At 39.6% G+C, this 144,179-nt stretch overlaps 1 protein-coding gene across 1 annotated transcript; it reads left to right on the forward strand.

Annotated features, from left to right (window-relative positions):
* The first annotated feature begins 25,738 nt into the window (after positions 1–25,738).
* On the forward strand, positions 25,739–101,659 carry MKX (mohawk homeobox). Its single transcript, XM_066280745.1, has 6 exons — positions 25,739–25,991; positions 27,748–27,907; positions 35,623–35,776; positions 36,176–36,511; positions 101,252–101,285; positions 101,391–101,659. The coding sequence occupies exons 1-6, from the start codon at positions 25,804–25,806 to the stop codon at positions 101,575–101,577; spliced, it is 1,059 nt and encodes a 352-aa protein (XP_066136842.1). The 5' UTR covers positions 25,739–25,803; the 3' UTR covers positions 101,578–101,659.
* The last annotated feature ends 42,520 nt before the right edge of the window (positions 101,660–144,179 follow it).

Consider the following 144,179-nt stretch of genomic DNA (forward strand, 5'->3'; position numbering starts at 1 on the left):
GTGGGACCACTTATTCAGCACGTTTTGTCCAGGTAAAAGTACCTGTTGGAGGACACTGCCTTGAGGTTCGTCTTAATGACGTTGTACCTGAATTTTGTCTTTCCCCTGTGGTTTTTTTAGTAGGTCTTTCAAATACAAGGTATTTTTTCAATTTTATCTTTTGCTGATTGGAAATGAGGAACAATTTTATTATCAACCGCACAGCTTCTGGAGTTTCTTGGCTCTCTACATTCCCACTCCATTTGGATTACAAACTGGCCAATTCTTTTCTTAGCTCGTCACTTTCTTGTTGCACCTTTTCAAATGTAGTGAATTGCAGTCTGTTTACATTATCAACATTCTGATTCAGAATCTCTGTGTCCAAAGTCACAAGTTCATTTAGGTACTTTTTTGGGGGTTTTTTGCTTCCACATTACTAAAACTGACATTTTTGCAAATGTTTCGCTGCTCCATAACACATGGTCTTTTTTCCAGCCTCCTAGAACATCCTGTCTTCTCTAGTGAGAGGTGGTACAAAGCCACAGGACACAAGCTTGTCTGTATAAGTCAATAATAGAGAGGGAGTAAAAAACTAGGGAGAATAATCAAATTTATCCACTGATCTAAATAAACACAAATTTGTAAATTTGTTAAAATACTCATCAAAACAACAAAACTCAAAGAAACAGCATTAACAATGCAATATTGTCTTTTGCTTATGCCATATCAGAGCTCAAAACAGTAATCTGCTACTAATATGATGCATTCTTTAGAATATGACTTGATTACCGTGGGCCAGGTGATGACCCAGACCTCTGAACCCTATTCTGAACTGCAGCTCCTGCAAAGCCATCATTCATTTCATTCAATTTGGCTTCCTCTTGGCATGTATGTGTCATTTACATATCAAGTTTGCTTTGTGCCTTTCTCATTGGTCACCTACATTAAAGTACCACAATGAGATATGATGCAACTCTTGAGTAAGTAGTATTTGACTATAAAATAACCCTGGTGATCCAGAATATGCTCACTTGTTTCTTGTCTTCTCAGCCTATGGATAGTGACGGTATTGACTGGGGCTGCCTGAGGACACTCACCTGGGCCATGTTATTTGTGGGAGCTGCACACACATTTCCCCCAACCACAGCCAATGTGGCTGGACCACCCCTCATGGGTCTTACTGCAATTGCAGACAGGATGCACCTCAGCAACAACCATTAGGGAACTTTTTAAAAGATAAGGTTTCTTAATCACAGGTCCTAGAGGGGATACCACACACCAGAGGGCCATACACTGAGGTCATAGGGAAAGAGTCAAAGAAGGAGGGAGAATGGGCTTGGGGTTCTAACTTTATTAGCTCTTAGGATGGGATGCCTAGGGTATTGTGGGTTCACTGTTTATTGATAAATTTAAAGCATAAAAGCAGGAATTAGAGCTTGAGAAGGGAAACGCAGGTCAATGAAGTGATCAGTGGTCCCGGTTATCAAGAGCTTTTTAAACTTCATGGGTGAGAGCCATATAGTCTCTTATCGAATTGTTTAGCTCCTGTGTAATGCAGCTGACAATATGCTTATTCAAAGGGAGATGTCTCGGAACGGATACCCCTGCACTCAGTAACTTGATGTCAGGTGCACATACAACTCATGCTGAATATTTTAATAATATTTTTGATGTGAAAACAGCATTTTAAAATCTTACCACTCATGTAGTAGTGGGAATATGGCCTGTAGATCCCCAAGCTGAGAACATTGATCTGCCGGGTTATTGGGGGTTTTAAATGACATGACATTGTTTAAAGAGCTTAACACAATACTTGAATAAGTGCTCAATAATTTTCGGTTTCCTTTCCTTCCTTTTTCACTTTATAGATTAGCGTTTCATAGTCCACTGTGAGCATTAATTTGTTCAGCTCTGCCTTCAGGTGGAACATCTGTATAAATCCAGTTCTGTGAATATTTTTAAACTGAGAGCTTTTCCATCTGTTTTGGAGTCACAGCCATCCACATTATCCTCACTTGAGCTCTTAATGATATATGTGTGATGGAAACAAGACGTTTTAATGTGTAAGTATTCATGGCCTCCCCATTCCAGTCTGTGCAGCTTCTACCCTCTCCCACCATCTGAGGCATTCTTTCTTTGCCATTCTAGCTCTTGGTATTTTTGTGATGCAAAATTAGGAGACAGAGAGAGTTACCAGGCCAGAGATGCATGAAGAACGGGAAAAGGATTTTGGATTTCTGGGTCAGCCCTGATTTCTTTCTTGCAGAGAATCCAGGTAATGAGCAAAGCAGAAATGAGACTGTAAAAAACAGCTCAATTCTAAATCGGTCTAAAGAAGAAAGAGCTTGAGGTGGAGGCAGAAGGAAAGAAGGTAGAAGAGCCTTAAAAGGTGGATGTTGGGAGAACTGGGGAGTTCTGGAAGACTCTGGAACAAATATGGGATATGAAAGAAATGCGAAAGAGGTGATATTTTAAAAAGTGTTGTTGTGGGTTACAACATCAGCCTCCTTAACGTTTCTTGAGAAATGCACATAGAATATTAAAATTCTTTGTAAATTATTTTGGGCTGCTGGAGTATATATTTTTTCAAATGGAAGGCTATGTTAAACCTCATTCATCTTCCCTTTACTGGGTATCTACCCCAAAAACTCGAAAACAATGGTACATAAAGACACATGCAGATGACGTCAGAGTAATGATGGGATAGGAAGCGATACCGATAAATTTCCCCCATAACTCAAAAAGATCTTCAACCAGAAACAGAAAAACCTATCCTTGGAGCCTCCAGATGTTTCGCAATACACCCGAAGGTACGGTCGAGTGAAAAATTGGCTAAATATATAATCAAACCCCGAAGGAAATAGGGAGTAAGAAATGCTCCGCCTTCCTCACTAACCTAAACAGGGAGGCTTTCACTGAGAACTGAGAATATAGAAACTGAGGCGGGCAAAGGGGGTGAATAGATCCAGGCCGCGGCACAAACAGCCAAACCAGGCTGTAGTACGGAGATCCAAGCCGAGGAAAAACTGTTCCTGTGGCAACCTGGGCAATACAAGATAACACTCGCGCCAAACCCAGACAAACAAAGACAAGTGGGGCAGCCATTTTCCCTCGATCGCCTGGTCGGTGCGTGCAGATAGTAGGCGAGAGATTCCTTCCAAAGCCCCGGGAGTGGGCGCCCGTGTTACTCCACAGAGAGGCAGAGTCAGAGGCCTTAATGTGGGCCGAAAGCAGAATCTCCGGGCCACCCCAGCACCCTGAAAAAACTGCGCATGGGGAGGGAGCGAGAGCCAATTCCAATGCTGAAACCTTTCCGTGTGGGTGGGGGTTTCACTCAGAGGGTGAGACTGCCGGCCTGATATCCTGGTCTGCACACAGATAGTGAGCGAGAGTTTCCTCCAAGCGCCCTAGGAGTGGGCGCCCACCCATGTTACTGGACCAAGTGGCAGAGCCAGAGGTCTTTGAGTGGGCGGAAGCCCCGCCTGATTATGCTAGCAGCTCTGACTGACTGAACCTTACCCAGAGCCCTGTGCTGAGTTGGAATAGAGTGGGAAGTTGCCAGCTCTTTGAGCCTCTTACTATCCAGGCAGAGGCAGCAGCAACCCCATAGCTGGATTATCAGGCTACTAATTGAGGAAGGAAAGACTAGGAGAAAGGCTCCAGGAACACGGACTCTCTCACTGGCGGAGCCTATAAATGCTAATGAGCTTCGACTGCTAATGAGACTGAAGCCCAATACATGACATCGCCATAGAGACTTATCAACTGCAAACCTCTACCTGAGCGTGCCAAAGAGGCAGAACCCGGGGTACAGAGTCACCGACCAGGAAGAGGGAGAGAAAAGAAAAAGCAAGAAGATAACCTCTCAAAATCAAGAATAATCCACAGACTTTATAACCTATCCTATTTTATTATATTTGTTGGTTTGTTTCTCTTATCTTCATTCTTGATATTTTTTTTTCCTCCTCCAATTTGGTCGTTTAACTCTCTGCCAGTCTTACTCTCTCCTCTCCTTGAACTACACTACACATAAGTGTTACATTTCCCATTATCTTTTCTTTCCTCTTCCTTTCTCTATGAGGGTTGCACTCCAAAACCCTTAACTCTCTGTCTCTCTCTCTCTCTCCTCTTTTTTCTTTTTTCTTCTTTTAGTGGTTCCCTCTTTTTTTTTCTCTCTCTCTCTCCTTCTTTTCTTCCTCTATATTAGTTTCTTCCTTTCTCCTTTACGTCTCCTCTCATTCAATCCTCAATAACGAACAAATTATCTTATCTGGGACTCAAACTTATGTTTGTGGATTTGGGGGGGGGGTTACTTCACCTTTTTAACTCACTAGCAGTGCTCCCATCCCCGGCTCTCCATTTTATCTAGTTTTTGTTCCACTAAATACAATAGTAATTTTTTAATTTGTCCCCCCATTTTTCTGTTTCCCTCTTATTCCTCTCATCATAACTCTTAGTTAACCAACACCTAAAAGCAAATCATTTTATTCTTGACCCAAATTTTTTCCTTATTTGCTTTTTGTGGGTCCATAACCCCCCCTTTTTTTTTCTTTTTTCCTTTTTTTTTTGCCCCTTTACTACTTTTCCCCAATTCAGGCCCTCCATTACAGGCATGGTTTGTTCTATTTAGTACAATATAATTCACAGTTCACCACAAGATTTTCTCAAGAAAGAGGGGAGAGGAGAGGGGAGGAAAAAAAGAGGGGGGGAATAATTTCCTTTTTTAATTTTTATTTTATTTTTCATTATTTCATTATTAATTTTTTTAAAAAACAACTCTTTTCAATTTATTTTTTTTAACTTTGTATTCTTTATTAAATCTCATTAATACTATCAAAAAAACCACCCTCAGATGTCATTAAGGAAGAGAAAATCAAATATCATGGATACAAAAGAAAGAGAGGTAACACAGCTAGATGAGGAAAAATCTATGGAGAAAAAATTTAATATACTGGAAACCTTGGAGCTAAATGACAGAGAATTTAAGATAGAAATCCTAAAAATACTCAGAGATATACAAGAAAATACAGAAAGGCAATTGAGGGAGCTCAGAAAACAACTCAATGAACACAAAGAATATATTTCCAAGTAAATTGAAACTATAAAAACAAATCAAACAGAGATGAAAAACTCAATTTACGAGCTGAAAAATGAGGTAACAAGCTTAGCTAATAGAACAGGTCAGATAGAAGAGAGGATTAGTGAAATAGAAGACAAGCAACTTGAGGCACAACAGAGAGAAGAAGAAAGAGACTCAAAAATTAAAAAAAAATGAGATAGCCCTACAAGAATTATCTGACTCCATCAAAAAGAATAACATAAGAATAATAGGTATATCAGAGGGAGAAGAGAGAGAAAATGGAATGGAGAACATAAACAAATAATAGATGAAAACTTCCCAAGCCTGTGGAAAGAACTAAAGCCTCAAATTCAAGAAGCAAACAGAACTCCAAGTTTTCAAAACCCCAACAAACCTACTCCAAGGCACATCATAATAAAATTGGCACAAACCAACAGCAAAGAAAAAATTCTCAAGGCAGCCAGGGAAAAGAAGAATACAACATATAAAGGAAGGCCCATTAGATTATCATCAGATTTCTCAGCAGAAACTCTACAAGCTAGAAGGGAGTGGACCCCAATATTTAAAGTCCTGAAAGAGAGGAACTTTCAGCCACGAATACTATACCCATCAAAGCTATCCTTCAAATATGAAGGAGAAATAAAAACATTCACAGATACAGAAAAGATGAGGGAATTTATCATCAGAAAACCCCCATTCCAGGAATTACTAAAGGGGGTTCTCCAATCAGATACAAAGAATAACAACAAAAAAAAGCCACAAGTAAAAGCTCCAAGAAGAACATAATAAAATAAAATTTAAACTGTGACAACAACAAAAAGAAAGGGGGGGAGAGGATGGAGATTAACAGTAGCAAAGGACGATGGAGTGCAAAAGTACTCACAAAATAGTGTGCTACAATGAACAGGGTAGGAACCCTTTTCATTACTTAAAGATAACCACCATTGAAAAACCACCACAGAAACACATGAGATAAAAAAGATAGCAACAGAGGAAAGATGTATGGAATACAACCAAATAAAAACAAAAGATAGAAAAACAAAAGAGAAGGATTAAACAAGACACAAAACTAACAGAAAGCAATCTATAAAATGGCAATAGGAAATTCACAAGTGTCAATAATTACACTAAATGTAAACAGATTAAACTCACCAATAAAAAGGCACAGAGTAGCAGAATGGATTAAAAAAGAAAATCCAACTGTATGATGCCTACAGGAAACTCATCTAAGCAACAAGGATAAAAACAAATTCCAAGTGAAAGGCTGGAAAACAATTCTCCAAGCAAATAACATCCAAAAAAAAGCAGGTGTAGCAATACTCATATTGGATAATGCTGACTACAAGACAGGAAAAGTACTCAGAGACAAAAATGGCCATTTCATAATGGCTAAGGGGACACTGAATCAAGAAGACATAACAATTCTTAATATATATGCACCAAACCAAGGAGCAACAAAATATATAAGACAGCTACTTATTGACCTAAGAATAAAAACTGACAAAAATACAATCATACTTGGAGACCTCAATACACTGCTGACGGCTCTAGATTGGTCATCCAAACAGAGAATCAACAAAGATATAGTGGCCTTAAACAAAACACTAGAGCACCTGGATATGATAGACATCTACAGGACATTTCATACCAAAGTGACTGAGTATACATTTTTCTCCAGTGTACATGGATCATTCTCAAGAACTGACCATATGTTGGGCCACAAAAATAACATCAGCAAATTCAGAAAAATCAAAGTTGTACCAAGCATATTTTCTGATCATAAAGCCTTGAAACTAGAATTCAACTGCAAAAAAGAGAAAAAAAATCCCACAAAAATGTGGAAACTAAACAACATACTTTTAAAAAATGAATGAGTCAAAGAAGAAATAAGTGCAGAGATCAAAAGATATATAGAGACTAATGAAAATGACAATACGACATATCAGAATCTATGGGATTCAGCAAAAGCAGTGATAAGAGGGAAGTTCATATCACTTCAGGCATATATGAACAAACAAGAGAGAGCCCAAGTGAACCACTTAACTTCACACCTTAAGGAACTAGAAAAAGAACAACAAAGACAACCCAAAACCAGCCGAAGAAAGGAGATAATAAAAATTAGAGCAGAAATAAATGAAATAAAGAAAGAAAAACTATAGAAAAAATTAATAGAACAAGGAGCTGGTTCTTTGAAAAGATCAACAAAATTGACAAACCCTTGGCAAGACTTACCAAGGAAAAAAGAGAAAGAACTCATATAAACAAAATCCAAAATGAAAGAGGAGAAATCACCACGGACACCGTAGATATACAAAGAATTATTGTAGAATACTATGAAAAACTTTATGCCACTAAATTCAACAACCTAGAAGAAATGGATAAATTCCTAGAACAATACAACCTTCCTAGACTGAGTCAAGAAGAAGAAGAAAGCCTAAACAGACCTATTAGTAGAGAAGAAATAGAAATAAACATTAAAAACCTCCCCAAAAATAAAAGTCCAGGCCCTGACAGCTATACCAGTGAATTTTGTCAAACATTCAAAGAAGACTTGGTTCCTATTCTACTCAAAGTCTTCCAAAAAATTGAAGAAGAAGCAATACTTCCAAACACATTTTATGAGGCCAACATAACCCTCATACCAACACCAGGCAAGGATGACACAAAAAAAGAAAACTACAGACCAATAACTCTAATGAATACAGATGCTAAAATACTAAACAAAATACTAGCAATTCGAATACAACAACATATTAAAAAAATAATACATCATGATCAAGTGGGATTCATCCCAGAATCTCAAGGATGGTTCAACATACGTAAAATGGTTAACGTAATACACCATATCAACAAAACAAAGAACAAAAACCACATGATCTTATCAATAGACACAGAAAAGGCTTTCAATAAAATACAACACAATTTTATGTTTAAGACTCTCAACAAAATGGGTATAGAAGGAAAATATCTCAATATGAAAAAGGCCATATATGATAAACCATCAGCTAACATCATATTAAATGGCACTAAACTGAAGGCTTTCCCCCTTAAATTAGGAACAAGACAGGGTTGTCCACTCTCTCCACTGTTATTTAATGTGGTACTAGAGGTTCTAGCCAGAGCAATCTGACAAGACAAAGAAATAAAAGGCATCCATATCGGAAAAGAAGAAGTAAAGGTATCACTTTTTGCAGATGATATGATCCTATACATCGAAAACCCCAAAGAATCCACAAAAAGACTACTAGAAACAATAAGCCAATACAGTAAGGTCGCAGGATAGAAAATTAACATATAGCCTTTCTATATGCCAACAATGAAACATTTGAGAACGAACTGAAAAGAATAATCCCCTTCATGATTGCAACAAAAAAAATAAAATACTTAGGAATAAACATAACAAAGAATGTAAAGGACTTATATAATGAAAACTATAAACCATTGTTAAGGGAAATAGAAAAAGATATAATGAGATGGAAGAATATACCTTGTTCTTGGTTAGGAAGAATAAATATAATCAAGATAGCCATATTACCCAAAGCAATATACAAATTTAATGCAATTCCCATCAAAATTCCAATGACATTTTTTAAAGAAATGGAGCAAAAAATCATCAGATTTATATAGAACTATAAAAAACCCCGAATAGCCAAAGCAATCCTAAAGAAAAAGAATGAAGCTGGGGGCATTACAATACCTGACTTCAAACTATATTATAGGGCCACGACAATCAAAACAGCATGGTATTAGCAGAAAAGTAGACACTCAGACCAATGGAACAGAATAGAAAGTCCAGAAATAAAACCACATATATATAGTCAAATAATTTTTGATAAAGGGGCCAACAACACACAATGGAGAAAAGAAAGCCTCTTCAATAAATGGTGCTGGGAAAACTGGAAAGCCACATGCAAAAGAATGAAACTGGGCTACAGTTTGTCCCCCTATACTAAAATTAACTCAAAATGGATCAAAAACCTAAATATAAGACCTGAAACAATTAAGTACATAGAAGAAGACATAGGTACTCAACTCATGGACCTGGGTTTTAAAGAGCATTTTATGAATTTGACTCCAAAGGCAAGAGAAGTAAAGGCAAAAATTAATGAATGGGACTACATCAGACTAAGAAGCTTTTGCTCAGCAAGAGAAACTGATAACAAAATAAACAGAAAGCCAACTAAATGGGAAATGATATTTTCAAACAGCAGCTCAGATAAGGGCCTAATATCCAAAATATACAAAGAACTCATAAAACTCCACAAGAAACAAACAAACAATCCAATAAAAAAATGGGAAGAGGACATGAACAGACACTTCTCCCAGGAAGAAATACAAATGGCTAACAGATATATGAAAAGATGCTCATCTTCTTTAGTTATTAGAGAAATGCAAATCAAAACTGCAATGAGATACCACCTCACACCTGTTAGATTAGCTATTATTAACAAGACAGGTAATAGCAAATGTTGGAGAGGCTGTGGAGAAAAAGGAACCCTCATACACTGTTGGTGGGACTGTAAAGTAGTACAACCATTATGGAAGAAAGTATGGTGCTTCCTCAAAAAACTGAAAATAGAACTACCTTATGACCCAGCAATCCCTCTACTGGGTATATAACCCCAAAACTCAGAAACATTGATACGTAAAGACACATGCAGCCCCATGTTCATTGCAGCATTGTTCACAGTGGCCAGGACATGGAAACAACCAAAAAGCCCATCAATAGATGACTGGATAAAGAAGATGTGGCACATATACACTATGGAATACTACTCAGCCATAAGAAATGATGACATCGGATCATTTACAGCAAAATGGTGGGATCTTGATAACATTATACGAAGTGAAATAGGTAAATCAGAAAAAAACAGGAACTGCATTATTCCATACATATGTGGGACATAAAAGTGAAACTAAGAGACATTGATAAGAGTGTGGTGGTTACGGGGGGAGGGGGGAGAGGGAGAGGGAGAGGGAAAGGGGGAGAGGGAAGGGCACAAAGAAAACTAGATAGAAGGTGACAGAGGACAATCTGACTTTGGGTGATGAGTATGCAACATAATTGAACGACAAGATAACCTGGCCTTGTTATCTTTGAATATATGTATTCTGATTTATTGATGTCGCCCCATTAAAAAAATAAAATTATTTTTCAAAAAATTAAAAAAAAAAAGACACATGCACCCCCATGTTCATTGCAGCATTATTCACAGTGGCCAAAACATGGAAATAACCAAAGTGTCCCTCCATATAGGATTGGATAAAGAAGATGTGGTACATATATACAATGTATATATGGCTTTCTCAGCCATAAGAAATGATGACCTAATGACATTTACAACAACATGCGTGGACAACAACATGGATTCTTAAGAACATTATACTGAGTTAAATAAGTAAATCAGAAAAGCTAAGAACTGTATGATTTCACACATAGATGGGATATAAAACTGAGACTCATAGACATAGATAAAAGTGAAGTGGTTACCACGGGGAGAGGTGATGTGGGGTCATGGGAGTCAGGAGAGGGGAGGGGGAAGGGTGTAAAGAGGGACAAATATAAGGTGATGGAAAATTATTTGACTTTTGGTGGTGGGTATACAACATAATCAACAGGTCAAATGCTATAGAAATGTTTACCTGAAACCTATGTGGTCTTATTTATCAATGTCACTCTGTTAAAGTTAATTTTCTAAATAAAATTTAAAATATAAACTTCATTCATCTGAACCCTATATACACACATATATTTGGATCATATGCAGTCCTTTCTAACTAAACAGCCAGCATCAGGATTCCATATTCTCTTTAAAGCTTGGCAAAAAATCACTAAGATTCATTTTTCAGAGTGTCTTATGTGTATTTTGTGTAAGATTTTTCATTTGAACGTTCTTTCAAGAAGAGAAGGTTAGTAATATTGACATTACCTGTAAACAGAGGTGCTTTTGTCAGACTTCAAAAATCCATTTTAAAACTCATAAGGAAGGTGATGTTATGCATACAGACAGAGTCACACAATGTTGAAGATGGCTACATAGCTAATTGATCCTCAATACATCCTCCCTTATCTAGCCACACAGTTCAAGACTGGATTTTCCAGCCTCCCTTGCAGCTCTTTCTATCAGTAGAAAGTGAGCAGAGGTGATTATGCAAGCTCTGTATCATGATGACACTGAGGAAAAAATTGCTTGCTCTTTAGATTCTCTCATTATCTCTTTCTGTAGGCTAAATTGTAGACAAGGAGCTGAATCAGTTTCAACCACTTGGATAGAACAAGACCATAGTAGCAACAATAAAGAACCCAGGTCTCTCCATTACCTTTTACCCACCCAACCTGAGCAACCACTTCCCTCCAAACTGTTTGCATGAGAAAGAGGTACACCTCTATTATGTTTTAACTGGTGACTTCTGGTAGTATCTGTTAGCACAGCTTAGCTTATACCATAATCAACACCATTAGACTATGTTGCTTTCAGTTAGGGAGTTATTGACTAATAAGTAATATAACTTATTTTTTAAGATTGTTATGTTAATAATTATTTCAAAATTGTGCTATTTCATTTATAGGTTGATGATCTATTTATTCACTAAAGTCTCTTAGTATCTTCTCTAAGAAGTATTATGCTAATTATATTGAAAACTATGAATGTTTTTAACTAAAACAGGAGATAAAAAAACGTATACACAAGGAAAAGTATAACACCAATATTGTGTGATGGCAGTCAAGGTTTTCTTTGAGTGTCAGTGCAAGGGAGGAAAAATCACTTTTAGCTTGTGATAATTATTCCTTTTGAATGAAATTAAAGTTAATTAGACAACTTCCAAATAAAAGATACTTATTCCAACCATAGTTTATAAAGATGGAATATCTAGAATTATAATCTTTCTCCTGAAAGTAATATAACTTATATACACTGTTCTCTGTATTATACAAATAATATTTTTTAGTAAAAATTATAATAATCGGAGGTCATCATCAGGTTTGAGAAGTAGTACCATGCACTGGTATGAAAATTCATCTCTTCCTGTACAATTGTGTTGTGATTGATTAAAATGGAGTTCAGATTTGCAAAACTAGAGCAAACAATTGTAGTAAACTAGCTGAGAGCTGCACATTCTTATAGCATCTATTCACTTACTAATAAAAATATCAACGGATTTCCAGTTGCCAGTCCAGTTGGACTAACAGAAAGTCAACAACTCTTAGATACATCAAAGAAAATGGAGGTCACAGGGCAAACCTCTGCCCCCAAAACTGTAGAGACAGACAGGTGGATCTCACTAAGAGAAACCACCTCAGGACCCAGTGCCAGAGTAGAAAACCCTAAACTGTAATTGACAAATGTCAAGTTTGAAAAAAAAAAAAAAACTGCAGGGAGGGTCTGGCCTTCGGGGTGTGAGGGGTACTTTCATGAGTTTTACTTTCAGGAGCCTTACCAGATCCTCATGGTAAAGATCAGAGAAAAGTCTTCTTTGGTTTCTGGCAGGAGTAGGGGGAAATAGCCATTCTAAATACTCCCAGAGCATTCTGTCCTTCTTTACAAGGCCTGCCTTCAAGAGAAACTATTTTTCAAGAGCCTAACCTACTAGAGTTATACCAGAGCCTAACTGACCTGGAGGAAGGAAAATACCTAACTCCATCCCATTCTAGCTATTCTGTCCTACTGGGGGAGGGGTAGTGGACAAGGAGAGGACACTGTGAAGGTCAAGCCAAGGAGCATTTTTAACAAGTAATTCTGTTGAAGGTGGCTCCTAGGCACCATGTTGAGAAACATTCCATTGAAAGAAATAAAAAGCATTATTGTGGAGAGCCCAAGTGCTGTGAAGAAGACATTTGGGTGGTAGCCATGTGGCATGTGCGGTGCCCAGAACCTGTGTCTTTTTGCCAAACTGACCTCGCCCTGATGTGTAAACCTCCGACCTTCAGAGAAGACATCATTTCCTAAAGGATTACTCTGTAATAATTGCCCCTGTTAAAATGAATGTTGCCTGGGTGGGCTTTAAAAGTCACCACTTCTGCAACTTTAGATGTAGTATGTGTTAATCACTGTAGGGTCAGCAGAGGATAAACTCATAGAAAGCCTTTGGTAAGTGTGATTTCATTTCAATTTGTCAGAGACCCCAAGTTTAATAAACTTTTAAATATAAATGAGTAAAAAAGTATATACGCTCCCAACAACTAGTACCACCCTTGATCCAGGCAAAGGGCCATTGCCCTGAAACTTCTTACAAGACCTGCTCTCACACACATCCATTTAGTCGGGAACACACGGTGCATCTGCTGCTGGGGGGTTAGCACTCAACGGAAGCAGTGCAACTTTAAACCCAAACATCTGCTCTGTGACTCACGTCTTTCAGGGCCCGTGGAAATGCTTCTCCACCTCATTTACCATGTGTCCTCAAGGCAAAAGGTGTGGGAAAGGGTTGTGATCTGCTGCTAGAGCACTGGAGGTAAGCAGTGCACCCAAGGGCAGGGAGGAAAGACAGATGGATCAACTGAGCAGGTGCCCTGAAGGCAATGCAATATCACCTTGGGCGGTGGTGTTTCGCCTTGGTGCCTAGCATCATTTCCATGCTTCCCCCACACACGGTTCTGAGGTAGTCATTATTCAGCAAATCTTTGCAATAGTTGCAGCTAGCAAAATAATAATATCAACATTTTTCAATATTAACCAATTCATATTACTTGCAAATTTGAAGTCTCTAAATCTAGACAAACTATTCATGAAATATGATGCCAATACTTGATATTGACAACCATCTATGCATTAAACACTAGCATTGCAAATAACTGTTTATGTATAAAATATTTTAACTTAATTTACAAAAAATAAAAAATATTTCAGTTTTTAAAAATCTCATATTCATTAATTATAAATTTTCTTTACTGTTTTAACTTTATAATTTGTGTATTTTTTGAATAAAAATAGTTATTCACAAATAATATATATTAAAGTAAGTTTAACTTTAAAATTTTCGTCCCAGGCCGGTGGGCTCAGTGGTAGAGCGTCGGCCTGGCTTGTAGAAGTCCCGGGTTCGATTCCCGGCCAGGGCACACAGGAGAAGCGCTCATCTGCTTCTCCACCCCTCCCCCTCTCCTTCCTCTCTGTCTCTCTCTTCCCCTCCCGCAGCCAAGGCTGCATTGGAGCAAAGATGGCCCGGGCGCTGGGGATGGCTCCTTGGCCTCTGCCCCAGGCGCTAGAGTGGCTCTGGTCGCAACAGAGCGACCCCCCGGAGGGGCAGAGCGTCGCCCCCTGGTGGGCAGAGCTTGCCCCTGGTGGGCATGCCGGGTGGATCCCGGTCGGGCGCATGCGGGAGTCTGTCTCTCCCCGTTTCCGGCTTCAGAAAAATACAGGAAAAAATAAATAAATAAAAATAAAATTTTCTATATTTTGTTTTAATGTATATTCATGATGAAAATATATTCAAATTGTGGACACTTTTAGTGGAATTATATATTTTTTATTTTTTTTTTAAGTGAGAGGAGGAGACATAGAGAAATTCATGCATGCACTTCAACCAGGATCCATCTGGCAACCCCCTCCCTTAGGCCAATGCTCCAATCAACTGAGCTATTTTTAGTACCTGAGGCTGACATGCTTGTACCAACTGAGCTATCCTCAACTCCAGGGCTGATGCTCAAACCAGTCAAGCCATTGGCTGAAGGAGGGGAAAAGAGAGAGAAGGGGAGGGGAATCATATGGTCACTTCTCTTGTGTGCCCTGACCAGGAATTGAATCTGGGAACATCCATATGCTGGGCCACTGAGCCAACCAGCCAGGACCAAATTATATTTTAGTTGTAATCCTTCAGAACTCAAATTATGACAGAGTATTGATTATAACAACATAATTAGTGATTTTTGCTGAAATGAAGACAAAACATTTTAAATGAATAAAATACATAATAAATTATGAATTATGTCTCTTTCATTTTATTATGCATCCAAACATTGCCAACAACAAAACATCCAGACATGTTCAATAACAATTAAACTTACTTCTATTTGATATTTTCCCAACAAAAATCATAACTTTACAGAGGTTTTGATTTTTTATTATGATGGTATATTTCTCAAGATAGAAAGATGGGACTTTTTTTTTACAGTGTTTTGATTTAGAGACAATTATAAACAATTAACAGTTTGATTTGTAACTTTTAAGTAGTTAGACATAGTATATGTGGGCATTTATTTGTACTCTTATCTGGGGCTATCCAAATGTGAGAGGTAGGCCTGACAACTGTAACAAGAGGAAACAAGACAAAACCAAACAAACAGTAAGAAGAAGATTGTGAACCTGCGGAGGCCACTACCATCTCCTTAGGCTTCTTAATCAAAGCTTCTGGTTTGCGCCCCACCCAAGTGAGATCTACCACTGACAGTCATGCTGTGCCTAAGCCCTGCAATAAAGCAACGTTTCAAGATTGCTGGGCTACTCCATAGCATGTTGTTTTTCACTGCCCAGCAGAAAGGATGCTCTTTAGATTTAGATGACTCACAGAAGGCTCTGCAGTTACTGGCTTTTTAGTGTGAGTCCACACATGAAGGTTAACGTGTAGTACAGCGTTTCAGCTGTGCGAAGCCTTCACATTCCAAGTGACACTGAGATTGCACTTGCTCCCCACCTAGGACAAAGGTCACATACAGAAGGACAGAATGAACACATTGGCACTGAATTTCCTAAGTGAGGAACCAAAAGATGTTCAAGTGCATAGTTCACTGTGCCGACAGTTATATGGTCAAATGTTTAAAACCCTTCCTCTCTGTCCTTCCCATGGACCTTCAAAGAGGTGATGTGATCTGACAGCCCACGAGTTCTGGTGCCTGCCTGGCTAGTTCAAATCCTGGCTCCATTAGTTATCAACTTGTGTTTACGGCAATTCTATGCCTAGGAATTCTCTTCTATAGTCTGGGTACTAAGGAGTACTTATCCCAAATGAGGCTGTGAGAATTATATGGGTGCCTAGATTAGTGCATGGGCATGCAATAAGTTCTGTGTGCATATTATTCAAAATTTTATATGTCCTTAATTATGTTCCCACTTATAAGAGCCTGGAAGAGCATTATCAGGACATGTCTTGCGCTGACTGCTACTGCAGGTCCAAGAGAAAAAAAACACATGGCATTTGGATATTGTAAGGCTTCCTTCATTCTAGATTTTGGGCTATTTAAATTGCACATTTAATTGACATAACACCTTTTTCCTTTTCCCTTCCTCTTAGCTTAAACTTCTTTTTAAATTGGGATTTGTGGTAGCTTATAACATCAGGGCACACTTAAGAAAGATCAATGCTATCAAAACAAAAGAGATGACTAATTACTTAGGGTTACTGTGTAGTCTCAGGTGCAGAACTGACCTCTCTCTCCCCACCAACTGCATGCTGGTGGTTCTGTGGCCTGATACTCAGGCAAAAATTAGCCTCTTCATGTTGGGGAGCAGGGAGGTAGGGGAGGGCTTCTCTGTATAAGCCTCAAGCATCAATAGGCTACCAGCAACCATGCATGACAAGTGTGTTCATGACTTCTCTCCTCCAATTCCCCTTTCCCTTCTGCACTTTCTCATAGCAGGTCCAAGGCTGGTTCCAGGGAGTCCTGAACAAGGGAAGAAGAGGAAGACTATGAGCTAATCTCAGTGTGTTTACTCTCACTATATATTTTTTCCAACGGAAGTCCTAAAAATGCCTCTTGGAACCCAAAGGTTTTTGTCATAAAACTTGAAAAAGTCTGATGTAAGAGGTAAAAATGTTGTTTTCCAATTAGGCTCAAATTTCTAAAATAAGGAGCTCCTTTTGCCTGTTTTAGGGAAGGATGTCAGTAATATGGTTACAAAAATTTTAGCAGACACATAAAATGGCCCTCTATCATCTTCAAGCTCCCGCATGCATGTCTACAGATGATTTACAGATTTATTGGAGCCGAGCAATCTTTGTATCAGACACCCCCAAACATTTCAGCTGGTGCTTTCCCAACAGGCTTATAAGTGAGGCAAGGACTCTGTTTTCTAAATCAAATCTGATGCCGTGCTTGGCACACGATTTTGCATGCAGGTGCCCCATAAATACTTATTGTTGATTATTAAAAAAGAAAACAATGAGAAAGTAGTTCTAATTGTGTGACGGAATTTTGCAAAAGAGGGTGTGAGCCAGAAAATAGTAATTCTTAAAAATTATTCACCATTTTCTGTGACTACAACAAAAACATAAGCATCAAAACCCAAACACCAACACCATATCTAAAGGTATATTAATATCTTTTTTAAAAAGTAGTTGAAATTAAAAAAAGAACGTAGTATAAAAAGTATTGTAAAAATAGTTACGTTAATTCTCTAAACACATGCAACATGTTCTCAGCAGGAGAAAGGAGAAAATACTTATTCATTCCATTTCTTTTCCAATTTTCCCTGCCTGCGGCACCCCCTAGTCATGTAAAAAAAAAAAAACACTTTTGTTGGGCCCATCTGTGGTAACCAAGATCATTTTTGTACAGGTGTGCATTATGTAGGGTATAGGCTGAGTTTCTTTAGCCAGGAAACCCCACAATACAATGACATAATTACAGGGAGGTTTATTCGTCCTCTATAACAGTTCAGCGCTGAGTCGCCTATGTTTGTGGGGCCCGCACACAGCCTCAGGACATACCGAGCCTGTTCATGTTTCTGTTGCTGAGTTATGAACAGTTTTTACATCTTTAAACGACTATAAAGAATCAAATAAAGGATAATATTTTGTGTCACATGAAAATATCAAATCCAACCTTCAGTCCATTCAATAAAGTTTTATTGGAAAACAGCAACACTTATTCATTAATTTATTACTGGTCAAGTATTCATTCATAGTCAAGTCATTATCTAGGGGCTAGTTTTATAGATTTGAAGAACTGCAACAGCAACAGTATGCCCCACAAAGTCTAAAATATTCACTAGCCCTTCACAGAGGACATTTGCTGAACCCAAGCCAGGGAGCTCTCCTGTGGCCCATTCAAGGCGCCAGGTTCTTTTCTTCTTCTAGTTCTGCTGTTCGGGAAGTTTTTATCTACTCCATGGATGAGGACCACCATCACATCCGCATTCCAGTGGCTGGTAAGTGGGCAGAGTTAAAAAGGAGAGTGAGCAATTTCTTTTTAATCATGTGAAGCATAAAGCGCACACCTCACTTCTGCTCACATGAATTCCTTTGATAATTTTGTTAAAATATCCTACACATGATGAAAGCAAGAATAGATTTGGGGTGGGGTGTGTCAGCCAAACCCTGATGCTTCTTGAAGTACAGAGAGTAATTAAATCTTTAAGATCTATTGAGTACCTGAAATCCATTAGATTCAAAATATAGAATCATACCAGCTTTTGGTCAAAAGTCTTTGCTATGTTTATTAAAATGGCCACTTGTTGATGTGAGGCAAATTGATGTTCAAGGCAAAATAATCTCCTGAAAGGAATTCTAGTATTTCAGTGCACATTTTGAAGATGAGATGTTCCTCAGGTGCCCCTCAGGATCCCAAGATACAGTGTATTTTCTTGTGTGAAAGGTAGTAGACACTCAGTCATTGTTGGAAGTCGCTGAAGACCCTCTGCTATCACGGGAGAAGTCGGGGTGTTGGAATTCCAGGTTTACCTCAGGTCCTGTCTCAAGCTCTGCGAAGTAGCACAAGACATTAAGCCACCTGGATCTTAGCTCTACTAACTGTGTATTATTTGTATTTTCTGCACTTACATGTAGCTCATGTTATTTTAGAAATGGTGACAAGAAAGCCCTTACATTATTGTCCAGAGTGAATTTGACTAATATACAACCATATAAAAGGTTCTCATCTTGGCTGCTTAGTGAAAAAAACAAAAAAAAATAGTAATTCCCATTCCCTAGAAAATACCAAACAAGAAGATAGGTGCTGTTTTGCTAGTTTACATCATGGGTGCTCAGGGCATCATCACTTTTATGAATAATGAATATTCTATGGCTTGGAGCGGTTATTGCCTCATCATGGGATGTGTTGGAAAAACCTCTGTGCAGCTGTACTCTCCTCTGGAGAATATGGCCCCTGAAATCACTGTCCCAAAATGAGCAGGACAAAGACTGAATAAACAGCAGCTTCATCCTGCAACAGTATTGAATTAGCCTTCTAAATTAGAACCATAACCAGGCAATGCATGTTACTATTTCGATAAATGACATGTTCTGAAATTAGAACAGAATAATACTGAAAGTCTTTAAAGTGCACAATCATTTTAAAATTTTGAGGTCGATTGTAAATTTGTTAGTCTTCTGATCAGTCTTTTGCAACATCTCTCAAAGGCTTGTTTAGACCCACTTACATGTGTGAAAAGGAACTCACCACATATATGAGAAAAGTTGTTTCCAGTCAATGGGGAAAACCTCTTTAATAAATGCCATAGGAATACCTGCCCACTCAATTGGAGAAGAAAAATATCAAATTAGATTTCTACCTCATAAAACATACAAATCAGTTTCAGAAGGATTAAAGAACCATGTGAAAACAATAGTTTTAAAGTTTTAGAAGGAAATATAGGTAAAACCTTTGCAAGGCAGACACAAAACCCAGAATCATAAAGGAAAAGACAGATTTATTTACCTATATTTACATTTAAACAAAGACAAAGTAGGTAAAAAGTAGACGTTAGGCCAGATAACATATTTGCAATATTTGAAGTTTACAAATGATGAAAAAAATTATCTACAAAAAGTCCTTCATAAATTATAAGGCATCTAAAAAGAATGTAAGCAATGACTATAAGCAAAATCCTTCACTTAAATAAAAATGGCTTATAAATAAACAAAAAGGTTCTCAGACAATGAAACATTATTTTACTCAACATGTAGGCAAACATTATGAAGACTGAACATATGCAATGGTGTGTAAGCATGGGAAGCAATGAGGACACTGATGTGTTAGAGAGGAGTGTAGGTTAGAGGGAAATTTGGAAGTCTCTATCAAAATTTTTAAAATCATGTTTCCTTCAACCCAGCAATTCTACATCTGTGTAGCTGTTACTAGAAAAATATTTACACCTGTGCAGAAGGAATCATGTACAAGAATGTTTGATGTTCATAACAGTGATAATTGGGAAGACAGAAACATTCATTGGGGAACAACTAAATGGATGGTGGAGTATTATATAACAGTTCAAAAGGAATTGCATTTATCTGTCCTATTATGAACATTTTCTATGAAATTATTGAGTGAAAAAGCAAGAATTAGTTTAACACTCCTCTTTGTGTGCATACACTGAGGTACAAAGTATGGTCTCATTTATTTAAAACAGTAATAAAACAAAACTATAATGTTTTGTTCGTACTCATCTATGTGAATGTACAGAAAAAGGTGGAAAGGGTGGACATCATTTTGGCAATGGCTACCTCTTGGTGGTTGCCTCTGAGAAATGGGGTTGGGTGGAGATGGCCAAAGGGGAACCTCCATTGGTATTCTATTCTTTGAGTGCTTGAGAGTGAATTTATGGAGAAGACTCTCTCTGAGAGAATTTATTCTGTATTCTTTATACAATTAAAGTATAAGTAAAGCAAAAATGCCTCATGAGGTATTTGCGGCCATGCATTCTACTAGTCTGCTCTCAGTATTTCTGCAGCAGTGACTTCCCCTACTTGTTCCATTGTTTCCATCTGTATCTCTACAGGTCTGACAGCTCAGTGTGAAGTGGACCTGTTATTTGTTCATAAACCTACTATTTTATACTATTGAGTATGAATAGATAGTCACCCCTGCTTTGTAATTTATTTCATTGCCTATAAGAAATAACTGCAAAAGAGTTTAAAAGCAATCATTTTTTTAAAAAATTATGACCAATATTTGTTCTGAAATGTCAGGTCTCATGGTTAAATATGAGCTTGCTAAAACTGAAACCTTTTTTCCCCCTTCATTAGAAAGTAAAAATTATATTTATAATCACTTCAAGTCCAATGGAATGAATTTAGATCTCTACCAAATGTTCTTACTTAACATTTTTCTAGCTTTAGCAATATGTAGCTTTCACATTAAACATATATATATATTATATCGATGCGAGTGTAAGGCAAGTTAATGGAAAACTTAATCATCTTCATTTTACACTTCAGTAAATTCTGGCTAAACTAACATCAAATTAACCGGAATTAAGATTAGGGATCAAATCGTCTGACTCTGGCCTGAGTCTCCCCCCGTCCCCGCTCTCACCCACATACGGCTATCTTCCACATACACTTCCTTAAATCTTCCTAAAACTGAAAGCTTTACTTCTGAGGATTATAATGCAGCATTTAATATTCTGAGATTAGAATATAGTATGAGAAGTGGAGTAAAACACATTTTAGGGAAATGTGACATTTAAAACAGTGGATTAAAATGAAAACATTTCACTCTTGCATAAAAGATGAAGCGTAAAAATAAAATCTTGGTCTTTCACGAAATGCATGCTAGTTTTTATATTAGAGAGGGATTTTACACACAATTTTATTTTAATGAACTCTATTGTTCTTTAATTTTAAGTTAATTTTAATGACTAAAACTATCATCTAAAGTAATTACCATATATTAATTTAATAAGGTATATATTATTATTCTACTAAATAAAAATCATTTTGCAGAAAGATTTTTTTTTGCTATATATTTTTAATCAGATTTTAAGAAAAACAAATCTTACATGTCATTGTATCTTCAACCAAAGTTCTCTACATGCATTTAAAATTGTGTAGATAAGGTAAGGCTAATAGAAAAAATTCATTTGGCCTACTCTAGCCTATATTAAAGCATACAGCTTTATAAGTCAGTAGAGTAGGCACTGTGAAAATGCAAGCAACTACATGCAGGCCTGTTGCTTTACCCAGCACAGCTGACCAAATACATGATGTCTGGTGACCACCATCACAGTCATGGAGACCATAAGGGGTGGGGGGAGAGGTTTCTTTCCCCCTATCAATTACCAGTTAGAACCACTTTTGTTCTGCAACTTATTCTCATCAAGTCTATGGCTGAAACTTGATGACGTAGCCTTGACTTTAAATCCCTACAGCAAGGTCTGTAGACCTTTATATGTCTGCAATGTACCCACACCACAGCTAGTCAAGTGCTGCTCCAACGACAAGATGAGTGCGCTATAAGCGCAAGTTATATCATAAAAGAGAAATAATAACATGGGGAAACGTGATCTAAAATGATATTTATCTGCTTGATGCTCAAAAATATAAACCTACGTCCCTTTCTGCTTTAGATTGTACAACGGCTCGGTTTGCTGCCGCGTATTTTGGGAGATGACATACGAAAAATTGGGGGAGCCTGATTAGTCTTGGGAAAAATAGCTTTAGTGTGTATTTTAACCACTTCCAGGTTATCCGAAAGGAGGATGCTTAGGTGGGCCACTGCTCCAGAGCTGGTAGCGATCTTCAGAGAAGAAAAGGACAAATGATGCATGACTTTCAGGTTTGGGTAAATCTATATACAGTACTTTCGCTCTTAAAAGCTGATGAAAGGTGTCGCTGCAGCGGAGAGGCCGGCGGCGAGAACGCGGACGTCTAGGTGCTCCGTGCCTTCGGGAGAGGCTGACAAGCAAGGAGCCTCTGGTTGCACCGGAATCGCAGCTTCGCAACTCTACACTGCGGTGATGGTGGGAAGCCAAGCGTCATCAATAAGAGAATCTGATGACCTTTCTCACTCCTTGCACTGTGTCCCCGCGCGATTCTTCTAAGTTCCATTTACTTGGCTTCGTGCAGACCCCTGGCCTTGGGCTCGCGCTCTCTTCCACACCTGGGCGCCGTGGGCTCGCCGCGCCTTAGCTTTGCCTCCCTCCGTGCCTATGCTCAGAGGCGAGGGCAGCCGCTTTAGCGCGGACCCGGGAAGGTGAATGTGTGCTTGGCTTTGAGACAGGCACAGGACCTCAGAAGTGTGATGACACCAGAAAACAGACTCCCGGGGCTCAAGCGCCTCCTGCAATAAACTCACGCGCCATAGGCGCAAAACCGACCTCTAACTTCACTCCAGCTACTCGCGAGGAAAATAAAGGCCACGCTTCAGTATTCTCTCCCGCCCAGCCACTTGCAGTGAAATTTCCGACACTCGAGCCAGCTAGGAGCACGGGATTTGCACCGCAGCCTCTCAGCTCCCGGAGCCCGAGCCCGGCCTCTCGGAGAATTTCTCCCCTAAGCGTGAAAGAGGTCGCCCCGTTATGCTCGGAGCCTGCGAGGCCGCTGGAGCTGGGAACCTGGCCTGGCAGCTGAGGACGCTGCGGGCTGGGGCCCTCGCGGCGCCTCCAGTGGCATCTTCGCTGCAAGGGTTAACTGCCATCCCCACAGCCTTGCGGGCGCGAGGCTTCCTCTGGCCCGCCCGGGAACGTGGATACCGCGCCCGCAGGATGTTCGCCGGCTGGACCAGGCAGTCAAGAAACATGAGAAGGCTTCGGTATTCCTGTTCCCGGGCCGCGCGCGCCTGTCTGGGTAAATAAAGCCGAGACCACGGCGGTGGCGGCGGTGAGCGCGTTGGAGCCCGCACCGAAAACATGCGGCGGGGATGGGAGTACGCCTAGCCTGGACGCGGGGGAGCCGACAGCCTCGTCGCCGGCCGCCGGCCGCACGGTAGCAGGTACAGCCCCTGGGTCGCCGAGTCCCCTCCCGAAGCCTCGGGATGGGAGGCTCGCTCTGGCCCCGGGCGCCTCGGTGCTTCCCGCCCTTCCCTTGCCCATCTCCACTGGGGTCCAGAGGGAGCGCGCCCCGGTGGCCGCTAAGGCTGGCCGGAGGGTCTGCTAGGAGCCCACCTGGCTTCTCCTCCTTTACTTTGAAATTGTTCGCGGGCGTTGGGCGAGGCAGTTCCACAGGGAGGGAGCTCCACAAGTGACAATTTGGAGTGAATCAAGGTAAGTGGATAGCACCGGAGCCGAGAGGAGGAGCGGAGGACTGCGCGTGGGCTCCCGGGGAGGCTGAGGGGCGGTTGTTCCCACGTCCCCGGGACCCCCTGGGTTAGGGGACTTTTCCCGCTGGCTCCCACCACGCCTGATGCGTGTGGACCCAGGCCTTGCGGGGTGCCGGTGGCCGCCACTCTGTGAGGGCTGGGGACCGCCGGAGAAGGCCCTGGGGCGGATGCGCCAGGAAAAACACTCCTCCATATAGGAGGACTGGGCTGGGTAGGCAGAGGGGAGACCGTAGGGCTGAGAAAGGATGTATTTTACAAATGGAGCAGCAGGAACGCAAAGCACTAAGCGCACGGCTTTACAAAGAAAAAACGGAGTCCTGACCTTAGAACCGGGGCTCTGAGTATCAAGATTTGCTCTCACACTTATCGCCGAGATTGTGTCCAAACCCCAGACACATACCTGTCTGCGCGGAAGAACTGAATCTTATGGGACGCGGGGCTACCAGCAGAGGTCTGACTTCACCTCCCCACGAACACTGACGGAAGCCGTCATTTAATCTCCGTGGGCACGGTCCTACAGTCGCGCGTGGCCGCTGCAGTGGTGGCCGGTGGGCGGGGCGAGGGGCGTTGGCAAGTGTGGGCGCCTCGCGCGCAGAGGATCGGGGCTTGGCTGTAGGGGGGGCGGGGCCGGGTGAGGGGCGCTGGCGGAGAAAGGAACGGGAGAGGCTCCGTGGCGCGAGGCGGGGAGATGGGGCGGGCTGGAGCGGCCGTGCGCCTCGGGGCGGTCACTCGGCTGGCCCACAGCAGCGCGGACTTGCCCCTGACGCTCGCGCGCGGCGAGCGGAGACTCCCGGCCGCCGGGACCCGGGAGGTGAGCTACAGGCTTTGTCAGACTGTGGCAGCCGCAGGGCCTGGCAGTGCACGGACTGCGATTTCTACTTTCTCTCCTAACACCTTCGCAGCCTCTGAAATGGTTCCTCGAAACCCCAAAAGGGGCGGGCGTGGAAGGGCTCCGAGCTCCAGGCTCGCAGCCGTGATGCGGAAGAGGACCATACCGACGGCGGGCTTCGCGAAGCCTGGCATTCCAGTGCCTTTGAACTGCCCCGGCCCTGCGCGTCCCGGAGCAGGCTGGGGATGGTAGAAAGATTTAGGGGGATAGGGAGTATGTGGTGCTTTTGCCCCTGACGATACTTACACTCTAGCTCTGGAGTGTGCTTTCTCAGCCCTCACCCCACCCCAGGGACGGACGCAGGGGTTTCAGTCAACGCATCCAAGATCTAGAGAACATGAAAATCCCCGAAATCCCAGTATGCCCTGGAACTCATTAACTGGGGCTTGCGCATGCAGTCGCTCCTGTTTTCCCCAATTCCCCTTTCTTCCAACCCTTCTTTACGACTAGAGCGGGTGCTCCGAAAAGCTTTAGTTTTCCACTATGGCTGAAGACCCCGCAGGGCCCCGCGCGGATCCCGCCCCGCAGTCTGGAGTGTGCTTCTTCCAAACGAAAACAGAGGCAGAAAGGCTCGTTTAGAAATTCCTTTCCTTTGCCGCCTCGGATACACCACTATTCCTGGTTGAAGTGCCTCGGGGGCTCGATCCCACGGAGGGCAGGGATCTGACCCAGAGTATGAAGGAATAAGGGGAGCGGGTTAGCCGACTGCGGAGAGGTGCGGGTTCCTCGTCTCGACAACGCGGTACCGCTCCTCTTCCGAACCGTAGTTTCTCTCCTCCGCCGGGATCCTTCCGCCTGTTTCGGGCGGGGATCGCTCCGGGTGTGAGCGCTCCCAGCAAGTAACGTGATGCCCCTTCATCTCCTAGAACTCGAGCCCTACGGAGTTCCCGGTGACCCGGCTCCGAGGCGCTGTGGCCGCGCCGGGCGCCCCTGCCAGCCCTCACCATGAACACCATCGTCTTCGATAAACTCAACGGCACCGTGCTTTTTGAAGACCGCAGCGCTTCGGAGCGGGAGCGGGGCGGCCGGCCCTATGGCGGCGTCATGGAGAATCCCCACGCCTGCCCTGAAGTGGGCATTCCAGACGGCTCGCCCCTCAAGGACAACCTCGGCCTGAGACACCGGAGGACCGGGTATGCGCACCCTGCTGGGGCCCCGGGCCGCCTGCAGCCCAGAGTAGTAGGAGCAGTGAGCGACGCGGGCGTGAAAGTGGCAATCGGGGCGCGCGAGTTAGAGGTGCGGAGGTTCCCGGGAAGGCAGGTCTCCGCCTCCTGGTTTTGCTTATTCTCGTTTTAAGATAGTAGTTTCTCAAAATATGAGGGGATTGATTCGTTAGAACAGCTGAAAAGAGGTTTGTTGGAAATCGAAGCCACCTGGAAATGCTTCCTCAATCCCCCCATATTTGGACCTAAGGGTAGTGGGTCACCTGTCCCTCTCCGGACCGCAGTTGCAGACGCACGACTGAGAATCATGTACTGTATAAAGAACGGAGTAGGACAGGGCCAAGCAGTTGGGGCTTCCCAGGTCAGGTCAGCCCTGTGGGCTTCCCCTCTTCTGTCAAGACAAGGGTTCGTCACCGCTTTGCTGCTCGCCTTGCCTCCGCCAGGGTATCGGGAAGGTGGGCTTTGCTCAGGGCGCCCTAACCGCGCGCTGCTGGGCTGGGCTTGGCTGGGCGGTTGCCAGCCGGGAGGGGAAGGCCTCGAGCTTGCCGTGCCGGGATTCGGTTTAGCAGGGTGAAGGGCTTCTCAGGGGCGGGAGTTCGCGGGTGGGCCCAGCTGCTCAGGCTGCAGACACGTGGACGGTGGTCCCTAGCCGGTCCACCTCCCGGAGCGCGGGTTTGGGGAGGGGCGGCCGTCCTGGCCGTCTGTCTCCACCTGGAAGATTGCATAAGCTGCTTGTTCTGCGGTGCTGCTGGTTAGTAAAATAGAGATTGGGTTTCGTCAAAATGTTACTACCAGTCCTTTCGGGTGGAATTGCATTTCAAAGTGTTTAGAAGCAAAAGCCCCAGAGGCTAGCATAGGCGCTAAAGCCTCCAGGAGTAGCGCGGCTCGCGGGTGTCTGCGCGGCGACACCTCCCGGAGCCTTCTGGGAGCGCAGCGTCCAAGGATGGCTTCAAGCTGCTCATCTCTTCTTCCAAGGAATGCTTTAGAGGTCTTTTTCTTTAACTTCGTGGAACAGAGGTTTACAAACTTTTGAACTCTGCTAATATCCGGAAGAGACCCGTAGAGTGTTTTCTCCAGTACTTTTTCTTTGAAAAGTTTCTTCTTTTCCCCAGAGGATCAAAGGAAATGGAGAGAGCTCAGTGACCCAGGGCAGCGGGGAGGCTCTTCTCCCTTGCTTTATTCCCGCAGTCCGGTGGGCGACCTTTCCTTTGACCCCAGGCGATGGGAAGCTCTGAGCAGCAGGCTTGAGTTCCTTGAAAGAACATTCAAGCGCCTGCAGCAACCTCTCCCCAGCCCAACAGGCCCGGGCCAGTATAGGAAGGCGCACTGCGGTCGGGCGAGGGAAGGGTGACAGCTCTGCAGCACAGATCTGTAGTTTGAATAACTGCTTCCTTCAAATCACCTAAGCCTCTAACCTCGGGTTACTGACTTCAAGATATCCCCCTTTTCAATATTAATTTAGGGTCCTCCACTGTCACGTGACTCCTGTGCGACGACCAGGCCATTTCCGAGGGAGATACCAAGGAAAGGATACTCGCACTCAGAAATTGTGTGGCTCCCCTACCTCAACCTCGGACTCGCGGGGCGGGTGCGCGGGACTGGGCTGGGTACTCTGGGGTGCCCAGCGGGGGCTCGGCGACCGCTGAAATGCGTCCCGGCGGGAGGGATCCTTGCGGGCTGCACACAGCGCAACTTACTGGGGCCTTCTCCTTTTCCGGTGTCCCAGGGCCCGTCAGAACGGCGGGAAGGTGAGGCACAAGCGACAGGCCCTGCAAGACATGGCGCGGCCCCTCAAACAGTGGCTTTACAAGCACCGTGACAATCCGTACCCCACCAAGACGGAGAAGATACTCTTGGCGCTCGGCTCGCAGATGACGCTAGTGCAGGTAACCTGGACCCACCAAGCCCCTGATTCTGCTCCTGGTGAGGGTTGAGGAGCGGGCACGCTTCGTGTTTGTGCTAGTCTCCACCTGGCACTGCGCCCTAGAGAAGGATGGCACCGAGAAAGACCAGCCGGACGTTTTGGCTCCTGCTGATGAGGATGATGAGGGGTTGGCCCAGGGACAGAGTTGTGTTCTGGGAAGTTCTGGGTCTCCTTTCAGTCCCACCTACCATTTCGTGGCTAATGTTCATTCCGGGAGGGATCGCATGGTGTTCTGTTAGGGAGGGCGGTGGAAAGGCAGCTGCAGAGTTAGGTGTCTGGGAATCTGGACTCTTGGACCTTATAGAACTGGATATCGATGGGACTACTCGCGGTGATTTTCCGACTGGAATGTGCGTCAGACTCGCCTGGAAGACTTGTGGAAACAAATTGCTGGGTTGCTGCTTCAATAGGAGGTCTGGGGTGGGGCCCATGATTTGCATTTTTAACAAGTTCTAGGGTGACGCTGAAGCCCTGGACCACACTTTGAGAACCAACTATAGGGTAACTTTTTTTTTTTTAAGCATTATTGACAGATCTAGGAGTGGGTTGGAAGGCAAGAAGAGTTTTGTTGTTGTAGTTTGGGTTGTTTTGTTTGTTTGTTTGTTTGTTTTTTTAAAAGAAGCATCCTGGGCATTAGTTAGAATACACTAATTTCCCTGATGGTATCTTTCTACTGGGGTTAAGAAGAGGCAGATTTCAAATAGTTTGATTACTTGTCAAATGTAGAAATGGTGCCAAGTTTTTTTCCTCTCTAGTGGACAACACTATATTTGACTTGGTTTTATCCTCTACATAATCTTATTTGATAGTCATAAAAACATAGGTAAAGAAGTTACTTTGAGCATTTTGCAGATGATGTAACCAAGCCACGTGAAGGTTATGTGTTAGTAAGGGTAGGTAGGCCTAGAAATAATGCAACTCCAGATCAAGTGCTCTTTCCATCACACCACTTTTCTTTAATAATATAATGACAGGAACTTTTGTAAATGCAAACAGAACCCATGTATTCAAAAAAGGAGGAGACTCTGAATGAGCTAAGTTTCATTCATTATAATAGCACTACATCACTGTGTTTGTGACATTTTGGTATCCCATTATACAGTAAGGGAGAACCCCCCCCCCAAAAAAAAACAATATTTAACTATTAGGTAAAATAAAAATTGCTTTCAAGAGTATTTAAATTTTTATTTAAGAATTACTGGAAATTTTGACACAGCATGAAAGTTGAGTTGTATTCAGGTGTATTAAAACTATAATTTGTCTAGTTATTTTCAGAATACAATTGTAGAGGAAAAAAATCTGTTTTGCTTCATATTAACAAGCAATAGTATTAATATGGATTTCTTGCAGCACTGGAGAGGAAAATTAATTCAGTGTTTTTGGCTTACTATCTGTTTAACATAAAACTATGTCACTTTCAGTGATTTACAAAAGTAGTTTCTAAATAAATTATTCCAGTCAGAAAAACTTGACTTAAGAAAATAAATATATATGTTCAAATTTCAGTTTAAACAGGTGGGCTATTTATTTTGAAAATATACTAATTTATAGAGATATGTGAATATTTCACAATGATTTAGCAATTAAACATTAGATTATTTTGGTCGATTACATAGTTCCATATCTAGTGCTTACCATTCTCTTATATAATAGCAAAAATATTTATGACATGCTTAGAACTTATAATTTTTAATTATAAAAAGTAACATTTGTCCTTGGCAGAGACACTTAAATTTTCATGTGCAATGGTTTTGTAAACTGCAATACAAGTAACTTTTCATTTTAATACAAAATCAAATCATTTTTCTACCTGTAATGATAGTTGAAATGCAAATAACAATTCTTTTTGCCATAAGATCCTGGTAAGACTTTACATTTTTTAATTTACATGAAGTACATGAAGTTTTCATCCATGTAATGAAAACTTCTCATTACAGTTTCTTTCTCTTACTCTAGTCTTCCGAAAATAAAAATGCACAAAACTGTGTCATTTTAAATAGGGCAAAAGTAATTATTTGTAATAATACATGATTCTTGTGTAATGATTTTTAATTTTGTAGTATATGAAGTTTGTTTCTGGAACTTTAAAATAAATGGAAAAAAATAAAAGTCTATACTACAAGCAAGAGACTTTATATATAATCCGATTTTGGGTTCAATTATTTTCAATTAGGCGTAAGGGATATCTATGTAAGGAAAGAAATATGAGTGAGTATACACACACATCTATATATGAGGTGTTTGTAAAAGTCAGGCATATATTAACAGCCAAACCAAATTCTGACTCCATGGGAAACCAAATAAATTATGCAAGTACTTGACACTTCAGGGGGAAAAAATACAAAGCCATAATCTGAATAATGCTTTTGATCCCTGCAAATTAGACCCCTATTTAATGAGTCAGGTTCTCCTGCTGAATAAATTTCTCCTGTGGAGTCAGGCTTTTTGAGAAGAGTGATCATGTCTTAGTCATTTTCATATCTCTATAAAATCAGTTTAGAAATAGCCTATATTACACTTCAGCAAACCTATAGTGAACTAGCATTACCTGTTAAGAAAGTAAAAAGATTCTAATGAGGAAATACCACTATAATCACCATGTGGATTTCCAAAACACCCTTCTGAAAGCTAAAGAGTGTCTTCAAATCTGATTAAGATTTGAAATCCATTCCATTATAGGGAATACACAGCGGGCAGTTCCCTATCTTTAATGCTATATGATGGTCCTACAAAACAGTCAAGAGTATAACTAATTTTATTATTTTCAATATATATGGAAATATGTTCTATTTTTGTCTGTAAATAAAGATGGAATCTTCCCCTTTCTGGTTTTAAACTCCTATTTCTTGTTTATTGTAACACCTATCTCTGTTTCTCATGATTTATATTAATAAGTTGTTAGCATAACATTTATTCCTTAACTATAAGACTATCTTACATTTTGATAATTTCTTTTACATTTAACATTTTCCTTTTGATGTGTCAAATTGTCAAACTTTTCATAAGAAGCATTTTTGCCTCATTTTGTTACTCTGAAGTTAATAAGGAGAGGTATAAACCTGCTCAGCAATCTCCATTAAGTCCAGAAACAAAAAGCTGAAACTTTAGTGGAAAGAATATTTTTAGGACCACAAAGGTGTTTGTTTGTTTTTTCTGATAAATAGAAGCACTAAGAACATTAATAGGCGCCTATTTTATTTATCCCTGAAAAATGAAGTAGAAAGAATTATTTACGAAACTTTCACTACTAGACTTGGTAACTTTCGCCTTGCACTAGACTTGGCAAGGCTTGGCAACTTGCCTTAATGTGCTATTAATGTGCTATGTTTGACTCTCATTTGCATTATTAATCTGGCATCTTACTTCCTAATGAGATATAAGCATTTTTACAAAATTAACAGGCAGATGATTGGTGTGGGTGGGTTTTGACTCTGATCAACCAACATTTTCCATTGTGCTTGGTTTCTATGGCTGACCATTATTGAAACACTATAAAAATATACTCTCTACTCTCAAAACATAAACAGATTTATTGTGGAATAATATAAACTAGCATACAATTTTGGTTTTGTATTATTGTAAAAGATAGATCTTATCAAAGATTCATTGCCTTTAAAGAATGTTTTTGCTGTTGTTGAGTTTTTAAAAAGGAAAGTAGAGGCTGTATCTGATTTTACTATTTTCCATTGTTTAGCTGTGTGTATTTTAAAATATATTTATATAGTTTTCTAGATTAGAAGAGTGAAATATCTCCTTGGGATGATTTCTTTCATGATCACAATGCAGAGTGCAGGGCAGAGGATGTTTGAGGTTACAGTTTAACGATTGGATGTTAATGCTTCCTCCTCTTATAGTAGAACTTTCAAATTTCTAGGATATGTCCATGCACCATATGGTTAAAACTGCTATGGTTGCAAGGTTTTGCCTCTGGTACATAGCTCTATTTTTGCTTGGTTTGAGTGCAAAGGATTATAGCAACTGTTAAATATTCAACCAAGTCTCAGGAAAGGTCCTTCTACATTATTACAAGTGTTACACCACATGGTGTGGAAATGAGGTGCTCAATACTTCAGTTGAGTAACCCAGAAAAAGTTTGTTAGTTCTGTGTGTTCACAGATGGACAGATGCCAACATATCCCTTTGGGTTTGCTGTAATGATTGCTCGGTCAATATGATGAATGTAAACACCTCAGTTAGAGTAGGATGAAAATTACTTCATTTTCTCTTCCAGCATTTAGATATTTAGTTCTCTAAGCATTTACTATAAAATAGAGTTTTTAAAGCTCTGAGTTTGACATTAAAATGCTGTTTCTCCAGAACTAACCTTGGAAAGGAGGCCTGTTTCATGTAAAATAGAATTTAAAGAGAATTTGAATAATAAACGGAAGTAACTCATAATGAGTTAAAGGTAGAAAACTTGAACTGATATTTTTAACTTCAGTGAAACAGATGGCATTTGCATTAATTCATCAAAAAAAATTGGAAAACAATGTTTATGTGGATCTGTTAACCAACTATTTGTCTGTCTGTTGGCACAACTTAATGCAAGTATATAGTAAAGCCTCAGACTGTATCCAGCCCTTTGGTTGTGCTGTAAACCTCTGATAATAAAATATTGGCAGAGTAAATATATTAGGCAGATTGAGTGCTTGTTAAACTTATAAAATCAGTTTAGAAACAGCCTATATTAGACATCAGCAAAGCTTTCTGGAAACTCTAATATACTATGGGTATATAAATGATATACATATAATTTTATATAAAATTATATATAACTGTATATATATTAATATACTATGGAAATATAAAACAAAAAAAAGGATATGACCCTTATATAAAAAAACCAGGTGGTTCCACCATGATATTAAAAGGTCCCCATTTTTCTTTGTTAAAATTATAGTATATTAAAGTTTATTAAAATTAGAAGGCCATTGCATTTTATTTCATGTATTTTTAATTTTATTTTATTGGGGTGATACTGGTTTACATAATTATACGGGATTCAAGTACCCAATGCTACAACACATGTCTATACACCGTGCTGTGTGTTCACCCCCCCCCCAAGTCAAGTCTCTGTCCATCACCACTATCCCCCTACCCTTCTCCATTTCTCTCATTCCCACCCTCAGCAATCACCACAGGGTTGTCCATGTCCATAAGGGTTTTTGTTCCTCTATCCCTCTGTCAGGAGGTGGGTTGTTTGGGTGAGGGAATTCAAGGAAAAGGCCATTGCATTTTAATAAAAATATGAAGAGATTTATAAGAACTGGATTTTATACTGTATGATTTAAGGTTAGAATTAAGGTTAAGAATTAAGGTTACTTAAAATTTAAAGTGTCTGAATTATATGATGTGCAGTAAAGAGAGTAACGAAGAGTTTTGGACTTGGATTCTGATAGATTTGTGGCATAGGCCTAGGGGAAGGTTCAGTGTGCCCTCCGTCGTGAGAGGGGCAGAAAAGGCCATAAGCACACATATCTGATTGCTAGAGAGAGCAGTGGTTGAGAGCAGGAGGAGCGTTAGCACCAGCTGTGAAGGGAGTTATCACTGTTGTAGGTCAGTGTGGCTGTAGTCACAGATCTTAGTTTCGAGGGTTAACAAAGATGTTAGGAATCATCTAATGCATTTTATAGATGAAGGGTTTGAAATTCAGAAAAGTGGGTGATTTATTCAAATTCACACAGCATGTTTTTGGAAAATTCAGGACAAGAAACCAGGTCTCTTTCTGTTATGCCACAGTAACAGAATAATATAGGACACTTGTCAGGATTTGAAGAAGTTAAGTGATTAAATCATAATGGTGCATCATCACTTGCATTTAATGGTGGTTGTTAAGATCCATTCAACTGGACAGAATAAAAGTTCAGAAAAAGAATGTTCTAAAATTCCTAGTTAGTAGTGACAATGACTTGGACAAACACTTTGGCCATGACTTGGACGATAGAGGTTTGAGAAATGTAGTGAAAAAATGGACCAGGCATTTTGTGCTTCCATAGTGATAACCTGTGGGTCACAGTTAATTATGTATAAATTTTTACTGTTGGTCCTTCTGTGTGTGCATGGGACACAGTTTATCCATTCTGAGCACTTACTACCGTGGCTAAAGCACCAAGAGCATCTTGATATATGCTTGTTGAATGAGTAGTCCCAGAAGTTGTCTATCTATAGGTTGGACAAGATTGAGAATTTGAAGTCAGACTGAATCATAAGTAATCATAGAACAACTTGACAGGAAATTTTGATGAAAACTAAGACTTCTGAAGTGCCGTGGGGACATATTACTTCACTGCACATAAGTTATCATTGCTTAAGACCCAAAGGCCATAATATTGAATATATACATAAAACATGACATATTTTGTGCACATATGTAAATAAACTGGGAAAAACTACCATAGGGACGAGAAAAAAAACTGTAGCTTTGTTTTTTGTTTTCAAAAAGTAGGAATCACCACAGGTCCATTCAAAGGTAGGGCTTGAAAAATATGCAAAAATAGTGTATTTATAGTATAAATCTAAAAAGAAAAGGAATGTCCACAGAAACTGTTATGGCTATGTGGGGTCATGTTTCTGAAACAAATTGGTAGAAAGATGTAATTCTCTTTCGTATTTCATTCTTGTAAAGGCAAATATCAGCCCCTCAGATTTATATATATATATATATTCTGAGGATATAGCTTCAGGTACCATTTAGCTTCTAGAAATTCAGTAGCATCTTATAAAAAAGGAAAACAATGGAAATGACTGTTCTTTGTTTTGCCGTGTGTTTCTGTGGAAACACTTGACGTTCAGCTTAAAGCTGGATGTTATTTGGCCTTTTCTCCCTCTACTTGTCTATCTCTGTATTGCCAGCTCCTCTTTTATCATTCTGCATCCTTAATCACTGGGGGTTTCCATTGGTCCTTAACCATCTTTTCATTTTACCTACTCCCACAACTTCAGCTATCACCTCCATGCATCTTCCTCACTCTTAAGTGTCAGGTGCCATTCCTATTTTCTTGCTGCATATCTCTCCTGTATGCTTATCTAGTACCTCCAACTAAACATGCCCCAAAAGGAGCATATTAGTACTTCCCACTTTCTTTCTCAAAATGGCACCGTCCTTCTCCCTATATGCAGATTTGATCATTCAATCATCTTTAACTCGCCTCTCTTCTTTACCAATCACAGTGTCTCTGCAATTTGACTTACTGTATCTTTGTTCCTGTGTCTCCTTTATTGGGGACATAGTTCCCTACCCATTATCCCTGACATTTTCCTTCAAAGCTGAAAATTTCCTTAAATTTTTCATGAAGTCTCGAGTCACATATTTTTCTTTGGAAACCTGTATCATTTTATTTTAATGCATATTAAGCTATTCTTCCCATTCTTTCCTATTTTGGACTTTTTGTATACTCTCTTACCTCTCTTATAAGAAGGAAGATTTGATGGCAAAGCATCTTGATTGTTTTAATTCCCAGAATACAGTAAGTGCTCAATCTCTGTAGTAAGCACTCAGCATGTTGTTTGAATGAATGAATGAATGAATGAATAAGTGGAATGAGTGTCCAGTGCTGTTATGCCCTGAGAATATTTCGTGATCAGAGATAGTGGGAGAGGCTTAGGTCCTTTATGGAATGTCATTGTACGATGGGTAATTTTTTATGCTTCATTAATTGAAAAATAATACTTTTTTAGGTGTCAAATTGGTTTGCTAATGCAAGACGTCGACTTAAGAATACTGTTCGACAGCCAGATTTAAGCTGGGCTTTAAGAATAAAGTTGTACAACAAGTATGTTCAAGGAAATGCTGAGCGGCTCAGTGTAAGCAGTGATGATTCGTGTTCCGAAGGTTTGTTTGTTATTTTTATTTTGTTTTCTTGCCTCTGCCTCTGTAATAAGTTCGACTCAATTGCTATTTTTAAGTCAATCCCTCAAAATATGATGGTGCTGTAATGGTTCTTTTTTTACTTTTACAATACTATAACTTGACCATGACTGTTTCCTCTTGTTTAATTTATTGTGTATCACAATAACATTTTCTGTAAAATTCATTAAAATTAAAATACCATAGGGAGAGATCACATAGATTCCTACTTTACTCTGCCTAGAAATTAATCTTGATTATCAAAGATAAATTGATACACTTTAAATATTCCTTTTTTACATATATTTTTAATGATTCAATCTAGCAGTTGGGTGGCTGGGAAAGCATGTGCAGTTCCTACCTAGCGATACTTTTCCTTCTTAGATGGAGAAAACCCTCCAAGAGGCCACATGAACGAAGGGTGCTATAATAATCCAGTTCACCGTCCTGTGATTAAAAGTGAGAGCTCAGTGATAAAGGCTGGAGTGAGGCCAGAGTCACGGGCCAGTGAGGACTACGTATCACCCCCAAAATACAAGAGCAGCTTATTGAACCGTTACCTTAACGACTCTTTGAGACACGTCATGGCCACAAATGCTGCCATGATGGGAAAGACAAGGCAACGAAACCATTCGGGATCTTTTAGTTCCAATGAATTTGAGGAAGAAGTAGTGTCTCCTTCGTCATCTGAAACCGAAGGCAACTTTGTCTATCGCACAGGTAAGTCTATGCTTTTTCTGGTACCTTGTTTAAAATTATTAAAACTTCAGCAGAGGCATTTATTTCAACAGGTATAAAAGCATAATTTTCTTTTTTTTGCTTTTGCATCAGATTATTCACATATTGTCCATAATTAGGTATTAAAGCTTTCATTTTGTTTTTAATTACCAGAGATGCTCATAGTAAATGATGGGAAATTTTCATTCTTAGTAACAATGATACGAATTTTTATCCTTTTAAAAAAATTTTTTTTTGGCCTGACCTTTGGTGGCACAGTGGGTAAAGCATCGTCTTGGAACGCTGAGGTCACCAGTTTGCAACTCTGGGCTTGCCCGGTCAAGGTACATATGGGAGTTGAGGGTTCCTGCTTCTCCTCCTTTTCTCTCTCTTCTCTCCTCTCTAAAATGAATACATAAAAACCTAAAACAGCTTTTTAAATAATCCTAAAGAAAATTTTTTTTTATAGGAAAGCAATCAATGAACAACTAAAGTCCCGCAACAAATTGATGCTTCTCATCTCTCTTCCTTCCTGTCTGTCTGTCCCTTGCTCTCTCTCTTTCTCTCTCACTAAAGAAAAAAAAAAATTATTGATTTGAGAGAGAGAGAAGAAAGTAGAGGGAGAGAGAGAAAAGAATCAATTCCTTGTTCCACTTAGGTGTTTTATTCAGTTGTGTACTCATTGATTGCCATTGTGTGTGCCCTGACTGGGGATCAAACCCACAACTTCTGGGTGCCATGACAATGCTCTATCCATTGAACAACCCAGCCAAGGTTAAGGATTTCTAGTCTTAATAATAATTTTTAATCTTACTGATAAACATAATTATATATATATATATATATGCCTTTATGAATAAATTATAATGGAGGAGTGTCCTGGATCCCATAATTAGACATGGAAATACTTTGTATAAAATTGATGTTTATATCAATTAGCATGGGTCTCAAGACTTTGTGATGCAAAAATATAGGCCTGGCTTAAATTGCTTTGGAAATTTTATTTTTATTTCAGAAATAATAAATCGATTCCTATTTGTCCAAAACATTCAGGTGAAGTTGTGAGTTTGGTAAAATTTTCTATCTTGACTTTAGTTCCCAGAGAGCTTTGATCATAAAGGGTATTTGAGCAAATATCCCCAGAACAAAGGATATGTGTGGCCTGGAGCAGATGTAAATACAGTTCCTGTCCTGAAAGTGCCAACAAATGAGGTTTGGCAATGTTAGAGCTGAAGATAACTTCAAAAAGCATCCAGTCCAGCCATATTTTGTCATAAATGAGAAACTCTAGGCCAAGAACTCACAGCTAGTCTATTCTTGTCCAGATCAATAGTGCAACTGAGCCAGCGCAACAGGTAGGGCAGATGTAACTACTATTAGACTACTGTTACTGTTATTATTACACATACTAATGTAACTACTTCTCAGCATCACTGTTATTATTACACATGCTGCCACCATCATTCATTGGGTAATTACGATGTGCTTGGCTCTATGTTAAATGCTACACAAATGACTACATTTAGTCCTTAGTATACCAAAGAGCCTGATATGTCACCCATAGGACTCTAGAAAGGAATTTAAATTTGGTTTGTTTAATATACCCTTCAGATTATCTGGCCAAAAATATGATCTTCAAGTGTCTGCAAATGTGTACAAGATTCATTATCTCTGAGGATTCACAGAAAAATCTCAATATACTCTAATGACTTAATCTCATTTTTGTTTGCGTCTCCAATTTCAACAATGAAAATATTTTTAAACAATTTGAAATACAAAAATAGTTTTGTAAATAATGATTGGGTCTAGGAAGAAGTAAAAGATGCAATAAAAGACTATTTGGCTAATAACAAGCATTTAAAACTACATATACAAACATCTAACTAGTATGACCAGAATAGAACTTGGAAGTAATGTAGAACTTTAAGAATATTAATTTACAGGAAAAGAAAAATAAGTTATTCAGATAGAGATAATTGAAAAGAATTTTTTTTAAAAAAGGTAAAATTGGAAAGCTGAAAAGGATAAATAAATCAAGAGTTGACTCTTGATTGAAAGCAATAATAAAAGAAATTAGCAAAAAATGACACGTTAGAGTTGGAAATGAGACAGGAGGAATAGCAATCAATATATAGGTATTAAAAATATGAAAAAAATTATAATGAAAATTATAATCTTGTGAACAATTGTTAACAAGATACTGACTACAAATGTATAGTTGAAATGAATTTGTATTATCCACATAGATTAAATTATAAACTTATAGTGAGAAAAGTTTTAAATCATCACTAATTCAGAAAAAATTATGGTTTTTAGTAAATCCAGTTCCCAAAACATATTAACTTGATAGACTCACTGAATTTCTTTCAAACTTTGAAGAAATAGTTGACTCCCATGCTTTATACATTTTTATGTGTGAACCATATGAAAATATGGGAAATATCTCAGTTTTTTAGAATGTGAGTGTTTTCCCAATCTCAAACTAAATTAAGGTAGCATAAAAGTCAAATTTTTTATTTATGATTCTGATACTATGAAACAACATGAAAAATATTGATAATGTGATGGTAAGTGAAAAACAGGTAAAATTGTGGAAACATTGAATACAATTATAGCAATGCAAATGTGTATAGACAAAAACAGAAATAAAGATTTTTGGAAACTTTGAAAATTAATCTTGATGAGGTAATTGAAGGTCTACTATTATTTTAAAATTTCTTATAAATTTCTTTCTGTTACCCAGTAAAAACAAGGTCATATGTCTAGGAAATTTACCCAGTGTAATGACACTTCTGAAAATGCATGCTTTTTTCAGAGGTAACAAAATTAAAAATCAAAGCAGGAATAGCATGCCTCTGTAGTTGATGCTTTTCAAAGTTAAATATCTTGGCCATTTATTTTTATTAAAGCATTCCAATGGACTATTCATTTTCCAAGTTCTATTTTTAACTAAAAATGTATTTTTTTAGTTGTGCAAGCAATGAGAATGCAGCCTAGACACGTAAACTTCTGGTTTTCCATGCATGTTTATAAACTTGAAAAGAACGGAATACATTTTTTGGTTTTGTGGATGAAGAATTAGGAAAGACAGGTGGTGTAACACTGGTTTGTTAAATTTTATACCGAAACAATACATGGCTGTCTTGCCCGGGAACCAAGCGACACCACCACGGCCATGTGACTGGGTCAGCACTCACACACGTGCACTGTGGGACAGGGGCTTGCAATAAATATTTTTCAAGCAACTGCGGTGGTTTTCGCTGGCATACGGACTTACTCCGAATTCTTTCAATTCTTTCTGGCTATATCTTTCTTTCCTCACCTAAATGGAAATCTTCTGCCTGCTCTTTACACCACACCCTTTCCCAGTTCTATAGTAGTACAAAAATGTCAACTCAAAAATTTTTTTCCAGTAGTCAATCACCTTTAAATACAATTTAATAGTTAATCTGTGCTAAGAAATTTATTTCCCATTCATTTTTGTAAAAGAGTTGCTATTCCATGAGGCATTTTAAAGAAATTGGTGTATGTAAGGATAATGTATCACTGAATTTCATTTCACTGGTTCTTGTTAAGTTTCAGCAAGGAGAAGCCCTAAAGATTATAAAGTAGTAATTCTAATTACTAGATACCATCAAAGTAGATACAGACATGTTATCATTGATTTTATGCATTAAACATTTCTCTGTAATCCTCAGTCTTCTGCATCATGCAGAAAAAATGTCCTTTTTTAGAGGGACAGAGTAAATATTGATTATTTATATAACTCAGTAAATATTAGTTAAAACATTTCTGACAGCAGCAATATACCACCAGAATTGATCAGAATTATAAGGTCTTTGCTTTAAAATACAATTAAGTAATACTCAAGAAAATGTATTTATTTATTTATTTTTAATTGAGTTTATTGGGGTGACATTGGTTCATAAAACTGTACAGATTTCAAGTGTACAACTCACTATAACACAACATGCACATTGCATCATGTGCCCATCACTGCAAAGTCTCTTTCCATCCCCATTCCCCACCCCTTAGCCTGCACCCCCCTTTCCCACTGCCTATAACACACTGTTGTCTGTGTCTATATGTTATTTATATGTTTTTTTAGCTAATCCCTTCATTTTCTTTCATCCTAATTACTAGTCCAGCCTTCTACTCCCCTTCTGATAGCTGTCAGTAAGTTCCCTGTGTCCATGCCTCATTTATATTTTATTAGTTTATTTTGTTCCTTAGATTTCACATAAGTGAGGTCATATGGTATTTGTCTTTCTCTCACTGGCTCATTTCACTTAGCATAATAATCTCCAGGATTATAATAATCTCCAACCATGCTGTTGCAAAGGTAAGGTAAGATTTCCTCCTTTTTATGGCCGCATAGTATTCCATTGTATAAATGTACCACAGCTTTTTTATCCACTCATCTGGCTGTTTCCAGATCTTAGCTATTGTAAATAACACGACCATGAACAGAGGGGTGAATATATTTTTTCGATTTAGTGTTTCAGAATTCGTAGGTTATGTTTCCAGAGTGAGATGCTGGGTCATGAGGCAGTTGCATTTTTAATTTTTTTGAGATAACTATATGGCTTTCCACAGTGGCTGCACGAGTCTGCATTCCCACCAGCAGTGCAAAAGGGGTCCCTTTTCTCCACATCCTTGTCAACATTTATTGGTGGATTTATTAATGATAACTATTCTGGCAGGTGTGAGGTGATATCTCACTGTGGTTTTAATTTGCATGTCTCTGATGATTAATGACCTTGATCATTTTTTCATATGTCTATTGACCATCTGGATGTCCTCTCTGGAGAAGTGTCTAATCAGGTCCTTTGCCTATTTTTTAGTTGAATTGTTTCTCTTCCTGGTGTTGAATTGCGTAAGTTCTTTATATATTTTGGAAATTAACCCCTTATCGGCAAATACGTTTTCCTTTAAGTTCCCTTTTCATTTTATTAATGGTTTCTTTTGCTGTCAAAAAGCTTTTTAGTTTAATGTAGTGCCATTTGTTCATTTTTTCTTTTGTTTCCCTTGCCCTAGGTGATATATTGGCAAGACTATTTCTATGAGAAATGTTTGAGACCTTATTGCCTGTGCTTTCTTCTAAAATTTTTATTGTTTCATGACTTATATTTAAGTCTTTCATCCATTTTGAGCTTATTCTTGTGTATGCTGTAAGTTGGTGGTCTAGTTTTATTTTTTTTTGCATGTACCTGTCCAGTTTTCCTGACACCATTTTTTTTTCTTGCTAGATTGTATGTGCTTGCCTCCTTTGTCAAATATTAATTTGCCATAAAGGTATGGGTTTATTTCTGGGCTCTCTGTTCAATTCCATTGATTTATATACCTGTTTGTATGCCAGTACCAGTCTGTTTTGATGACATGACTTTCTAGTATAGTTTGATATCAGGAATTGTAATACCTCCAACTTTGTCCTTCATTCACAAAATTGCTGAGGCTATTCAATGTCTTTTTTGGTTCATATAAATTTTTGAAATTTATATTCTAGATCTGTGAAATACATTATTGGTATTTTAATAGGAATTACATTGAATTTATAGATTGCTTTGTATAAATATTATAGTGATGTTAATTTTTCCAATACATTAATATAGTATATGTTTCCACTTATTTGTATCTTCCTCAGTTTCTTTCTTCAATTCCCTATAATTCTCTCAGTTTAAATCTTTTACTTCCTTGGTCAAATTTATTCCTAGAGACCTTATTTTTGTTGTTGCAGTAATAAATGGGATTGTTTTCTTTTTCTTCTTTTTTAAGTTAAAACTTTTTCTTTATTTTTAGAGAGAGGTGAAGGAAGAAAGACAGAGAGAAAGAGAGAGAAACATTGATTTGTTGTTTCATTTATTCACGCTGTCATTGGTTGATATTTGTATGTGCCTTGACCAGGGTTTGAACCTGCTACGTCAACATGTTGGGTTGATTCTCTAACCAACTGAGCTAACCAGCCAGGGCTAATGGGACTGTTGTCTTAATTTCTCTTTCTGATATTTCATTATTGGTATATAAAAATGCCACCCAATTCTTAATATTAATTTTGTATTCTGCTACTTTGCCAAATTCATTTATTAGATCTAGTAGTTTTTTGGTGGAGTCTTCAGGGTTTTTTATGTCATCTGTGAATAATGACAATTTTACTTTCTCCTTTCCAATTTGGATGCCTTTTATTTCTTCTTCTTGTCTAATTGTTGTGGCTAAGACTTCCAGTCCTATGTTGAATAAGAGTGGTGAAAATGGACATCACTGTCTTGTTCCAATCCTAAAGGAAACACTTAGATTTTGCTTATTGAATATGAAGTTGGCTATATATTTGTCATATGTGACCTTTATTATGTCGAAGTATGATCCTTCTATTCTCACCTTATTAAGAGTATTTATCATAAATGGGTGCTGGACTTTATCAAATGTATTTTCTGCATCCATTAATATAATCATGTGATTTTTATCTTTTATTTTGTTTATGTGGTATATCATGTTTATTGATTTGTGAATATTGTACCAACCTTACATTGCTGGAATAAATCCCCCTTGATTATGGTATATGATCTTTTTAATGTTTTTCTAGATCCAATTTGCTAATATTTTGTTGAAGATTTTAGCATCTATGTTCACGAGGGATGATGGACTGTAGTTTTTTTCTTTGTATTGTCTTGACCCGGTTTTAGAATTAGGATAATACTAACCTCATAAGATGAGCTTGGAAGTCTTCCCTTCTCTTGAAAATAGGTATAAGTTCTTCTTTGAATGATTGGTAAAATTGACCTGTGAAGCTATCTGGTCCAGGACTTTTGTCTGCTGAGAGATTTTTTATTACTGCTTTTATTTCTTTAGTTGTAATCAGTCTTTTCAAGTTTTCTGATTCTTTCTGATTCTTCCTGATTCACTTTTGGAAGATTGTATGTTTCTAGGAATTCATCCATTTTCCTCAGGTTGTCCAATTTGTTGGTATATTAGTTGTTCATACTATTTTCTTACAATCCTTTTTATTTCTGTGATGTTAGTGTTACTTCTCTTTCATTTTTTATTTTATTTATTTTATTTTATTTATTTATTCTTTCTCTATTTTTCTTGATGAGTCTGGTTAAAGCTTCATCAGTCTTGTCTATCTTTTCAAAGAACCAGCTCTTGCTTTCATTAGTCTTTTGTGTTGTTGTTTTTTTAGTCAGTATGTCATTTATTTCCACTCTGATCTTTATTATTTTCTTTCTTCTACTTACTCTGGGCTTTGTTTGTTATTTTTTTTCTAGTTCTTTTAGGTGTAGGTTTAGATTGTTTATTTGATATTTTTCTTGTTTCTGAGCTAGGCCTTTAATGCTTCCTTCTTCGGACTGCTTTCACTGTGTCCCATAGATTTGAGGTGGTTGTATGTTCATTTTCATTTGTTTCCAGATAATTTTTTATTTCTTCCTCAATGTCATTGCTAATTATTAATTGTTTAATAGCATGCTATTTAGCCTCCATGCATTAGAATATTTTTTAGCCTGACCAGATGATGGCGCAGTGGATAGAGTGTCAGACTGGGATGTTCGAGACCCCGAGGTCACCAGCTTGAGCGCAGGCTCATCTGGTTTGAGCAAAGCTTGGACCCAAGGTCACTGGCTGGAGCAAGGGGTTACTCTGTCTGCTGAAGGCCCATGGTCAAGGCACATATGAGAAAATAATCAATGAACAACTAAGGTGTCGCAACGAAAAACTGATGATTGATACTTCTCATCTCTCTCCATTCCTGTCTGTGTCCCTATTTATCCCTCTCTCTGATTCTCTCTCTTTCTCTGAAAAAAAATTTTTTTATTTGATTTCTAGTTTCATAGCATTGTGATCCAAGAAGATACTTGATATCATTTCAGTTTTTTTTTTTTACTTTTTAAGGCTTATCTTGTGTCCTAACATGTGGTCTATCTGTGAGAATGTTCCTTGGGTCCTTGAAAAGAATATTTATTCTGCTGCTTTGTGATTATATGTTCTGAATACTCAAGAAAATGTAGTCACTCAGTGGTGTCCTTTGAATCAAGTCATCCAAATTAAAATTTCAATTCATTTTCATCATGTTAGATGAACAGGTAATAGTTCTCAGGTATTTGATAAAGTGAATTTCCATTATAAACTGACCTCCAAGCCTCTAGCCACTGGATTGCTTTGCTCAGGTATCAGGATAGGGACTCTAGCCATCATATCCACTTCCATTTCCGTAGTCTCAGTGCCTGTAAAGTATAGCTGGCACCATTCACATAGTAGCCATATGCCATCTGTGCCACTTTACTGAGTAAGTTTTCACTAGAACCTTTCCTAACTTGGATTAGAGTTTGATTTGCCCTGAAAACCAAGCTTATTAAAGTTACTTCCTTGCTGAAGGAGAGAGGTGAGATTTCTAAGAAGTGCACTGATGGAGAAAATCAGGCAAGTCTTGAACTAATAGGCGTGGACTTCCCTTGTGCTTGGCTTGAAGACAAGTCCTTATTCTGTTCTTTCTTTTTGAAGTTCAAAAACGATCAACTTTTAAGTGGTTAGTACATTCCTAGCCCCACTACTCTGCTGGTGTGTAATTCATAAATTTAACTTTCTCCCACAAAACTGAATGTTTAAACTTCATCTTGTTAAACTGTCTAAAATCCCTCTTAATACACATCTCGTGCTGCAAAAACATATAGGCAGATGGGACTCTTTTCTCTGTTAGTGTAAATTAATCAGGCTGGCTTCCCCCCTCCTTGACTGAAGTGAATGTCTCTGAAGAAATGGAGATTTGGATTGAAAGAAAAAAAGGTCATTTATTTGGTACATGGAACACTTTGGGAGGTAAGTAGAATCCATTTGGATGGCCTGCCACAGCTGGAGCAAAATGAGAGAATGAGGCCTTTAGGTTACTGAGGAAAGAGGAACTAGGGCGTAGAATGAAATCTGGGGGAATGTCAAAGGCTAAAATCTACTTTCAAGCATTTTTTATTGACTGATGATGAGGAAGAGGTGTTCATTTTGTTCTCTCTTCCTGAGTACTTGTGTACTTTAGAATGTAAGCTGGTATCATCGTAATAACATCCAGATATGGACATGAGGTCAGTAAACCATTGAATGAGCCTGGGATTTAACCTTAATTTATAACAGAATTGTTTTTGTTTTTTGGAGAAATACATTCTCAGTTCTAAACAACTGAGTTAACAGGTAATTTTCTTGAATATAATCCATTCATACAGTGTGTCCGTAAAGTCATGGTGCACTTTTGACCGGTCACAGGAAAGCAACAAAAGACGATAGAAATGTGAAATCTGCACCAAATAAAAGGAAAACCCTCCCAGTTTCTGTAGGATGATGTGGCAGCATGTGTGCATGCGCAGATCATGACGTAACACCGTGTATACAGCAGAGCAGCCCACGGCCATGCCAGTCAAGATGTGGATGGTACAGAGGAAAGTTCAGTGTGTTCTGTGGCTCACTAAATTTGAATCCGTGACCAAAGTGCAACGTGAATATCGGCGCATTTATAACGCAGCACCACCACATAGGAATAACATTACTCGGTGGGATTAGCAGTTGAAGGAAACTGGCAGTTTGGTGGAGAAACCGCGTTCTGGTAGGCCATCAGTCAATGACGAGTCTGTAGAGGCTATACAGGATAGCTACCTAAGGAGTCCTAAAAACTCTGTGCGTGAGCCCACATCAAACTGCACTGAATAGGTATGAAACTGGGAGAGTTTTCCTTTTATTTTCAAAAAAAGGAAAACTCTCCCAGTTTCATACCTTTTATTTTTAAATAGACTTAATTGGGGTGACAGTGTTTAATAACATTATATAGGTTTCAGGTGTGCCACTTCATAACACATCATCTGTATATAGTATTGTGTGCTCACCACCCCAAGTCAAGTCTCCTTCTGTCCCCATTGATCCTCCCCATCCTCCTCTACCTTCCTCCACCCCTTCCCCCATTAGCACACTATTGTCTGTGTCTATGAGCTTTTTTTTCCTTTACTTCATTCCTTTGCCTTTTCACCCAACCTCCACCCCTTTCCCCTCTGACAGCTATCAATCTGTTCTCTGTATCTATGAGTCTGTTTCTGTTTTGTATATTAGTTTATTTTGTTCATTAGATTCTGCATATAAGTGAAATTTTCTTTAGCTTAAGAAAAGCCACATGGCATTTGAAAGAAGGCTTCCTTGAGAGCCAGCTGTCAGGGAGAGGGTTTCTGTGTATTGTTGACCCCTGAACAACATGTGTTTTTCACTTATGTGTAGATTTTTTTTCAATAAATACTGTAAATATATTTTCTCTTTCTCATGATTTTCTAAATGACGTTTTTTACCTTACTTTATTGTAAGAATACAGTATATAATACATGTATCATTAAAACTATATGTTAATTGACTGTTTATGTTATCCATAAGGCTTCCAAGCAAGAGTAGGCTATTAGTAGTGAAGTTATGGGGAAGTCAAAAGTTATATGTGGACTTCTGACTGCATGGGGAGTTGCTGCCCCTAACCTCCACTTTGTTCAAGGGTCAACTATATATGCTAGGTTTTTCTTTGGGCTTTTGGTGGTATACTTTGGACACCTTTTCTACTTTTATTTCCCTTTATGTGTTTGTTACTTCCTTGCTTTTAGTGAAACAATTATGCTTTGCTGTTTTGGATTATCCCAGACATTCTTTTTCTGGCATGCAAATGCCTGTTGCTGTACTCCAGCAAAGAATCCACTACCAGCAGCCGAGCAAGGGGACTTTCAAGGTTATCCAATTCCTTGTCTTGTATCTTTACCAGAAAAGTACCTTCTTTCAAACATCATCAGGGAATGAAGCATTCCATATAAGTAAAATTTCTGGATAGAAATTGAAGGACCAACTTTTAAAATGTAAGATTTCTGCTCCCCTAAACTCATGGTATTAAACACAGTATGCAGGGTGTGCACCAAAATTTTTCTTCTCAAGTCTCCCTCCCTCTATTGCTTTTTTTTTCAATTTTCTTTATTTATTTATTCATTTTAGAGAGGAGAGGGAGAGACAGAGAGAGAGAGAGAGAGAGACAGAGAGAGAGAAGAGAGACAGAGAGAGAGAAGCGGGGAGGAGCTGGAAGCATCAACTCCCATATGTGCCTTGACCAGGCAAGCCCAGGGTTTCGAACTGGCGACCTCAGCACTTCCAGGTCGTCACTTTATCCCACTGCACCACCACAGGTCAGACCCTCTATTGCTTTTTATACTCGGTTGTACCTTTTCAGCTTGGTGATTTTAGGATTAACTGTAATCCTGAATTGCCCCTAACTCCTTTGAATAAAAAATGATGACTTTCAGATAGCCTTTTAAAAAGGGATCTTTTCCCAATTACTTATTTCAAAGCAGTGTTCTTTTAAGTGAGATCTCTAGACATTCTCACTTTTGGCTAGGCATGGGGTTACTACAGAATTATAAAAACTTAAGCATTATTCTAAACACCAGAGTCTTAAATACTTAAGAAAATGGCCCTAAATAATATTAAGTGGATCGAAAAGAAAAGGCAAGTACAAAAAGTTAAAACCAGAGGGGGGGAAATATTAAACAAAATGAAGCTGAAAATCATGAGATGTTTAAGAGATAGAAAATAAAGAACTTAGAAAACATAAAATGAAACTAAACAGATTTTTTTTAAGTAAAGGAGTGTTTTTCAAGAAAAATGCAGGGTGATAAAACCCACCAAAGAATAAATAAAAAGTATAGCAGACAGACAAAAATAAATGGTGCCTTAGTGACGTTGACTTCACTAAGTCTGCTGCCTGTTGTGTATTTCTAGCTCACAGACTTGTAGGGGAGACGTGAAGAAACAAAGAACAGATTTAGACCCGCTGATTTAAACACTTCTGCTGCATTCACACTCAGGGTTGCCGTAGCAGCTTTGACTTTTACAGAATGACTATTTTTAATCCTATGCTAGAACTGGAGAAAGTCTGTACAGAAATTTTACATTTTCTCTCTCCATGCATGTGAGAATAATGATCCTGTACATTTTACATATTTTCCTGTATAAAACAACAACAACAGGTAAATAACGTGAAATTTTGATTCTGCAGGGTAGTCTCTCTGTTTTTGCAATATTGTCTAACTAGTATTTGATCGACTGGAATAGACTTTCTGATACTCTGTGCATTTCAAACTTGTTGGAGTGGTCAGTCACATCCTGGTACAACTGCATAGAAGTGCTTGTTCATGTCACTATATTTAAGACCGTGTCAGTATTTCCATTCAGAGACTTTCTTCATTCCCTAGGGCCTCTAAATAAGTCATAAAAATTTAAGCCAAACTCCAAGTTGGCATAAAGGGGCCCTTTTCCCCCTTCGCCTATGTATAAGAAATATAAGTACATAGCCCCCACTAATTCTAAATTTAGCTTTGCAAACTCTTTACACACTGACAAGACTAAATAAAATCTGTTGACCTCTCTCCAGTCCAGTGCTGAAGAGGATGTCACAAGGTTTTACTGTCTGTGAGAATAACAAGGCATCCTGTTTAATGAACATGGAAGTGGTTTCATTCCTTTCTTTCTTTTTTGGTTCGTTGCAGTTAGTTTTCCCTTCTGCCTCCCTACTTTGTTTCTAAAATTAAACAGGTACTTTTTCTATGTCATAGTTTTGTCTTGTTGATGTAGCAGAGTTTTTACTCAGATAAATACATGTTTCCTTCCAGTTCATTATTTTGGTACTTTTCAATGTGGGAAGCTTGTGTTCTTCTTTCCTATCAGAAATTTTATAATTTATCGTTGTGTTTTGAGAAGCCAATATAATAGTAATAATAAATTTTGTTCACTTTGCCCAATTTCTTTCACAGAATTGAACATTTTGGTTTCCAAGCTAGATGAAGCTGCCATCTTTAAGTAGCAGCTATTTAATGACCCTGTCCTCCCTTTCTTCTCTGACAGCTTTGTTACCCAATTTCTCATTGTCACTGTACTAAAAAGGAAAATCGCCAAGGATTCTATAAACCCAGCAGTGAATTTTAAAGGATTCTCTACTTTAGTTCTTTCATTTGTAGATTAGGACATTGCTTTGGGCTTTCCACTAGACGTTAGAATTGTTGGAGTTTTGGATAGGAGTGCTGGGTTTGCTTGAAGATGTGCCCGGGACAGTAAGTCTAATTGCTTTTGGCAATTTCAGGTATTTAATTGACTTTTACTTAAAAAGAAGTACTTAAATCATTCATGCTGAACTTTGAGAATTTAGGCCAGGTGTGTGTGTAGGAAAACAAAGTCTCTCCTGAAAATGACCAGTGGTGTATACCCTCTGCCTTGCACACACGCCGGAGACCTTGAGTCATGTGAAAGTACTGCCATAGCTCTTAAAAGGCCCACAGGCAAGGAACCCAGGAGACACTATAAAAGCTACAACAAATTTGAGCAATCATAACCCAATTGGAAAGTGGTGTTGGGAGGACAGATTAGTCTCAGCTTTAAGCAACACTATCACTTGTCTGCTTCTAACAATCCTGAGTCGGCCTGGTCAGAAAAGCCAGTTGTGAACCATTTGTCATGCCCTGTGGGACCTTACGGTGCAGGGTATACCGATGTGTTTTGGTGTCGCAGCCACCTTTGACGTTTCCTCAGGTGAGGCACTTAGCCTAATGTACCAAGGAGGGCCTACATTGAAATTTAGACTTTACTCTGTCACCACTGTGGGTGCGGCCATAATGGTGGCACTGTGGCCAGGACTCCCAAGTGTGTGTGCTGCCTTCCACAGTCACAGGACTGTAGATAGAGTTAAAAACAGCTTTGGAGCATTTTGGGTACAGTGACCAAGGTGTACATTTTTGACAGAGAAAATGTGTTCTCTTTTTGGTACCATTATATACATATATAGTCCATTAGCATATGTATAATGTACACAAAGGCAGTCCTGCCTTTGATTAGATTTCATTTAAGCAAAGAGAATAAAATTTCTTAAAGCAATAATTTCAAGAGGAATATTTTGGTAATATAAAACTAAAATAAAAAACAATGCAGATGAAAATGGAACCTTTTAAAGCTCTGAAAGGTGCTCAGAAACAACCGTTCATAAAATGTGATTTCCAAGAAACAGTTCGCTCCTTGCGTTTTTGCATCGTTGCCTGTGTATTTACAGCTTAGAGCTGCTAGTCCCTTCGGCCCAAGCCAGACACGGTTATGGTGAACACACTCTCAGGACAGCAGAGACATTTCGACTAAGAATGACCTGTTCTGCCAAGACGGTCATTATAACACTAAAATGTACCCTTTAGTGAGGGCCAAACTTCAGAGTTTCTCCTTCCAGTTTCCACACTGATTTAGACAACAGATGCTGAAGAGGCAGAGTGGTATTCGAGATCATCTGTCACATGGCTTCAGGGCAGGCAAGAGGATGGCTACCTGGCAATGGTGAGAATTCCTTAAATGTTACTGAGTCTTACATTTCTAAGCGTAACATCCTGGGCCAGGAGTTGCCTGGTGCCAAGTGCCTTTGCTGTGATGTCTTTGCCTAGCGCAGAGTGAGCTGGTCGTAATATTGTGTCTGCTTGAGAATCCACACAGCCTTCATGTGTTTGCAGCTGAGGTCGAGTGAGATTGTTATGCACTTTCTTCTGTCGTCGTCTTGGTTGCATTTATTTTCGTTGTATTTTTTTTCTCCTTTAATTCTCTTCTGAGCTGCTAAATCTATCCAGTTGGATCCAGGATTTTTTTTTCCATAACCTGTCAGTAGTGCAGTTGGTCTTGTTTTAGCTTTTATTGTGTCTCCTGGGTTTCTTGACTGTGGGCCTTTTCAGAACTATGGCAGTACTTCAGGTTTGCTCACAACCAGGGGCCTCCATTTATCTAACCCGCGTACTTTTGTTTTTCAGAATATAATGTTTATTTTTTTCTTGAAATGTACTTTTAAAAGTATAAACATAAATTATCTGGATTAGCAATTCTCAACTATCTTGAAAGGTGTTTGAGGACTATTTCACAGTTACTATGATTGAAGCAATAAAATTTAGTTTATAGTTACAGTAACTTTCCTTTCATTAGGAAAATATTAAAAAGCTCAATTTTATGATTTCATGACATATTACAGCCCCCAAATACCATTCCTAATCCCTGCCCCCTAACACACACACTCAGTGAAATGCTCATAGAAGCTCAGAGAAGGAGCAGAGAAGCAAATGATCTATGTTTTGTTTGACCTCAGCCCGTCTCTAAGGTGCTTTAATAAAATGGTAATGTAAAGGTCTGGATAGAGACTCAGTTGAAGCAATACAAGTTATTCTATATTTTGACTATAACTTAATTAAATTTCATTGAATTTCTGCTGCTTTATTTGTGTTTTGATGGGCCACAAATTTTCTATGCAGTCAGCCTCCTTGTATGACCTGAAGTTACCCACATATCAATTAGGCCACGGAAGTTACAATGTGGAAAGAGCAGAAAAGACCTTAGAAATCAGGAGCTTGGGTTCCAGACACAGCTGCTAGCAATTGGGAATGTGTTCTAAGAGAAGTCCCTTTATGAACCAGGCCTTTGATTCCTTTAGCTGTAGAATGAGGGCATATGACAAGAGAATCCATAAATACCTCATTACTTCTTATAATCTGAGATTCTGTGAAATGCATAGGGAGAGGACAGCCACAGTTTACACATAGTTAAATACATACCTTGCCATCTCTATTAGAAATAAATCTTGGGCTCTGAGCAACAGGACAGGAACATTTTAAGGGAGCATTGGGGAGTCAGGCAACAGTGGTGGCAGATAAAAGATCCTAAGTCAGGACACTAAGAAGGGAGCGGCTTGTAGTTACATCTATCAGTGTGTTTCCCCCTAAATTAATATCCAGTTGTCCCAACAATTTACTAAGTACTTCCACCTTTCCTTACTGATTTTCTTTATGTGTGCCTATATCTAACTCTACTGTATTCCATCAAACTTTAAAAATATTCCTATATCGGCCCTGGCCGGTTGGCTCAGCGGTAGAGCGTCGGCCTGGCGTGCGGGGGACCTGGGTTCGATTCCCGGCCACGGCACATAGGAGAAGCGCCCATTTGCTTCTCCACCCCCCCCCCTCCTTCCTCTCTGTCTCTCTCTTCCCCTCCCGCAGCCAAGGCTCCATTGGAGCAAAGATGGCCCGGGCGCTGGGGATAGCTCCTTGGCCTCTGCCCCAGGCGCTAGAGTGGCTCTGGTCGCGGCAGAGCAACACCCAGGATGGGCAGAGCATCGCCCCCTGGTGGGCAGAGCATCCCCTCTGGTGGGCATGCCGGGTGGGTGCCGGGTGGATCCCAGTCGGGCGCATGCGGGAGTCTGTCTGACTGTCTCTCCCCGCTTCCAGCTTCGGAAAAATACAGAAAAAAAAAAAATTCCTATATCAACAGTACACTGTTTCCATGACTGTAGTTTTATTGTGCATTTTGACATATGTAGGGTATGTATACTTTTACTTTTTAAAAATATTCTCATCTAGCATCTTGGATTTACTTTACCAGTTGAGTTTTGGTGTAAGTTTCACAAGTTTAAAAAAAAAATTCCATTGAAAATTAATTTGGAATTGCACTGAATGCATATATTAATTTTTACACCCATTATATCAAGTCTTCCTACTCAGGAACGTATTTCTCCATTATGATCATCTTTCCTAACACAATAATTCTTTTAGTTTTCTTTACATTGGGTTTATATATTTCTCATTAAGTTTATTACTAGGTATTTTATTTTGTTGTTCTTCTTGTTTATATTGTAGATGACTTTTTATCTGTTACATTTATAATAGTTATTACTGATATATTGGAAATCTGTTGGGTTTTGTATTTTTTTCTTATATCCAGTTGGATTGTCAAAGTATACACAAACACATAACCTTCAAATAGTAACAGTTTTATGTACTTAAGTCCTCCTTTCTCTTTCTCTTCCTCTCTCCCTCCAGTTATTACATTGCACTGGCCAGATTTTTTAAGGTAATGTTGAGTAATAGAAGTGATAGTAGACATTTAGGGAAATTTTTCTTAGATTTTATCATTAAGTATAATGTTTGCAGCGTGTTCTTGGTATAATCACTTTATCAAGTGAAGGGATTCTGCTCTCATTCCTAGATTACTTAATAACAGATTCCCCACCCTTCAAACACATACTAACTAAAAAGGCTCTTGTATTTATTAGTTTTTTTTTCCACAGTTGTTAAGACTGTCATCTAGGTGTCCTCTTTTAACCTTTTTATATAAACTTCCTAGTGTTTGTCCTTGAATTTTTGGGAAATGTTCTGTTACTTCACAATATATCATTCTTTTAATATATTTCAGGATTCTATTTATTTTACATTTTGTTTTAGTAATTTTATTTCAAAATTCTCAAAATCAAAAGAAATTTGTAAGTTTCTTTTTTTCAAATCTTCTCCTTGCACAATTTTGATATTAGAGTTAAACTGTTTGTGGAGTGAGCTGGAAAGTACAGTCATCCCTCACCATATTGCGGTTCACTTTTCGCGGTCTCCCTGTATCACGGATTTTTAAATTGTATGTATCTAATTTTGTACTGTGGATTTTTTGCTATATCGTGGGATTTTGTGGTATATAGGTATTTTTATTATATTTATCATTTTTAATTATTTTTGTGATAAAATAAGCAAAATAAGTATGGGAAAGGTTTATAAGAGTGTGGGGAGGGTTTATAAAGCCTTAAAATATATATAAATAATAAAATAAATATAAGGTCGCTACTACTTCGTGGATGTTCGCCTATCGTGGATGGAGGGTCTGGAACCTAACCCCGCGATAGACGAGGGACCACTGTATTACACCTTTTTCTACTCTGGTCAAGTTTAAATGAAGTTCGGAGCAAATCTTCCTGACTGAAGGTTTGAAAGAATTCACCTGTGAAATGATCTTGACCTGGGTGGGATTTCTTGGTTCTGTTCGTCTCCTCTCACGTTTTCCACTTTTTCCCTCTGTGTTATGAACACTTTCCTCAACTTTATCACTCCAGATTCTGACTCATTTAGTCTTCAGTTTGCCCATTCCATTCTAGTTTTGCTATTTTGTTTTCATTTTTCAAGAATGTCCCGTTTTCTTATTGCTCCTGTTTCATAGCATCCATGACCCCTGTAGAGATCAGTATTTCCAGAATTTTGACTCTGTACCTCTTAATGGCCTCACTGCCCTTACTAGGAGCCCTCTTGAGATGGGTCCCCTAACTTGTTTAAAGAAAATTTGTAGCAGTTGTGTCGTGAGGTCAGATGACTCAGTAGTGCTCTATTGACTCAGGAAGAAAAGCATGACCTAGCTCTTCTGGGGTCTGTCCCTTAACTGTAATCTTCATGATCCCCTCATGGCCCGCTTTCTGTCCATGAACTGCTGACTTGGAATAGCTCTGGGCCCTGTGGGGAGACATAGCTCACACTCTTACCATGGTCTTGCTCTCCACCTGTTTTGGTTTGTGTGCATTTCATTTTTCACGAACTTCTCAACTTTTCTGATTTGGTGATGATACCCGTTTTTGTCTCCAAGCATTGCTCTAGGTATCTATTTGTTTTTAAACTTTTATTCTTAATTTTAATGGGATTTTGAGTGAGAAGTAAATAAAGCTTATTCAGTGCACCATCTTAAAAGAAACTGTAATATACACTTAAAATTATTTATAGATTTGACAGAGAGAAAGAGAGAAGTATCAATTTGTTGTTTCATTCATTTATGCATTCATGAGTTATCTTGTATATTTCCTGAGCAGGCATTGAACTCGCCACTTTGGCATATTGGAACGACCTTCAACTGAACTATATGGCGAGGGTATAATGTAGACTATTAGTAAATATTTTTATCATAAAAAATGTTTTCTTTGTTTCAGGTAGTTTTAGGTGGGAATTTTTACACATTCAGAATTATGCACAGATTCCAGATATCAGAATAATTAATATAGAGTAATTATATACAGAATGGAGCAGGAGAACTCCTAAAAATTCTTGATAGGTTTCATTTACATAAACATGACACATTATGATAGGTAAGATTTTCCAAAGTACAGTGCTTGAAATAAAAAGCTAAATATAATTTAAATAAAACACCTGTAATTATAATAATATAATATAGTGGTACTTGGCAGTCATGCACTTAATAAATACTACACTTTTGAGATGTGATTAAAATCCAAATGAATACTGTTTTACTTTGCGGTCAAGCATGGGGCGGAGCATGCTAGAAGTAACACTTCTTTTCTTCCATCCAGTGGAAACTTAAGTTTTTTGTTTGAGTGAGTAGTGTTGGGGATTTTTAAGTAAAAACCAAAAACCAGGACTATGAATTCCATTTTTTTTTTTTTGCTAATCTTTCCTTCAAGCAAAACTATCAATTAATGAAGAATTAAATAATAATATGCCTTCATATTTTTTTTACCTTTTCACGCTTGGATTATTTTCATCATTGTTAGCGAGTGCCACAAATGTATGTAATTAAAGTTATACGTCAAAATAAAATAATACTATAGGAAGGAAAGGGTTATCGTGTTTCAAAACATTATATTAATAAAGTACACATTAAAATTTGCATATTCAGTTTATTTCAGAACTGTCTAAATAGGTTGGTTTTCTTTTCATTTCGCTCTCTCTCACCCCCCTCTCTTCTTCCTTTCCTCTTTCTTTTCTTTCTTTTTTTATAACAATAAAGAACATTGTCTTTGTTTAAGGCTCTGTTGTCCAGATTCTTTCTTCATTTGGTTGACTGCAGCTGAGCTGCCTGAATATTTTCCTGCGTTTCTGTGTCTCTGGAACCGGTGGACTGACCACCGAGTACTTTTCTATGAATTTTCCTTCTCCCCTCAGGGATATGCTCTATTGTCCAGCTGTCAGCATGTGGAAACTCTGCTGTTTATACAGTAACGAATTAAAATGAGCCACTGTGCCCTATATGTTTCCTAGAGTAGCACCCTCTTTCATTGGAGCACAAAACGTTTCCAGAGCCCTTCCAGTGACTTCATTGTCATTGTATTAGACAGCACCTGTTATACTGGCTGGGTCTTTCCCTGGATTGTGTAGCTAGCGCTTTGGCACCTCCTTTGAATTCCTAGAATCATTCTGATGAAGTCAAGAGCTTTCCATAGTATCACTAGCTGATCTCCCATTGGGCAGACAGCTAAACAGCAGGTGTCCAGACCAGCTTCTTAGCCAGTCATTGCTGCATATCCCTTCACAAGGTTTTTTCTGGAATATATGGATTTGAAGGGTTTTCTTTTTAAATGATCCTGAACACCCTCTGTTGCTGATGCTCATAGTAACAGCATATCCAAACACTTATTTTAAGAAAAGATTAAGTGAAACCCTTGAAATTCAAAAAGACGAGAGAAATGCCAGAAGACTAGCTTGAGATTGTGGCACTTACATTGCCTGGAATGGACAATGTGTATGCAACAGTCAGGAATGGAGTGTGTTGTTTTATAATTAATAAACCATGACAGGTTCAAAACTGCTGACTGATATACATCAAAGAATGGTTTTGATGCCTATGTATGGGTTTTCTTTTGGTGCAACTTACCACACACTTAGCAACTTAAAACAACACTGTTTATCATCTCAGATCAGCAGGCTGGCAGCCTGACCACGTTCTCTGCTCAGAGCCTCACTAGGCTGACGTCAGAGTGATCATCACACAGGGGTCTCAGTTGGTGGCACTGTAAAGAACCCACTCTCAAGCTTATTTAGGTGGTGGCATAATTCATGTCCTTGTGGCTGCGAGGCTGAGGTCCCGTTCACTTGCCTCTCAGTTTCCTGGAGGCTGCTCCTTCCTTCTCTCTGGTCCCTGCACTTCCAAACCAGAAACTGTACTGAGTCCTTCTCTCACTTGAATCTCTCGCCTTCCCGCTGCACCTCAACCAGGAGAAACCTCTGCATTTAGGGGCTCATATGATTACATTGAGCCCACTCAGACAATCCAGAATGATCCCCGTATATTAAGGTTAACTGGTTGGTAATTTTAATTGCAAAGTCACTTTTAACATGTAACATAGCATATTAATAGATATGACACTGGGGGGAAAAGTCATGGGGGAAAATTCTTATCCCACCAGATATCACTTAGTGAGGGAATTTTTGGATAAGGTTTTGCTGATTCAACTTCAAATGTTTGGACAATAAACATTGTCATTAGTGCAATCTTTTAATTATAAAGTATAAAAATATACTGTTTAAAATTAGCTTTTTGTGTAGGTAGTCTATAAACTGAGTAATCAAACCTTGTCTAAATATGTTAATTGAAATTTATGTAATTATTTACATATGAGCCAAAAAGCCCATGCAAATATATTTTCTTTATACATTTGGTTAATATTGCTTTCCTTAAGGACACATATATTTTATCTCATAATATGAGGCAGACATCTTAACATGCAGCCAGCATCAGACAATGTATTACTAAAGTAGAATGCTAGAAGGTTCCCAGTGGTATGATGAATGTTTACTACATGGAGTAACAATAGCTGTTGTTTACTGAGCATTTACTATGTGCCTGGCACTGTGCTTTACCCACATGTGTGTATAACTGGCGCCCAGGGCACAACACCTTATTGGCTCCTCCCTAACCCCTTCCAGAAACGTAGTACACTTTTCTTGTTTGTTGTGGAGACCATTTGGTGCCCCTCTGCAAGAGGCGCCCAGGGCATGATAGACCACTTTGCCCCCCCCTTGCTACACTACTGGTGTTATTTAGTCCCCACAGTAACATTATAAGGTATGTATTACTGTCCCTATTTTGAGGATGAGAGAACAGACTTCAGTAGCAGAATTTGCCCGTATAAACTGTGATGCTGCAGAGCTAGGATTCCAACTCAAGGCTGTTTGTCTCTAAAACCTTGCTCTTGACTTCTGTCTTGTGCTTTTTCTCAGACGTGGGGAAAGTTACAAAGCTGGTAGTCTATCTTTGATAGATCATTCTTCCTCCTTGTCTAAGTCTTCTTCTACCTGCTGGCTCTTTTTGCTTACCACCAAAGACACCTGTGTTCTTACGCTGTGTTCAGTACCCAGGCCCTGCAGTCCTTCAGAGTTAGTTAGTGGTTATCCATGTCTCAACCAAACACTGCAGGCCTTTGTCTCTGCACAGCTACTACCTGTGAGGTGAGGAAAACAATATGGTTCAAATACTTTACACAAAAGTATAATAATGACAGTAATAATAGCTGGTAGACACTGAGCACTTATCAAGCACCGGGCCCTGTGCTAAGCACTTCACTTGCATTTTTTTTTTTTTTTTTTTGTATTTTTCTGAAGTGAGAAGCAGGAAGGTAGAGATACAGACTCCTGCATGTGCCTGACCGGGATCCACCTGGCATGCCCACCTGGGGGCGATGCTCTGCCCATCTGGGGCGTTGCTCCTTTGAATCAGAGACATTCTAGCACCTGAGTCGGAGGTCATGGAGCTATTCTCAGCGCCCGGGGCCAACTTTGCTCCAGTGGAGCCTTGGCTGCCGGAGGAGAACAGAGAGAGAGAAAGGAGAGGGGGAAGGGTAGAGAAGCAGATGGGTGCTTCTCCTGTGTGCTCAGGCTGGGTATTGAAGATGAGACTTCCACACACCGGGCCAATGCTCTACCACTGAGCCAACCAGCCAGGGCCGACTTGTATTTTCTTACGCAATCCTCAACAGCTTCATAAAGTCAGTACCATCATCACCCCACTTCCCACAGGGTATTTTGGAAGCATAACTGGTAAATCTCTGAGAGATTAAATGTGCCAGAGAGTTTAAAGAAAGCATCCCTAGTGCCTCTGGGCCACCTTAAGCCTTTCCCCATCCCAAAAGATTAGCATCAGCCATGTGTCCTCTTCTTCTCTGATTACGGCTGTTAGTCCAGAATTTAGTCATGGCCTCCTTTACCTTCCAGCAGACCCTGCCTTTCAGACTGCTTCTGTGGGCATTTGAGCCTGGAGGTGTTGCCATCGGATGGAGCCGCCTTTGTAGGACAGGCAATGGCCTTCCGGCCTTAGGTTCCCATGTGGGAGCCTGGAGCATCTCTGTAGAGGGGAAGGGAATCCAGGAATACACAGTGGCCCAGGGACACAAGCTGCCTGAAGCAATCCTTCTAAGAGTTATGGGGTCTAAAAATGTGGTGACGGAAGAGAGAACAGCAGCGCAGAACCAGAATGATAGGTCCCTTTATCGGGGCAAGCGGTTCTCCTGGAGGGGGGCAGCAGATCTGTGGAGGGAACAAGAGGGACTGTAGTTGGAGTCCTTCATAGCTTCCTGAGGGGCCCAGAGGGATGAGGGAGGAGAGGATCAGCCTGTGTCCAGGTGTCCAAGACCTCACCTGCTCCTGGCGGGGATGCTTTAGATTTAAGGCTCCTGCTTCAGGCCACTCTAAATCCACATAAAATAAACTTGTGCTTTGAATTTCAGAATAGATGCATTCCCCAAACTTTAAATTTAAATGGAATTATGTTTTGAGGACAATGCAGACACTCGGTATTTTAAAGGTACCCTGCCACGTATCCAGCCTTTTGTCGTACAAGCACTATCACTCAGTGTCTCAATGTCTGTCTTTCACAAATTTAGATTCTTTTTTAAAAAGATTTTATTTATTTTAAAGAGGAAATAGAGAGAGAGAGAAGGGGGAGGAGCAGGAAGCATCAACTCCCATGTGTGCCTTGACCCGGCAAGCCCAGGGTTTCAAACTGGCAACCTCAGAGTTTCAGGTCAACACTTTATCCACTGCGCCACCACAGGTCAGGCATAAATTTAGATTCTAAGATAGGAGGGTTTTCTTAAATATAAGATTAAATAACAATATCAAGTGTCTTTTTTTTCTGTCTTTTTGTCAGTAGTAATGTTTAAATGCTTATTAAAATATTGTATCTTGGTCATGAAATGTAACTGAAATCATTGTACAATGTAATAGTGAGTGTATGAAAGCATACTAAATGTGACTGTCATAATTTTAAAACCACAAAAATGTTGTCTTTATGTGAGTGTATGCAGTTTGTGATCTTTTGTTCCAAGGAAGATTGATACTTTAAGAGAAGAATTTAACTTTTTTTTTTTTTTTAATTTCAAATGCTTACTCCAAAAGTGGGACTCAACAGTATTCCATAAAAATAAAAATGAAAAACTTTCACTTTTAATCTATAATTAAGCCAAAGTTTTCTGTTCATTTTAAAAGCTTGTCCTTGAACTGAAATAACATGGAACATTTTAAAACATGGCTCCAAGATGCTGTAGATACATTTTATTTAAACCACAGAGACTGCAGTTAGATTTCTCAGTGCCAGACAAACTGCAAATTATAACTAGCTGAAGTGCCTGAGTTTCTGGATGTTGTAACAACAAGGCTGGTTGTTCTTTTGGACCTGTTCCTCTCATTGGACTCTTCTCATGAATGACTTAATCCCTATGTAAGATCAAATGACATACCAGCTGCCATGCATAGAAAAAGCAAGAGAAGCCTCTTTTGCCTTCCACAGATTTGATGCGCTTGCTTGCGAGGAGTGAGGAGCGAGGCGGTGGGTAGGAGGAGACACAAAGCAGACATTTGTAGAGTGAGGCCAGGACACGGTGAGACTACACAGGCTGCACAAATGATAAAAATATCTTTTAAAGTAGAATGTCATTGTTTATTATGGCAAGAAAAGGGGGTAATCTCCATGATTGAATTGTAAAAATATTTTTACTAAGGTCATTTTTATACTTACTATTCTGGTATTGTGTTAGCAGATCTCATGCCAGATTAGATCTAATAATATATTGTGTTGCGCTGTGCACTGTAGAAACTGCATGAACATCTGTTATTTTATTTGATCCTCATTACAACTCTGTGAGATAAAAATAAAAGATAATTATTCCCACTTTCAATGATTCCCACTTTGTCACTACTGGGAGGGAGTTACTCACTGATGAGCCAGAAGGAGAAGTTCAGTCTCCAGATCCTCATTCTGGCTCTTTCCACTTGATTTTACTGTGTTTTCCATCCTGGGTAAGTGTACTCAAAATAAAAAGTCATTTATGGAGTAGAACTCTCCAAAACTTCCTTTTGTACACATACTGCTTTGAATGTTGGATGAGAAGCTTTGGCTCTTTCTCCAGGGAAATTCATACCCCCTCCTTTCCCTGCTACACTTTTGTGGAACCCATATGACAGAACAGTTATCTCTGATCTTTTAGATTGTGTCCAAAAGTTGCTGCCATCCATCCAGTGCCAGCAGGAGTCCCCAGTCTGGTGCAATAAAAGTAGAAAATTTATTCAAGCGCACAGTTTGCAAAATCAGGAGAGATAGACTCTTTGGAAACCAAAAGTGCATTTTACAAAGACAAAGGGATGGTCCACTTACATATAGTAACTGCCTGCCTGGTTCCTGATTGGTCCATTCTGTGCAAAAAAAGGATCCAAATATACAGTCTTATTGGTTCGAATAACATTGTTCAGAATGTTCAGAATTCTGAATCACTATGAAGCTGCTCTGATTGGTCAATAAAAATGCAAATAAGGGACGGCAAGATGGCGATGATGTAGGTGGATGTACCAACTTCCAACTCCCAGAATCAAAGTGGATTACAACTTAATTTTAAGAACCATCATTTCGAAAAACCAGCTTTGGATTAAACTAAGAGGATTCTTCAACCAAGGATCACTGAAGAAACCACCCTGAGACTGGTAGGAAAAGTGGAAACATGGAGAGTGCTGGCCAGCTCCCCGGAGCAGAGTGAACGGCAGCTGAGAGAGATTTGTGTGGGGGGAAGTGAGTTTAACAGAGAGTGGAAGGTCCTGAGCCCTGGTAACAAAGCCTCAGCTTGCAGCCCCAGAGCCTAGAAGAGGTATAAGGACAGTATTTAGCTGAAAAACAAGTCAGGATACTCTTTGTGAGAAAGAGACAGTTTTCTCAAACCCAGGATTCTTCTTAAAGGGACCGCACAGAAAACCTCTTTCAAAACCACCCACCCAGGGCTCCAGAGGATGGGAGACAGGAGAGGACTGGAGTAGCAGGAAGAGAGTGTAATCTAGGAGGCATAGGAAGAAACACTTTGAGGGACAGCCACCCTAACCCTTGAGCTGAGTCACTCCCCAAATCTAAAGAGAATATTTCCCCTGGAACCAGCAATACCAGCAAAAGGGAAGCAGGACACCAGCCAAACAAGCCCTCCCGCAGCACTCAGAGCAGAGTCGCTTAGAAGGAGGGAGCTTTCAGGACCAGAGTATGGAGTGTTAGGGTCTGAGCTGCAGCACCCCCATCCACACTGCTGAGGGCTTGCTGGTGGGCAAGAAGCAGCGGGATGAGGAAGCACAGTTCCCTAGGTGGGGCAGAAGCAGGATCAGCCATGCCTAAGGCCCTGTGTGAGCTCAATCTAGCCTGGCAGGGGTGAAAGCCTCTGGCCTGGCTGTGGGCCTGCCTGCAACTCCGCCTGCGGAAGGGAGGGATAGGGGAAAGGCGGGAGTCCGGAATGGGCAGAGATCCACCACTGAGCAAGGGCGCACAGGCAGCCTCGTCCAACCTGCAGAGCCGAGGCTTGCACCCTATGTGCAAGCTGGCTCCACCTGCAGGGCGGGGTGAAAGCCCAGGGGAAAGGTGGAGATCTGCAGCTGAGTGTGTTCCCACAGACCCACCTGGAGGGTGGAGCAGAGGCTTGTGGTCGTACTACACGCAAACCAGCTCTGACCGTGGGGGAAGGGTGGAAGCCTGGTAACAAGCAGAGACCTGCAGCTGAGCAAAGGTGCTCACCCCAGCCCTTGGTGTCGAGGTTTGTGACCCAAGTGCGGTGCACAACCCCACTTGTGGGGGCGGGGTGAAGGCCAAGACCAGCTGAGGCTTGTATAGCCCGGCACCTGAACACAGCTCCTCCCGTGGAGGAAGGCGGAAAGGACAGCGAAAGCCGCATCACCCATACACAGCAGCCCTAGGCAGCGGCAGAGGGGGTTTCAGGCCTGCAGACAGACCACACCTAGCGAACACAGAGGCAACACCCATTGGACTCCAGTGGCCAAACTCTTCTTATACACAGACAAAATGGGCAGGCAGAGAAATGCAACACAAATGAATCAAGAGGAATCCCCAGAGAAGGACCTAAATGAGTCAAATATAACCAAATTACCGGATGCAGAATTTAAAATAATAATAGGATGTTCAAAGAGCTTAAAACAACAATAGATGGTCATTACAAACACCTAAATGAAGAGATAGCAAATATAAAAAAGGAAATTGAAATAATAAAAAAAGAATCAGTCAGAAATGACAAATATAATATCAGAATTGAAGACCATAATGGAAGGAATTAAAAGCAGGATGGATGAAGCTGAGGATCGAATCATTGAATTAGAGGAACAGATAAACGAAGGCATGGAAGAAGAGCAGAAAAAAGAAAAGAGACTCAAAAAGTCTGAGGAAACTCTAAGAGAACTCTGTGACAACATGAAGAGAAATAACATCCTCATCATAGGAGTTCCTGAAGAAGAAGAGAAAGAACAAAGGATAGAAACTTTGTTCAATTAAATTATAGCTGAAAACTTCCCTAAATTAAGGCAGGAAAAAGTCTCACAAGTTCAAGAAGAACAGAGAACTCCATTAGAGAGAAACCCAAAGAAATCTACACAAAGGCACATCATAATTAAAATACCAAAGCTAAGTGACAAAGAGAAAATGTTAAAAGCTGTAGAGAAAAAATGGCTATTACCTACAAAGAAGCCTCCATAAGGATGACATGCAACTTCTCAACAGAAACACTTGAGGCCAGAACGGAATGGCAAGAAATATTCAAAGTAATGCAGAACAAGAACCTACAACCAAGACTACCTTATCCAGCAAGGCTATCATTTAAAATTGAAGGAGAATTAAAAAGCTTCCCCCCCCAACAAAAAACCTCAAGGAATTCACAACCAAACCAATGCTGCAAGAAATGCTAAGGGGCCTGTTGCAAACAGATCAAAGGAGGAAAAGAATATAGCAAAAGAGGAATACAGCTTTAAAGAATAAAATGGCAATAAAAAACTATAAACAACTACATATCAATAATAACCTTAAAAGTAAACAGATTAAGTGATCAAATCAAAAGACATAGGGTAGCTGCATGGATAAGAAAACAGGACCCATACATACGTTATCTACAAGAGACACACCTTAAAACAAAAGATGCACTAACACTGAAGGTAAAAGGATGAAAAAAAAATATTTCATGCAAATGGAAATGAAAAAAAAGCTGGGGTAGCAATACTTAGATGAAATGAACTTTAAAACAAAGACTATAGAAAGAGATAAAGAAGGTCACTACGTAATAATAAAGGGAGCAATCCAACAGGAAGATATAACCATTATAAATATCTACGCACCTAATATAGGAGCACCTAAATATATAAAGCAGACTTTGATGGATATAAAGGGCGAGATCAACAGCAATACTATAATAGTAGGAGATTTCAATACCCCACTAACATCACTAGATAGATCCTCAAGAAAGAAAATTAACAAAGAAAGAGCAAGCTTAAAGGACACACTAGATCAACTCGAGTTAATAGATATCTTCAGAACTTTTCATCCTAAAACAGCAGAATATACATTCTTTTTTTAATCTTATTTTTATTAATTTTAATGTAGTGACATTGCTTTCAAGTGAGAATGGTACATTCTCTTGGATAGACCACATGTTAGGGCACAAAAGCAGTTTCAACAAATTTAAGAAGATGGAAATCATATCAAGCATTTTCTCTGATCACAGTGGCATGAAACTAGAAATCAACCACAACAGAAAAATTCAAAAATACTCAAACACATGGAAACTAAATAGCATGTTATTAAATAATGAATGGGTTAACAATGAGATCAAAAAAATAAAAATAAAAAATTCTTAGAAATGAGTGATAATGAGCATACATCAACTCAAAATTTATGGGACACAGCAAAAGCTGGCCTGAGAGGGAAGTTATATCATTACAGTCATACCTTAAGAAACTAGAAAATGCTCAAATGAACAACTTGACCCTGCATCTCAAAGAACTAGAAAAAGAACAGCAAGGAAAGCCCAGGGGCAGTGGAAGGAAGGAAATAATAAAGATCAGAGCAGAAATAAATGACATAGAGGCTAAAGAAACAATACAGAGGATCAATGAAACCTGGAGCTGGTTCCTTGGAAAGGTAAACAAGATCAATGAACCTTTAACTGGACTCATCAAGAAAAATAGAAGACTCAAATTAATAAAATTAGAAACAAGAGTGGAGAAATAACAACTGACTCAACAGAAATACAAAATATTGTAAGAAAATACTATGAAGAACTGTATGCCAAAAGACTAGACAACCTAGATGAAATGAACAAATTTCTTGAAACATACAATCTTCCAAAAATCAATCTGGAAGAATCAGAAAACCTAAACAGACCGATTACAACAAATGAGATGGAAAGTTATAAAAAAAACTCCCAACAAAGGAAAGTCCTGGGCCTGATGGCTTCACAAGTGAATTCTACCAAACATTCAAAGAAGAACTAACTCCTATCCTTCTCAAGCTATTTCAAAAAATTCAAGACAAATGAAGACTTCCAAGCTCCTTTTATGAGGCCAACATAATTCTGATTCCAAAACCAGGCAAAGGCAACACAAAGAAAGAAAATTATAGGCCAATATCCCTGATGAATGTAGATGCTACAATCCTCAACAAAATATTAGGAAACCGGAACCAGCAATACATGGAAAAAAATCATACACCATGATGAAGTGGGATTTATTCTGGGAAGGCAAGGCTGATACATTATTAGCAAATTAATCAATGTGATAAATCACATAAACAAAAGGAAGGAGAAAAATTACATGATGATTTCAATAGTTGCAGAAAAAGCATTTGATAAAATCCAGCACCCATTTATGGTCAAAACTCTCAGCAAAGTGGGAATACAGGGAACATACCTCAAAATGATAAAGGCCATCTATGACAAACCCACAGCCAACATCATACTCAATGGGAAAAAATTAAAAGCAATCCCCTTAAGATCAGGAACAAGACAGGGGTGCCCCCTTTTACCACTCTTATTCAACATAGTTCTGGAAGTCCTAGCCACAGTAATCAGACAAGAAAAAATATATAAGGCATCCAAATTGAAAAAGAAGTAGTAAATCTATCATTATTTGCAGATGATATATTGTATATAGAAAACCCTAAAGTGTCAGTCAAAAAATTACTGGACCTGATAAGTGAATTCAGCAAGGTGGTAGGATATAAAATTAATACACAGAAATCAGGCATTTTTATACACCAACAATGAACTATTAGAAAGAGGAATTACGGAAAAAATCCCCTTCATTATTGCAACAAAAAAATAAAGTACCTAGGAGTAAATTTAACCAAGGAGATTAAAGACTTCTACTCAGAAAATTTAAAACATAGATAAAAGAAATCAAAGAAGATACAAACAAGTGGAAGCATAAAGCGTGCTCATGGTTAGGAAAAATAAACATCATTAAAATGTCTATATTACCCAAAGCAATTTACAAATTCAATGCAATACCAATTAAAATACCAACGACATACTTCAAAGATATAGAACACATATTCCAAAAATTTATATAGAACCAAAAGAGAACATGAATAGCCTCAGCAATCTTGAGAGGGAAGAATAAAAAGCGGGAGGTATCACACTTCCTGATATCAAGTTATACTACAAGGCCAATGGACTCAAAACAGCTTGGTACTGGCATAAGAACAGGCATACAGATGAATGGAACAGAACAGAGAACCCAGAAATAAACCCACAGCTCTATGGACAACTGATATTTGAGAAAGGATGTAAGAGCATACAATGGAGTAAAGAAAGCCTCTTTAACAAATGTTGTTGGGAAACTTGGACATCTATCTGCAAAAAAATGAAACGAGACCAACAACTTACACCATTCACAAAAATAAACTCAAAATGGATAAAAGACTTAAATATAAGCTGTGAAACCATAAGCATCTTAGAAGAACACATAAGCAGTAAGCTCTTCGACATCATTCGCAGCAATATATTTGCTGATTTATCTCCACGGGCAAGTGAAATAAGAGACAGGATAAAAAAATGGGACTATATCAAACTAAAAAGCTTTTGCACAGCTAAAGACAATAAGAACAGAATAAGAAGACAAACTACACAATGGAGAACATATTCAACAATATGTCTGATAAGAGGTTAATAACCAAAATTTATGAAGAACTTGTACAACTCAACACCAGGAAGACAAACAATCCAATTTAAAAATGGGCAAAAGAAATGAATAGACACTTCTCCAAAGAGGACATACAGATGGCCAATAGGCATATGAAAAAATGCTCAACATCACTAATTATTAGAGAAATGCAAATTAAAACCACAATGAGATATCACCTCACACCAGTCAGAATGGCGCTCATCAACAAAAGAACACAGAATAAGTGCTGGCGAGGATGTGGAGAAAAGGGAAACCTCCTGCACTGCTGGTGGGAATGCAGACTGGTGCAGCCACTGTGGAAAACAGTATGGAGATTCCTCAAAAAATTAAAAATCGAACTGCCTTTTGACCTAGCTATCCCACTTTTAGGAATATACCCCAAGAACACCATAGCACTGTTCCAAAAGGAGAAATGCAACTCTATGTTTATGGCAGCATTGTTCACAATAGCAAAGATCTGGAAACAATTCAAGTGTCCATCAGTGCATGAGTGGATTAAAAATCATTGGTACATATATATTATGGAATACTACGCAGCCATAAGAAATGATGACATCGGATCATTTACAACAACATGGATGGACCTTGATAACATTATACTGAGTGAAATAAGTAAATCAGAAAAAACTAAGAACTATATGATTCCATACATAGATGGGACATAAAAATGGGACATGCAGTGGTAGAGCATCGGCCTGGCATGCAGGAGTCCCGGGTTCGATTCCCGGCCAGGGCACACAGGAGAAGTGCCCATCTGCTTCTCCACCCCTCCCCCTCTCCTTCCTGTCTGTCTCTCTCTTCCCCTCCCGCAGCCAAGGCTCCATTGGAGCAAAGTTGGCCCAGGCGCTGAGGATGGCTCTGTGGCCTCTGCCTCAGGTGTTAGAATGTCTCTGATTGCGGCAGAGCGATGCTCCAGATGGGCAGAGCATCACCCCCTGGTGGGCATGCTGGGTGAATCCCGTTCAGGCGCGTGTGGGAATCTGTCTGACTGCCTCTCCGTTTCCAACTTCGGAAAAATACAAAAAAAAAAAATGGGAAATGGACAAGAGTGTGGTGGTTATGGGGTGGGGGGGCGGGGGAGGAAGAAGATGGAGGAGGTGGGAAGAGAGGAGGGGCACAAAGAAAACCAGATAGAAGGTGACAGAAGACAATTTGACTTTGGGTGAAGGGTATGCAACATAATCAAACGTCAAAATAACCTGGAGATGTTTTCTCTGAACATATGTACCCTGATTTATCAATGTCACCCTATTAAAATTAATAATAAAAGATCTTTTTGTAATCCCCCAAATCTGCTGAGCTCTCAGTAACAAAATACAAAGAAAATTTCTAATGAGATTTCTGACTGCTTTGCTAAGTCTCTTCCCTCTACACACTCTTCACCAATTTTTTTATTTTGACATTTAATTATGTTGCATACCCATCACCCAAAGTCAAATTCTCTTCCGTCACTTTCTATCTGGTCTTTTTGTGCCCCTTCCCTCCCTCCCTCCCCATAACCACCACACTCTTGTCCATGTCTCTGAGTCTCATTTTTATGTCCCACCTGTGTGGGACATATAGTCCTTAGTTTTTTCTGATTTACTTATTTCACACAATATAATGTTATCAAGGTCCATCCATGTTGTTGTGAATGATCCAATGTCATCATTTCTTATGGCTGAGTAGTATTCCATAGTGTATATGTGCCAAATCTTCTTTACCCAGTCATCTATTGAAGGTCTTTTTGGTTGTTTCCATGTCTTGGCCACTGTGAACAATGCTGCAGTGAACATGGGGCTGCATGTGTCTTTACGTACCAATGTTTTTGAGTTTTGTGGGTATATACCCAGTAGAGGGATTGCTGGGTCATAAGGTAGTTCTATTTTTAGTTTTTTGAGGAACCACCATACTTTCTTTCATAATGATTATATTACTTTACATTCCCACCAACAGTGAATGAGGGTTCCTTTTTCTGCACAGCTTCTCTAACATTTGCTATTACCTGTCTTATTGATAATCTTTTTTTATAAATGAATTTTTATTAATGTTAATGAGGTTACATAAATAAATCAGGGTACATATATTCAAAGAAAAATGTCCAGGTTATCTTCTCATTCAATTATGTTGCATACCTATCACCAAAAGTCAGATTGTCCACCATCACCTTCTATCTAGTTTTCTTTGTGCCCCTACCCTCCTCCTTCCCCTCTCCCTCCTTCCCTCCCATGCCCCCCTTCCTCCCACCCCCAGTAACCACCACACTCTTTTCCATGTCTCTTAGTATCATTTTTATGTCCCACCAATGTATGCAATTATCTAGTTCTTGGTTTTTTTCTGATTTACTTATTTCACTCCATATAATGTTATCAAGAACCCACCATTTTCTTGTAAATGATCCGATGTCATCATTTCTTATGGCTGAGTAGTATTCCATAGTGTATATGTACCACATCTTCTTTATCCAGTCTTCTATTGAAGGGCTTTTTGGTTGTTTCCATGTCTTGGCCACTGTGAGCAATGCTGCAATGAACATGGGGCTACATGTGTCTTTACATATCAATGTTTCTGAGTTTTGGGGGTATATACCCAGTAGAGGGATTGCTGGGTCGTAGGGTAGTTCTATTTTCAGTTTTTTGAGGAACCACCATACTTTCTTCCATAACGGTTATACTACTTTATATTCCTACCAACAATGAATGAGGGTTCCTTTTTCTGCACAGCCTCTCTAACATTTGCTATTACCTGTCTTGTTGATAATAGCTAATCTAACAGGTGTCAGGTGGTATCTTATTGTAGTTTTGATTTGCATTTCTCTAATAACTAATGAAGATTAGCATCTTTTCGTATATCTATTGGCCATTTGTATTTCTTCCAGGAAGAAGTGTCTTTTCGTGTCCTCTTCCCATTTTTTTATTGGATTGTTTGTTTGTTGTTGAGTTTTATGAGTTATTTGTATATTTTGGATATTAGGCCCTTATCTGAGCTGTTATTTGAAAATATCATTTCCCATTTAGTTGGCTGTCTGTTCATTTTATTGTCAGTTTCTCTTGCTGAGCAAAAACTTTTTAGTCTGATGTAGTCCCATTCATTTATCTTTGCCTTCACTCCTCTTGCCTTTGGAGTCAAATTCATAAAATGCTCTTTAAAACATAGGTCCATGAGTTTAGTACCTATGTCTTCTTGTATGTACTTTATTGTTTCAGGTCTTATATTTAGGTCTTTGATCCATTTTGAATTAACTTTAGTACAAGGGGACAAGCTGTAGTTGAGTTTCATTCTTTTGCATGTGGCTTTCCAGTTTTCCCAACATCATTTGTTGAAGAGGCTTTCTTTTCTCCATTGTGTATTGTTGGCCCCTTTATTGAAAATTATTTGACCATATATATGTGGTTTTATTTCTGGATTTTCTATTCTGTTCCATTGGTGTGAGTGTCTATTTTTCTGCCAATACCATGCTGTTTTGATTGTCGTGGCCCTATAATATAGTTTGAAGTCAGGAATTGTAATGCCCCCAGCTTCATTCTTTTTCCTTAGGATTGCGTTGGCTATTCGGCGTTTTTCATAGTTCCATATGAATCTGATTATTTTTTGTTCCATTTCTTTAAAAAATGTCATAGGAGTTTTGATGGCAATTTCATTAAATATATAAATTCCTTTGGGTAATATGGCCATTTTGATTATATTTATTCTTCCTATCCAAGAACAAGGAATATTTTTCCATCTCATTGTATCTGTTTCGATTTCCTTTAACAATGCTTTGTAGTTTTCGTTATATATGTCCTTTACATCCTTTGTTAGGTTTATTCCTAGGTATTTTATTTTTTGTTGTTGCAATCGTGAAGGGGATTATTTTTTTTAGTTCATTTTCTAATATTTTATTGTTGGCATATAGAAAGGCTATGAACTTTTGTATATTAATTTTGTATCCTGCAACCTTACTGTATTGGTTTATTGTTTCTAGTAATCTTTTTGTGGAGTCTTTGGGGGTTTCGATGTATATAGGATCATATCATCTGCAAAAAGTGATACCTTTACTTCTTCTTTTCTGATATGGATGCCTTTTATTTCTTTCTGTTGTCTGATTGCTCTGGCCAGAACTTCTAGCACCACATTAAATAAGAGTGGAGAGAGTGGACAACCCTGTCTTGCTCCTGATTTAAGGTGGAAAATCCTCAGTTTTATGCCATTTAATATGATGTTGTCTGATGGTTTATCATATATGGCCTTTATCATGTTGAGATATTTTCCTTCTATACCCATTTTGTTGAGTGTTTTAATCATAAAGTGGTGTTGTATTTTATCGAATGCCTTTTCTGCATCTATTGATAAGATCATGTGGTTTTTGTTCTTTGTTATGTTGATATGGTGTATAACGTTAACCGTTTTACTTATTTTGAACCATCCTTGAGATTCTGGGATGAATCCCACTTCATCATGATGTATTTTTTTAATATGTTGATGTAATTGATTTGCCAGTATTTTGTTTAGTATTTTAGCATCTATATTCATTAGAAATATTGATCTGTAGTTTTCTTTATTTTTGCCGTCCTGCCAGGTTTCAGTATGAGGGTTATGTTGGCCTCATAAAATGTGTTTGGAAGTATTGCTTCTTCTTTAATTTTTTGGAAGACTTTGAGTAGAATAGGAACCAAGTCTTCTTTGAATATTTGATAGAATTCACTAGTATAACCGTCTGGGCCTGGACTTTTATTTTGGGGGAGGTTTTTAATAGTTTTTTCTATTTCCTACCTGCTAATTGATCTGTTTAGGCTTTCTGCTTCTTCATGACTCAGTCTGGGAAGGTTGTATTGTTCTAGGAATTTATCCATTTCTTCTAGATTGTTGAATTTGATGGCATATAGTTTTTCATAGTATTCTACAATAATTCTTTGTATATCTATGATATCTGTGATGATTTCTACTCTTTCATTTTGGATTTTGTTTATATGAGTCCTTTCTCTTTTTTTCTTGGTGAGCCTTTCCAAGGGTTTGTCAATTTTCTTGATCTTTTCAAAGACCAAGCTCCTTGTTTTATTAATTTTTTCTGTAGTTTTTCTGTTCTCTATTTCATTTATTTCTGCTCTGATTTTTATTATTTTCTTTCTTTGGCTGTTTTTGGGTTGTCTTTGTTCTTCTTTTTCTAGTTCCTTAAGGTGTGAAGTTAAGTGGTTCACTTGGGCTCTCTCTTGTTTGTTCATATAGGCCTGAAGTGATATAAACTTCCCTCTTATTTCTGCTTTTGCTGCATCCCAGAGATTCTGATATGTCGTATTGTCATTTTCATTTGTCTGTATATATCTTTTGATCTCTGTGCTTATTTCTCCTTTTACCCATTCATTTTTTAAAAGTATGTTGTTTAGTTTTCACATTTTTGTGGGTTTTTTCCCCTCTTTTTTGCAGTTGAATTCTAGTTTCAAGATTTTATGATCAGAAAATATATTTGGTACAATTTCAATTTTTCTGAATTTGCTGATGTTACTTTTGTGGCCCAACATATGGTCAATTCTTGAGAATGTTTCATGTACACTAGAGAAAAATGTATACTCTGTCGCTTTGGGATGAAGTGTCCTGTAGATGTCTATCATATCCAGGTGCTTTAGTGTTTCATTTAAGGCCAATATATCTTTATTGATTTTCTGTTTGGATGACTGATCTATAGCCGTCAGCGGTATATTGAGGTTTCCAAGTATGATTGTGTTTTTGTCAGTTTTTGTTTTTAGGTCAATAAGTAGCTGTCTTATATATTTTGGTCCTCCTTGGTTTGGTGCATATATATTAAGGATTGTTATGTCTTCTTGATTCAGTGTCCCCTTAATCATTAAGGAGGGGACACTTAAGGAATAAATGAAATAGAGAACAGAAAAACTATAGAATAAATTAAAACAAGAAGCTGGTTCTTTGAAAAGATCAACAAAATTGACAAACCCTTGGTAAGACTCACCATGAAATTACAATTTTTGTCTCTGAGTACTTTTTCTGTCTTGTAGCCACCATTATTAGATATGAGTATTGCTACACCTGCTTTTTTTTGGATGTTATTTACTTGGAGTATCATTTTCCAGCCTTTCACTTTGAATTTATTTTTATCCTTGTTGCTTAGTTGTGTTTTTTGTAGGCAGCATACAGTTGGATTTTTTTTTAATCCATTCCGTTACTCTGTGTCTTTTTATTCATGAGTTGTTTTTTTTGTTTGTTTTTTTGTTTTTGTTTTTTTTACAGAGTCAGAGGAAGGGATAGATAAGGACAGACAGACAGGAACAGAGAGAGATGAGAAGCATCAATCATCAATTTTTCGTTGTAACACCTTAGTTGTTCATTGATTGCTTTCTCATATGTGCCTTGACCATGGGGCTATAGCAGACCAAGTAACCCCTTGCTGGAGCCAGCGACCTTGGGTCTAACCTGGTGAGCTTTGCTCAAACCAGATGAGCCCGCGCTCAAGCTGGCAACCTCTAGGTCTCGAACCTGGATCCTCTGCATCTCAGTCTGATGCTCTATCCACTGCCCCACGGCCTGGTCAGGCTATTCGTGAGTTTAATCCATTTACATTTAATGTAATTATTGACACTTGTGGGTTTCCTATTCCCATTTTATAAATTGCTTTCTGTTAATTTTGTCTCTTGTTTGATTCTTCTCTTTTGTTTTTTTTATCATTTGTTTTTGTTTTTGTTTTTGTATTCCATACTCCTTTCCTCTATTGCTACCTTTTTTAAGTCATGTGCTTCTGTGGTGGTTTTTTCATGGGTGGTTACCATTATGTGATGAAAAGGGTACCTACCATATTATTGTAGTACCCTATCTTATGATTGTTTCTGCACTTCATCGTCCTTTGCTACTGTTACTGTCTGTCCTCTCCCCTTTTTTTTGCTTTTGTTGTCACAGTTTAAATTTGGTTTTATTGTGTTCTTGGTGGAGCTTTTACTTCTGGTTTTGTTTTGTTTTTTTTGTTTTTTTGAATCTGGTTGGAAAACCCCCTTTAGTATATCCTGGAGTGGGGGTTTTCTGATGATAAATTCCCTCATCTTTTCTGTATTTGTGAATGTTTTTATTTCTCCTTCGTATGTGAAGGATAGCTTTGATGGGTATAATATTCTTGGTTGAAAGTTCTCTCTTTCAGGGCTTTAAATATTGGGGTCCACTCTCTTCTAGGTTGTAGTTTCTGCTGAGAAATCTGATGATAATCTTATAGGCCTTCCTTTATATGTTGTATTCTTTTTCCTGGCTGCCTTGAGAATTTTTTCTTTGTAGTTGGTTTGTGCCATTTTTATTATGATGTGCCTTGGAGTAGGTTTGTTGTGGTTAAGAAAACTCGGTGTTCTGTTTGCTTCTTGAATTTGAGGCTTTAGTTCTTTCCACGGGCTTGGGAAATTCTTGTCTATTATTTGTTTGAATATATTCTCCATTCCATTTTCTCTCTCTTCTCCCTCTGATATACCTGTTATTCTTATGTTATTCTTTTTGATGGAGTCAGACAATTCCTGTAGGGCTTTCTTATTTTTTTTAATTTTTGAGTCTCTCTCTTCTTCTCTCTGTTGTGCTTGTTACCTCATTTTTCAGTTCATGAATTGAGTTTTTCATCTCAGTTTGATTTGGTTTTATAGTTTCAATTTCCTTGGTAATTTTTCGCTCGATCCTACCTTCACCTTCAGTGTGTGGAACTCCAGGATGCTCCAAGGATAGATTTTTCTGTCCCTGGTTGATGAACTTGTTGAAATTTTGGGGAGATTTGTCAGTTGTGCTCCTTACAGCGCCATTTCTCTGAAATCACTCGATAATAGCTAATCTAACAGGTGTGAGGTGGTATCTCATTGTAGTTTTGATTTGCATTTCTCTAGCAGCTAATGAAGATGAGCATCTTTTCATATATCTGTTTTCCATTTGTATTTCTTCCTGGGAGAAGTGTCTGTTCATGTCCTCTTCCCATTTTTTTATTGGATTGTTTGTTTCTTGTTGAGTTTGATGAGTTCTTTGTATATTTTGAATATTAGGCCCTTATCTGAGCTGTTGTTTGAAAATATCATTTCCCATTTAGTTGGCTGTCTGTTTGTTTTGTTGTCAGTTTATGTTGCTGTGCAAAAGCTTCTTAGTCTGATGTAGTCCCATTCATTTATCTTTGCCTTCACTTCCCTTGCCTTTGGAGTCAAATTCATAAAGTGCTCTTTATAGCCAAGGTCCATGAGTTTAGTATCTATGTTTTTTTCTACGTACTTTATTGTTTCAGGTCTTATATTTAGGTCTTTGATCCATTTTGAATTAATTTTAGTACAAGGAGACAATCTGTAGTCGAGTTTCATTCTTTTGCATGTGGCTTTCCAGTTTTCCCAGCAGCATTTGTTGAAGAGGCTTTCTTTTTTCCATTGTGTGTTGTTGGCCCCTTTATCAAAAATTATTTGACCATATATATCTGGTTTTATTTCTGGGCTTTCTATTCTGTTCCATTGATCTGAGTGTCTACTTTTCTGCCAATACCATTCTGTTTTAATTTTCGTGGCTCTATAATATAATTCGAAGTCAGGTATTTTAATGCCTCCAGCTTCGTTCTTTTTCCTGAGGATTACTTTGGCTATTCGGGGTTTTTTTATAGTTTCATATAAATAATTCTTTGTATATCTACAATATCTGTGTTGATTTCTTCTCTTTCATTTTGGGTTTGTTTATATTAGTTTTTTCTCTTTTTTCCTTAATGAGTCTTACCAAGGGTTTGTCAATTTTCTTGATCTTTTCAAAGAACCAGCTCCTTGTTTTATTAATTTTTTCTATCGATTTTCTGTTCTCTATTTCATTTATTTCTACTCTGATTTTTATTATTTCCTTTGGCTGGTTTTGGGTTGTCTTTGTTCTTCTTTTTCTAGTTTCTTAAGATGTGAAGTTAAGTGGTTTACTTGAGCTCTTTCTTGTTTGTTCATAAAGGCCTGTAGTGATATGAACTTCCCTCTTATTACTGCTTTTGCTGCATCCTAGAGATTTTGATATATCGTATTGCTATTTTCATTTGTCTGTATCTTTTGATATCTGTGCTTATTTCTTTTTTGACCCACTCATTTTTTAAAAGTATGTTTTTTAGTTTCCACATTTTTGTGTGTTTGTTTACCTCTTTTTTGCAGTTGAATTCTAGTTTCAAGGCTTTATGATCAGAAAATATCCCTCTACATACTCTTAACAGTGTATCTGGAAAATGTACAATGAACAATTACTATATTTTTTACTCCATAAGATGCAACTTTCCCCCCCAAATGTGAAGGGGAAAATGCCCATGTGTCTTATGGAGTGAAAATTATGGTATTTTATTAAATATTTTAACACATTATTTGCTTTAGAATATTTTTTTTTTCTCCTTAAAACCCTAGGTGTGTTTTATGGTCAGGTGCGTCTATGGAGTGAAAAATATGGTATTTGTTTGCTTGAAAATTTAATAAATTGCATTTTATTATAAAAAATGCAAATAAGACAAATGTCGCCAACTTCTGTTATGCAGGGCATATCTCAGCTCACTGATTACAAGAACTTCTTTATAAGGTTCAGTTTATAAGATGGCAGAAATGAAGTACAAGAGGCTTGGCATCTCAGTCTGTGACTTAAATCTGAAGTGTGTGAGAAGTACCCTGTAAACAACAGCTGTTAAACTCTGATGATGAATTTGGGCCCAGTTAACCATAAAGAGTCCTTTTTGACAGGTATATTTCTTCTTGGGGTCAACAGATCTAAATAGTATTTTGGGGGGCACTTTATACATAGCGTGCAAGGTCGGACCCTTCTGAAGATGTCTGCTGATGCCTGAAGGTTCTGTCTTCAAAGCATATGTCACCATATACTTTCCAAAGCACTTTCAGTTTGTAGGTGGCATCACCATTCCACACACATGGTTCCTGTTCTACATCATATTGATTCAGATATAAAATGCACTCCCTTTTGAAATATCTTAAATATTAGTTTTATTGTTTTTGTCAGGTATTATTTAATATGTTTTTGTTAGTATTCTAAAACTTTCTTATAACAATCTAGTTTTGTGTGAATCTTTTAATCTTATTTAAGTATTACATGTATGAAATAATAAACTATCTCCTGGTATATCATTTTTTAATATTGAAATGGTCATTAGGGCAAAGAAAAATAGTTATTGTATTATTTGAATCCCACTACTGCCCCAAAGTTGCTGGATCTGAGCACAGGCTAGTCAGTGTAGGACCACTGGTTTGAACAGGGGATTGTCCACATGATCCCAAAGGTCCCTGGCATGAAAAGCCCAAGGTCACTGGCTTGAGCAAGGGAACACTGGCATGGCCCTGGTCAAAGCACGTACGAGATGCTCAATGCACAACTAAAGTAAAAGCAACTATGGGTTGATGCTTCTCATCCTCTGTCACCCTTCCTGTCTCTTTCTCTCTCTCTTTCTCTCTCTCTCTCTCTCTCTCTTTCTCTGTCTCTCGCTAAAAAAAAAAGAAAAGAGAGAAAAGAAAGAAAAAGACAGCCAAGGTGGTGAAAGGGCACTTGATTTGCTTCTTTATTTTAATCACTTTGGGTATTAGAAGCAAATTATAATAAATTCATAATTATTATAAAATAAAAAATAAGACCAAAGAAACAAGAAGTAATGGGAAAGAAAACCTAGAGGAGAAAGATCCAAAAACATGTTATTGTGATGTGGGGAAAAGGACATTGGAAAAGTTGATTAGCTGGAGAAATGAGAGAGCCAGAGGAAAATCAGAAAATCAGAATAGAACAGAGCATGACTCTTGTTTCTGGATCAGGTTTTATATATTAAGGATCAGAGAATCTTTACAGGCCAAGAATTTTGACAAATTAGGCCTGAATGGACTCTTGAAGGAATTTGTGGAGATATATGATATGATATACCTGCTAATAAAATAATGTTACTTCTAATTCCATATTGCTCTAGTCTTTAGATATAATTAAGGCTTTAATAAGCAACATTCATAACAATTTTAGAGCCACAAAAATATTTTAGTTCAACCTACTTATTTTTAAAACTAAGGAGATAAGGACCAGAGGTGACTTATCCAACAGTGCACATTTTTAAAATATCTAACTTTAATGTAGCCTTACAAAGATTATTTTATATATTTCAAAGAAAATGTGAATGTAGATTCTTATTTTCCCTCACTTTATATAAAATGTAGACCATTGAACTCAGTAACAAAAAACAACATAATTTTAAAACTAGGCAAAGGATTTGAAGAGACATTTCTTCAGAAAAGATAAATAAGTGGCCAATAACACATGAAAAGTTGCTCAAGTAATCATTAAAGAAATACAAATCAAAAACACAATGACTGGCATGCAGGAGTTCCGGGTTCAATTCCCAGCCAGGAGAAGCGCCCATCTGTTTCTCTACCCCTCCCCCTCTCCTTCCTCTCTGTCTCTCTCTTCCCCTCCCGCAGGCAAGGCTCCATTGGAGCAAAGTTGGCCCTGGCACTGAGGATGGCTCCATGGCCTCTGCCTCAGGTGCTAGAATGGCCCTGGTTGCAACAGAGCAATGCCCCAGATGGGCAGAGCATCGCCCCCTGGTGGGCATGCCAGGTGGATCCCAGTCAGGCGCATGCGGGAGTCTGTCTGACTGCCTCCCCATTTCCAACTTCAGAAAAATACAAAAAAATAAAATGAAAATTAAAAAAACACAATGAGATACCACTTCATACCCATTAGAATGACCATTATATAAAAAAAGAAATTAACAGGTGTTGACTAGAATGTGGAAAAATTGGAATCCTTGTCCACAGCTGATGGGAATATAAAATAGTATAGCTGCTATGGAAAACAGTATGGTTCTTCAGAAAATTAAAAATAGAATTACCATATGATCCAGCAATTCCACTTATGGTTATATAACCAAAATAACTGAAAACAGGTACTGGAACAGATATTTGTATACCCACATTCATAGCAGAATTATTTACAATAGCTAAAAGGTAGAAGCAATCCAAGTTTCTGTCAGCAGATGAATGGATAAACAAAACATGGCATACACATATAAAGGAATAGTATTCAACCTTACAAGAGAAGGAGACGCTGACACATGCTACAAAATGGATGAATCTTGAAGACATTATTTTAAGTAAAATAAGGCAATCACAAAAAATCCATTGTTTCTGTGTATACATATTCTTTTTCCTGTCAACTCTTTTATTTATATTTTATTAATCTGAAGAGGACTTCCTGGTGTAGACAGACTGGTCTGTGATATTCATGAGTAACAAATATTTTGTTTCAGTTAGTTGTACATGCTTTGATTTCTCTTTTGATTTTTTTCATGTACCCTTTAAAAATGTAATGACATTTATTAGTCTTTTATATTTTAAGTGATGGAACTTCCTTGCTTCAGAAACTTGAAGTGTTCCAAGTGTTCTTCTAGTATTTCTATGAGTCTCAATTTTTCCCTTTAATCTTTTATCTGTTTTGAATGCATCATAGTTTGAGATATGGCATAATAAAATGTGAAGGAAATATCCAACTTAATTTTTTTCCCATATAGCCACCTGGTTATCCCAAGGCACTTATTGATCCATCAGTATTTTTCCACTGTCTCTGGTTGGAAATGCCACATTTTAAATTGAATTTTTCTTATCTTTCTATTACCCTCTATTGATTTTTTTAAACTCATGTTCTAGCTCCACATTTTTAATTATTGAGGCTTTAGAATATGCTTAATATCTGGCTATGCTTAGTTGTGTTTTTCCAGAGTTTTCTAGCTATTATTTCTTATTTATTTTTTCATATTAACTTTATGATCAACTTATTTACTAAAAAAACACTTTTGTTATTTTTAGTGGGATTGTGTTGCATATATGTACATACTTTTATGTATTGGGATTGTTATATCTATGAATTAATTATAAAAATTGATATTTTTTAAGATATAAGTTCAAGTTATCCAAAAACTTTGTATATCTGTTGCTGTCTCCTTTTGTGGCCATTAGTAGTAGTGTTTCTATTAATAAATGCTCTAAGTGGATCTTGCATATTTCTTGTTAAATTTATGCATAGGCATTTTATATTTTTGTTGTAGTAAGAAGAGTTCTTTCTTTTATCATGTATTCCTAACTAACTGTTGTTTTTTATAATGAGAAAGCCACTAATTTCCATATGTTAATATTGTTGTCTGTGATGACTGTAACTTTGCTTATAATTTTTGGTACTTTTTCAGTAGAAATACAATTACATTGTTCACAAATGGTGGTGATTTTACTTCCTTTTTGAAATTTTTGCCATGGGCTTCTCTCTCTGGCTTACTACATTGAATTGTACCTCTAACACAGTGTTTAATAACAGAGTGATGATGAGTGCACATTTCTCTCTTGTTTTGCACCCTTGTCATAATACTTCCAGTATTTTCCCATTAATTATGCTGGCTTCTGGATTTTAGTAGCTTTGGATTATGGTTTTAGACTTTGATCATCTAACTTTAAACATTTTTATTTCTGTATTTATAAAATGAGGGAAAGAAAAATCCCTTCCTCTCAGAGCTGTTCATGGCGATTCCGAAAGCCTCCGATAAGTGTACCTGTCTCTTGTTAGTCCTGTTTCCTCTAGTATTGAATGCTTTCCTCCAGAACACTTTTAAAGATTGGAAAATGGATTTCTTTTTGTGGCTCTGAGCCGTTTTGTAATTCCATTCATAATACAGTTTCTACATATATTCCAAGGTTGGAAAGAAAATAAAAATGCTTTTTGAATGATGAGCAAATTCCTTTGCTGACATTTAACCAAAATGTATTCCAAACCCAGAGCTTGTTGGAATGCTAAGAAAATATTGGTCACCTTCTTGTAAAAAAGAGTGAAATAAAAAATGTTTTTGCACCTCAGCACTTCCTGACTGTGCTGGAAGTGAGTGCACAGAGGCTGTGTTATTTTGTGGTGTTTCAGTTCTGCAAAAAATGAAACCAGAAAATATAGGAAATTGTTCAAGATTTTTGGTGTGAAAGCCTTTTTCTTTCCTTCCTTCCTTCCTTTCTTCCTTCCTTCCTTCCTTCCTTCCTTCCTTCCTTCCTTCCTTCCTTCCTTCCTTCCTTCCTCCCTCCCTCCCTCCCTCCCTCCCTCCCTCCCTCCCTCCTTCCCTCCCTCCCTGCCTGCCATATAAGTTTGATTCAATTGCAGATCTTCCGCAAACCAGTTCTGGTCAGTGATTTGAAACTTAACATTTCTTCTGTGTTACATTCCGGTGTTAGGGAATGAACTGTGTGTCTAGAGATACCGCTTCCTTTCTCAGACCTAACACTGCTGTCGGATAGCCTTGGCTGAGCTGCCGCCCTTGTTTCTATGCTGAGTTGTGTCTTGGTACAATCTGGTACAATCTACAAGTTGACTTTTCCTATATAAGACCCGCCCACAGGTAGCTCTATTTCTGAAAGGGTTTACATTACCTGGAGTTTGACCTGTCAACTACCCCCTCCTGCCATGCTTGAAAAGGAAGAGGTGCGGTCACGATGTGTGCCCTGTTTCTTCACACCGCTCCCTTTCCTCTCCTGGACTCTGTCCCAGGGTCTCAAGGTCAAGCTGGGGACATTATTTTGGAGCAGCCCCTTCTCGCCTGGCTGCTGTTACTTCAGCTCTGCTCTCGAGATGCCTCTGGCTTTGTCATGTGGTTGGGCTTCAGGAGAAGTGGTTGAAAACTCGTTTTCCTGGCTTTGTTCCTCTAACTACACATTGAATCAGAGGAAGCTGCCCTTTCTAGAATGATGTGGATATAGTTTTGCAGTAAAAGCTATCAAGGCCCTAATGTCTTCTCTCACAGCGACTGGTCTGAGGAGGCTACTCGAGTTGACAGCACATGTTACGGATTTATTGGCTGACCTTAAAGACATGCACTTTGGAAAATGTATTCCTTCTTCTATGTATCCATATTAACTTTTGTGAATCTCATAGCAAAAGTACAATGAGAGAAAACAATGTGGGAATTGATAGAGGTACATCGATAAATTCAGTTCTTTCAAAGAGACTCTTGCTTATTAGGCCCATGCGGCAGTTGTTCCAGCAGTAGCAGGACCATTGTTCATTTCACAGAGCACATGTCAAAGCAAATGTAGTAAATTAGGATCAGAGCCACGCTAGCAGGCATTCAGTGAGTCAGTGCAGACGTAGCCCGAATGGCTAGAGGAGCTTGCTCAGCAGAATATTCCCAACTTCCCTAACACACCACCATCCCAAACGAGGGGCTCCATCCCTGTTAATTCAATAATAAAACAGGAGTCGGGGAAGAAAATATGTTACTTTCAATGAGGGAATGCTCTTCATAATTGTAGAAATTAAAATGAGCAAGTTAGAAAATGACAGTATGTGTTCAATTTGTCACTTGCCTCACTAGGTGAACTTCAGAGGACAGAGAGCACCTTCCTCGTGTTCACTACTGTATAACCAGTTGTTAGCAAAGTTGCAGTAAAGATCTGTTGATCGATTGATTTATTGATTGATCTCTGGAGAGTATTGAAATACTTCCACCTTGGAAACAATCTTAGTTTGGAGGGGAAAGTATGTCTATCTTTTGTTATGTAAATATAGCATCAAGCAAAGTAAATACGATGGGCCAGAATCCATTCTTGGGTAATTGGTAACAGACTCTGTACCTTGTAAATGGTTTACATTACTCCAAAAGCAAATTTTTGCATTTAGTGTAAGATATAGTGGTAAAATATCAAGCTTTTGCTATTACCAATAGTGTAAACATTACTCCAAAATATAGTCTCTGGAAATAATTTAGCTAACTCTTATTTTTATATGCATGTTCTGTTACAGGGACTTGCTGCAAAAATTGATGGAAAGTTATTTTCTTTAAGTGACAGTTTGTTTACAGAAATTCCTTGAAATCTTGATGGTTATTGAAAAGGCTGAAATAAATGTTGCCCCAAACTGCTGTTGCGGAGCCACTCCACACCTTTCAGAGTAGAACCATACTTTGTTAGTAAGTCCCCTAAAATCCAGAAAGGTCATTGAGGCTGCTCCCTCTGTTAAATGAAATATTTATGTTTCAATCCCAAAAACATATTGTGGCTCATTTTGGTGTTTCAAGTTGAGGGTACAGAGTCAATTATTCCAAAGTTATGGAGGCCAAATGTCATTTTCTCCAAGTTTGTGTAATATCTATTTATCTGTGGGCAGATGACTGCTGGGTCTAATCAGAGACAGACTGTTGAGTTAAGTGTAAGTAAACACAGCTGAACATAAGCAAGTTGGACTATAAGGTTTTTTTGAGCTTTGCCAACAGCATATGACCTTGGAGAATGCTGCTTTTTTATGCTACAATCTGCTTTCAATGGAAAAAAAGAATTCTTTTTGTTTCACATTAACAAGTGATGATTAGAAGCTTGTTATGTTCTCATTTTTAGACGCAAGACAAATGAACATGATGCACGCACCCAGGAGAGCCGCCTCTCTGAGGGAGGCCAAACACGCCCCTGAGAGGGAGCTGAACACAGACTTGGGGTGTGGAAGCCCATTAAATGAGTTTCTTTCTAAAAGAAAACCTTTCTCTCTCTCTCTCTCTCTCTCTCTTCTTTCTTTCTTTCTTTTTTTTTTTTTTTTTTTTTTTTTGTCTCTTTGCCATTTCAACAGAGTAAAATTGTGGTTCCAAATGCCTCTAGGAAATGAACTTCATTGATTCGTCCATTCTTTAAGAAGCATCTGTCCTCAATAGGAAAGAAACTGCATGTAGTTAACTTTTGGTTTGCGATAGAAATTCTCATTGACCTCTTTCTGTTTTCCACATGTCCTTTCTTCTTTCTTTCTTTCTTTCTTTTTCTTTTTCTTTTTTTTTCTTTTTAACAAAAATACAGGTTTTTTTTCAGTTACCTAATACAGTCTTCTTTTAGCCTGGTATGGAATCCAATATTTTTTTAAAGTTTAAGGGTACTTCGTGGTTCAAATGAAGTTTCTGTTAAGTATTTCATATCAAAAAGTGGACTTTCAGTGAGACCCTTGGTGGAAGATGGATTAATAAAGATTGGCCTTGAAGCTGCTCATTCTCCAGCATCCCCTGGTGGCGGCCAGAGATCCTGCACTCTTTCCGCTCCTCTTAAGGAAACGGTTTCCTCCCCTTCACCACTCGGTGCACATTTTCTACTGAGAGCAAATGCAGTATGCATTAAGGGTGTGTGACTAGTGAGACTTTAATAATTCATCTCTCAAGACTTTGGTATTTTATACTGTTTTATTATTTTTTTGTTCTATCACACATTGGATATTAGCCAAGAATAGGTGAAAATGTTTAGATCTATATGAGAAAATATTATTCTGTGGTTAGACTTATTTAAGACCCTTCTTATTTATGTATTTATTTGTCTACCTCTTTTTCTCATACACTGGTATGTTTCCATGTTAAAATGAATGCTTTGAGGAAAAACTATCAAAATACTTCTAAATGTGTTGCTAAGGAATTCAGCAATGACGCTTTCTTTTTCTTGTGAAGGGCAGCATCCCACATCTCTAAGAGTGTGTCAGCATCTACAGTTGAAGGTGCTCAAAGCCCTCCTATTCTCGACGGGCCAAAAGCTGACCATAATGACCTGCTTCTTCCAAAGAGAAACTCGCTCTTCCCCCATTTTTCCTTAACTCAGAGAAGCCATTGCCATCCACCCAGCCAAGCAAGGCAGACATTGAGACATTCCTGATTCCTGCCTCCCACTCCCAAACCTCGTCTAGTCATTCAACAAGCCTGCCCTCTCAACCTCTCTCAAAGCTTGTCTTCCCAACCACACCGCTGCTACTTCCTTAGTCTCAAGACTTCCTCACTTCTGTCTTCAGTTCCTACCATGATTCCACCTGGTTCCTCCAGAATAGTCCTCTGCTAAGGCTATAGGGATCTCTCTAAAATCCAGATCAGATTGTATTGGGGTTAAACAGCCTTTAGGCATTCCCCATACCTTGCAGAATAGAGTTCATATTCTTTCTCTTGACACCCAAAACCATAAACCCCTCAATGCCTGGCCTCTGCTCATCTATCTTGATTTATTTCCCAGCGGCTTCCTCACACACCTCTTCCACTTCAGCTACACCAGAGAGAGTTTCCCAGAGGTGTTGTGCAGTGGCATGACCTTGGCTTTCTTTCCTACAGCTGTTCCCTTTCCTTGGACTGCTTTTCCCGTCTTCACCTCGGTAACTCCTGCTTATCTTCGCCTTCGGCCTGCGCTTTCCTATCTGTTCCAGGTCTGGGCATCCAGATAATGGAAAGTGGGTTGGGAACGCTGGCAGGAATGGAGGAGGCTGCATGCTGCTAGAAGCAGTTGCTCAGGGTCTCCTTTCCATGCTGCCCCGAGGGTAAACGACCACCTAGTCTCCTTTGGGTCTTCTTTCCGGACCACCCCGGACCCTCGTTCCCTCCTTTCCACCCCTACCTCTGCTGTTGCTTCCTCTCCTGTGAGCTCTCACAGCACGTGCCACAATGAATTCTTGTCACTTATTTACCAAACTGCAAGTTGCTGATCCATTTGTAATTTGTAATTTGCATTTTTAGCACCTTTCATACATAGGATGCATTCAATCAATGTTTGCCGAATGAACCTGGGAACCTGTAAGTCTGTGAAATGACATGGAGAAGAGCAAATTATATTGCACTTAGAAAGTTAGAAGACCTGGCTTCTAGTACTAGCCTTGTTGTTTTCTAACAATTTGGCTTTGAGCCTGTCTGTCAGTTTTTCTGAATCTCAGTTTTCACATTATAAAATGGAGATATGATAGAAGTGTGTGTAAGAAAAAAATGAAATTAATTGCATAGTTTTGCCTTGCAAAATGCTTCATAAATATTGTCATCAGCACCATGATTTAAGTTGACATGGTCCTTAACTATGCCCCTAAAGTGGGATGGGGCAGATAAAATGCTGTGTACAAAGTGTAGTTTCCCATTTGACATGACATTCACAAAAAGATAATTTGGTTTTCACTTGGATAATCTCAGATTCATTGCAGTGTGTTTGCCCATTCTTCATCAAATCATAGGCATCCAAAGATGGCAAAAATATTCCAAAGAAAATTGAGTATTCCTCCTGTTCTGCTGTGTAGTGGGAAGAACTCTTCAGTAATTGCCAATCTTTTTGTAAGGTATCAGGAGTTGATCTATATATTCTTATTTCAGTCAATATAAGACTTTAAAGATACCAAGTAGAGTTGTTCAGGATGAAGTAGTAATACAATGAAAGTCTTTTATGTAATAAATGTTCTAAGTAGTTATTTAACTCTTTGTGAAAAATAGGTATACCACTTAGTTAGATCTTTATAGAAAATTCTTAATACCAAGGATTAGAGAAGTGGCTTTTAAAAATAGCCCCCCCCCAGATTTAAATGATAGATTCCATCTTGAGAAAAGACCTTCACATTTAAAACTTTGTCCAAGCAATTAAGAGAAAGTATTCTGACATATCTATAGGACTGTGTGGGTAACCTGTGTAAATCTCCAGTCCAATGGTGGTTACATGGGCCAACCCCAACAACAAACAACAGAAGACCAGTTGCTGACATAACCTTGAAATTTTCCTAGGTATACTCATTCTCATCGAAGATTCCATCCTAATGTTTTGCATGTTATAGCTACTAAACAATTTAGGTGACCTTCTCCGAGCCGTTGCAAAACTGATGCCTCCATAATGTGCAGTCTTGCTCTTTTGAGAATTTTCACACCAGAGCACCATAGACATAACATGACTGCCCTTGATCCAGCTTAGACGATTCAAATACAAAAACTATTTTGAATTGTTTTGTTACTTGTTATCTATTCCATACAAGGTTCCATTCCAAGGTTCAGCACTCATCAAAGTTAGCTGCCACTACAAAAAGAGTGTTTACAGTTATGGAATAATTATAGTTGCTATTTATTGAGTATTATTGGATGCCTGATGCTTTACAGCAGTTAGTACTAATTTCCACAGCAGTCCTTATTGTGCAGTATTTTTGTATCTATTATACAGATGAAGGGGAAAAAGAGAGAGAGAGACTCAGAGAGATTAAGTAACTTGTCCCAAACCACATGCTAATAAGCTTCATAACTAGTATTCAGACCTCAAGCTCTTTGGTTCTAAATCTTTCCTCTTCCCAGTATAGTTACTATCGCAGGAATCAAGTGTCATGAAGTCAGTCCGCCCTTCACAGTTTGAGCTGATTAGGAGTGAACAGGTGTGCTCAATTTCTCAATTCAAGAGAAACCAGAAAAGGTCACAAATCCCATTTAAAGCAGCAGTAGGAATTTGAGTCATTAACTGGTTATTCTCTTTCTTTGTGTCTTAAAGATGACTAAAGTTATCATGGAATTCTATTTGAATAATTCTTCAATTAATCATAAACTCTGACTGCTGTTTCTAAAGTAACCTTTGAACAGATGCTTCCAAATTCTGGCCCCACAGAACTCCCATTATTTCCTTTTTTTCTTCAGTGTAAAAATAATGTTTGGGGAATTTTCTTTTCCATTTCTGGGCTCCCTTTCTGCTTTTCCTAGCCCTGCCAATTATTTTTATTATGATGATTGGTCATGTGGATAATTGGCAAATGTATTTTCACACTTTCACCTTCATCATCACTCATCTTTCATCTCTCTCTCTCTCTCTTTTTTTTTTTCTTAGCAAGAGATACAGACAGGAAGGGAGAGAGATGAGAAGCATCGGCTCATAGTTGCGGCACCTTAGTTGTTCATTGACTGCTTTCTCACATGTGCCTTGTCCAGGGGAGTGCTAGCCAAACCAGTGACCCGTTGCTCAATCCAGCGACCTTGGGCTTCAAGTCAGTGACTTTTGGGCTCAAGCCAGTGACCATGGGTTTATGTCTATGACCCCACGCTGAAGCCAGCGGCCCTGTGCTTAGGCAGGTGAACCTGCACTCAAACAGGGGACCTCAGGGTTTCAAACCTGGGTCCTCAGTGTCCCAGGCTGACGTTTGACCCACTGCACTACCGCCTGGTCAGGCTTATCTTTCATTTCTTTATTCTTCTCCTGTGAGCTCCTATCAGTCAGCACACATACCAATTCCTTGCTCCTTTCACTTCAAAAATATTTTTTCTACATCTTCTTGTTCAAGTAAGAGTCTATGTATTATGTTGTCAGATAAACTATCTTATAGAATGACTTTTATAAACCTCTTAAAGTAAGTTGAAAATCAACTGGATAATGTATAGAGTTGCTTAGAGTTTGGAGAAAAGAGAAACACTTTTTCTAAAAAGCCTTACTGACCCATTCCACCTTCCAACTTCCTATACTTGTCTTATGCCGAGGGCTGTGGTGTTCAATGCAGCCCCGAGGCCTGAGAGAATGGCTTACTTCTTCATATGTGTTTTGTAATGTCTTGTGTTTGGCAACCATTGTGGGTGGTCTTGGAAGGATGGTGTCTCCTCCCATAGTAGGAGGATGGTGTCTCCTTCGGTTCTCTTGGCCTTGGACCCATGTGCAAACCATATGGTTTGACAGAAAGTGGCTCTCTCATGCTAGGCAGGAACTGGGTGTGTATCTGACTGGTTAGAAATCTGAAATAATAGAGGGCATCATAAGCAATGGTGCTGTGGCACATTTCTAGGCTGAGGGTCCCCACATCTCTTAGTGTCTTGTGAGACACTACTCTGCCCATGACTCTGTGACTGGGCTACACCAACCCCTCTTCCTTCCCTCCTGAGTGTGGAGAAGTGACCAGACCACCTCATCCTGGTAAGGATGGCAGCAGGCCATGTGCCTATAAGAGCTGGGGAATCTTACCTGGGATGTATAATTTTCCTGGCTGTTATTTCCCACCCCCCTAAAAAAGGCAACTTTTTTTGTGCTTTCATGGTGAAGATATGTGGTTTGTTTTCTCTTGTCTCTGATAGCCAGCCAGCCTCTTTTGTATAATACTTTGAGTCAAGGTAATAACTACTATCTTCTTCCCATTGCTCATTCACCATCTATTTCTGGGTGTCTGGAGAGAATTTAGAAACAGAAGATTTGATTTTTAAATCACTTTTGAGTACATACAGTATATTTCATCACCAAAATCAAGTGTGTCAATAAGTGGATCTGGTTTGTTCTGGAACTTTCATATTTTTATTCTTTTCTGCACAACTTTCTGCCTCCCCATCCCTTTTGTTTATTTTAAATCAATTTATATTATTGCTTGTTAAAATATTACATTTCTCTCTAAAGTCAACAGAAAGTATGGGGAAGGATAGAAAATATAATAAATAGCAGAGGATTTTGCATCTAGTCCAAAAAAAATTATTAGGTTTATTGTCATTTTCTCTAAATCAAAATTAAAATTACTTTTTAATAATGAAAACAAATATATGATTTCTTTTCTTTTTCTTTTTTTAAGTGAGTAGAAGGGAGATAGAGAGGTAGACTCCTGCATGCACTGGGACCAGGATCCACCCGGCAGCCCCCATCTGGGGCTGATACTTAAATCAATTGAGCTATCCTCAGCACCTAGAGCCAATGCTCAGACTAACCAAGCCACTGGCTGCAGAAGATGAAGAGAAAGAGAAGGGGCAGAGGGAGGGGCAGAGAAGCAGATGGTCACCTCTCGTGTGCCCCAACTGGGACTCAAACTTGGAACATCCATACATCGGGCTGATGCTCTATCCACTTAGCTATAGGCCAGGGCTAATATGACATTTCTTAAGGCTGTCGTTGGGGAGCCTTGTTAGTTTAGACTTGTGCACCTGATTTGGGGCGGCCACTGACAGCAGGGTTCCCAGCACAGGATGACCCAGCGTGCTGCAGGGAAAGAACCAGCTCAGCTCACCTTCCAGCAGGCACTAGCCAAGAGTTATTTTCAGTTCTCAGTCCCTGGACCTTAGGGTGGCTTCGATATGACTACCACTAGCATCTGGTTCTCTTCAGCCCTTGTCCCAGATGGTGTGACGTTCCCCCGTTGTTCGGAAGCAAAGCCGCAGCAGGCTAGGCAAGGCCCTCATGGCCCTCCTCCACAGCAGGTTCCACATGCCCAGCATGCTCTATGTTAGTAATTTTGGTCTTGGTGGTAGCCAAGTTGTTTGCATGGTGGTTCTGTTTCTTACCCTCTTATGCCTGTTCCTGTTTAGAGATTATATGGCACCATCTACCTCTCAGGGCTGCTGTAAAAATAACGGTTTAAAACTCACCAAAAATTGTTGGTAAAACCTTATCACCGTGTCATCGATGTGTAATGAAACAATGCTCTGTTCTTTCTGAGGTCGTCCTGAATGAAATATTCTACTGAGGGCAGCAGAAACAAAGTTTACTTTAGTTTATAAAAGCTTAGTATGCTGCCCTAGAAAAAAAAATTGTTAGGTTGAATAATTAGTTTTTGATAGCCCCCTGTTAATTAATATTGGTCACCCCACTTTCCCCAAGGAAGATTAAAAAAAAATACAAGACTTACAAAAATAAAAGTCCCACCATCACAGCAACATAGAGCTGGGCCAATGTGTTTATTTTCAAAACAGAAAACAGATCTTATAATAGTATGTTATTACCGGAGCTGTTCCAATTAGAAGAAGGAGGGCAGTTTGATTATTCTGAAGTAGAATTATATATTACAGTGAGAATCTTGGGTTCCTTTATTCTCGACTTTGTAAGGACTATACCTGAATTATAGTATGTCATAGCATAGGTAAAATGTAATAACTGGAGAAAATATTGAAAGTAAAGTGAGGTGTTTTATATTTTAAAAAGTGGTTTTAGTGATATTATATTCATGTTTAAGCAAAAATAGCCAATAAAAAGTATTTTTGAAACTGCAGTCTGAACAGTATTTCCCTATAAAAATGCTATGTTTTCTATTGACATGAAGGGAGAATTAAGAACTCGGTTCATGAACTACAGCCCTAAGACTGTTATTTTACCCATGTTGGGATACTAAGAATCCATAATGATTTTTGAAAAGTAGCAAAGAAATCTTCCCTCTGCTGCAAACACCAGGACATCCAGCATTTTGGAAATCTTTACTGAAAGCAGTCCACTTCTTTTTTCTTTTTACTCTTTAATTTTTTCCCCTTGATTTGAGAAAGAGACAGAGAAAAGAAGAGAGAGAGAGAAACATCAACTCATTTCACTTCTTTGTTCCATTTAATTGTGCCTTCATTGGCTGCCTCTTGTGTTGCCCTGACCAGGGAATGGAACCCGTAACCTTGGCACGCCTGGATGATACTGTATCCACTGTGCCACCCGGCTAGGGCCAGCAGTCCACTTTTAATGCTCCACAACAGTTCTGCTCTAGGGGACCCCTCTACCATCCACAGCAGAACACCTGGGGAGCTTTCTCCTCACCTCACTGTGACTTCCAAAGTCACGTCTCAAAGACAAGACAGGAACCTGCCCTTCTGAGAAGTTCCCCTGTAGATTTTATCCTCTTTTCTACAGCATCCCAAGAAGATGGGTTTGAGGCAGAGTGTGCTAGCAGAAACCTGTGTGGAGGGCTTAGCACTGCCGTGGGACTTAGACTGGCCCTGTGGCTAATGAAGGATGATTGAACGCCAGGTCTTCACTTCAGGAATTGTAGCACCATAGCCCTTACTTGCTATGTGCCAGGAACGGTTCCAAGAACTTTACTCTTAGTATAGCTGGTCCTCGAATTACATTGTTTCATTCAGTGTCCTTTCTTACAACATTGTTGAGAAGAAAATAAATGAATTCCGGCCCTGGCTACTCTGTGTGGAGTTGGCGTGTTCTCCTGTGTCTGCGTGGGTTTTCAGTGTTGACACGTTCTCCTGTGTCTGCGTGGGTTTTCGGTGTTGACACGTTCTCCTGTGTCTGCGTGGGTTTTGGGTGTTGACACGTTCTCCTGTGTCTGCGTGGGTTTTCGGTGTTGACACGTTCTCCTGTGTCTGCGTGGGTTTTCGGTGTTGACACGTTCTCCTGTGTCTGCGTGGGTTTTCGGTGTTGACACGTTCTCCTGTGTCTGCGTGGGTTTTCGGTGTTGACGTGTTCTCCTGTGTCTGCGTGGGTTTTCGGTGTTGACGTGTTCTCCTGTGTCTGCGTGGGTTTTTGGTGTTGACACGTTCTCCTGTGTCTGCGTGGGTTTTCGGTGTTGACACGTTCTCCTGTGTCTGCGTGGGTTTTCGGTGTTGACGTGTTCTCCTGTGTCTGCGTGGGTTTTGGGTGTTGACGTGTTCTCCTGTGTCTGCGTGGGTTTTGGGTGTTGACGTGTTCTCCTGTGTCTGCGTGGGTTTTGGGTGTTGACACGTTCTCCTGTGTCTGCGTGGGTTTTCGGTGTTGACACGTTCTCCTGTGTCTGCGTGGGTTTTCGGTGTTGACACGTTCTCCTGTGTCTGCGTGGGTTTTCGGTGTTGACACGTTCTCCTGGGTCTGCGTGGGTTTTGGGTGTTGACACGTTCTCCTGTGTCTGCGTGGGTTTTCGGTGTTGACACGTTCTCCTGGGTCTGCGTGGGTTTTGGGTGTTGACACGTTCTCCTGTGTCTGCGTGGGTTTTCGGTGTTGACGTGTTCTCCTGTGTCTGCGTGGGTTTTCGGTGTTGACGTGTTCTCCTGTGTCTGCGTGGGTTTTCGGTGTTGACACGTTCTCCTGTGTCTGCGTGGGTTTTCGGTGTTGACGTGTTCTCCTGTGTCTGCGTGGGTTTTCGGTGTTGACACGTTCTCCTGTGTCTGCGTGGGTTTTGGGTGTTGACGTGTTCTCCTGTGTCTGCGTGGGTTTTCGGTGTTGACACGTTCTCCTGTGTCTGCGTGGGTTTTGGGTGTTGACACGTTCTCCTGTGTCTGCGTGGGTTTTCGGTGTTGACGTGTTCTCCTGTGTCTGCGTGGGTTTTCGGTGTTGACGTGTTCTCCTGTGTCTGCGTGGGTTTTTGGTGTTGACGTGTTCTCCTGTGTCTGCGTGGGTTTTCGGTGTTGACGTGTTCTCCTGTGTCTGCGTGGGTTTTCGGTGTTGACGTGTTCTCCTGTGTCTGCGTGGGTTTTGGGTGTTGACATGTTCTCCTGTGTCTGCGTGGGTTTTCTCCAGGTGCTCTGGGTTCTCCCACATCCCAGAGATGTGCACGTGAGGTCAGTTGGCATGTCTCTGTTGTCCCATCTGGGTGGGTGTGGGTGTGGGTGTGGGTGTGGGTGTGGGTGTGGGTGTGGGTGTGGGTGTGGGTGAGGGCACCCTTTCATGGAAAGATGTCCTGCCCCAGGTTGGGTCCCACCTTGCACTGAGAGCTACTGTGACAGGTCTGGTCACCCAAGATTCTGAACTTCAGTGAGTGGTTGGAACAATTCTTACTTGTTTTTATTCATCTTTTTAAAATGCATGTATAGTTCTGTGTCTAATATTAGAAATCCTTTGGGTCTTTACTTAGGAGTTTGGTGACATTTTTTAATTCCAAAATATGCCACAGAAACTTAATTCTTGTTTCTATCAAATAGCCTATGGCAAAACTGGCACCCTCATACATTGTTTCACTTAAAGTCGCAATTTCCAAGAACCTTGTGAACATGATCATCTCTTTTCTTGAGTCATTTCTGGTGTTAATGCAGTCAGACGGCTTTAACACTAAGATCTGTGTCTGAAGTGTCATTTCTAGAGGTGGCAGTTTGAGGAATTTGAGAAGCATGGCAAAAATGTGAGCCAAATTCATATACACAGCAGTTTATGTGTCAACGGATGGTTTTTCAGAGATATTGAAGACTTTGTCAAATACACAGATGGAGCCAGACTTCCCAGCCAGTTTCACTTAAAGGGTCTTTTTGCTGAAGGAAGTTATTTTAGTATTTTGTAACTTAACACTACTTAACTCTATAGGTATTAAATAAGTCAACCTTCTAAAACTGCTGTGTGGCAGCTATATCATTGTTTTGGGGAGAAATAGCCCTCAGTAAGCTGTAGCTAAGAAACAGAGTAAGTCCAACCGGGTTTCAGAACTAGTAGCTCACCCTGCATGTAAAAAGGAGGGCTTTTATAGACAAGAGATGCCCTCACATCATGGGCACACGGGAGCTACTCACGCACTGCGGAGATGTCACTTTCTCAGACTGGCTGAAAGCTCAGCTTTCATGGATGAAACATTTTGAGCAACATCTCCAATATTTCCCTTGAGAAAATGAAGTAACAAAATCCATTAGACACTTAAAGTTAGTAGATGTTATTTCATGTGGCTGCAGTGCTCTTTGTTTTGGCATGTGTGGTACTTTGGCACAAAATAGCATCAGAAAGCCATTTTGTCTTTGAAGATGATAGATTCTGTGCACTTAAGCCATTAATCTGAGCTCACAAGCTTTGTCCAGGGCTGAAATGCTTCATCTTTACATAATGGTTTTTCTATTAAATCTATGAACAATAGAAATTTTTCTGGATGACTGCATTCAATCCCATATTCTAGATGTAAAAAAATAGTAATAAAGAGAAAAAGTTAACCTTTTTATCATTTTTCAGGATTTATATAGTATTAGATATAGCTGTACAAACTGTCTTCTAATTCTTTTACAAAATATTAAATCATGTGGTCCTCATAACAAGCCTGTGATGCTTGTACTATTAACCCCATTTTATAGGTGAGAAAGGCAAAGCACAGAGAAGTCAAGCAGCTGGCCAGCTGTCACACAGATAGTATGTGGTAGAGCAAGAGTTCAACTCCTGCTCTCTGGTCTGGGCTTAAACCACTGCATTATGCTGCCTTGAGCCTCACAGACCACACTCATAGCTCATAACATGAGCCAATAATGGAAATGAGAATATTTAACATTTCCGGACCTCCTTCTAGTTACTCACCAACTTCCTCCCATAAACCTTATTCTGATCTTTAAAGGGAAGTTTCAAACTGAAAGTTTTAGACTTTGGAAGGGTGGAGCCTTTGAGATCAAAGAGGAGCCATCTTGGTAGACGGGACTATGCAGATTAACGTAGCATTAAGAATGTTTAATATATTTAGTGAAAATGATTGAGAGTGAAGTTAAGAAATAAGACATTTGAAAAGTTTATTTCAAGTTTTAAATTCTACTTCCTACACATTTAGTCCTCCAACCCAGACTGAGATCCACAATAGCTGTGTGTTTCACCAGAACAAAGGGACAAATGGGACTTAAAAAGAAGGTACCAGCCTCAAATTCTTATATTGTCAAGGCTCCCTAATTGATCAAGAACCAAGCAGCACTCTCCCAGATTTGCCCACAGACATGGGCGCTCCTGGACATTACAGATGTTCTGCTGCTGGTGGTATTCATGGAAATATAACCAATTCTGGAAGCTTGAAGATGTCAGTTCACCTCCATCCTGGCCAGGGAACTCTTCACTAGCATCCAAAATAAAAGGGTGTGGTCTCTCATCATTATTTTCTGGAAGGAGATAGAGGGAATGATGCATTGACAAAAAGGCAGCCAAAGGTGTGGGTGCTATAGCTCAGGACACCTGAGCATCACTGGCCGTGGAGGGGCCAGCCCATGTGAGAGGTCAGAGGAAGGCCAGAGGATGGAAGTCACGACTGGAAGAAATGCTGCCTTAATTTTTAGAAAAGATTCTTTTTCTTCAGACTCTGAAATAATCTTGGCAGCCACTCATTCTTAAAGGTCCCAGAATAAATAATTTAGTATATTACAAAAGGAAAAAAAATACTACTCCATCCATGAAGATGAGGTGGATTTCATTGTTATCATTCTCACTGTTCAGAAAACTTGCAAAGCTCCCCACTCACAAGACTCACAGAGCTCAGGCTCCAATAATAACTCTTCTCAGAGCAAGAACCTTGATATTCACCAAGCATCAGTTTCTATCTCTTCCTGTCATGCAAAGTTTTAAAGTGGAGCTCAGCTGTTTGGGTCGTTGGAACTAGAAGAAGCAGGTAGTCATTAACAGGTAAGTGTTACAGGTTATTGGATGGTTTATTTTTTCCTTCCTTTTTTGGGAAAAATCACTTAGAATGATTTATCTTTACTCATTTAAAAGCACTAACTACCCTAAAGAGATGGTAACCACAAAAAATTTCCTCTAAAATTGTAGCAGCAAGAGCTGTCTAGTTTTGTTTTTTAAGGGATGGAATGTATATAGAGTCATGAAGGGTCCAGTCTGGATCTACTGTGTGTGGAAGTAGAGAGAGGGCGCGCACGGATGGGAGCAGGGAGCCTGGGCTCACTTGGTCCATGTGGTGGGAGGTCCTACAGACCGGGAGCAGTCAGTATTTCAGAATCTTCAGCGAGGTTTTCCCTCTGCTCTGCTCACCAGAATCTTGCTCTTTATCTCACTTGTTCCAAGTATGTAATTACTCCAGAAACTGATCTGGTGTCTTGGGGGCTCTCAGGACCTCTGAAATCAGGAACGCACTAACCCCAGCTGTCCACGCCTGCTGTCACCAGCCATGGTCACATACGGACCCCAGGGTGAGGAAACACAGTTGTCAGCATTTGCAGCTCTGGCTCTATTTTAACCTAGGAAAACATATTCTATAATTTTTAGATTATTTAATTTAAAATACTCATATTCTTACTCGTATTTAATTTTATTTATGTTTAGTGGTGTGAGTAATATTTTGTGGAACAGGCCTTGGGTGGGTAGCTCAGCTGGTTAGAGCGTGGTTCAGTCCCTGGCCAGGGAACATACAAGAATCAACCAATGACAGCATGGATAGGTAGAACAGTAAATCAATGTTCTCTCTCTCTCTCTCTCTGTCTCATCCCTTTCTCTCTCTCTCTAAAATCAATAAATAAAAATTTAAAAATATGTATATTGTGGAATATTTTAAAACATTGCTAACTTTAAGGCTTATTGATTAAATTTGAAAAGAAAAAGATCTCAGAGCTAAAGATTTGGCCACATTTTTGTCTTTTTTTATGAATATAACTTTTATTTCAGGAATATCTATCAGAATGAATGTGTTTCTAACTTGGCATTTATCAAAGTTGAATGGACACTCAGCCCACAGAGCTTTGTTCTTCCCCGTCTTGCATTGCAGCAGACCTGAGTCTTCTGTATAATTGTTTAACTTCACAAGGAAACACATGTCCAAACTGAGGATAGCCCTACTTGAAGTTTCAACGTGGTTTGGGTTTCATAGCATTCAAGATTTTCCTAACTACGCACCTCTTTTTTTTTTTCTTTCCTTTTCTTTTTTTGGTCTTAAAACACGCTCTTTTGGCTGGTTTAATCAGATGTTACTGCCAACCAGTTGCTTTTATGGTAATTGACAGCGTAGCTGATTTTTTGGAGCTTCGGCATCTAAAAAGGCATTTTAGCTCAGACTTTGGGGAGGCTGAGCCGAGCTACTTACAGTGTAAGAGCGACAGCTGCCCCAGCGTCGGGCAGCAGACCCTGTGTCTGTGCATGTTCATTAACAGCAGTGAAGCGTCTGCTCTAGCTCACACTGACAGCTTCTTTCTTTTCAGCAGCGTCAGAACCCTTCCTTCTCCTGTCAGCCTGAGCTACTGGGTGCCACTTCTGGGGAGGAGGTGGTGAGACAACCTGTCTGCAGTGGGCAGGAGTGGCATGAGCCCCTGAGCACTGGTGAGGGGTTGACACTCAGCCCTCCTTAAATGCTGACAATTGACTGAAAGTGCACAAAGTGCTTGATCAGATAAGAGCTGACAAGTTTAAACTTCAAAGGGAAAGAGCGTAAGGGGGGAAATATCACAATATTTAATACAAATATTTTATGTCATTAGTGAGTTGTAAATTTTCTGCGTTCCCCACAAATGATACCAGTTCTCTAAAATACCTGCAGCATTTCTTCAGATTTTATCTCAGTTTAACAAATTAAAAAAAAAATATTCCCCGAACTCCCAGATCTTTATAGTGCTTTGTTACCTACAGAAGCACAAACATTCTGAGTGAAAGGGGCCCTGTTTGCTATCTTCCTTCGCTAGTTCTGGAAACTCAAACACTGCGCTGCAGGAGCTGGCTCTTAGATGCATAATATCCCAGGGACAGCGGGCAGCCCCCCAACAACAGCAACAGCAAAGCAGGTCCTTCTAACACCAATTTAGGTTTTGAACCAAAACCACCCTGGACACAGAGACCCCCAAAAGCTGTAGTAGTCAGCTTTTTCTTGTTGGTTTGAAATGGGCTTTGTTACATGCTGTTTTAACATTGACTATTGATGGAGAATCAAAATGTTTCTTCTGTACATTCCTTTTTATGAGACTTTTTTTTTCTGTTTCTGGGAAAGGAACCTGAGTCCATACCTAAGGACACTGCATGTGCCCATCTGCCTTAGAAATGAAAGCCAGGATTCAGTCCTTTGAATACATTGTTGAAATTTGTGAAACTAATTAGGAATAACCGAGTAGAACTTGGGGTCTGTGCTTTTACACTTCAAAGGTATTTTCATAGGCACCAAACGGTAAAACACATATACCCAAAGAGTAAGCAGAATTTTATAATCTCACAGTTGGCTGTCATAAACTTGTTTCTCTGTGGCACAAGTTCAAGACAGCAGCCACGGGGACTACTGGCGTTCAGGGGACTGCAGGAGCTGCAAGGTCACTCTCCATCTCAAAGTGAAGCTCTCCGTGGACCTGAGCAGTAAAGTACATGTTCTCCTTCCACAGACAGGCGCCATCCATGCCTGGCATTGCTGGGCTGTGTACCCCAGCACATAGTCGGCCGATAGCCACAGGCTTCCTTTTTGTTGCGGTGCAATAATCACTCTCAGGCTGATTCAGGTGGGAGTCCTCTCCAGGCCCCTCGTGTATGTGGGGCTGCTCGCTTTGTGGGCCAGAGCTTCACTTTCACGGTCTTTTCTAAATTATGTTTTGTTATTGCCCTGTTATTTCAGTTTCATGGAACTTACTCTGCGTTAGCCAAGACTTTCCATTGAATAAATATCTCCATAACCTATTGCTTCACTCTGGCAAACAGAATTGTTGCAATTTGTGGGCAAAATTGAGTGAAGGTTTCTCTCTCTCTCTCTCTCTCTCTCTTTTTCCTCTGTAAAATGTCCAAGGTGCTGACTCCCCTCCTCCTAAAGGAAGGGCTTGACAAGTCCTGTGTCTGGTAGCGCTTTATCTCTGTCACTAATGAGTCAGGGTTTACAGGTAGTAGCACTGAACAAAGAAGGGTTCCACGGACATGACAGAGACAAACTGTCCACATGCAGAAGCACTAACCCTAAATAAGACACTCACACAGTGCTTAGAATAGTGCCTGGCACATAGGATGTGATCTGTGAACTAGGGTTATCAGAGTTATGTGCATTAAAAGCTGCCATGCTTTTCTTCCATTTACATGGGTAAGTTTGTAATTCCAAAATTATCAAAAGCAGCAGCAGTGTAGCTAACCACCCAGGCAGACCTAACAGGGGCTAGAAGGTCCAGAGGCTGACTATCCAATGGCTCTTTCCCCAAAGGATCCATAAAATGAATGGTGACCAAAGAACTAACAACACTTGTTATTCCATTTTGACCAGACACGTATTATCTCAATTATTCTTCCTAACAACCTTATCACTTATTCATTAAATGCTTTTTCTTTGTTTGTTTATTTGTTTTCTTAAGGTCTTTGTGCAAAAGAGCTCATAAGGACCCATTATCATCTCCCTTTCTGACCCTAAGACCTGATTTTGGATGTATTAATAGGCTTTCCCAACTCTCTTCCTTCCTAGAGGCCATTGAAGTATAGCTACCTTATCTGCACAGCTGTGTGATTATATTCTCTTGACCACATCTTCCTGGGAGTTTTTGCCCTGGTTGGACTATATTATGATCATGTTGATGTTCTAGTTCCGTGACTCTCTGCCAGCCCAGAACTAAAAATTATGCTGCATGGCCCAACTAGCCTTAAGTGTTACAGAGAAAAAAGAAAAAATTGCCCTCAGCAATATTGCATTGAGGGCGGTAGAAGAAACAGGAAGGTCTAAGAGCAGAAGAGACAGCTTTTCAAAGGCCATAGAGCTAGGAGAAGGCCTTGAGCAGACCTTGTGTTCTTCCTATTTCCTGTGTGGGGCACAGCGCCTCCTTCAGTAGCTATAGGGTAATGTAGTTGTTGATGATGATGGTGGTGATTAACCACTATCTAGTCTCATAGGCTGATGAGGAGTCCCAAACATCCTCCTTTGTCCCCACTTCCCTGCCATGCTGGTCTTTCCCTCTATCTGTCCACTTGTGTGTTACCAATTCATTTAGCCAGAGGAGCTACCCAGAAATATTTAATCAAGGTCAAGAGCCCGTTTCATCTCTCTGTATATTGATAGGTACTGGCCCACATTAGTGTTCCGAGGGAGGGGGCAGCACGAAGAGTTCTTATGGAGCTTGAAGACTGGGGTCTGCTTATTTTAATGTACCAGGGAATCCTGTGTTGCTCTAGGCATTAAGGCTATTTACTCACTTGCTAACTAGCCAGAGGGAACTAGTTGTCAGTCCTTTTTGAGAGATAGAGGTCTGATTTCCATGAAATCATAGAATATTGAGCCAGAGGCTCCCTGAAGATCTTGGATGAACACCTCATTTCAGGGTTCAGAAAACTGCACCCAAAATGTGTGGCACCATAATCAGGCCCAAGGTACACAGCAGGTTTGTGGTGGGGTGACCCCAGAACCAGAACCAGAACCTGGCTGTATTATTCACCTCCTTATGAGAAGGCCCAATTTTGCAGATTAAGTTAACCTCAGATTTTTGTGTATCTAGGAAAACTACTTTTAATTCTTTATTACCTGTCCTCATTATATGCCTATTTCTTTGTACAGAGATATTTTTTGCATCTTAATTTAAACTACTTAATCTTCATAAGAAATAAAACTAATTTTTACCCATATTTTCTGATGAGCTTTGATTCCCAATAATTAATGGTGAAACTCCTGAGATTAAAACAAAGAAAGAAAAACAAAAAAGTAATTGAATTTCTGTTTTTCTTTACAGACACTCTGGAAAATGGATCCAATAAAGGTGACAGGTGAGCAAGAGGTTTTCATTTGTCATCTGCGCTTTTCAGTGATGCTGTTTTCTGTGGACACTACAGTGAGTTTGATCATTTTTTTTCTGTTCTGCTTAAATCCAGTGCAGCCAATAGGAAGAGACCTAGCAAGGATGACACATACTGGAAGGAGATCAATGCTGCAATGGCCTTAACGAACCTCGCCCATGGCAAAGATGAGCTGCAGGGAACCACCAGCTGCATCATCCAGAAGTCGTCACACATAGCGGAAGTGAAGACCGTCAAAGTGCCCCTGGCTCAGCCGTTTTAACAGTTCGTTGCTTTTCAGATCAATGGCTGTCCTTCACATGAGTGATTTTTTTTTCTGTAAATCCTCATCTTAAGAGCTGAAACAGGAGTGAGAAATGACTCTTTGAAACCTCTTCTTATTTTTAAATATCCTAAATATATCATTTAGTTGCTTCTGTAAAAGACATATAAATTATAAAAAAAAACCTCACTTTAATCAAAAATATTAACTTATTTTATGTTATTCAAACTATGCATGCAATGTCTGCATTGCCATCACATAAGTGCCTTGCTTCCCAAAAATGAGCTACAACGTGGGCACAGTAGAGCAGCTGTGCCTCAAAATGCCAGTGCCCTTGTGCTTATTAGTCTGCGTGTCATTCCAGACAGACCTGACCCTTCCAGGACTGAAACCGGAACTGCCAAAAGCCCTTGAAACATAGTCAATAATTTGCATGCCACAACTTGGAAATCTACTCAGCCCAAATGAAATGTTCCTTTAAGAAAAACGTCTGCCATATTTAATATTGTACAGCGTGCTTTCCAGAGTGACAGTGAGACTTTCATGTATGTATCTTGACTGCATATCTGACACATTACAAATTTCTAAAATGAAAGGTGTGGTGATCTCATAGTGTGTGTGTTTAAGAAGAATCGAAATGAATACATTGTGATCAGAAACACTTTTCCCAAGCACTGCTGGAAAATACAATGCCCTTAGAATTAATTTGGATTTTCTTTTTCTCAAGTGTTGTTGAAGTTCTTTAAAATTTGTTATATAGATAACCTGAAGTTTTCCTGTGTAGAACTAAACTTATAGTTTAGTTTTAAAACAATCTTGTTCACACTAAAGTTCAGTATTTTTTGTGTGATGGAAATTGTTTTTTATAATGAATGGCTAAAAACCTTTTATTTGGTTCATTTCAAATTACAATTGCTGATAGGCAATTTTTTTCAATGAGAACAAAATAATGAAAGAAATATACTTATCCACACGTAAAATTGATTTTTAAATTTAAAACATATGGACAACAAAACTTCAGTCTCTCTGAATTTTGCCAAGTAGGACATTATAGTAAAAATTAAGTGAAATCATGCATTAAAAGAGAGAACATTTTGTTTCTAAATAAGGCAATCATTGAGTGAGAATAATCAATATCAAGAAAGAAGAATATTTTTTTTCAATCAAACAGTAATATTCTAATCATCTTGGGGAGACTTGAAACTTGAATAGACAGTGGAGACGCCAAATATAACCGCATATGTGTGCTACGGAGAAGTGAAAGGGTTTGACTCTTTTATGGGGGATGGCTTTTTGCATATGTAATATATACATATATATTTCTTTTAACTGGAAAGCATTTTTGTGAGAGCTAGTAGTGCAGTCATATGGTGACATTTTTTTGTAATGCTTTTAAAACCAAAGGCTGCTCTAATCGATATGTGGACAATACCAATCTTAACATAAATTCTAGGACACTTTTTCAGGTAACATAGCATTTGAGGATTGGATTTATCTAGTGTGCTGAAGATAATTTGATATAAAAATATTTTGTATATATATATATTTTTACTTTGTTTTCTAAATTGCTGTTTGCAGTAACAGTTCTGACTGTATGATCAGATGAAGTATGCGTTCTCTTGGTTTACATCCTTAAGTCATTACAGATCCATGATAACTTTTTAATCTTTGTATAACAATTTTGCCAAAATGAGATCATATCAATGAAAAGTAAAGACAAGTACTTCACTCTTTTTCATACTATTATAAGTTATTCTGGTATTAAATATTTTAATAAAATTGTTTCATTTTGACATCTTCCAGTTAGATGAATGATGCTGGTTGTTTTCTTATTTGAATTAGCCATGTTCATTTTTGCCATTGAAAAAAAGAATCAGAAAATTTGTTTTATATTATAAACTATGAATGACAAGCCAATATAGCATGGCTATTCACATAATTTTTTTTTTTGTTTTAAATAACAGAGCTTGGAGTCTGGTCTATAAACTCATCAAGAAGATTTTTACAATTAGCACATCTCCGATCCGATTGCAATTACTTTTAATTTATTTTTTTTCTCTTGCTGCTTTAACTTTTTTAGGGGGGAAATTCAAGTCCCCCAAATCCTTTAAAAGAATCTTGAACAATGCTGAGCCAGCAGCTGAAAATCTAACTCATAATTTATGTTATAGAGAAATAGAATGACCTCCATGCTTTGTTTTGCCATATGTAATCATTTTAATAAAATTAATAACTGCCAGTTCTTGACAGATTTAAAATAAAATTTCATTTCTAGACCTCAATGATCACATGAATTTTGTTTTCCTGGTTGACCACGTGGAGAAAGAACAGATGGTCCCATTATGTGCCATAATTCTCCTTAGGTTAGTGAGGGGTGTGATATGGGAGCGCTGCATGGGTGTGCGGTTTGATTTCATCACCTTAGACCACCAACCCACCTTCTCAGAGCAGAGGAAAAGCGAGTCTGATTCTAAATGTTAAAATCCCTAACTTTAAAATGAACATTTTCACTAAATACCTCCTTTCAGTAGCTAATACAATAAGCAGTATTTCTGTGTGCTGTGTACCAGGGAGAACCTGGGATTTGAAGCTAAACAGACCTATATGATTCGGTTCCAGCACTGCCACTCACTATATGAGATCTAGACTTAGCGCTCTTCGCTTCAGCTTCTGTATTTGCGAAGGGAGAGGAGTGAGGTTAAAGCTTGTAGAATTTGCTACCAACTTTAGAGATAAGATACAGTATATAAAGTGCCTGAACTTTTCAAAAATAGGTGCTCAATAAATGGAAGGTATTATCACATAATTATAATGTCTCTATATAGGGTTTAGATGCAAGAAAGTAGAAACATAAATGGCATATGAGATGTGGGTAGTTTGAGGAAGAGCCATGGGAAAAGGAAGATATGGGGCACGGAAGACTGCAACGAAGCGGTAAAAGTTGGTATCAGGATTAGAGACATCTTCCAGGAAGATAGTGTTATCATTGGTTTGAGCTTCCTAGAAAAAAACAAACAAACCATAAAGTAGAACAAAGAAGACAGACATGCCAGCAGGAAACAGTGGGTGAAGAGCTTCATTCAGATCAACAGGAATTGCTTTTCCTTCTGTTCGCCTAGCTTGTTCCTCCTGTTCCGGATGACTAAGAACTCAAGTCACTGTACTCTCTGCCGGCTCCAAGTAGCTGTTTTAAACAGGCCAGGCAACAGTCATGACCTGTTTTTAAGTTCATCCAGCCCAAGGCAATAACATCATGCAAATAAACACAGAGAGCAAGAGCAAGTCACCCAGACTCTTCCCTCTGGGGTGGCTTCGGTTGGCCACCCCTTGGAAGACAGTGTGGAGTGGTGGTTAGAACTGAGCCAGCACAGCCCGGCATTGCTCTTCACTCCTTCATGACTTTGGGGAATAAATATTAGTCTCTTATACTCAGAGTTTACAACTATAAAATTTGATCTAGGAAATCTACCTACTCCAACGATCTGTTGTGTGGATTAAGTAAAACGGTGGATGTAAAAGCACTGCGTGGTACTGTGCAGATGTTAACGGTTATTAATGTGTTCCAGATGTTACGAAAGGTCTAACATCCCATGATTTTTGGCAATAAAAACTGGTTTCCATGAAGCATATAGGACCCCTAGATTTTGTCAAAAATATGTTATGATCTACCATTTTGGGCCTTTTGAGCACAAAGCATTTTTGGTCCTGTACTTCTTTGAAACAGTTATGATCAGAATTAGGTGACTGATTGTCACACCACAGATAAAGAGCCTTAGCTTCTCCACTTCCTGGCTTTCAGAAGCATCTTAGAGATGGACTAAACATTCAGTTTGGGAGGTGTGTGCATTGCCCCTGATAAATATTTTTCAGATGAGAAAACCAGATTTCTGAGTTTGTAAAAACAAGCTCATGTGTTTTTACATCTTTACATGAATGACTGCATGGAAATTTATGTAAAGATTGTCTCAATAAGTCTCCCCAAACGAATTTCACCCCCAAACCAGTTTCTGGAAATTTGATCTGCTGTGAGTCCAATTTGACTTGTATTCATTACTTTTAAACAAAATTTTAAATTTTGATTCATGTTTTTGAAAAGTATAAATATAACTTGTCCTAGTTGAAGAAAAGTTTAAGTAGTACAGCAGAGCACAAGATAAAAAGCCTCGCCATGCCCTAGCTCTCACATCCACATCCTAGAGACAACCATGGCTAACAATGTCTCGTGGACGCTTCCAGAAACTCTATGCACATCCAAACTTGCACTTTTTCATCAGGCACTTCTAATTATTTTTATCATTCTCTGCAATATGTTTTGCACTCTATCATATATACATAGATATGGTACATATATAGAGACACGTAGATTTCATTATTAAATGAATGCATGAGATTTTATTTTTTGATCTATCAAAAATTTATTTTGTAAATACACCTTTCGTAGACTTTTGGGTTATTTTCAATTATTAATTATCAATAACTAATGCTATTCAAAGTGCTGGTTTGAATTGCAATAAGGAACTTGCACCAGAGTATAAATCGATGTACTGCTTTCTTAATCAAGAAAATCTTTCTATGAAAAAAAAAAAGTCACTTGAACTCACAGTGTTCTCAGAAATGTAATTGATTGACATTCTGGCCCTTGAACTCCTCACAGGCTAGCAACAAGCAATTGGTGGCTTGTCGTTGCCATGTAGACCCTATTTCAATAGCACTGCTACAAATACTGACGCAGTGAACAATCTTGTGAATATGTGTTTTAGGCCTCTTATACCCCCATGGAAGTGTCATTAATGGCTCAAATAATAGGCACATTAAATTTTTGATGGATGCTGCCAAATTACTGTTTAAAAGTTCTACCAATTTCACTTACAATAGTAGGGTGGGAATGTCTTTCTTTTTTCATAATTTGGTCAAAACATTGAGTATTACTAAACTTTTCAATACTTGACAACGTGCGAGATAAAAAAAATGAGGTCTCACCATTGTTTTGACTTGTACTTTTTAATTTTTTTAAATTTTATTAATTTTAATTCATTGTGTTTACATAGATTCTAGTGTGCCCGCGAATGTATCCCCTCCTCCCCCGTGTTCTCCTCAACATTTCCCCGTCCCCCTCCCCCCAATGCCCTCCCCCTTCCCTCCAGGATTCGCTTTTCTGCTCTCTATAACACTGTGTTATATGTACAATATATAATTTTACCAATCTCTTTCCCTTCTCTGATCCCATCCGATCCTCCCCTTTCTCTCCACTTTCCCTCTGGTCCCTTTGAACCCACTTCTGTCTCTATTCCGTTCCTCAGTTCACATTGTTCACTGGATTCCTCAAATGAGTGAGGTCATATGATACTTTTCTTTCTCTGCCTGGCTTATTTCACTTAACATAATAGTTTCCAGGTCCATCCATGTTGTCGCAAAAGGTAAGATTTTATTCTTTTTCATGGCCCCATAGTATTCCATTGTGTATAAGTACCACCGTTTTTTAATCCACTTATCCACTGATGGAAACTTGGGCTGTTTCCAGATGTTGGCTATTGTAAACAATGCTACAATAAACATGGCGGTGCATTTCCTCTTTTGAATCAGTGATGTGGTGTTCTTGGGATATATTCCTAAGAGTGGGATGGCTGGGTCAAAAGACAGTTCCATTTTTATTTTATGAGGAATCTCCATACTGTTTTCCACAGTGGTTGCACCAGCCTCCATTCCCATGAGTAGGGCAGGAGGGTTCCCTTTTCTCCACATCCTCGCCAGCACTTATTCTGTGTTGTTTTGTTGATGAGCACCATTTTTACTGTAGTGAGGTTATATTTCATTGTGCTCTTAATTTACATTTCTCTAATGATTAGTGATGTTGAACATTTTTTCATCTGCCTATTGGCCATCTGTATGTCCTCTTTGGAGAACTGTCTACTCATTTCTTTTGCCCATGTTTTATTGAATTGTTTATCTTCCTGGTGTTGGGTTTTACAAGTTCTTTATAAATTTTGGTTATTAACTCCTTATCAGACATATTGTCGAATATGTTCTCCCATTGTGTGGTTTGTCTTTTTCTTTTGTTCGTATTGTCTTTAGCTGTGCAAAAGCTTTTTAGTTTGATATAGTCCCACTTATTCATCCTGTCCTTTATTTCACCTGCCCAGGGAGATAAATCAGCAAATATATTGCTGCAAGAGATGTCAGAGAGCTTACTGCCTATGTTTTCTTACAAGATGATTATGGTTTCATGATTTACATTTAAATCTTTTGTCTATTTTGAGTTTATTTTTGTGAATGGTGTAGTTTCATCTTTGCAGGTAGCTGTCCAATTTTTCCAACACCGTTTGTTAAAGAGACTGTCTTTACTCCACTGTATGCTCTTACCTCCTTTGTCAAATATCAGTTGTCCATAAAGGTGGGGGTTTATTTCTGGGTTCTCTGTTCTGTTTCATTGATCTATATGTGTGTTGTTATGCCAGTACCAGGCTGTTTTGAGTACAATGGCTTAGTAGTATAACTTAATATACAGAAGTGTGATACAACTCACTTTATTCTTTTTTTTTTTTTTTAAGATTGCTGAGGCTATTCATGTTCTTTTTTGGTTCCGTATAAATTTTTGGAATATTTTTTCTATATCTTTGAAGTATGTCATTGGTATTTTAATAGGAATTGCATTTAAATTATAAATTGCTTTGGGTAGATATCTTAATGATGTTTATTCTTCCTAACCATGAACACGGTATATGCTTCTACTTGTTTGTGTCTTCCTTGACTTCTTTTATCAATGTTTTATAATTTTCCAAGTACAAATCTTTAACCTCATTGGTTAAATTTACTCCTAAGTACTTTATTTTTTTAGTTGCAATAGTGAAGGGAATTGTTTCCTTAATTTCTCTTTTAGACAGTTCATTGTTGGTGTATAGAAATGCCTCTGATTTCTGAGTATTCATTTTATATCCTGACACCTTGCTGAATTCATTTATCAGGTCCAGTAGTTTCTTGACTGTGACTTTAGGGTTTTCTATGTACCGTATCATACCATCAGCAAATAATGATAGTTTTATTCCTTTCCCAATTTGGATGCCATTTATTTCTTCTTCTTGTCTGATTGCTGTGGCTAGGATTTCCAGAACTATATTGAATAAGAGTAATGAAAGGGGCACCCCTGCCTTGTTCCTGATCTTAAGGGGATTGCTTTTAACACTTGTCCATTGAGTATGATTTTGGCTGTAGGTCTGTCATAGATGGCCTTTATTATGTTGAGGTATGTTCCCTGTATTCCCACTTTGCTGAGAGTTTTGATCATAAATGAGTGCTGGATTTTATCAAATACTTCTTCTGCATTGATTGATATTATCATGTGGTTTTTTATCCTTCCTTTTGTTTATGTGATGAATCACATTGATTGATTTGCAAATATTGTACCAGCTTTGCCTCCCCTGAATAAATCCCACTTGATTATGATGTATGATTTTTTTCAGGAATTGCTGGATCAGTTTGCTAATATTTTGTTGATAATTTTAGCATCTAAATTCATCAGGGATATTGGCTTACAGTTTTCTTTCTTTGTATTGTCTTTGCCTGGTTTTGAAATCAGAATTATACTAGCCTCATAAAAGGAGCTTGGAAGTCTTCTCTCCTCTTGAATTTTTTGAAATAGCTTGAGAAGGATAGGAGTTAGTTCTTCTTTGAATATTTGGTAGAATTTGCCTGTGAAGCCATATGGCCCAGGGCTTTCATTTGTTGGGAGGTTTTTGATAACTGCTTTTGATATCATTTGTTGTAATTGGTCTGTTTAGGTTTTCTGATTCTTCCAGATTGATTTTTGAAAGATTATATTTTTCAAGGAATTTGTCCATTTCAACTAGGGTGTCTATTTTTTTTGGCATACAGTTCTTCATAGTATTTTCTTACACTCCTTGTATTTCTGCTGTGTCAGTTGTTACTTTTCCACTCTCATTCTCTCTTTTTTTCTTGGTGAGTCTGGTTAAAGGTTCATCGATCTTGTTTACCTTTTCAAAGAACCAGCTCCTGGTTTCATTGATCCTCTGTATTGTTTCTTTAGCCTCTATGCCATTTATTTCTGCTCTGATCTTTATTATTTCCTTCCTTCTAGTTCCTCTGGGCTTTACTTGCTGTTCTTTTTCCAGTTCTTTTAATGCAGTTAAATTGTCTATTTGAGCTTTTTCTAGCTTCCTAAGGTATGCCTGTAATACTATGAACTTCCCTCTCAGTACTGCTTTTGCTGTGTCTCATAAATTTTGAGTTGTTGTATGTTCATTTTCATTTGTTTCAAGAAAAATTTTTATTTATTCTTTGATCTCATTGTTAACCCATTCATTGTTTAATAACATGCTATTTTTTTTTAGTTTAATTTTTACTTTATTACTTTTTTTTTTATATAATTTTATTTTTTTAATGGGGTGACATCAATAAATCAGGATACATATATTCAAAGATAACAAGTCCAGGTTATCTTGTCGTTCAATTATGTTGCATACCCACCACCCAAAGTCAGATTGTCCTCTGTCACCTTCTATCTTGTTTTCTTTGTGCCCCTCCCCACCCCCTATCCCTCTCCCATTCCCCCCTCCCCCCCGTAACCACCACACTCTTGTCAATGTCTCTTAGTTTCAGTATTATGTCCCACCTACGTATGGAATAATACAGTTCCTGGATTTTTCTGATTTACTTAATAACATGCTATTTAGTTTCCAAGTGTTTGAGTGTTTTTCAGTTTTTCTATTGTAGTTGAATGCTTGTTTTATGCCATTGTGATCAAAGAAGATGCTTGATATAATTTCAATCTTCTTAAATTTATTGAGACTCCTTTTGTATCCTAACATGTGGTCTATCCTAGAGAATATACCATGAGCATTTGAAAAGAATGTATATTCTGTTGCTTCAGGGTGAAAAGTTCTAAAGATATCTATTAAATCCAGTGTCCTTTAAGTCTGCTGTTTCTTTGTTAATTTTTTTTTCTGAGGATCTATCTAGTGCTGTTAGTGGGGTATTAAAATCCCCCACTATTATACAATTGCTGTTGATCTCACCATTTATATCCATCAAAATCTGCTTTATATATTTAGATGGTCCTTTATTAGGTGCATAGATATTTATAATGGTTATATCTTTCTGTTGGATTGCTCTTTTTATCATTATGATTTTCTTTACCCCTTACTATAGCCTTTGTTTTAAAGTCTATTTTGTCAGATATAACTATTACTACCCCAGCTTTTTTCTCATTTCCATTTGCATAAAATATTTTTTTCCATCCCTTTACTTTCAGTCTATGTGTATCTTTTGTTTTCAGGTGAGTTTCCTGTAGACAGCATATGTATGGGTCCTGTTTTCTACAGCTACTCTATGTCTTTTGATTGAGCATTTAATCCATTTACACTTAATGTTATTATTGATATGTAATATTTATTACCATTTTATTCTTTAAATCTGCATTTCTCTTTTACTAGATTTACCCCCTTTGTTCTGTTTACAATAGGCCCCTTATCATTTCTTTGCAGCATTGGTTTGGTTATAATGAATTCCTTGAGGTTTTTTGTTTTGTTTTGTTTTTGGTCTGGGAAGCTTTTTATTTCTCCTTCAATTTTAAACAATAGCCTTGCTGGATAAAGAAGTCTTGGTTGTAGGCTCTTGTTCTGCATTACTTTTGATATTTCTTGCCATTCCCTTCTGGCCTCAAGTGTTTCTGTTGAGAAGTCAGATGTCATCCTTATGAGGGTTCCTTTGTAGGTGATTGACTGCTTTTCTCTTGCAGCTTTTAGTATTTTTTCTTTATCTCTTAGCTTTGGTATTTTAATTATGATGTGTCTTAGTGTAGGTCTCTTTGGGTTCTGTTTTAATGGGATTCTCTGTGCTTCTTGAACTTGTGTGACTTGTTCCTGCATCAATTTAGGGAAGTTTTCAGCTATGATTTCTTCAATCAGGTTCTTTATTCTTTGTTCTTTCTCTTCTCCTTCAGAAACCCCTATTATGCAGATATTGTTTCTCTTCATGTTGTCACAGAGCTCTCTTAGAGTTTCCTCAGACTTTTTGATTTTTTTTTTTTGCTGTCCTGCTTCCGTGCTTTTGCTTATTGTGTCCTCTAAATTGCTGATTAGATCCTCTGCTTCATCCAGCCTGCTTTTAATTCCTTCTAGTGTAGTCTTCATTTCTGATATTGTGTTTGTCATTTCTGTCTGATTCTTTTTTTATGATTTCCATGTCCTTTTTGATGCCAGCTGTCTCTTTGTTTAGGCACTCATTTTGTCCATCTATTGTTGCTCTAAGATCCTTGAGCATCCTAACAATTATTGCTCTAAACTCTTCATCCAGTATCTTGTTTATTTCCATTTCATTCAAGTCTTTTTCTGGGGATTTCTCTTGTTGATACATTTGAATTGCACTTCTCTGTCTTCCCATTTTGTCTCTGTATAGACTAGATACTGCTCAAACTATGGTTGTTAGGTCCTGAGCTAATGCTCTCTGTATCTGGCCACTGGATGTACCAGCCCTGGACCTCCCTGGCTGGAATCTGGCACAAACCAGTGGGTCACTACTTTTAACTGGCCCTTAACAACCATCTTGGAGTTATAGGCAATCCAGAATTTGTGGCTGCCTCTGCTGGTCCCTAATGCCATTGTAACTATCAGCTTCACTCCTAGGCTGGCTTTTATCTACTCTTGGCCAGTGTGTGTGGCCTCTCTATTCCTGATGTGAGGTCTTTCCACTGGCCCCCATCTGCTTCTGCCTCCTTAGGCACTCCGGCACCAGCACAGACTCACGGGCCAAAGCTCAGGCTGCTTTGTGAGTGCAGAAGACTCCTTGCCTTGCTGGGCTCTGCCTCCACAGGTGCACAAGAAGCCTCTTCAGGCTCTGCCCCTCACCGTCTCTGCACGAGCTGCCTGGCTTTGCCCCTCCATGGGCACACGGGATGCCTCACTCTGCTGGAGTCTGCCTCATGCTGGCTCAGGGGATGCCTCACCCCACAGGGTTCTGCCCTCACAGGCACACAGGAGTCCTCTCTGGGCTCCATGTCCTGCTGCCACCACATATGCTGCCTTGCTAGGCTCTGCCCCTGACTGCTGGGTGGGCCCAGCTCTGCAGCCGCTGCCACAACCAGGCCCTCCCACCCTTCGAAGGGTACTCAGCAGGTTTGGGGGGCCATGTAGCCCAGACCTCAGCACTCAAATTCTGTGTCCCTGATTCCTCCCCTGCTTCTAAGTGTCTCTCTGCACTGACTAGAGCAGGAAAGCCTCTGGTGGGCGGGGTAATTGCTTCCCTTTGCTGGCTTGGTTCTCCCAGTAAGAATGGGCACTTTAGGTTTGGGGAGTGACCCAGTACAGGGGTCAGGGTGGCTGTCTCCCAAAATCTCTCCCCATGCCCCCGAGACTACATTCTCCTCTCACAACTCCAGTCCTCTCGGCACTCTCTGCTCCCGGAGCCCCAAGTAAGTGGCTGTGAATGAGGTTTTTTAAGCAGTCCCTTTAAGACAGAGCCTGGGTCCGAGAGTTCTGTCTCCCTCTTGCAAACAGTAACCCGGCTCTTCTCTCAGCTAAATAGTGTCCATAAGCTTCCTCTAGACTCTAGGGCTCCAGGCTGGGGTTCTGGTCTTAGGGCCGAGGGTCCACAACTCTCCTGGAAACCTACCCCACCATGAGAGACCCTCCAGGCCACTGCTCACTCCTGGGAGCAGGGCAGCCCTTTCCATGTCTCTGCCTTTCCTACCAGCTCAGTGTGGTTCCTTCAGTGATGCTTGGTTACAGATTCCTCTTAGTTTAATCCAAAGTTGGTTTTTCAAGATGATTGTTCCTAAGGTAAGTTGTAATCCACTTTGGTTCTGGGAGGTGGGAGTTGTAATATCCGCCTACTTTGTTGCCATTTCCCTCCTTGCAAATTAAGACTTGATTCTAAATGCTCTCTCTAAATTATGGAGAACCCAGAAAGCCTAGTATAAAGGTTTGACCTGACTGTCACAAGGAAGCTGGAGACCCTCTTGACTTGTACTTTTTAAAATGACTGATGTTGTGCATAAGCTTATATGGCCATTGGTATTTCTCTTCAGTGAGCTATTTGTTCATGTCTTTCCTTCCTTCTTTCCTCTCTTCTATCTTTCTTCCCTTTCTTGTTTCTTTTCCTTCCTTTCATCTATTTGTTAGTGATTTTTATGATCCATTTGTATATTTAAAAATTCATATATCTATAATATATGTTACAAATACCTTCCTGGTTTGTATTTTATATTTTTTTACTTCTCTTATGATGTCTTTGAACTCAGAAGCCTAAATATCATCTGTGCGTATACACAGGGGGCGGCTTGTACTTGGTCAGCACAAGAGCAGTGTGATCCCGGGCACAAAACCTGAAGCTGAAGGGCTGAGGTTCCATCTTCTCTCTTCTGATTACTAGTTCTATAATCTTGAACAAGACACTTAACCTATTTAACCTCAGTTTCATCATCTGTAAAATACTGATCATCCTAATAACCTATTTCTCAGTGTTATAGTCAATATTAGATGAGTTATTATATATAAAGCACTTGCAAAACTAGTACTTGGTATGTAGATAGTGCAAAACTTGTAGAGATTCATTCATCTCTTCTACTACTGGTATTATGGCATTATTTTGCTATTGGCATTTTTCTATGCTTAACCCTTATACCAACTGGCAATTTATTTTGTCATAAAAATGAATTAGGGACCTCCCCACAAAAAGAAATATTTATGCATAAATCTAATGAAATATGTACAAGATCCATATATGAAAACTACAAAACTCTAATGAAAGATATCAAAGAACTAAATAAATGGATATTCTATGTTCAATATTGTTAAGATGTCAGTTATTCCCAACTTTATCTACAGATTCAACACAATCCCAATAAAAATCCCCAGCAAGTTATTTTGTGGATATCAACAAACTGACTCTAAAGTTATGTAGAGAGACAACAGACACTGAGTAGCCAATACAATATTAAAGAACAAAGTTGGAGTCCTGACACTTCAAATTTCAAGATTTCCTTCAAAGCCACAGTAATCAAAGTCATGTGGTGTTGGCAAAAGAATATACAAATTCAACAGTGGAACAGAATAGAGAGCCCAGAAATAGACCCACACAAATACAATCACCAACTGATATTTGACAAAGTAGTAAAGGCAATACAATGAAGAAAAGATACTATTTTTAAAAAATGGTACTGGAACAGCTGGACATTGGCATGCAAAAATAAGTAAATAAATAAAGCTAGACATAGATCTTACATCCTTCACAAAAATTAATTTAAAATGGATCACATATGTAAATGTAAAACACAAAACTCTTAAGCTTATATGACCACTGGTATTTCTCCTCAGTAAGCTATTTGCTCATGTCTTACATAAGATTTTTGTTCAAGATTACATAAGAGAAAATCAAGGTGACCTTGGGTACAGCAATAACATTTTAGAGACATCACCAAAGTCAGGAAACATGAAACAATTGATAAACTGTACTTCATGAAAATGTAAAAACTTATGAAAGATAATGCCAAGAAAATATAAAGATAAGCACCAACAGGGAGAAATTATTTGCAAAATACACATCTGTTAAAGGACTGTTATCCAAAGTATGAACAGACGTGTTAAAAATCAACAGTAAGAAAATAACCTGATTTTAAAAATAGGCCAAAGACCTTAGGAGACACCTCACCAAAGAAGCTATACTGACAGCAAATAAGCATTTGAAAAGATGCTCCTCATCATTTGTCACCAGGGAAACTCAAATTAAAAGAACAATAAGATACCACTGCTCACTGATTAGAATGGCCAAAAGCAGAGCACTGACAGCATCAGATGCTGACAAGGATGTGGAGCAGCAGAAGCTTTCATCATTGCCAGTGGGAATACAAAATAGAAGCTTCTAAGGGTCTGCTGACTCCTTTGTTGGGATGGCATTACAAATCAACTTCTCCCTCTGCTCAATTAAGATTCAATAATTTTTTGGCCCTGGTCATGGTTGGCTCAGTGGATAGACAGACATCCAGGGCTCGATTCCCCTGTCAGGGCATACAGGCATACAGAAGAAGTAACCATCTGCTTCGCCCTTCCCCCTTCCCTCTCACTTCCCCCTCTCACAGCCAGTGGTTCAGTTGGTCCAAGCATCAGCCGGGCACTGAGGATAGCTCGGCTGATTTGAGCATTAACCCCAGATGGGGGTTGCCGGGTGGATCCTGGTCAGGGCGCATGTGGGAGTCTGTCTCTCTATCTTCCTTCCTCTCACTTAAAAAAAAAAAAAAAAAAGATCCTATTTTGTAAATTAATTTTCCAGATCTATCACCTGGATTTCTAGCTATACAATGTTCATTATTTCCTAACAATGAAAATTCACTGACCCCTTTCTGATAGATATATGTATATATATTCTACATATTTCTCTTCCCTTGTGATATTGACAGACATTTCCGGAACAGTTTTTAATGAGAGAGGTGATAATGAGACCTCCTGTATTTTTCCATATATTAGTGATCTCACTTCTAGTGTTTATTTTATTTATTTATTTATTTATTTATTTATTTACTTCTAGTGTTTAAAGAGTATATGTAATACTGGGTGTTCTTTAAGATAATTCTTTTTTCTATACTGCTCACAAAAATTAGGGGTTATTTCAAAATGAATATAAAACTATAAATTTTCCCCTAATTTTTGTGAGCAGTATATTTTAACACAATGTTTCTTCATTCTTGAACTAGAAGATTTTATTATAAATGGATATTGATTATTTTCTAAATATTTTTATTAAATTGTAACAGAAAGTTTCATAGCTCATAGATGTACAATTAAATAAACTTTTACAAAGGGAATATAATTGTGTAACCAACATTCAGATCAGGATTAAAAAATTATAAATATTACAGGATCTCCCCTAAAAGTAAACACCCTTTTGATTGCTGCTTATTTCTTGAAATTTAAATAAATGAATTCATAGTTACACACTTGTTTCTTTCTTTTCTCTTGCTCAATATTGTGTTTCTGATATTCATCTATCTTGTTGCATATAACAGCAATTCATTATTTTTATTGCTATATATTATTATTGCATCATTATATAATTATACCACAAATTATTAATACATACTACTGTTGATGGGCATTTGGATTGTTTTTCATTCAAGGAGCTATGGCAATGCAATTATAAATATTCTGGCCCTGGCCGGTTGGCTCAGTGGTAGAGCGTCGGCCTGGCGTGCAGGAGTTCCAGGTTCGATTCCCAGCCAGGGCACAAAGGAGAAGTGCCCATCTGCTTCTCCACCCCTCCCCCTCTCTTTCCTCTCTGTCTCTCTCTTCCCCTTCCACAACCAAGGTTCCATTGGAGCAAAGTTGGCCCGGCTCTGAGGATAGCTCTGTGGCCTCTGCCTCAGGTGCTAGAATGTCCCTGGTTGCAACAGAGCAACGCCCCAGATTGGCAGAGCATTGCCCCCTGGTGGGCATGCTGAGTGGATTCCAGTCGGGGGCATGTGGGAGTCTGTCTGACTGCCTCCCCATTTTCAACTTCAGAAAAATACACACACACACACACACACACAATAAATATATATATATATATATATATATATATATATATATTCTTGTACTTTTGGTACATTTATGTACATATTTCTGCTGAGTAGGAGTTAACTTGTTATGTTCAGTTTTAGTAGATATCATCAGTTTTCCATAGTGGTAATACCATTTACATCACTGTAAGAGGGTATGAGAGATCTAGTTGCTCCCCAAACTTGCCTGTGTTTAACATTTGAGCTATCATGGTATATTTTCAGAAGCATCTCATTGTAGTTTGAATTTGTATTTTTAATATTAAAATACAATAATATTAACTATATTAATGTTACTTAATATTTAATTTTTATTTTAATATGCATTGACTATTTAAATATTATGGAGTGCCTGATTAAGTTTTTTTGCCCACTTTTGAGTTGGGTTGTTTGTTCTTGTTGGTTTTGAAGTGTTCCTTAACATATTCTGGATGTAAGCCCTTTATCAGATGTACAATGCATGTGCACACATGTGTATGTGGCAAGTATCTTCCAGAAAAGTATCTTGGAAATGTCTTGACTCTCCCTCAATGCATCTGTTTGTCTGTTTGTTACCTAGTTATGCTAGTTCCCCTCAGAGAGTTGTTCCAGGAGAAACTGCTGTTCTGGATGTCATGTTGGTCTCTTCCCGCTCTGTATGCTCAATGCCATTTTCATTGCACTCTCAACACTGTCTTCATTTGAAGCCCCGGCCTGTTCAGCAGTGGAAAGCCTATGAGTTGGGGCGAGGCAGACACTTTCCATCCTTGTGGTAGGAGACAGACCAGCCGGTTGCTGTTCCTCCCACTTTCTGTGTTAAGAGGCCCAGAGGCAGCACCTCTGCCCTGCAGCCTGCAAAACTGCAACAGGTAGGAAGAATGGGCCAGCTGCTCAGCAGTTCACAGAGTTCTGAGGGTCAGGACCTCACAGGCCACTGCTGCCTTCTCAAAAATCTCCGAAAGGGTGAAGCTCAGAGCACCTTGGGGGTCTCCGGACCCCTTTACTGCTCCACAGGTTCTCCTCTCCACAGACGAAAACAGATTACCTCCCTCATTTCCACCCTTTCCCTCCTCCTCCTCCTCCTCTTCCTCTCCCCTTTTCTACTCTCCTTCACCCCTCTCCCACTCTCCTCCCTCTCAATTTTCTTGTTAATTTTATATTGTCAGTATTTATGCTACTTACATTTTTCTCTGAAAACATAACCCTCACAGTTACTGAAATGGGCTTAATGCTATTCTGAGTCCTTTCACATACTACTTTCCTTCCTGAGTTCTATATTTTGATTTACCTTTTTATTCAATGTCTCTGTTCTTTTTTAAAAAATAGGTTCATAACTACTGTATTCCTTCAGGTTGAAGCTATTTTCTGTTTCTTTATATTATACATTCAGGACACCTAGATAGGTCTGGGTCTTCCTTTCAGTCTCAGAATTCTTGCTATTGTCGTCCTACTAATTGACTAGGTGGATATCATGGGAAATTCTGCTGCTAGTCTTATATTCCTAGCAGTGCATTACTTACTGTTTTTCTTTTTCTTGCCTGAGTTCTGTACAATTTTTTATTTCTACTTAAAGTTAAGTAATTTAATCAGATGTGTCTAAGGATTATTCTGGAGCATTCTGTGTCTTCTCCATCTACAGATTGAAATTTAATTTATTTCAGAAAAAAATTCTTTATATTTAAATTATTTAAGTTCCTTTTTTCTATTCTCTTCTTTGATATTGCCAATTTGCCATACTCACTTGTTCAGTTATTACTTGTCCTGCACCTGTGTCGGCTGGGCACTTTGCTAGGTGCTAGGTATTGTAATATATACCAACAGGGTACAGCAGGATTCCAGGTGGACCTGCTGCTCCAGTTTTTCATAGCTACTTTTAGCAGTGTCTAGTTTTCTTTTGTTGTTTTCACATCCTTGTGTTTTGTTTTTTAAATTATCTTCTATTTTTTTCCTTCCCTCAAGAAGGTCACTATCACTTTTTTATCATTCTCTCTTCTGTGATCATAGTGATATCATTTATGTTCTCTTTGAACTTGCTTTTCAAGTTGTATTTCCTGTCTATCGTATTTGAGTATATAGAGTAATATTTGTCAGAAATGTTCTTTTCCTGGAGAATTTCTTTTTATGCTGGTTCTTTATTTGCTTATGTTTTTTTTTTAATTACATTCAAGTCTCATTTTTTGTCCTTTATACTTACTCTTTGCTCAAGAATGAGTATGGAGAGGAAAGAGACAGTGTCCCTGGCAGCTCTAGTCCAGGTATCTGCTTTGGGACAACACAATGCTCATAGTTCTTCCCATATCTGCTGTGTCTGTGTGAGCGCAGAAGACGCATCTCCAAGATGGAGATGGGCAGGTAGGTCTCCCAAGCCAGAACTGAAGGGGCTCATGGTAAAATACAGTCATTCTCAGAGAGCTTTCTTTGTTCATTTGGCTCAGGTCAGCAGTTATAAACTAGATCATTGTTTTCTCTCTTCTGGCTCACTTCTGGTCCATTTTCTAATGGAAGAAAAGTCTCACATTCCCACTTCCCTTCTAGTTCTGTGTTGTGAAACTGAACCTCAGTTGAGATTGACCCTCCTTTCCTATGGTCTGCTCATGACCCAAGTACTTGTCTTTTTAATTAAGAAACTAGTTTAGAATATTGTTTCCCTGACTTTGAGGCAATCTGTACCATCCTTGAGAGGTAGAGAGCTAAGCATCAGCTTTTACAATTATCCTTCAATTTCATCAAAACATCACTGCTTACAACAGATTTTCTTCATGTTCTGTGGTTAGGTTCAAGCCAAGTTTCATCAAAGAAGGACCATTGCCCCCTGTTTTTCATCTTGTTGGTACTGGTGGAGGGTGTTAGCAAAGACAGTCAAGTGAGTATACTTTGCACTACCATCTTCTACCTGGACTCTCGGGGAGTACATTCTTAATACTTCCCTTTATTGTGGTCTTTAAATTTTCTGTTGTGAAATACCATTTTTTTAACTTTTTTTGTGCTTTTCCTAGATTTGCACAACTCTCTAACTGCTCCCCCTATCTGACTAGATTGTGTTACCTAGAAATGATTTCCTTCTTTAAACAGCCTCAGCCCTGCCTTTCTTAGTGTGTCACAAGACCCCCCTGAAGTCCATAATGAATGCAGTGGCTATGAAGAAGTGATAACTTCTATTTCTTGTTCATTTTCTCACAGGCGGTTAAACTTAAATGTGTGCTATAAACTCTCTCCAACCAACAAACCCAAACATTTATCACTATAGTCTTAACTACCTCTGCTTTTAGGATATCTTAATTCCCCAAAGGACTGTCAATTTAACCATAACTTCCTAACAACTGCCAAACCTCACTTTATGAACTGCCATTGAGAGTTTAGCTATTTAGGGCTGATTTTTATTTTATTTTATTTTATTGGTACTTGATGGCATTTACTTGATTTACAATGCTTGCTGTAAATAACCACAAATTAGGAACATTTCTTTCCCTTTAAGGTATAAGCAAATATTAAAATACATAATTAATTGTCTTTCTCCATATATTTAACTCCTTGTCAGGTCATTCTTCTAAGTTCACCCAACCCATAAGGGTGAATGTGGTCAGATCTCAATGGGGAGGAGAGCTCCATGTAAAATGACTCTCTGCATCTTACCAAGTACTCTATATTTTTGCAAAGGTATCCAAAGTGGGGAAGATGCAGCAGTTAAAAAAAGAGATATTGAATATTTTCAGCCAAAAGAAGAAATAAAATTCTGACATGTGCTATAACTGGATAAACCTTGAAGACACTGTGCTAAGTAACATAAGCTAAACATTAAAGAACAAATATTATATGATTCCAATTAAGTGAAGTACCTAGAATAGGTGAATTCCTAGAGACAGAAGGTAGATTAAAGGTCACTAGGGGTTGGGGGAGAAGCAATGGGGAATTATTGCTTTATGGGTAGAGAGTTTCTTTTGGAAATAAACAGTGGTGATGCTTGAACAACATTGTGAATGTAATTAATGCCACTTAATTGTACACTTAAAAATGGCTTGCATGGCTTTAAAGAAAGATATATATTACTTCACATTTAATAAAATATCCAGAAGTAACTTCAGACTTTCACTTCCTTCACTCTTTCCTCCTCTGAGGGTGCTGTGAGTGGATGCGAACCATAGGGTCCTGCCCAGGTCCCCTCTCTCAGTTAGGATGCCGGAGCTCTTTGCCTGTGTCTCAGTAGCTCTCTCCATTGCCTTCCGTGCCCTCTCCAATTTTGGTGCTCTCTCCTGGAGGGGCCACATTGACTCTTCCTCCCACCCTCCCCTTCTCTGAACACTCTTACCATACGGCCCTCTGCCTCCCTGTCAAGGGTGAGTGACACTCCCTTCAGCAGTCTTCCCAGCTGTGAGATTTAGCAAAACATGCCCAATTCTGTGCCAGTGCAAAGACCTTTTTTATTTTTCCTTAAGTGAGAAGAGAGGAGATATGTGCCTGACCAGGATCCACCCAGCAACCCCATTTTGGGCTGATACTCAAATCAACCAAACTATCCTCAGCACCTGAGGCCAACGCTCAAACCAACCGAGCCACTGGCTGCCAGCAGGGAAGAGGAAAAGAAGGGAAAAAGGAAGGAGAAGAGAAGCAGATGTTTGCTTCTCATGTGTGCTCTGACTGGGGATTGAACTCAGGACGTCCGCATGCCAGGCCAACACTCTATCCACTGAGCCAACCCGCCAGGGCCACAAAGTCCTTCCCCACAGCCTCTCTCCCTCTGCAGCCTCTCATGAGAAACGGAAAGGTCTTCAGACATAGTGGGCTCACTGAGTGACCATGACCATGAAGAGGCACATCCTCATCCCTGTCTGCTTGAGAAGGTCCCTGGAAGCAGAGTTCCCAATCACCTTGTGGGCTGGGGCGCAGTTTGACCTCTGCCCTACCCTAAGTCCTCAAACCAGGTGGCCAGTTGGCTGGCGTCCCACTGCCAGAAACTGGGGGCAGGAGCCGGACCTTGGCAAGAGGAGGACTGCGGGAGTGGCTTCAGGGCACGAGTCAGCAAAAATGGAGAAAGCCCTAAACGGGTTTAAAGAAGGATTGCTTCTCTTCCTAAAAAACTATAGCAGCAAGGGCAGGGACTGCTGAGAAGCAAATGATAGGCCAGGGGCTAAATCTGACAGTAGAAAAGATAGTACGCTGCCCTGTGTAGTTACAGGGAAGCCTCCCATCTGTGCAGTAACCCCTCTGTATCTGCGCGTTTCTGTCCGCAGTGCAACCAGCAGTGGTTTGATCCAGCCTTGGCTGAGTCCTAGGATACAAAGGGCCGTCTATGAGACACCAGCATCCTGGGATCTCAGTATCCACAAGAGTCCTGGAGCCAGTCCTGGGGACACACAGAGAACACTGAAGAAAAGACAGCAGCAACAGGACAGAAGAGGGCAGGGTTGGAGACCCCTGCAGAAGCTTAAGGCAAAAACCAAAATTTGGGAGAAATCCTCATTATTCCAGGAAATTGGTCGTTCAGTGAATTGACATTTAGTGAATTTGCCTTCAAGTAATTAGTGTGTATCCTGTGACTCTCAGAACTGACTCTGGTTCCTATGATGCTTATTTTCAGATTTCTCAGAAAATAGCATTTGTTACGTAGGAACAGCAGGAGAGAGATGACATGACAATGTGTGTTAAATATTAGTTATTTTATCTCATCAGCACAAATAATTCCAGGTTCCAGGGAACTCAGGAAGTAGAGATAAATTACATTTATCTGCTTAAAGGTGCTAAGAACCACTAGAGAAGCCGTGGCGGGAGCAGGTGAAGGAGAGCCGAGGGAGGCAGGGCGGGGCCCAGAGGCGGGGTGTGCCGCGGGAGCAGGTGAAGGAGAGGCAGGGCGGGGCCCAGAGGCAGGGTGTGCCGCGGGAGCAGGTGAAGGAGAGGCGGGGCGGGGCCCAGAGGCGGGGTGTGCCGCGGGAGCAGGTGAAGGAGAGGCGGGGCGGGGCCCAGAGGCGGGGTGTGCCGCGGGAGCAGGTGAAGGAGAGGCGGGGCGGGGCCCAGAGGCAGGGTGTGCCGCGGGAGCAGGTGAAGGAGAGGCGGGGCGGGGCCCAGAGGCAGGGTGTGCCGCGGGAGCAGGTGAAGGAGAGGCGGGGCGGGGCCCAGAGGCGGGGTGTGCCGCGGGAGCAGGTGAAGGAGAGGCGGGGCGGGGCCCAGAGGCGGGGTGTGCCGCGGGAGCAGGTGAAGGAGAGGCGGGGCGGGGCCCAGAGGCGGGGTGTGCCGCGGGAGCAGGTGAAGGAGAGGCGGGGCGGGGCCCAGAGGCAGGGTGTGCCGCGGGAGCAGGTGAAGGAGAGGCGGGGCGGGGCCCAGAGGCGGGGTGTGCCGCGCGGGAGCAGCAAGCATGCAGGCGCAGGAAGGGGGCTGCCTTATTAGCCTAAGAAAAACATCATTAGGAAGGAAATCTGCTACTGAAAACTCTACCATCATATATCATTCAGCCCAAAGCCAAATACAGTGGAAGGTTTTTGTTTATCCACTGTCTGGAATTTTCCATACTTTAATCGTGGACCAATGGAGAAACAGCCTCAGCTTCGAGCTGGCTCATTGAGGCCTTTGAGAGAGGAGCCAGAGGCTCGGCGTCTCATCCCGGAGGGTAGGCTCCACGTGGTGTTAAACCGGAATGCTGCCTGCTTCCCGCCTGCATTCTCAGCCCAAAGTGCAGCAGCACTAAAATATCCTGAACCACATTCACTCCCTTTTTTACCTCTGTTGCCTCTAGAAATACCCCACACGGCACGTGATTTCTCTAATGCGGCCTCACGTTCCTGGTTTACGTTCTTACTTCTCTTCAATTCTTTGCCCACCTACCCCCTTTCCCTTTTTTCTCTCTCATGTTTTCTCTTTATTAAAATCTGTCTCTGCCTGACCAGGCAGTGGCACAGTGGATAGTGTCCACTTGGGACACTGAGGACCTAGGTTCAAAACCTTGAAGTCGCAAGCTTGAGCGCGAGCTCACCCATCTTGGCTTGAGCCCAAGATCACTGGCTTGAGAAAGGGGTCTCTGGCTCGGCTGGAGCCCCCCACTCCATCAAGTCACATTTGAGAAAGTAATTAAGGAATCACTGAAGTGTCACAACTACAAGTTGATGCTTCTCATCTCTGTCTCTTCCGGTCTGTCTGTCTGTCTGTCTATTTCTCTCTCCTTCCCATCCCCCCCCCCAAAAAAATTGTCTCTGAGTAGAAGTCTGTGCTCTGGTGGAAAAAAAAAAGCTTAAAGCACACACATACAAATTGAACAGCTTAGGTATGAAAACTTCTTTCTGGAAACTCCTCTTTACCATATTTGTATATCTGTAAGAATAAAAAATGATGAGTCAGTGTTGTGTCTCAACGTGGTTTTACTGTTGAATCTATGAGGTTTGGATTAAGCCTCTGTGGGTAGGTGGAGTCTCCCTGGAAACATGCATGGAGTGCTTCGTGGGTCAACTTCTTTGAGAAAGAAGTTCAAGAAAGAGGCCTGACCAGGCGGTGGCACAGTTGATAGAGCATCGAACTGGGATTCTGAAGGACCCAGGTTCGAAACCCTGAGGTCGCCAGCTTGAGCACAGGCTCATCTGGCTTGAGCAAAAAGCTCACCACCTTGGACCCAAGGTCGCTGGCTCGAGCAAGGGGTTACTAGATCTGCTGAAGGCCCGCGGTCAAGGCACATATGAGAAAGCAATCAATGAACAACCGAGGTGTCGCAACAAAAAACTGATGATTGATGCTTCTCATCTCTCTCTCTGTTCCTGTCTGTCTGTCTCTGTCTATCCCTCTCTCTGACTCTCTCTGTCTCTGTAAAAAAAAAAAAAGAAGTTCAAGAAAGAGTAATTGGAATCCAGAGCATTGATCAGCTGGGCAGGAAGGAAGGTGCCGCTTTCGGGGTCTGGGCAGCACAGGTCGATGTCCCCAGGTCTAGGGGCCTCTCCTGAGTGGCAGCTGTTAAACATGGCATTTTCAAACTGACACCTAGAAAAGAAAGTCTTGGAACAAGGCTGGGTTTCATTCAGGTGTCCCACATGTGGCTCTGACATCACAAGGTGGACTGCCTCTATTTTCAGTGTTTTCCTCATTTATTTCCCTTTGGTTATTTTCATTTATGATTAAAGAATTTTACTCAGAGAGTCAAGAAAAGCAACTTTTTGCCAACTTTTAGGTGTGTCTTAAGGATGCAATGAGTTCCTGAGGCCATCATGACCATACAGAAGAAAGTCTAAGGCAGAGACAAATTTGGGGCTTCTCTCAAAAAATCAGTCCCCTTCCAACACTAATTTGAGAGTGTCTTGGCATTAATTCATATGGAAGATGGAAGTTGGTATTTGTCTTTCTCAGACAATTCACTTAATGATCTCTTTCTTTTTCCCAAAACATTTGCAGTCAGTTACTAATTTTTGCTGAATAGAATTAACTCAGTTCAAAGTAATCCCATGTTATTCTAGCCAACAACCACCCTCCTCCTATCCTTCCAACCCAGGATCTGCAATTATGGTATGCTGCCACCAGGTGGTGCAGTGTTGGAAAATAAATAAGGGAAAACCTCATTTTAATAGAGTTGGAAGCCCTGAAGGGGAAGCTCTCTTCCACATAGCTGTTAAAAACCCTGGCAAGAAGTTTACTTTATATACCCCTGCAAGCGGAAGAAAGATTTTCTACTGGTCCAGCAACAAGCCAGCCAATGAGAAACTGCCACATCTCAGCCAGTAAGCGTCACTACAACCTTGAACTCTCGCTTTCCTCCAAGCAATTTTTGTTCAAAGCAGCTCCATCCAGAAGGAGCTAAGTAGTCTGGCATCCCATGGGGGTAGGAGCAGAAGGGGAAGCTTCCTCTCAAACAAAAGATCCTCAACTTTATAACAAATTTTCCATTTTGTATCTACCAAAATATAGAGTTCTTTACTCAGTTTACAACGTGGGCCTCCAAACTATCTTCCTCTCTCAGAATATCTTTTCTTTCATTTTGGGAAATTTTATTAAGCTTGACTTTTGTATTACTAACCAGGCATTAATCAAGTACCAATTCAAATCTTTTATTTCCCCTTGTATTTCATACCAGTCCTTTCTTACCCCACTTAGGATTTTAAGAAAATCTTAGCTTGATGACTAATTTCAATCTATTTCATAGAGTCCATGTTTTCTTAAATTTTATTGAGTTCATAGCAGGTGCTACTAAAATGTACTTCCTTTCAGCAATGAATCTTTTATAAAATTATGTTCCCTCTTTCTGTATACTTTTTGAATACTATGTTTTCCTTCTTATACTAGAGAATTTCTCCTAGGTCTGTATGTGTCAGAGTTCAATCAGCAAAACATGAACACTCTGAATATTTTAATAATTTTAAAAACATGTTTTTTTATTTATTGATTGGAGAGGGAGAGGGAGAGAATGTAAGGGGGGGAACATAGATCTGTTGTTCCACTTAGTATGCATTCATTGGTTGATTCTTAAATGCATCCTCACGGGGGTCTCCAAGGAGCAAACCAGCCTTTGATACAGAGAACATCGGAGTCCGAGGGTCTGAGAGCAAGCAGGAACAAATAACTTCACGCTGCTGGCTTCTGTTGTTTCTTTTCTACTCTTTTTTGAACAATGAGGATTCTATACAGGCCTCATATTTGTGCCAAAAGGATTCCTTGTGGAAGGCCTCTTGCATCCTAAACTGGCATAGTCCACAAGGTGGGGGGGGGGGAATTGGGGCTCTCCCAGCAGGGTAACTCCTATCTGCTCTGGCGAAGCTGCCCTGACTTCTGTCGCAGCCTCCTCCTGAGTATGCGGCCACTTGTCCAGGCAGAGTACTGCCTCTTCCCCTCCTCCAGAGCAGCCCGGGCTCTCGGCGGCACTGGCTCCTGCGTGGTGTGGCCACCTCGTGGCCACCCAGCCCAGCCAGATTCTTTTTCCTTGGCTTTCTGCCCAGTGCTGGTGCCTGAGAAACTTTATAATGCTCACAACTGACCATAGCCTGTCAGGGGTCCGGGAGCCACACACTGGCCCTTGACGCAGCTACTAAAGACAGGACATTGACAGAAGACACTTAGCTCCTCTGCAGAGACCCCCTCATGCTGCTCTCCAGTCGGGTTCCCACAGCACAGCGTGGCCGCCTGTGTCCAGACCATGGGCTGAGCCTCCCTGAGGCTGGCCCAAACGCCTGCAGGTGGGGAGCACCTTGCCTGCCTGGTCATCTTCCCTTGCCTTGGGACTGAGAGAATGGTCGCGAAGCCTGAGATCCTCTCTTCACTTCCTGCAAAGCCATCACAGCCAGAGCCTGCGGGAGGCTCTATGGACACAGATGATAGGAAGACAGGCAAATAAAAAGGAGGACGAAGGGCTGGGCAGCGACACAGAGGACACGGGGGGGGGGGGGGGGGGAAGGCACCCTGCCTAGCCTGGGTGGGGTAGGGAAGACAGCTCCCTGGGGGGCGCTGAGGGGAGCTGGCTGGCAATAGCGCACAGGGTCAGGCAGCTCTTGGACGTGGAGGCACAGAGGAAGCAGGGACTCTGAGGCAGAGGAAAGAGCATGGCCACAGGCCCGAAGTGGAAGAAGGCGAGGTGTAACCATGGGCCTGAAGCGGGTTGTTGGTGGGGAGTCGGAGAGCAGTGATGGGGGCTATTTGGGGAGATCAGAGAAGCGTGGCTGATGGTAGAGGGCCTTACCTCCTAACCTATTCAGACTTCACACTGAGGGAGCCGGGTATCCGTGAGTAGGTGTGCTGGCACCCATGTGTGCTTAGCAAGGAAACCCTCTCATTCCAGTATATAGAATGGTTTCAAGGGAGATCAGCTAGGAGGTCAAGGCTAGAGATAAAGCCAACTCAAATTGTGGGGTGGCCGAGGGAATGGAGAGAAATGGATGCTTCAGAAGAAACTATAACAGCTGGAGGCTGGCTGGGCATGAGGTGTCAGGGAGAGAAGGGACGAGGGCAATACTGAGGCCTTCCTGGCATAGGTGATGAAGAATGAAGGAAGAGCTGAGAAAGTGAACACTGGATGAAAACCAGACCGGTGGGATTGGGGGGAAAGTTGTGATTTTTCTTTTTCTATTTGTTTTTGTTTTAATTTGATGAGTTTGAGACACTTATGGAAAATCTGCTTAAACTATATAGGTTAGGAGTACAGTTGCTACTCACCAATTGTTAGAACACTGTGGAGCTAGATAATAGAGATGTTCTATCTAGCAATATTACATTATTCTGTAAGCTCTGCCCTGTATGACGCACATAGCAAAGAATACTGAAAATTCTCTCTTCAGAAACCATTCCAGATGTTTCTAAGATTGTGACAGAGACATAGGTTAGTTTTAAAGATGACAATTTTATTAGGCTGCATCTTGTTGTGACAGTTATTCAATGTTTTACTGCTCGGCAGATCCACCTAGAGTCAGAAGACTCTACACACTGAGGGGCAGCAGAGCCATCGGCCTGCCCTGTGGAATAGCTGGTCCCTTAGGGAGCTCTGCATCACAACTACCCAGCAGGACAAACAGGACTGTCTCCCTCAGCAAGCACGGCCAAGTCAGGAACTGTGAAATTTGGTCTTTATCAAAAAGTCTCCAGAGAGCCTGAAACTCATTAGAGCTGTTTCAAAGGGAACCCATCTGACCGGCCCTATATAGCATCTTTAAAATAACAACTTTCCATTAAGCCACGAATACTAAGGAAAACATTTATCACAAATATTTTTTAACCAACTTCCAAAGAGGGTTGCCTTATCCAGTGCCCACGTCTGGCTGAAACACTGCTGTCGTTCTGGGGGCCCAGGGCCTCCTGTGGCCCCGCCACCCGGAGTCAGAGTCCTTCGCAGCTCTTCTAAGAGCAAAACGGAGCCAGAATTCTCCACATCAGTTGTAATGTGAAAAAGTCTTTGGCCTGTTTCATAAAAATATGTACTAGAGTGAAAGTAATTGTAAAGGGAATATGGATAAACTATTGAAATTCCATTATTACTTTAAAAATATGAGCACTTACCAGATGCCACGTACTGTTATAGGTGCTGAAAACAAGAAAAATGATAAGCTTTCTCTGTTTTCATCAAGCTCTCATTCTAAAGTGAAGAGGAGGAGAGTAGAGAGGAAAACTTGAATGAAGAAAAGAACGCCACCTTGTGCTGAGTGGTCTGAGGACTCCAGACTGGGGGAGAGTTCGGAGGGAGATGATCGGGTGGGGGAGGGGTGTGCCATTGGAGGAGGAGTCAGGAGTGTTTGGCTCAAACATTTCCTGAGCAGAATAATGTTTCATGATATGTGCAAATTACATACAACTCAAATTTCAGCATTCATAAAGGAAGTTTGATTAGAATAGAGCCATGTGTGTGTTGTCTACCGTTAACTTTGTGCTATAACGGCACAGTTCAGTCATCACAACGGAGACAGCAAAGCCTGCAAAGCTAAAATATTTACTATGTGGTTCTCTACAGAAAGTTTTCTCACCTTGTCTAAATTTAAGAAAACGAGAAGGAAACACTAGGAATGCAGATTCTGAAGTTTTAAAATTAAGAGTGCTGTGTATTTTAGTGTTATATTATAAATAATGAAGAAAATTGAGGAAATATTCTCCAAAACTCAAAAACTAGTATCTGATTCAACAAAGAAACCTCCAACATTATTACCAAACAAGTAAAGTTCTGACACACTTCTGTGTTGCTTTACTTTATTCTTAATTAAAATAAATAAAAATATCAATAGGCATTCATGATAGAAGAGATGGAAAAAGATATTCCATGCAAACAGTAACTAAAATAGAGCTGGGCCATACCAATGTCAGACAAAACAGAATTTATATAAAGAAAAGTTATCAAAAATAAAGAATAAAATGATATATTAATAAAAGTTTTGGCCCTGGCCAGTTGGCTCAGTAGTAGTCATCCCACATGTGGATGTTGTGGCTTTGATTCCTGGTCAGGGCACACAGGAGAGACACCCATCTGCTTCTCCACCCCATCCCCTCTTGCTTCTCTCTTTCCTCTCTCTCCCTCTTTCCATCCTGCAGCTATGGCTCAATTAGAGTGAGTTGGCCCCAGGCACTGAGGATGGCTCCCTGGCCTTCAACTCCAGTGTTAAGAAGAGCTCGGTTGCTGAGCAACAGAGCAACACCCCAGATGTGTAGAGTATTGCCCCTTAGTGGGCTTGCCAGGTAGATACCAGTTGGGTCACAGGCAAGAGTCTCTCTCTGCCTCCCCTCCTCCCACTGAATAAAAAAAAGTTTCAATAAAACAAGAAGACATATTGATGATAAACATTTAGACAGCTAATCATAGACCCTCAAAATATATGAAACAAAATAATTTGAAGGGGAAAATAGTTCTACATAACAGTTGGAGATTTCAATATTCCACTTTCAAGAATGGATAGAACAACCCAACAAAAAATATATAAGGACACAGAGGATTTGACAGTAAAACCAACTAGACCAAAAACAAACATATGCAGAATAATTCACCCAACAACAGAATGCACATTCTTTCCAGTATACATGGGACAACCTTTGGGATAGATCATATGTCAGTCCACAAAATGTCTCTATAGACTTAAAATGATGATATTATACAAATTATCTTCTCTGACCATAATGAGATGAAGTTAGAAATCAATGATAAAAAGAAAAAACTAGAATATTTACAAATATGTGGAAATTAAGCAACCCACTTTTAAACAACCAATGAGTCAAAGAAGAAATCAGCAGGGAAATTAGAAAATCTTTAGAGATAAAGACAAACAAAAGCACAACATAGCAAACCTCATTGGATTATAGTGAAAGCAGTACTAAGAGAAATATAGAGCCATAACCACTTACATTAAAAAAGAAGAAAGAGCCTGACCTGTGGTGGCGCAGTGGATAAAGCCTTGTCCTGGAACACTGAGGTCGCTGGTTTGAAACCCTGAGCTTGCCTGACCAAGGCACATATGGGAGTTGATGCTTCCTGCTCCTCCCTACCTTCTTTCTCTCTCTCTCTCTCTCTCTCTCTCTCTCTCTCTCTCTCTTCTCTGAAATGAGTAAATAAAATAAAAATAATTAAAAAAAAAGAAGATCTCAAATCAACAACCTGACTTTATATCTTAAGTAGCTAGAACAAGTTAAACCCAAAGTTTGTAAAAGGAAAAAAAAATAATAAATTTTAGAACAGAGATAAATAAAATGGAGAGTAGAAAAACAGAGAAAATCAACAAAACTAAAAATTGTTTCTTTGAAAAGATCAAAAAAATTGACAAAACTTTAGACAACTAAGAAAAAAGAAATAAGGTTCAAATTACTAAAATAAAAAATGAGGCTGTGCTGGAGGTGACGTCAGAGAAATGACAGCATGAGAGATATTCCCGATCTCTCCCCTTAAAATTTCAACAAATTCTACAACTATATGCAGAGAAAAAACCCCAGATGAACCTGAAATATACACACACCAGATAGACAAAGGTACGATAGCGCAAGAAGGCGGGCCAAAGCACAGAGGAAAAATAATACCAGAGGACTGAGTCTTTCTCCTTCCTCACAGACCTGAGGGAGGGAACAATGTTGGCACAGGCTTTGTCTCGGCAGCGGAGCCAGGACAAGATGAGGGTCCGAGAGAAGGAACTGAGATAGGGGTGATGACCAAGAACGAGGAGTAGGGCCATTTCCTGGTGCCTGCCGCACCCATGATTGCAGGGCTGAGCGATTATAAGCACTGGGCACACACAAAGCCCGTGGCGTGCTCCCAAGAACTACAAGTAAATAGCTTGTGGAGATCAGCCCACAGTGTACTGGGGCATGCTTGATCTGCTTGCAGAGTTTAGCCTTGTGGCACCAGATGCACTTGATCTGGGATCTGCGCCCCACCCACTCTGAAGCTCCTCAGGGGCTTGTCCCACGGAGTTTCACATAGGAGGGTGAGACACCCCTGATCTGCGATTTCTGCTGCAACTGCTCCTGAAGTTCAGACATCAGTGTGTGGCGCACAGCCCCTGCTCTGCCCAGGGCTGCGCTTTAGTGCTTAGAGTGGTATAGGAGGAGGGACTAGACCAGTGATGAGCAATCTTTTGAGCTTGGTGTGTCAAAATTTGCCAAAAAACAGAGCATAACTCGGGTGGTGTGTCACTTCGAGAAAAAAAAACATAATTTTGCAATATTTATAGTTTAAATAACAAAAATGTATAATTGTAATATATAACTGTATTTAATAAACCAAAACCTAATTATTTAACTTACCTGCTTAGTGACTTCTTTGTTCATCTGTCAGTCGGTTTCATTTGTTGGTCTTGATATTATTTAACTTGAGTGGGGTGCTGTGAACTAAGATAAGTGAGGGGGAGGGGGAATTCTTTAACTAACCTGCCTAATAGTGACTTTTTGTTGCTGAATTTCTTTGGCTAAATCTTCAATTGAAGGTTGGTATTTTGTACACTTCAAGCCCAAGCAAGCGCTACTAACTTCATCTGTCAATCTGTTTCTTCTGTTGGTTTTGATATTATTTAACGCTGAGAATAAGGTCTCACAAAAGTACGTAGAAGGAAAAATTGTGAGTAAAGCCATTGCTATATTTTTCAGGGTACTAAAAGTGTCTGGTAATTGGTTCCAGGCACCCCAAATTTTCTGTTCGTAGTGGCACTCCTCTTGATTCTCCAAGCAGCACCTTTCCAGATTCTCAAGCTTTGACCTCAAGTCGACAAACACCTGAGCCCAGATGCTGTCTTGAAATTCTGCAAGTTGCATCTTATGTAAATTAAGATGACTGCCGCTGTTTCTAATGGCGGGAAACGGCACCCATAGCAGAGGCCCTCGCCTCTCCCTGCCTCCTTCTCACTTATCTCAGTAATGATGGGCAATTAGAAATCCATGACACCCCAAAACAGTAGATTGGATGATGGTTGCTGTGGTTATGTGATTGCTGGTAATGGCAAACACAGGGCCCCCAGAGATGCGTCCCCCATGGCATTCTGCTACTCCCTGCTTCGCCAGCTGGAAATGAGATCAAAGGTCCCCTAATGGCCTAACTGGAATTCCCAGAACTGGTTTTGTGCCAGAGTTCTGTTGTTTTGGCCTACAGACCTCCGGCACAGAGTGTCTACACTACCGCAAATGTTTTAACCTCGGCTACTGCACCTGGCCGTGCAGGAGCCGAGGATGAAACATCCTACTCGGCATGCAGCCCCATACTTCTCTGGTATGTGACCACATGCGGCTGCATGTCATCAAAAATGGCTACACGTGTCAGTGTTGACATGTGTGTCATAGGTTTGCCATCATGGGACCAGACTGTATTACCCCAGCCGCTGGGTCCCACATTGCTCTCCTGGGTCTCCAGGCTGCTCTCCACTGTGAGAGGTGGGGGTTCTCAGGCGCTTAATCCTCTGCTCTGTAGGGACATGGGGGAGGTCCCTGGAGGACCCTTGCTTGGCTATTGCTAGAGCCATAAAGTTGCAAATCCCTAACAATAAGCCCCTCCTACCCATGCAACGGCCTAGCCTGCATCATTAGACAGCAGCAGCAAAGCCTCACCAGAACTCCAACCAAGAATCTCACAGAGGCAAATCTTATTGTACAGCACCCCTACCAGAAAAAAGAATAATTATCTCTTGTTGGGGATATTAACAATATGACTCGCAAATGCCACCAAGGAAAAAGAAATCAAATATGGATATACAAGACAGAGATGTAGCTCAGATAGATGATGAAAAATCTCCAGGAAACAATCTCAATTACATGGAAACCATGGAGCTTAATGACAGAGAATTCAAAATTGAAACTCTAAAAATACTCAATAAGATACAAGAAAACACTGAAAAGCAATTTAGTGAGCTCAAAAAACAACATAATAAACAAAAAGAGTAATTTACCAAGGAAACTAAAGCTATAATAAAGAACCAGAAATAAAAAACTCAATACATGAACTGAAAAATGAGGTAACATGCATAGCCAATAGAACAGGCCAGATTGAGGAGAGAATCAGTGAGATTGAAGACAGGCAGCTTGAGATACTATAGTGAGAAGAAGAGAGAGACTCACGAATTTTTTTAAAAAATGAGAAAGCCCTATAAGAATTGTCTGACTCCACCAGGAAGAACAATATAAGAATAATGGGTATATTAGAAGAAGATGAGAGGGAAAAGGGAATGGAGAACATATTGAAACAAATAATCAAAGAGAATTTCCCAAGTCTGTGGAAAGAGAGCCTCAAATTCAAGAAGCAAACAGAACGACAAGTTACCTTAATCCCAACAGACCTACTCCAGGGCAAATAATAATTAAATTGTCACAAATCAATGACAAAGAAAGAATCCTCAAGGCAGCCAGGGAGAAGAAGGATATAACATATAAAGGAAGCCCATTAGGCTATCAACAAATTTCTCAGCAGAAACTCTACAAGCCTGAAGAGAGTGGACCCCAACATTTAAAGTATTAAAGAGAGAAAATACCAGCCAAGACTACTATATCCATCAAAGTTATTCTTCAAATATGAATGGGAAATGAAAACATTTACAGACATACAGAAGCTGAGGAAATTTATGACCAGAAAACCCCACTACAGGAAATACTAAAGGGGGTTACTCGACCAGATACAGAGAACAAAACAAAACAAAACTATAAGTGAAAAATTTTAAAAACCACAATAAAAACAAAGATAATCTGTGATAACAATAACATAAAAGAGGAGAGGATAAAGAGGAGGATGGAGTGCAAAAGCACTCAAGAGATAATGGACTCTAATAAATATGATCATTTTTCTTCTAATAACCTAATGGTAACTACCCCTGAAAATGCCACTACAGAAACACATAGCTTGAAAAAAGAAGAAACAGAAGATAAAAGTATAGAATACCACCAAACAAAAACAAGTGACAGAAAAACAAATAACAAGAACCAAACAAGACACAAAGCTATCAGAAAGCAGTGTTTAAAATTGCAATAGGAAATCCTCAAGTGTCAATAATTACATTAAATGTAAATGGATTGACTCATCAATAAAGAGATACAGAGTACCTGGTCGGCGGCAAGATGATGATGCAGTAGGCGGATGTACAAACTTCCAACTCCCAGAACCAAAGTGGATTACAACTTAATTTTAAGAATCAGCACCTGGAAAAACCAACTTTGAACTAAAATAACAAGACTCTTCAACCAAGGAACACTGAAGAAGCCACATGAGACTGGCAGGAAAAGTGAAAATACAGAGAGGGCTGCCCAGTTCCCTGGAGTAAACAGCAGCCTGGAGGGACTCACATGGCAGGAAGAGAGTTTAGCAGAGAGGGGAGGGATGTGAGCCCCAGGAACGAAGCCCCAGCCTGCAGCCCGAGAGCCTAGAAGAGGCATATAGACAGTATTTAGCTGCGAAACAAGTCAGGATACTCTTTGTGAGAAAGAAACAGTTTTCCCAGACCCAGGATTCTTCTTAAAGGGACAGCGCAGAAAACCTCTTTCACAACCATCCACCCGGGGCTCTGGGGGACGAGAGACAGGAGAGGACCAGAGTAGCAGGAAGAGAGAGTAATCTAGGAGGCACAGGGAGAAACACTTTGAGAGACAGCCACCCTAACTCCTGGGCTGAGTCACTCCCCAAATCTGAAGAGAATATTTCCCCTGGAACCAGCAATACCAGCAAAGGGAAGCAGCCAAACAAGCTCTCCCATGGCACTCAGCACAGAGTCGCTTAGAAGGAGGGAGCTTTCAGGACTACAGTATGGAGTGTTAGAGTCTGAGTTGTAGCACCCCCACCCACACTGCTGAAGGCTTGCTGAGGGCAGGGAGGTGGGGGGACATGGAAGCGCAGTTCCATCAGTGGGGAGGGGGGAGCAGGGCCGGCCACACCTGAAGCCCTGCATAAGCTCAGTCTAGCCCAGCGGGGGTGAAGGGGATGTGCAAAATCAGTCAAGCCCAGCTGTGGGCCCGCCAGCAACCCCGCCTGTGGGGGAAGGGCGGGAGCCTGGGAACAGGCGGAGATCTGCCACTGAGCAAGGGCGTGACCTATGTGCAAGCTGGATCCACCTGTGGGGGTGAGGTAAAGCCTGGGAAAAGGCAGAGCTCCACAGCTGAGTGCATGCCCACAGTCCCACCTGGCCAGTGGAGTGGAGCCAAGGCTTGTGGCCCTATTCGCTCACTAGGCAGCTTTGACCTCAGGGGTGGGGTGGAAGCCTGGAAACAGACAGAGTCCCACAGCTGAGCAAAGTTGCTCACCCTCACCCTTGGTGTCGAGGCTTGTAGCCCATGTGCAGCACACAACCACACCAGCGAGGGTGGGGTGAGGGCAAGTCTGGCTGAGGCTTGTAGAGCCGGGCACGTGAAAACAGTCCCTCCTAATGAGGAGAGGCAGAAACCGCACAACAGCTGCAGCAGGCTGACGCCAGCAACGCCAATACCCAAAAGACCTAGGTAACGGCAGAGGAGGTGGTAGGCCTGCAGACAAACCACATGTAGGGAACACAGAGGTAATACCCATTGGACTTTAGTGGCCAAACCCTTCTTATACAAAGACAAAATTGGCAGACAGAAATATGCAACCCAAATGAATCAAGAGAAATCCCCAGAGAAGGAGCTGAATGAGTCAGATATAACCAAACTACCGAATGCAGAGTTTATAAAAATGGTAGGATGTTCAAGGATCTTAAAACAACAATAGATGGTCATTACGAACACCTAAATAAAGAGATAGTAAATATAAAAAAGGAAATTAAGGCCCTGGCCGGTTGGCTCAGCGGTAGAACGTCGGCCTGGCATGCGGGGGACCCAGGTTCGATTCCCAGCCAGGGCACATAGGAGAAGCACCCATTTGCTTCTCCACCCCACCCCACCCTCCTTCCTCTCTGTCTCTCTCTTTCCCCTCCCGCAGCTGGGGCTCCATTGGAGCAGGGATGGCCTGGGCGCTGGGGATGGCTCCTTGGCCTCTGCCCCAGGCGCTGGAGTGGCTCTGGTCGTGGCAGAGCGATGCCCCAGAGGGGCAGAGCATCACCCCCTGGTGGGCAGAGCGTCGCCCCTGGTGGACGTGCCGGGTGGATCCCGGTTGGGCACATGTGGGAGTCTGTCTGACTGCCTCTTCCCATTGCCAGCTTCAGAAGAAAAAAAAAGAAAAAGAAAAGGAAATTAAAATAATAAAAACTAATCAGTTAGAAATGACAAATACAATATCAGAATTGAAGACCAAAATGGAAGGAATTAAAAGCAGAATGGATGAAGCTGAGGTTCGAATCAGCAAGTTAAAATACAAGATAAATGAAGGCATGGAAGCAGAGCAGAAAAAAGAAAAGAGACTCAATAAGACTGAGGAAACACTAAGAGAACTCTGTGACAACATGAAGAGAAATAACATTTGCATCATAGGGGTTCCTGAAGAAGAAGAGAAAGAACAAGGGATAGACACTTTGTTCAATCAAATCATAGCTGAAAACTTCCCTAAATTGAAGCCGGAAAAAATCTCATATGTTCAAGAAATACAGAGAACTCCATTAAAAAGAAACCTAAATAAATCTACATGAAGACACATCATAATTAAAATACCAAAGCTAAGTGATAAAGAGAAAATATTAAAAGCTGCTAGAGAAAAAAAGACTATCACCTACAAAGGAGCCCCCATAAGGATGACATCCAACTTTTCAGCAGAAACACTTGAGGCCAGAAGGGAATGGCAAGAAATATTCAAAGTAATGCAGAACAAAAACCTACAACCAAGACTTTGTTATCCAGCAAGGTTATCGTTTAAAATTGAAGGAGAAATAAAAAGCTTCCAAGACAAAAAAAAAAACTCAAGAATTCATTACAACCAAACCAATGCTGCAAGAAATGCTAAGGGGCCTGTTGTAAACAGATCAAAGGGGAAAAAGAATATAGCAAAAGAGGAATACAACTTTAAAGAATAAAATGGCAATAAACAACTACATATCAATAATAACCTTAAATGTAAATGGTTAAGTAATCTAATCAAAAGATATAGGGTAGCTGCATGGATAAGAAAACAGGACCCGTACATGTGCTGTCTACAAGAGACACACCTTAAAACAAAAGATGCACATAGACTGAAGGTGAAAGGATGGAAAAAAATATTTTATGCAAATGGAAATGAAATAAAAGCTGGAGTAGCAATACTTATTATATCAGACAAAATGGACTTTAAAACAAAGGCTACAGATAAAAAAGGACACTACATAATGATAAAGGGAACAATCCAACAGGAAGATAACCATTATAAATATCTACACACATAATATAGAAGCACCATAATATATAAAGCAGACTTTGATGAATATAAAGGGTGAGATCAACAGCAATACTATAATAGTAGGAGATTTCAATACCCAACTAACATTGCTAGATAGATCCTCAAGAAAGAAAATTAACAAAGAAACAGCAGACTTAAAGGACACACTAGATCAACTTGATTTAATAGATATATTCAGAACTTTTCGCCCTAAAACAACAGAAGATACATTCTTTTCAAGTGCTTTTGGTACAATCTCCAGGATAGACCACATGTTAGGGCACAAAAACAGTCTCAACAAATTTAAGAAGATGGAAATCATATCAAGCATTTTCTCAGACCACAATGGCATGAAACTAGAAATCAACCACAACAGAAAAACTCAAAAATACTCAAACACATGGAAACTAAATAGCATGTTATTAAATAATGAATGGGTTAATAATGAAATCAAAGAAAAAATAAAAAAACTTCTAGAAACGAATGATAATGAGCATACATCAACTCAAAATTTATGGGACACAGCAAAAACAGTACTGAGAGGAAGTTCATAGCACTACAGGCATACCTTACGAGCTAGAAAAAGCTCAAATAAACAACTTAACCCTACATCTAAAAGAACTAGCAAAAGAACAGCAAGTAAAGCCCAGAGGTAGTAGAAGGAAGGAAATAATAAAAATCAGAGCAGAAATAAAAAACATAGAGGCTAAAAAACAATACAGAGGATCAATGAAATTAGGAGCTGGTTCTTTGAAAAGGAAAACAAGATGGAGGAACTTTTAACTAGATTCACAAAGAAAAAAAGAAGACTCAAATAAATAAAATTATAAATGAGAGTAGAGAAATAACAACTGACACAAAAGAAATACAAAATATTGTAAGAAAATACTATGAAGAACTGTATGCCAAAAAACTAGACAACCTAGATGAAATGGACAAATTGCTTGAAACATACAATCTTCCAAAAATCAATCTGGAAGAATAAAAAAACCTAAACAGACCGATTAAAACAAATGAGAACAAAACATCCAAAAAACTCCCAACAAAGAAAAATCCTGGGCCTGATGGTTTCACAAGTGAATTCTACCAAATATTCAAAGAAGAACTTGGCCCTGGCCGGTTGGCTCAGCGGTAGAGCGTCGGCCTAGCGTGCGGAGGACCCAGGTTCGATCCCAGCCAGGGCACATAGGAGAAGCGCCCATTTGCTTTTCCACCCCTCCGCCGCGCTTTCCTCTCTGTCTCTCTCTTCCCCTCCCGCAGCCAAGGCTCCATTGGAGCAAAGATGGCCCGGGCGCTGGGCATGGCTCTGTGGCCTCTGCCTCAGGCTCTAGAGTGGCTCTGGTCGCAATATGGCGACGCCCAGGATGGGCAGAGCATCGCCCCCTGGGGGGCAGAGCACCGCCCCTGGTGGGCGTGCCGGGTGGATCCCGGACGGGCGCATGCGGGAGTCTGTCTGACTGTCTCTCCCTGTTTCCAGCTTCAGAAAAATGAAAAAAAAAAAAAAAAAAGAAGAAGAACTGACTCTTATCTTTCTCAAGCTATTTCAAAAAATTCAAGAGCAAGGAAGACTTCCAAGCTCCTTTTATGAGGCGAGCATAATTCTGATTCCAAAACCAGGAAAAGACAACACAAAGAAAGAAAATTATAGGCCAATATCCCTGATGATTATAGATGCTAAAATCCTCAACAAAATATTAGCAAACCAAATGCAGCAATATATGAAAAAAATCATACACCATGATCAAGTGGGATTTATTCTGGGGAGGCAAGGCTGGTACAATATTTGCAAATCATTCAATGTGATTCACCACATAAACAAAAGGAGGGAGAAAAATCACATGATCACTTCAACAGATGCAGAAAAAGCATTTGATAAAATCCAGCACCCATTCATGATCAAAACTCTCAGCAAAGTGGGAATACAGGGAACATACCTCAACATGATAAAGGCCATCTATGACAAACCCACAGCCAACATCATACTCAACAGGCAAAAATTAAAAGCAATCCCCTTAAGATCAGGAACAAGGCAGGGGTGCCCCCTTTCACCACTCTTATTCAACATAGTTCTGAAAGTCCTAGCTACAGCAATCAGACAAGAAGAAGAAGAAATAAAAGGCATCCAAATTGGAAAAGAAGAAATAAAACTATCATTATTTGCAGATGATATGATATTGTATATAGAAAACCCCAAAGTCTCAGTCAAAAACTACTGGACCTCATAAGTGAATTCAGCAAGGTGGCAGGATATAAAATTAATACTCAGAAATTAGAGGCATTTCTATACACCAACAATGAACTGTCAGAAAGATAAATTAAGGAAACAATCCCTTTCATTATTGCAACCAAAAATATAAAGTACCTAGTAGTAAATTTAACCAAAAAAGTTTAAGACTTTTACTCGAAAAATTATAAAACATTGATAAAAGAAATAAAAGAAGATACAAACAAGTGGAAGCATAAACCGTGCTTATGGTTAGGAAGAATAAACATCATTAAAATGTCTATATTACCCAAAGCAATTTATAAATTCAATACAATAGCAATTAAAATGTCAATGACATACTTCAAAGATATAGAACACATATTCCAAAAGTTTATATGGAACCAAAAAAGAACACACATAGCCTCAGCAATCTTGAAAGAGAAGAATAAAGTGGGAGGTATCACACTTCCTGATAATCAAGTTATACTACAAGGCCATTGTACTCAAAATAGCCTGGTACTGGCATAACAACAGGCATATAGATCAATGGAACAGAACTGAGAACCCAGAAATAAACCCACACTTTTATAGACAAGTGATATTTTACCAAGGAAGTAAGAACATACAATGGAGTAAAGACAGCCTCTTTAACAAATGGTGTTGGGAAAATTGGACAGCTACCTGCCAAAAAATGAAACAAGACCACTAACTTACACCATTAACAAAAATAAACTCAAAATGGATAAAAGACTGAAATGTAAGCTGTGAAACCATAAGCATCTTAGAAGAAAACATAGGCAGTAAGCTCTCTGACATCTCTCACAGCAATACATTTCCCAATTTATCTCCATGGGCCAGTGAAATAAAAGACCGGATAAACAAATAGGACTATATCAAACTAAAAAGATTTTGCACAGGCCCTGGCCGGTTGGCTCAGTGGTAGAGTGTCGGCCTGGCGTGCAGAAGTCCCGGGTTCGATTCCCAGCCAGGGCACACAGGAGAAGCGCCCATCTGCTTCTCCAACCCTCCCCCTCTCCTTCCCCTCTGTCTCTTTCTTCCCCTCCCACAGCCGAGGCTCCATTGGAGCAAAGATGGCCCGGGCGCTGGGGATGGCTCCTTGACCTCTGCCCCAGGCACTAGAGTGGCTCTGGTCACAACAGAGCGACGTCCTGGAGGGGCAGAGCATCACCCTCTGGTGGGCAGAGCGTCGCCCCCTGGAGGGCGTGCCAGGTGGATCCTGGTCGGGCGCATGCGGGAGTCTGTCTGACTGTCTGACTGTCTCTCCCCATTTCCGGCTTCAGAAAAATACAGAAAAATAAATAAATTAATAAATGATTTTGCACATCTAAAGACAATAAGAAAAGAATAAAAAGACAAACTACACAATGGGAGAACATATTTGACAATATGTCTGATATATATCGGGTTAATAACCAAAATTTATAAAGAACTTGTAAAACTCAACACCAGAAAGACAAACAGTCCAACCAAAATATGGGCAAAAGAAATGAATTGACATTTCCCCAAAGAGTACATACAGATGGCCAATAGGCAGATGAAAAATGCTCAACATCACTAATCATTAGGGAAATGCAAATTAAAACCCCACAATGAGATATCACCTCACACCAGTCAGAATGATGCTTATTAACAAAACAACACATAATAAGTGCTGGCGAGAATGTGGAGAAAAGGGAACCCTCCTGCACTGCTGGTGGGAATGCAGACTGGTGCAGCCACTGTGGAAAACAGTATGGAGATTCCTCAAAAAATTAAAAATCGAAATGCCTTTTGACCCAGCCATCCACTTTTAGGAATATACCCTAAGGACCCCATAGCATTGTTTCAAAAGGAGAAATGCACCCCCATGTTTGTGGCAGCATTGTTCACAGCAGCAAATATCTGGAAACAGCCCAAGTGTCCGTCCATGAACGAGTGGATTAAAAAGCTTTGGTACATATATTACTATGGAATGCTACTCAGCCATAAGAAATGATGACATCAGATCATTTACAACAACATGGATGGACCTTGATAACATTATACTGAGTGAAATAAGTAAATCAGAAAAAACTAAGAACTATATGATTCCATACATAAATTGGACACAAAATTGAAACTCATGGACATGGACAAGAGTGTTGTGGTTACGGGGGGGTGGGGGAGAAGGATGGTGTGGGGGGAGGGGAGGGGACAACGAAAACGAAATAGAAGGTGACAGAAGACAATTTGACTTTAGGTGTTGGGTATGCAACTTTGGGTGTTGGGTATGCAACATAATCCAATGTCAAAATAACCTGGAGATGTTTTTTCTGAACATATGTACTCTGATTTATCAATGTCACCCCCATTAAAATTAATAAAAAAGAGGTACAGAGTACCAAATTGGATCAAGAAGTGAAACCCAACAGTATGCTGCCTTCAAGAGACACATCTAAGCTATAAGGATAAAAATAGATCAAAAGTGAAAGGTTGGAAAACAATTCTCCAAGCAAATAACATCCAAAGAAAAGCAGGTATAACCATACTCATATCTGACAGTGCTGACTGCAAGACAAAGGTAACCAGAGACAAAGATGGACATTTCATAATGATAAAGGGGACATTGTATTAAGAGGACATAAATCTTCTTAATATATATGCACCAAACCAGGGAGCAACAAAATATATGACATCTATTAACTGATCTAAAAGTACAAACTAAAAATATATATAATCATACTTGGAGACCTCAATACACCATTGATGGCTTTAGATTGTTCATCCAAACAGAAAATCAATAAAAAAATATCAACCTTAAATGAAACACTAGAACAAATGGACATAATAGACCTCTATAGGACATTTCATCCCAAAACGTCAGGGTATACATTTTTCTCCAGTGTACATGGAAGATTTTGAAGAATAAACCATATGCTGGGCCAAAAAACTAACATCTACAAATTCAGAAAGATTGAAATTATAACCTAGCATATTCTCTGACCATAAGGCTTTGAAACTCAAATTCAACGGCAAAAAAGAAGTAAACACACCCACAAAAATGTGGAAATTAAACAACATACTTCTAAAAATGACTGGGTCAAAGAAGAAATAAAAGCAGAGATCAAAAAAATATATAGACAGATAAAAATGACAACAGGACATATCAAAATCTCCAGGATACAGCAAAAGCAGTAATAAGATGGAAGTTCATATTATTAGAGGCTTATATGAAAAAACAAGAGAGAGCCCAAGTAAACAATCTAACATCACAACTTAAGGAACTAGAAAAAGAAGAACAAAGGCAATCCAAAACCAGCAGAAGAAAGAAATAATGAAAATTAGAGTAGAAATAAATGAAATAGAGAACAGAAAAACTATAGAAATAATTAATACAACAAAGAGCTGTTTCTTTGAAAAGATCAACAAATCTCTGGCAAGACTCACTGAAGAAAAAAGAGAAAGGACTCACATAAATAAAATCCAAAATGAAAGAAGAGAATTTACAACAGACATATATATATAAAGAATTATTGCAGAATACTATGAAAAATTATGTGGCACCAAATTCAACAATCTAGAAGAGCTAGATAAGCTCCTAGAACAATATAATCTTCCTAGACTGAGTCACGAAGAAATAGAAAGCCTAAATAGACCAATAAGCAGGAAGGAAATAGAAACAATTATCAAAGTTATCATTAAAGAGTCGATGTGTTTTCAAAAAGTTTTCCTGCATCAATGGAGATGATCGTGTGGATTTCTGA

Source organism: Saccopteryx bilineata, chromosome 5 (assembly GCF_036850765.1).
Source record: "Saccopteryx bilineata isolate mSacBil1 chromosome 5, mSacBil1_pri_phased_curated, whole genome shotgun sequence".
Lineage (NCBI taxonomy): Eukaryota > Metazoa > Chordata > Mammalia > Chiroptera > Emballonuridae > Saccopteryx > Saccopteryx bilineata.

Excerpts from the sequence above, each read along its gene's own strand:
- MKX (XM_066280745.1), top strand. The coding sequence starts at position 25,804 with ATGAACACCATCGTCTTCGATAAACTCAACGGCACCGTGCTTTTTGAA. Across the intron at positions 27,908-35,622 it reads CGCAGATGACGCTAGTGCAG|GTGTCAAATTGGTTTGCTAA; the intron begins GTAACCTGGACC and ends ATACTTTTTTAG. Across the intron at positions 36,512-101,251 it reads CAACTTTGTCTATCGCACAG|ACACTCTGGAAAATGGATCC; the intron begins GTAAGTCTATGC and ends TTTTCTTTACAG.